At 43.7% G+C, this 144,179-nt stretch overlaps 2 protein-coding genes across 3 annotated transcripts; one reads left to right on the forward strand and one right to left on the reverse strand.

The window, feature by feature from the left end:
• Positions 1–9,611: 9,611 nt before the first annotated feature.
• POLR1H (RNA polymerase I subunit H) lies at positions 9,612–17,626 on the forward strand. 2 transcript variants are annotated; one of them, XM_075855110.1, is made up of 5 exons: positions 9,612–9,694; positions 9,912–10,042; positions 10,214–10,317; positions 14,390–14,499; positions 17,523–17,626. In XM_075855110.1, exons 2-5 carry the CDS (start codon positions 9,913–9,915, stop codon positions 17,545–17,547), a joined length of 369 nt encoding a protein of 122 aa, XP_075711225.1. In that variant the 5' UTR covers positions 9,612–9,694; position 9,912; the 3' UTR covers positions 17,548–17,626. The 2 variants fall into 2 exon arrangements, with proteins under 2 accessions (XP_075711225.1, XP_075711226.1); XM_075855111.1 differs by lacking the exon at positions 9,612–9,694 and adding an exon at positions 9,701–9,832.
• A 12,570-nt stretch (positions 17,627–30,196) lies between these two features.
• Positions 30,197–81,337, reverse strand: PRRT4 (proline rich transmembrane protein 4). The gene is made up of 3 exons (XM_075857559.1): positions 81,247–81,337; positions 65,421–66,394; positions 30,197–32,368 (listed from the first exon to the last, which is right to left on the reverse strand). The coding sequence occupies exons 2-3, from the start codon at positions 66,316–66,318 to the stop codon at positions 30,444–30,446; spliced, it is 2,823 nt and encodes a 940-aa protein (XP_075713674.1). The 5' UTR covers positions 66,319–66,394; positions 81,247–81,337; the 3' UTR covers positions 30,197–30,443.
• Between the last annotated feature and the right edge of the window lie 62,842 nt (positions 81,338–144,179).

Below are 144,179 nucleotides of genomic sequence, written 5' to 3' on the forward strand. Positions count from 1 at the left end.
GAACGACGATCCCCGGCCATAGACGTAACAAAAAGTGGCCATGCTCAACTCCCCGCCCCTGGAATAACAAAAAAAATGGTAGTTCTGCTGTAACATCTATACAAATAGACCCTCAAGGATGAGAAGAAATTGGAAGAGGTTGAAGTATACTATATGGACAAAAGTATTGAATTCAGGTGTTTCATTCAGTCCAATTGCCACAGGTGTATGAAATAAGGCCCCTAGCCATGCAGTCTACCTTTATAAACATTTGTGAAAGAATGGGTCGTTCTAAAGAGCTCACTGAATTCCAGCGTGGTACTGTAATAGGATGCCACTATTGCAAGTCAGTTCGTGGAATGTCTTCCCGGCTAGATATTCCACGATCAACAGTGAGTGGTATTATTGCAAAGCGTTAGCGTTTAGGACCAACAGCAATTCAACCACAAAGTGGCAGACCACGTAAGGTTACAGACGGGGTCGCCAAGTGGGGAGGCGATTAGTGCATAAAAGTCACCAACGCCCTGCTGACTCAATAACTGCAGAGATCCAAACCTCCTCTGGCATTAACATCAGCACAAAGTCTGATGGATGAGTCTGGGTTTAGAAATGCCAGGAGAGCGTTACCTGCCTGACTGCATTGTGCTAACTGTAAAGTTCAGCAAAAGGGGCTCAGCAGGCTCATAATCAGAGTTCTGGCTGGACAGATGAGCAGAGTCCGTAGCACTGGAACAGCAGCCAAGAAAATATCCTGGCAATCCAGAGTTCAGCAGTGGAGTCCCAGTAGGCTCAGATTCAAGTCCAAACACGTAAGGGTTCCGGTTCAAAGGCAAACGGGTATGGGTTCAGTTGAGTCTGAGTTAGAAACAAGCCACTAGCTAGACAAGAAACATCACTAACTGGCCCAGAGGTGAGTTCACAGGTGCTTCAAATACAGCGCCCCACACCCCGATTGGTGGGGAGGTGTGAGTTCATTACTGTATCTTGGTCACTAAAAAAAACGAGACAGAAGTTCCTTATTCTTATATATTCCTATGTGACCTGCAAATCTAGACTCATGAACTAGACGTAAAACCTCCATTCGAGCTTCTTTAGGAACATATAGACGATAACCAAAAGTTCAGTCCCCATCTTTGAGAGCTAAATGTATGTCTCTGGGAAGATTGGAAAGGAAAGGTCTCCACCATAACCACCTTTCACACGATGTAGTAAACCACTGGAATAGGTTGCCCCCACAAAGTTCTGTACATCCTGGACAAGGTATCTGCTTTCCCGTAAGGGGATCCGGGTCTGAAGGAAACCATAAAATGAAATCTTGCAAAAAATAAAGACCATCGTGACTGTTTGCAAGAACGTTTCTTAGCTGATCTAATAAACTCAAGATTTTGATGCTCAGTCAAAACTTGCTTGTGTTTCCTCAAACTCAGGCCTCATGTACAAGGCCATGCCCGTAATCATGGTCCACGATTACGGGCACGGCTGGTCGCCGCAGACAGCCATCCGCATTTTCGGCCCTTGCACCCATATAAAGTATAAGTATCTTTTGCGGAGGCATTCTACGGCACGGACACCTTCCCGTAAATATACGGGAAGGTGTCTGTGGTCAATAGAAATGAATGGGTCCGTAATTGCGGACTGTAATTACGGTCTGCAATTACAGATGAAATCTACGGTCGTGTGCATGGGACTCCAGACTTTTCCACGTTAATGTACTTGGAAACAATTATTCATGACAAAATCAGTGCATATAAATGTCATTTTTGACTGTTCCAATGGTCAGAAATTTATTGGATATGCTTCTCTGGTGATAAATGTTATGGCTTTGACTTCAGCATGTGATGGGTATTTGTAGAGAAGCGGTCATAGGGGTTTATACTAAACATTGTGTACGGACTGGGATAAAGATAGTGTAAGGGTATGTGCACACACACTAATTACGTCCGTATTTGACGGACGTATTTCGGCCGCAAGTACCGGACCGAACACACTGCAGGGAGCCGGGCTCCTAGCATCATACTTATGTACGATGCTAGGAGTCCCTGCCTCGCTGCAGGACAACTGTCCCGTACTGTAATCATGTTTTCAGTACGGGACAGTAGTTCCACGGAGAGGCAGGGACTCCTAGCATCGTACATAAGTATGATGCTAGGAGCCCGGCTCCTTGCACTGTGTTCGGTCCGGGACTTGCGGCCGAAATACGTCCGTCAATTACGGACGTAATTAGTGTGTGTGCACATACCCTAAGATGTATACATTTTATTATGATGTGTTAATGTGTGTGGTGCAAGTTCTTGGTGTAACCTACTTAACTCCGCGATCCATGACGGTAAAGATCCATTCAACGTACGGCCTGATTAAAAGCAGAATGTGATTACGTGAGCAGTTTACTTCATGTCACCTTGCTTAAAGGCCATCAATTATCTATGTTATTTTTGTTACTTATATAAGGCCAACATATTCTGTATCGTTGTACAGAAGTTGTACTCATTCACTGTGGGGCTCACACTCTAAATACCCTATCTGTATATTTTTGTAGTGTGAGAGGCATCATGAATCACCAGTAAGACTATAATCAGAAAGTTCCCTTTAACCCTGTTCTTTTTGGCGTGGAGATTGCTTTTCCGTTTGGGGCACAGGTTTGGGTAAAAATTTATTTTATTGCAGTTTTGACATTGGCCACTAGATGTCAGCAGGTGGAACATAAAAAAAACTCATTCATATCAGCTCTGCCCATTTTTCTGATTTATTTTATTTATGTTGTTTATAATGGGCCAACATATGTTGTAGCGCTGTACAGAAGTTGTCATCACTCACTGTCCCCAGTGAGGATCACAATCTAAATTCCCTATCTGTATGTTTTTAGAGTGTTCGAGAAAACCGGAGTAGCCAGAGGAAGCTCACGCAAATGTAGGAAGAACATACAGTACAAACTCTATCCAGATGTTGCCCTTCACTGGATTTGAAGCCAGGACTCCAGCGCTGAAAGGCAACAGTGCCAATTACTGAATCACCATGCTGCACCATTTCCTGCATCATTATATCGTAGTTGCCAGCTTTTAGTAGGAATATCAGGGAGATTTTTAAAAATTATATATGAAGTATAATTCTCCCAACCTATTCAATCACAAATCTTTTATCACACCCCAAACGGAATACATACTTCCAGGACCAGATTAAGGCCACTTTCACACTTGCATATTTTGCAACAGTATTTGTAAGTCAAAACCATGAATGGAACATAAACAGAGAGGAAGTATAATGGAAAGATCTGTACTTCTTCTGTGTTTTGGACCCATCTCCTGGTTTTGGTTTATAAATACTAGTGTAAAATACTGACCAAAATACTGCCGTGTGAAAGTGGCCTAAGTTTGGGAGGCCCCTAAACAAAAAATTCTGTGGGGCCTCAATCTCACCTGACCCACTATCGCTGCCATAAGCAGAAAAGGTGGCCACGCATGCATGTTGTCCTCTCCACTAAAGTCTATGTGAGTCACAGAGACAGCCGAGCCATCGACTTCAAAGGAGAGGTACACATGGATGTGTGGCCACACCAAAAATTAATAGTGGCATTTACATAGTGTCCCTCAAAATATTACCATATGCATAGTGCTCCCAATAATAATGCTAAACATTGTCCCCCTAATAATAGTGCCACACTTTGTGGGTTGTGGGCCTCTAGGGCCCTAATGTGGTGGACTGGAGGCCCTCGGGCACATGCCCCTTGTGCACTCCATATATTCTGGCCCTGCAGACATATAAATGCAGACCCCATTCATAAATACAGATGCCAGACAAGACCCCCTCAACTAAAAAAAGATCCCCTTAGATCAGGGGTGTCAATCTAATTTTCACCGAGGGCCACATCAGCCTTATGGTTGCCTTCAAAGGGCCAATTGTAAGACTGTATAAATGTAACAGCTCGCTTAACTGTTAAAGAGTAGTTACATTTATATTAATTCACAGTGCCCCAGATGGTAATAATGATCCCTCAATGCTCGACACAATTAAAGTGCCCCCTCAGTAACCATGCCCCCACACAGTAATAATGCCCCAGTTGAGCCCCGGTAGATAGCACCACACAAACACCTCCCTGTAGATAGCCCAACACACACAGCCCCTGTAGATAGCCTAAGGCTGGGTTCACACATCCTATTTACGGACGTAATGCGGGTGTTTTAGCCCCGAATTACATCTGAAAATACGGCTCCAAAGCGTCGGCAAACATCTGCCGATTCATTTGAATGGGCTTTACGATGTTCTGTGCCGACGGTGATTTTTTTTACGCGCCGCTGTCAAAAGACGGTGCGTAAAAAAGACGCCCGCGTCGAAGAAGTGCATGTCACTTCTTGAGACGTAATTGGAGCCGTTTTCCATTGACTCCATGGAAAAACAGCTCCAATTACGTCCGTAATGGACGCAGCGATAAACGCCTGCACATGCCATTACGTCTGAAATTCCGGAGCTGTTTTCTCCTGAAAACAGCTCCGTAATTTCAGCAGTAACGGAGGCTGCCGTGTGAACATACCCTAACACACACAGCCCCCTGTAGATAGCGCCAAACATTGCCTTTTGTAAATAGTTCCACACAGCTCCCCTTGTACAGAGTGCCCCATACACTTCCCCTTGTTCAGAGTGCCCCACACACCTCCCCTTGCACAGAGTGCCACGCGGCCCCCTTGTACAGAGTACCACACAGCCCCCCGTTGTACAGAGTGCCCCATACACTTCCCCTTGTACAGAGTGCCCCACACACCTCCCCTTGCACAGAATGCCACGCGGCCCCCTTGTACAGAGTACCACACAGCCCCCCTTGTACAGAGTGCCCCATACACTTCCCCTTGTACAGAGTGCCCCACACACCTCCCCTTGCACAGAGTGCCACACGGCCCCCTTGTACAGAGTACCACACAGCCCCCCGTTGTACTGAGTGCCACACAGCCCGCCTTGTACAGAGTGCCACACAGCCTCCCCCCTTTTAGAGTGCCACACAGCCACCCTTGTACAGAGGGCCACATACCTCCTTGTACAGAGTGACAAACACCCCCCCTTGTAGAGTGCCACAAGCCTCCCCCCTTGTAGTTTGCCACACAGCCCCCCTTGTTGAGTGCTACACAGCCCCCCTTGTAGAGTGCCACACAGCCTCCCTTGTAGATAGTGCCACACAGCCCCCCTTGTAGATAGTGCCACACAGCCCCCCCTGTAGATAGTGCCACACAGCCCCCCCTGTAGATAGTGCTACACAGCCCCCCTTGTAGAGTGTGCCACACAGTATGCCCACACATAGGGCCCAGAGAACCTTAGGCCACATAGGCCCCAGAGCGGAAGCTTCCTGCTACCACTCTGCATGACGTGACTCACATTTAGCAGATCACATGGCGGCAGTGTGAGTGCGGTCGGTGCCGGCCCGGGAATGAGGCAGTCCAGTCACTTGACATCACGTCAACGTCACGGACATGAGGTCAGGTGACTGGAGTGGTCCACTCCTGGAACTGACCTCACTCAGACTTACTCGGCCGTGGCCTGTATATTTTCAGATAGAAAATATGCAGGCCGCGGCTGACTACTCTTCCCTTCTGGGGAACTAAATCCCAGACTGTGCTTTTTTTTCTGCTGGACACTACGGACGGCAGAAAAAAACCACATGCTTTTGCGAACTTAGGGCCTGTTCACACGGAGTATTTTGACAAGCTTTTCGGAGCGTAAACCGCTCCGCAAAACTCGTCAAAAACCGGCCGAAAATGCCTCCCATTGATTTCAATGGGAGACGGGGGCGGTTTTGTCCCGCGAGCGGTAAAACCGCCTCGCGGGAGAAAGAAGGGACATGCCCTATCTTCGCGCTTTTACGCCTCTGACCTCCCATTGACATCAATGGGAGGCAGAGAGAGCGTATTTCGCTGAGTTTTTTGGCCGTAGCACTCATGGCCGCAGGCAAAAAACGCTGAGAAAATCGCGGCAAACGACGTGCAGGAAGGACAAAATCTGCCTCAAAATCCCAAACGGAATTTTGAGGCAGAATTTTCCTCCTGCAAAAAAACTCAGTGTGAACACAGCCTAGAAGTCCTGCTGTTGAGGTGGCAGGCTGGATTCGGTCCGTGGGCCTTATGCTTGACATGTGTGCCTTAGATACAGACACCAGACCAAACCCTCGAATGAAGAGTCTGCAGACAAATGCACACCCCAGACCAGACCTCCTAAATAAATACAGACCCCATACTTGTCTCTCTGTTCCTGCAGCTCGTCCTGCAGCTTTTCAGGCGTTTTTGATGCTGAAAATGAAGCTTCTTTTGGGGCGTTTTTCATAGTGTTCAATGTAAAATCAGCTCCAAAAAACGCCTCAAGAAGTGACACGCTACTTCTTTTTACGGAGCGTCTTTTTACGCTCCATTTTTTAAAAGAGAGGCGTAAAAAAACGTCCCGTATGAACTAAATGCTGTTTTTCCCATTGATTTCAATAGGCAGATGTTGGTAGGCATTCAGCTTCCGTTTTTTCAGGTGTTTTTCGAGGCGTAAACGCCCCGAAATACGCCTGAGAACACTGCGTGTGAACATACCCTCATTGTCTTCACTCTCGTGCACCGCAACAGACAACGTCCTGACGCCGGCGTCAGGACATTGTCTACGGCGACGCCCAGGAGTGGAGTAATCTTCAGGAAGGCCTGATTCACACGAACGCTGCGCATCTCGGACGTGAAAAACTGCCGATGTGCATCCGTGCTCAGCGCTACGGGACGCAATGTCACGCATCCCCCATAGTTGAGTCTATGGAGGAATGCGTCAAAAGAACGGACATATCCTATTTTCCCACAGACCCTTCACACGGTCCGTTGAAACAACGGCTGTGTGAACGGCCACATTGAATAACATAGGTCCGTGGGACGGCCGCTGTTTCAACAGCCGTCCCACGGACGTTTAACATGTTCGTGTGAATCAGGCTGAAAGGTGAGTATTTAGAGAGGATGTGGGACGCCGGGGAGATTTGACTGGTCTTATGGGAGGTTTCACTTTTTTTCATGAGTCTCCCGGGCATTCTAGGATAGTTCGCAAGTATGCATTTTGCAGCATGCGCTATGCTATTACAAATACAGCTCTATTCACTAAGGCCCAGTTCACACTGCGTTTTTTTGGCACTGAATTTGAACCAGCGCCAAAAAATGGCCAAAAAAAAAAAGTGTGATTTCAAGATCTGACTAAAAAATCTGGAAGGAATGTTTGGGTCCGATTTACCCTGCCTGACAAAAGAGAATTTGTGAACTAGGCCTTAGTGCACCTGGTTCTTAGCTGCTATGAGTTTTCAAAAATCCCACACTCTCTTCTCTTTCAGTTGCTTTCCGTATGTACCTGTGCTCGGTATTAAATAGATGGAACATTGAAAGCTAAAGGGGTTGTTGCAGAAGAAAACCCCTTTTCTGATGGAAGTCGCAGGTCTGGCTTCTCACCCCTTTCCCTGTAAAGAGCTCATTCTGCTGTGGAAAGTCTTCGTCAGCTATACTTTTCTTCTGCAGGCAGAGATGAATTTGAATGGCTGGATGGACCAGCAGAGGCGTAACTAGATAATGCAGGGCCCCATGCCACACTTTTGAATGGGGCACCTGCCAGCAAGAACCCCCCTGATTAGACCACAGATCCGACATAATAAAGGCATTTACTCACTGTCTCATCAGGTCCCGCCTGCCTTGGCTTCTCTTCAGGGTCCTCCTACCCCGGATAACCACATCAGGCACATAGAAGGTCCTGATGCCGGACAGCATTGGGACATTGTATGCGACGCAGCACACGTCACATTGTGTTACGCGACACATCTAGCATCCTGATGCTGCCTGTGTGCTGGGGCCCGATGTGGCAGCCTGTGAGGATCTAAGGGAGGTCCCCCTGTGGGCCCCCATCCTTGGTAGCAGTCGCACTTTCTACGGCCACTGCGCTAAAATGTGCAACTCTTTTTACGCCAGAAAACTAGCATAATCCCATTACATTGTAAGGCGGGGTTCACACGTATCGTAAATACTGCGGAATCTCAGCATAATACAGTAGCAGCAAAGTGGATGACGCACGCTGCGTAAATGATAAGCGGAAAAAACGGTCAGAAATTGACCTGCGGTGCATTTTTTTAATTTGCAGCATGTCAATTGTATTTGCGTAATCGCTTCTGTTTTGTTGCGGGATTTCCCCATTGAATTCAATGAGCTAAAACCAGCTACAAATAGCAAATGATGCGATTTTTGCATCGGAAAAGCAGCGATTCCACCGCAAAAAACACAACTCCTAGGGTATGTTCACATGCTTAACAAAAACCGTCTGAAAATACGGAGCTGTTTTCAGAGAGAACAGCCTCTGGGTATGTTCACACTGAGTTTTTTGCAGGCAGAAAATTCTGCCTGGAAAAATCAGCTCCGGTTTTTTTAAGTGGTTTTGAACCACACGCGTTTGACGCCTTTTTTACTGCATTTTTTGCAACTTTTTTGTTAGCTATCTCTTCAACAGAAAGATGGAATAACCGCAAGCGTTTTTTACCGAAAAATGTGTCAAAAAACGCGTTTATTTCCGTCTCCCATTGATTTCAAAGGGCTTTTTGAGGCGGAAAACGCCTCAAGATAGGGCATGTCGCTTCTTTTGTCGCTCGTGGTAAAAAACCGCCTCTACCTCCCATTGAAATCAATGGGAGTCAATTTCGGCCGTCTTTTGCCGCAGTTCCTGTGGCAAAAACCGCTGCAAAAAACTGTGTGAACAGGGCCTTTTGAGGCTTCTTTTCAGGCGTTTTTCATAGTGTTCAATGGAAAATCATCTCCAAAAAACGCCTCAAGAAGTGACATGCTACTTCTTTTTACGGAGCGTCTTTTTATGCTCCGTTTTTTAAAACAGTGGCGTAAAAAGACACCTTGTATGAACTAAATGCTGTTTTTCCCATTGATCTCAATGGGCAGATGTTTGTAGGCGTTCAGCTTCCGATTTTTTCAGCCATTTTTCGAGGCGTAAACGCCCCAAAATACGCCTGAAAACACTGTGTGAACATACCCTTATACTTACCCAGAATTCTGTGCTTCTTCACTCAGGCCGGCCTCCCGGTAGAAACGTCATCCTTGGAGGGCGGGCTGCAGGATGTCAGAGGTTTTTTTTCCCAAATTCTGTTTTCCACAGCGGACATTCCGAGTGAAAAACTGCAACACAATTTGGTGCGTTTTTTTGACCGGAATTCCATGTGGCCGCCAGAGTGGATAGGCTGTATACTTTTACGCAGCGTATTCACCCTGTGAGAACTTACCCTAAATGTCCGGAATTACAAGTCAAATACACCACGTGCGACTGCACCCTAAAACACAAGAGGCCTAAAGGATGGACTTTTTTTTTTTTTTCAAATGTGGGCCACGTAGTTCGGTGAGGGATTTACGACAGGGCAGGAGATGTACTCTACTTGGGGTCTTTCACAAGGCTGCAAACAATAAAGACCAACCCCTACAAACCTTATTATATATGTAGTTCGCAGCTTTCTATCCAAACACTAGAAAATAAATGAATAACCTGAATTATAGGAGCGCTCAATAATCCGATAGTAATGGGTCTGGATTATTAGTGAGATATGGCTGACACATTATATTACAGCCAGCAGGGGGAGCTACTACTTTGTGTTTCTACAACTCTATGATAGGAACACGTGACTGCCGACTCTGCCGGAGATATTACTGTACATTGAGACGTCCCGATACACATTTGTTTCCCGCGGGTGAGTAGATATAGCGGGACTTGAGGCGTCTGTGGCTGTTCGGCTTCTGGTATATATTCCCTGAGTGACCGGGCACGCTGGTTCTTATAGTTCATAGCTTCAGCTTTACAGGGCTATAGTAATACTACAGGGCTACACGTGAGTATATGTATGATGAATGTGTGTCCATAATCACCAGCCCGGTGCTAACGTTCTATATGTAATGTCACCTCAACAGGATGGACAGCGCTTCCACGTGTTTCTGCTCAGAGTCTGACTTCTGCTCAGACTGTGGCTCGGTGCTGCCCCCTCCTGGAATTCAGGACACTGTCACCTGCCTGTGCTGCGGTCACCGTACACATGTGACAGGCAAGTACTCGCTCCAGTATAACAACCAATCAACTTCCATCTCTTATTTTCCAGTGCACTTTGAAAAATGAAAGCTGCAATCTTATTGGTTGCAATGAACAACTCCTTAGTTTTGTTAAATCTCTTGGTTTCTCACTCTTTTTTTTTTTTTTTATGTGTGATCTATTCTAGAATTCCTGATGAAATGTGTCCAGAGGTCGGTAGTGTTTAATAAACTTGACACCATAGTGGTGTCAAATGAGAGCGATGAAGCAGGAGCCTTAAAAGGACCCCAGGTAAGATACTGCATGATCCAGTCACCACTTTATTTCATGCGCGTAGAGATGAGCTCGCAGAATTTCACCTACTGCAAGTTTCATGTTAGCGGAGCCAGATTTCAAAAGCCCTAAAGCATTTCAGCCTCCGTTGTCTTATATGCTTTAAATATGTCTCTGCAGTAGGAAATGTGTGCACATCTGTATTGGGAGCATCTCTTTCCTATGTGTTCTGGTTCCTTGCCCAGAGCTCCTGGAAACAAAGGAGCAGAAAGTTTCTGGATGGATTGTTCCTCCTGGTGCTAAAGAGGTTGTACCAGAATCTGCAAATATTCCCTATCCACAGGGTAGGTGATAATTGTCTGAACGCTATAGATCCCACTGCCAGGACCCCCCAATAATCGAGAGAACGGGGTCCCAAACCCCCCTTCCACCTTCTGCAATGAGGAGGAGTTTTAATAGAGCGGCGGTCGAGCAGAACAATAGAAATAGCCAACGCAGATGTGAACAGAGCCTAATATATATGTGTGCTCATGTTTATAATTCTAAAAATGGCTAACGCTGAGCACAGGTATAGCAGAGGTCCAAACTATGTCCAGAGTCAGCCCAGCCGTCTACCAGGACATTTTCGAGCACTTCATGCTTCCCTCTGCTGACAAGCTTTATGGAGATGCGGATTTCATTTTCCAGCAGGACTTGGCACCTGCCCACACTGCCAAAAGTACCAATACCTGGTTTAATAACCACAGTATCACTGTGATTGATTGGCCAGCAAACTCACCTGACCTAAACCTCATAGAGAATCTATAGGGTATTGTCAAGAGGAAGATGAGAGACACCAGACCCAACAATGCAGGCGAGCTGAAGGCCACTATCAAAGCAACCTGGGCTTCCAGAAGGCTGGGTTCACACGACCACATTAACGTCCGTAATGGACGGATGTATTTCGGCCGGAAGTCCCGGACCGAACACGCTGCAGGGAGCCGGGCTCCTAGCATCATAGTTATGTACGATGCTAGGAGTCCCTGCCTCTCCATGGAACTACTGTCTCGTACTGAAAACATTATTACAGTACGGGACAGTTGTCCTGCAGAGAGGCAGGGACTCCTAGCGTCGTACATAACTACGATGCTAGGAGCCCGGCTCCCTGCACTGAGTTCGGTCCGGGACTTCCGGCCGAAATACGTCCGTCCATTACGGACGTTAATGTGGTCGTGTGAACCCAGCCTAACACCTCTGCAGTGCCACAGGTTGATCGCGTCCATGCTACGCCGCATTGATGCAGTAATTCATGCAAAAGGAGCCCGATCAAGTATTGAGTGCAGATACTGCACATACTTTTCAGTAGGACAACATTTCGGTATTAAAAATCATTTTTGAATTTGGGCTTATATAATATTCTAATTTTGTGAGAGACTAAATTTTGGGTTTTCATTAACTGTTAGCCATAATAAACATTAACCCCTTAAGGACGCAGTCTGTTTTCGCCTTGTGGACGCAGCCGATTTTTTTCAAATCTGACGTGTCACTTTATGTGGTAATAACTTTGGAATGCTTTTACCTATCCAAGCGATTCTGAGATTTTTTTCTTGACATATTGTTCTTTATGTTAGTGGAAACATTTGATCAATAAGTTCAGTATTTGTTTGTGAAAAGCACCAAACTTTAGAGAAAATTTGCAAAAATTAAAATTTTTCTCAATTTAAATGTATCTGCTTGTAAGACAGATAGTAATACCACACAAAATAGTTACTAATTAACATCCCCCATATGTCTACTTTATGTTGGCATCGTTTTTTTTTTTATATCCTTTTTTTTTTTTTCTAGGACGTTACAAGGCTTAGAACTTTAGCAGCAATTTCCCACATTTTCAAGAAAATTTCCAAAACCTATTTTTATAGGGGCCAATTCATTTCTGAAGTGGCTTTGACGGCCTTATATATTAGAAACCCCCATAAGTCACCCAATTTTAAAAACTGCACCCCTCAAAGTATTCAATACAGCATTTAGAAAGTTTCTTAACCCTTTAGGCGTTTCAGAGGAATTAAAGCAATGTAGAGGGGAAATTTACAAATCATTTTTTTTTTTCCGAAAATCCATTTTAATCAATTTTTTTCTGTAACACAAAAGGTTTTACCAGAGAGACACAACTCAATATTTATTGCCCAGAATCTGCAGTTTAGAAATATCCCACATGTGGCCCTAGTGTGGTAATGGACTGAAATATCGGCCTCAGAAGCAAAAGAGCACCTAGTGGATTTTGGGACCTCCTTTTTGTTAGAATATATATTTTAGGCACCATGTCAGGTTTGAAGAGGTCTTGTGGGGCCAAAACAGTGGAAACACCCCCAAAAATACACCATTTGGCAAACTACACCACTCAAGGAATTTATCAAGGGGTATAGACCATTTTAACCCTACAGGTTTTTTTCTGAATTTAGTGAAATTCGTCCGTAAAAATGAAAATCTAAATTTTTTTCAATAAAACGTAGAAATTATAAATTTTTACAAGGAATAAAGAAGAAAAAGCACGCCAAGATTTATAAAGCAATTTCTCCTGATTACGGCAATACCCCATATGTGGTAATAAACGGCTGCTTGGACACACCGCAGGGCTCAGACTGGAAGGAGTGCCATTTGGCTTTTGGAGCTCAAGTTTGCTGGATTGGTTTTTGGGTGTCATGTCGCATTTGTAAAGTCCCTGCGGGACCAAATCAGTGGACATCCCCCAGAAGTAACACTTTGGGAAACTACAGCCCTAAAAATAATTTATTTAGGGGTATAGTGAGCATTTTGATCCCATAGGTTTTTTGCTGAATTTAGTGTAATTAGGCCGTAAAAACTTCTATTGTTTTTTTTTAATTATTATTATTAATTTTTTTTGCGGCGTTCACTGTGCACTATAAATGATATATTTAATTTATTCTGTGGGTCGATGCGATTACAGCGATACCATATGTATATAGGTTTTTTTTTATATTTTACGGTGTTTGCACGATAAAATCACGGTTTTAATAAAAGAGCTACAACTTTTTTATTTTTCCATCAAGAACATTGTGTGAGGACTTGTTTTTTGAGGGACAAACTGTAGTTTTTATTGGTTCCATTTTTGAGTACATGCAACTTTTTGATCCCTAATTACATTTTTTGGCAGCTGAAGTGACTAAAAATAGCGATTATGTTAAATTGTTTTTGGTTTTGTTTTTTTTGTTTTTTATGACGGTCACTGTGCGGGATAAATTACATTATATTTTTATAGTTCAGGCCGTTATGGACGCGGCGATACCAATTCTGCATGGTTTATTTCTTTTTTTTTTTTTTTTCCAATAATAAAGGACTTTGCTTTTGTAAATGTTTTTTTGTAAATGTTTTTTTTTTTTAGTCCCACTAGGGACTTGAAGATCCAAGTGTTAGATCGTTGTTATAATACCCTGCAATACTTATGTATTGTAGGGTATTATATCTGTCAGTTTCACACTGACAGGGGGCATATTAGCCTTTTTATAGATGGTAGACCGGAAGCCTTTGGTAGGCTTCCGGTTGCCATAGCAACAATCGGCTACCGCAATCGTGTAGCTGGGTGCCGATTATTGTTATAACAACTTAAATGTGACGGTAGCTATTGACTGCCGCATTTAAGGGGTTAATCGGTTCGGATCACCGCTGTCATCTGACACGATGTTTTCCCCCAGTACTAAGGCTGCAATTACAAACTCATTTGCTTCTATTGTGCACGGACACCTTCCCGTTTGTTTACGGGAGGGTGTCCGGGCGTAGAAATGTTTTCCGAAAATTATGGTACATGTCTGTTCTTTTGCATTTTACGTGCCGTGCTCTCGTACTTTGTATGAGATCACGGCCCGAAAATGCGGGTGGCCATCGGCGTGCGCAGGCCGTGATTACGGGCACAGCTGTGTGCATGGGGCCTAATATATGAGTTTCACTTTTAGAATTGAATTACAGAAATAAATAAACTTTTTGATATTCTAATTCATTGAGAAGGACTAGTACATAAAGCTGGAAGCCCATTTAACGTCCAGTGTCACTCTCTTTTGCATATGTTTAGCCATCTTATGAGTCTTCTATCTTTCAGATCGATAGGCGCTGCAACCGTTGTGGGTGTGAGAAGATGGTCTATTACACCAGACAGATGCGCTCCGCAGATGAGGGACAGACAGTTTTTTATACATGTGTGCAATGCCGGTACGTATACCTTTTGTGGTGTTTGTATGGTGTTCGCTATATGTAAGGTTTACTTTAAGGTTGTATAGAAATATGAAACATGTAGATACAGTTGCAAGAAAAAGTAAGTGAGCCCTTTGAAGTCATAAATATAGACAAACACAATCTAACTAATCTAATAACGCACAAACCGTTGTACTGGTCGTGTCTTTAAAATCTTCAGGACAGGGAGAAAAAGTAAGTGAACCTCTGTGTTAATGACTTACAAATTAGCTCTTTGAGAAAAGGTGTTTCAACTAACCGGTTCAGGACCAGGCTATTTTGTGCCTTCAGGACCAGTCACTGTTTAGCCATTTTTAGCATGTGTTCAATAAACGGCGCTAACTTTTTTTAATATTTTGGGCTAGCGACGTCGTTTTTAGTGAGTTTTAGTGACTATTGTCACAAATTGTTGGAGGCTGCTGCTAGGTTTAACTAGACCCAACAGAGCCCAAACTTCATCCCAGCAATCATGTGACCAGTCAAATAATCACCGTGACCAATAAAGGCAGCGGCACAGCCGCTTACCTCTATTCTATACATAGCGCCCATTTCAATCTTCTCTCCAGTGTCCCCGGCAGTCTCAAACTGCGGGGACCAGACATTTAGATCACTCCGGCAGCCAGCTAAAGTCTGCACCATAGATATAGTATGGCACAGGTTTTATATATACAGTATGTGGTCCTTAATCAGTTAAGGAGATAAGATTGGAAGTGTGGTTTTCACAGGTGCTTTGCCCATTAAATAAAGGCACACAAAGCATGGTTACTGACAATCGATGTGTGATATAGGAAAACAAAAGGGCAGGGTGCCTCATAGGTCAGTATGCAGCAATGGTCTGTCACATATAAAAACAGATAAGGTTATGCTCACCTGTAGGTGTTGTGTTGAAGAAACACCAGCTTTTAGCGCTTGTAGTATATATAGAAGTTGCAGCAGTCACAGGATCATCGCTTGACCTCAATGGATCATCGGCACATCAGTGGCGAGAAGTGAGCAGAAAAGGACCTGGATAGGCGCATCCATCTGAATGGAAACCAGAACTTGAGTCCGTAGTGTTTAGGCTAAGGTTTCTTTATTAAAATTTCATATATAACATGTTTCGAAGTGCTGTCCCCTCTTTATCAGATAGCTGAGATATTAGCTAAAAGGAATCTACAGATTAATAAAGTCCAGGGTTTACTTACTTTTTCTCCCTGTACTGTGGATGTTTACTCAATGTGATCAATAAAAGACATGAACAGTACAAGTGTTGTGTGTTATTAGTTTAGTTAGATTGTGTTCGTCTAGAATTGTGACTTAAAATGTGGTCTGATTATTATTTGTCACAATTCTAGACGAACACAATCTAACTAAACTAATAACACACAATCAGTTGTACTGTTCATGTCTTTTATTGATCACAGTACATGGAGAAAGAGTAAGGGTATGTGCACACACACTAATTACGTCCGTAATTGACGGACGTATTTCGGCCGCAAGTCCCGGACCGAACACAGTGCAGGGAGCCGGGCTCCTAGCATCATACATATGTACGATGCTAGGAGTCTCTGCCTCGCTGCAGGACAACTGTCCCGTACTGTAATCATGTTTTCAGTACGTGACAGTGGTCCTGCAGCGAGGCAGGGACTCCTAGCATCGTACATAAGTATGATGGTAGGAGCCCGGCTCCCTGCACTGTGTTCGGTCCGGGACTTGCGGCCGAAATACGTCCGTCAATTACGGACGTAATTAGTGTGTGTGCACATACCCTAAGTGAACCCTCTGGAATCACATGGATTTTTGCATTGATCACTAATAAAATGTAGTCTGATTATTATTTATTAGTGATCAATGCAGAAATCAAACATGATTCCAGAGGGTTCACTTACTCTCTTTCAGTTGTATTTTGTGAATGGAAATTTACAGCAGAAAACAAACTATTGGTCAGTGTGGGCTTTTCTTTTTTCCTTACTTATTGTCAAAGGACACTCCTAAAATGCTGATCACAACGTGTTCCTGGACCCCCCAGCGTATAGCTGTAATCTATGGGGAAACCTGGCAGCAAATGTTCAATTTCCCAGCAGTGACACCACAGGGCAAATTAAAGGGCTTTTATGAGTTAAATTTTTATGTTGGCACTGATTCGAAAGTCTCCTGTATGGGTGGACGTGATCTGTAACAATGGATTCATACCCAAATCGGTTCAGAGTGCCTTCCACATGGATGAGTGGGCCCAGAGAATGCCATGAAAAAATTCCCCAGACCATAATGCTGCCGCCACCATCTTGTGTTCTTCCAGCAATGGTTGCAGGGTGTTTGTTCTCTGGTGTTTCTCACCAATTTCCATCCGTTCCATGAAGCAGAAAACATGACTCATCGGAGAAGGCAACCCTTTGTCAATCATCGGTGGTCCAATTCTGATACTGCCGGTAAATTGAAGCTTTTTTTTCCGATGCACCTTTGGTAACAAAGGAGCAGTGACCATCTGTCTGCTTCGGAGCCCCATACGCAGTAGGGTTCGCTTAACTGTTGTTTTCAACACGTCTGGTAGTCCCCTGGTTGATTTTCATGGTGATCTGCTCCACGGTAGTGTGTCTTTCGGCCCTCACGCACCTTTGTTCACCTCACATCAATGGCATGTGCTCCGCAGTTTCCATGTCGGTTATTCCCAATGGTGCCATTTGTCCACTCAAGATACACTTTCACCACAGAAGCACGCGAACCGTTCACAAACTGCGCTGTTTGAAAAATACTTCCACCCTTGGCCCGAAAGCCAATAATTATCCCTTTTTGAAACTCTGATAAATGGCCCCTTTTACCCATGGCAACGAGTGATATGTGTTCAGACAGCCTTTCGCACACATTGTATACCCACCACGCCAGCCCACGACACATCACTTCCTTCATGGGCTACACGCTGCCGAGATTAAAAGTAGGAGGTAATTATAATAATGTGACTCGCCTCTGTATATAAAAATCATATAATCTTTGTGTAACTTATTTACTATTTTCCCCTTTTACAGTTTTCAGGAGAAAGAAGATTCTTGATGCAGTGATTTCCATATTGTTTGAATCCAATAAATCTCCATTTAAGTTGATTATAATAAAGCATTGTATTTTGTTCACACTTTTTTTTTTATATACATTATATTTGAATTCTGATTTTGGTTTTGTCTTTGATGCTTGACTTGGTAACTGTTGTGCCTTAACCCCTTCCCCCTTCTTGCATTCTGGGCCCTAATGACCAAGCCATATTTTACGTTTTTCCATTGTCACATTCAAAGAGCTCTAACTTTTTTTTTTGCATCGACATAGCTGTATAAGGTCTTGTTTCTTGCAGGACAAGTTGTACTTTTTAATAGTACCATTTTGGGGTACATATAATTTATTCATTAACTTTTATTAACTTTTTTTGGGGGGGTATAGAAGAAAACCTGAAATTTCGTCACTCTTTTTTGCGTCCTAAATCTATGCCGTTTACCGTGTGGTATAAATAACACAATGAGGCTGGGTTCACACGTGGCGGAATTTCACTTAAATTCCGCTGCGGACACTCCGCAGCGTTAATCCGCAGCGGAGCCGTTTGTCCATTGACTTACACTTTAATTTAGCAGTTTTCGTTTAGACGAGGCGTAAAATTCCGCTGCGGAGCATAGGCTGCGGAGCGGAATTTGGTGTCCGCAGCATGCTCTGTCTGTTGCGGAGCAGTGGCGGACTCATGGCGGAATTTCTCCATTGACTTCAATGGAGATTCTAATTTCCGCAATGAAGTCCGCAGCTGTCATGCACATGTTATGTGTGCTGCGGATCCGTCTTGCTTTTTTAACTTGACATTTCTTCATTCTGGCTGGACCTATGTATTTCTAGGTCTACAGCCAGACTGAGGAAGTCAATGGGGCTCCCGTAATGACGGGAGCGTTGCTAGGAGACGTCAGTAAATAGTCACTGTCCAGGGTGCTGAAAGAGTTAAGCGATCGGCAGTAACTGTTTCTGCACCCGGGACAGTGACTACCGATCCCAATATACATGTATCTGTAAAAAAAAATGAAGTTCATACTTACCGAGAACTCCCTGCTTCTGTCTCCAGTCCGGCCTCCCAGGATGACGTTTCAGTCTAAGTGACGGCTGCAGCCAATCACAGGCTAATAACAGGCTGCAGCGGTCACATGGACTGCCGCGTCATCCAGGGATGTCGGGCTGGATGCCGAAGGAGGGACGCGTCACCAAGACAACGGCCGGTAAGTATGAATTTCTTTGACTTTCACAAGGGAAAGTGCTGTCCCTTCTCTCTATCCTGCACTGATAGGGAGAAGGGAAGTACTTTTACCGCAGTCCGCAGCAGCTAGTCCGCATCAATTTACTGCACATTTTGTGCAGATCCGCAGCAGAATCTGCAACGCAGATTCTGTGCGGCATTGATGCGGACAGTTGCGGAGGAAATCCGCCACGAGTGGTCATGCCCTAACTTTATTCAGCGGGTTGTTGCGATTGCAAAGATACCAAATTTGTATAGATTTTGTATGTTTTACTACTTACACAGTAAAAACACTTTTTTTTCAAAATTATTTGTTTTTGTGTCTCCATATTTGAAGAGTCATAACTTTTTATTGTTCCGCCGATGCAGTTGTATGAGGGCTCTTTTTTTGCGAGATGACTTGTAGTTTTTATTGGTACCATTTTGGAGTAGATGCGACTTTTTGATCACTTTTTATCACATTTTTTTTATAGTCTGGGTCATTACGGTCGCGGCGATACCAAATAGGTGTAACTTTTTTGCTTTATTGTGTTTTTTTAATAGTAAAGTAGTTTGTAAGGGGGAAAAATTATTTTATTTTTTTATTAACTTTATTCAAGTGTTTTTTTAAACTTTTTTACTAGTCCCACTAGGGGACTTTAAAGGGAATGTGTTGCCAGAAAAACATGTTTTTTTTTAAAAAATTAAACATTTAGTGTGTGGGTGATTAAACATTGTTCAAATTTTTTTAATTTTTTTCGCGAGTCAGGAAATATTATAAATTATTTCTAATTTATAATACTACCCATTTTTGGTCACTAGATGGAGCTAGTTCCCAAAATTTCAGCATTGCAACATTGGGTTAAAAGCCCTCACTCTAGTGAGCTCTCAGCATCCCCCCCTCCTTTATCCTGGCTAGTGCCGGGATAAACGAGGGGTTTGAAAGGTTTAACCTCCTACACTGTGTGTCGCCATTTTTTGAGGTAACCCACAGTGTAGTAGGTTTACATACAGTAGTAAACACACACAAACACTAACATACATTGAAATCTCTTACCTGCTCCTGCCGCCGCGGCTCCCTCCGGCCCGTCCGCTCCGTTTGCTGCCGCTGTTCCATGTGCACAAGTCCGGAAGCCGCGACCGGAAGTAGTATTATTACTGTCCGGCCGCGACTTCCGGTCCACAGTAAAATGGCGCCGGACGGCGCCAATTTCGAATAGGACTGTGTGGGAGCGGCGCATGCGCAGTTCCCACACAGACGCCGTACACGGCAGTCAATGGGACGGGAGCCGTTCGCAGTCCCTATGGGACTGTGGCTGCCGTATTCCATGTCTGTGTGTGTCGTTAATCGACACACACAGAAATGGAACAAAAAATGGCAGCCCCCATAGGGAAGAAAAAGTGTAAAAATAAGAAACAGTAAAACACAAACACACAAATGAATATAAACGTTTTTATTAAAGCACTAACATCTTTAACATATAAAAAAATTATTTGTGATGACACTGTTCCTTTAATATGCAATCATCCGATCGCTTTTATAATACACTGCAATACTTTTGTATTGCAGTTTATTACTGCCTGTCTGTTTAAAACGGACAGGCATCTGCTAGGACATGCCTCGGCATGACCTAGCAGGCATTTACTACAGGCGGACCTGGGGACTTTATTAGGCCCACGGCTGCCATCGGAGACACAGACACTCGGCAATCTTATCGCCGGGTGCCGGTGGGATGAGAGGGAGCTCCCTCCGTCTCTCCAAAACCACTCAGATGCGGTGCACGCTATTGAGCACCGGATCTGAGGGGTTAAACGTGTGTTATACTAATATTGATCTCACCCGTTCGAGCAGGGCCGCTCGCAGCCTTCAGCTACCTCTGAGAGCAGGGACATTTATCAGCTCCCTGCTCTGTTTACTTTATTCTGTTGCAGCGCCGTGAAAAGGCTATTGCATCAGAATAAAGCCCACTAATGACTGCCGTGAAAAGGCTTATCGGCGGTCATTAAGGGGTTAATAGGGCTGTCCAGAGTGCATCTTAGTTTAATAGTGATCGTGACAATTTAAATTAAAAACACCAACCCCCCGAAATAAACAATTATATACATTGGGGACTGCAAAGGGAAGAGGAAGAAGTTGCCCCCTGGCAACCAGTCATGTTGCTGCTCTTATAACATACATCAGAATAAATTCCAGATCATGGGGAACAATATAAAGACACGATTTTAGAGTGACAGAAATTAGTTAATACCTGTGGGAGTGCAAAGTTGAATAAAAGGTCATTCTTTAAAAAATATTGTTCCCTATAAACCTAATAATTCTCAAAAATGTGTTAAAGAGGCTCTGTCACCACATTATAAGTGGCCTATTTCCTACATAAGGAGATCGGCGCTATAATGTAGGTGACAGCAGTGCTTTTTATTTAGAAAAACTATTTTGAACCACTTTATTAGCCATTTTTAGCTTTATGCTAATGAGTTTCTTAATATCCAACTGGGCGTGTTTTTACTTTCGACCAAGTGGGCGTTGTACAGAGGAGTGTATGACGCTGACCAATCAGTGACCAGTCAGCGTCATACACTCCTCCATTAATTTACACAGCAGCATCGCGTTCTTACTAGAACACGATGTGCAGTCACATACACACACATTAACGTTAATCAGGTGTCCTGATAATGAATATACATGACCTCCAGCCTGGACGTCATGTGTATTCAGAATCCTGACACTTCTGAATCTTTTCTGTGAGATTCCAGCAAGCCACGCGTAATCTCGCGAGATTACGATGTAAACGAGATTTAGTTTCCCTTGCTGGAAATCTCACAGAAAAGATTCAGAAGTGTCAGGATTCTGAATACACATGACGTCCAGGCTGGAGGTCATGTATATTCATTATCAGGACACTTGATTAACATTGTGTGTGTATGTGGCTGCACATCGTGTTCTAGTAAGAACGCGATGCTGCTGTGTAAATGAATGGAGGGGAGTGTATGACGCTGACTGGTCACTGATTGGTCAGCGTCATACACTCCTCTGTACAACGCCCACTTGGTCGAAAGTAAAAACGCCCACTTTGGCATTAAGAAACTCATTAGCATAAAGCTGAAAATCGCTAATAAAGTGGTTAAAAATAGATGCTTTTTATTTAGAAAAACAATCACTGTTATCTATATTATAGTGCCCATCTCCTTATGTAGGAGATAGGGCACTTATAATGTGGTGACAGAGCCTCTTTAAAAACATGGAAATTGAGCAGAAGTAGTAAAAATAAAGATGAAAAATTTGTTTGGATAGCCTAACAAAGGACATTTATTGGGGGCAAACACACAGTTTTTGGGTCCGTTTATTGAGCCAAACTCAGGAGTGGACACAGAAGAAAGGAAACGCCTGTCTTTTCTTTATACCTTTCCTTCCTTTTGGATCCGCTTCTAACTTTGGCTCAAAAACCTGCCCCAAAACTGCATGTGTGTTTCTGGCCTTAAAGAGAAGAGGTTGTCCAGGACTGGAAAAACATAGCTGCTTTCTTCCAGAGCCCGCACCACACCTGGGTCCATGGGTTGTCTGGTATTGTAGCTCAGCCCCATATCACAGCGTGTGGACAGCTGTGCTGTTTTTGGAAGATAGCAGCTATGTTTTTCTAATCCTGAAAAACTCCTTCAAAGACTATGCACAATGTTTTTCAATTTTTTTTATATATATATATATATATATATATATACACACAGTATATAAATTGCGTGATTTGTGCAACTTTAAAAATTATTTTTACTTTTTGAGATACAGCTGCTTTGTATTCTGTATATAGAGCAGCTGTATCTAGCGCTGAAGCCTGTATCTGTCAGGTACGTGGGACTGACGGGTTCAGTGTCAGTGGGTCCTGCCTGTCTCTGACACCCACGATCGAGCATCTAAGCTCATAGATGTGTCAGAGACACGCAGGACCTGCTTTCACTGAATCCATCAGTCCCGCGGACCTGGTCTTAGCGCTTGATGCAGCTGCTCTGTACACAGATTGCAAATCTGCTGTAGCTCCAAAGTAAAAATAATTTTTAATTAAAAGTACTTTGAAAATATATATATTTTTTTAAAGGTGTACATAGTCTTTAAGGAGTTGTACATGATATGAAAACAGCTGTTTTTCTTCCAAATACTCAGCCACACCTGTCCTTAGGGTGTGGGTGGTATTGCAGCTCATATAAACCTGTGGGCGGGTGTGGCACTGTTTTTGGAAGAAAGCAGCCATGTTTTTATATTATACATATATCATAAAAGTGCCTTGTCATATTGGGGTAAAACTTCCCAATCATCAAGTAGTTAATAACGGAACTGTGTGTCAATTTCATTTTGTGTCGGTGACCTTGTAAAGAGCATCTTGTCCTGTATCAGATTTGTAGAACGTTCGCAGCTTTGTAATCCCTGTGTGTGATACAATTATGGTTTCTAACAAATAAAGGCGTTCCGCTCTGGCTGCAGCCACGTTATAATATTGAGCTTAGGGAGCTTTCTGTACATAGAATTAATAGTGTAACATGGATGCAGATGCGCTGGAACCTGGCCGTTCATTCACAGCTGGTATCCAAAGTGCGGGAACACTAAAGGGACTAAAGGCTCCAGTTGCCAGCACACGTTTCTCAGTTGCCAGGGTAACCTGGGGACCAGGATTTGTCCAACCCTTTTACATATACTTCGGAGTTAACTGTATCACTGCTTCAGATTCCTGAACTCATGCAATCGATGACTGATCGTACACACTGGTGTCAATACCGGGCATTCAATCTTATACTAGTGGACCATTTATTGGTCCCTAGCCAAGCTACATTAAATAAGATTGGGAAGGCATAAGTTTTAGATGATTTCCGTTAGCCGTTTTCTTAGTGGCTTGAGGTTCATGGCTGGTCTGTAAAGATTGCGGTTTTGGACAACAACACCATAAGTTAAATAGAGCCATCATTGATCGATGTCTGGTCTGGGCGTCTATTGATGAGATGCAGATTTGTAGTTTGCCATCAACGTCTTTCCAAGACTGAACCCGACAACAACTGAAAAAAATCCAAAACGGCAGATAAACTTTTTCACGGATACCTGCCTTAGCTCGGCATCTGTCACACTCATTCAGCAGTCCAAAGTCTCTAGTGTATCACCAGCTTTAGGCTCTGTTCACATCTGCTTTATATTTTTTACATCAAGGGTTCTGGTATATTTGATGGAAAGAATATTGCAGTTTGCAGCAGTATAGTTTGGAAAAAAAAAAAAAAGTTACTGAAAAACCCCATATTAGTTTGAAAATGGATCTGGTATTTCTATATTGGCCCTATTATGAAGCCACGAAGCCAATATTAACAGAGACAGAACACTACACATTTTCCAAGCTTTGCATGTAAATATTAGCGTCCATAAGGCCTAATCAATATTTGTGGAACTGAAAACTTGTTCACACGAGCATGTTCCGCATCCTGTCTGTTTTAACAACGGACAGAACACACCCATTCAATGCAATGAAGCTATTCACACATCCGTGGTTTTTCACGGAGCGTGTGTCCGTTGCGCAAAACTCACTGCATGTCCTATTTTATCCTTGTCAGACTCGCCCATTAAAGTCAATGGTTGCGTGAAAATACCAGCACACGGATGACGTCCATGTGCTTTGCGTTTTTCACGCACAGTTGCTAAGGAAATTGGGGAAAAAAACCTTTCGGTTTGTTCGCGTCCATGAAATACACATACAACTCGGAAAATATATGTGCGCTAAAAACGGAGAAGTGGAACTCACATGGAGATACACATGTGCGTAAAATGCGGTGTATTTTGCATACGATAAACCTACACACATGTGAATGTAGCCTAAAGAGGTTGTCTCATGTCTTTTTTGCAGTGAAAGCTGGCCTGGCAGTCCGCTGATCCCTACAACTCCAACTTCAGAAAGTCATACATATCCCTGGCAGCATTACACCGCGGTAGGTTTGCCACCTTATGGCTGGGTTCACACGACCTATTTTCAGACGTAAATGAGGCGTATTATGCCTTGTTTTACGTCTGAAAATAGGGCTACAATACGTCGGCAAACATCTGCCCATTCATCTGAATGGGTTTGCCGACGTACTGTGCAGACGACCTGTTATTTATGCGTCGTAGTTTGACAGCTGTCAAACGACGACGCGTAAAAATACAGCCTCGTCAAAAGAAGTGCAGGACACTTCTTTGGACGTTCTTGGAGCTGTTTTCTCATAGACTCCAATGAAAACAGCTCCAAAAACGGACGTAAAAAACGCAGCGAAAAATGCGAGTTGGTCAAAAAATGTCTGAAAAGCAGGGTCTGTTTTCCCTTGAAAACAGCTCTGGATTTTCAGACGTTTTTGGTCACTACGTGTGCACATACCCTATCGCTGCAAAAAAACAACACTACAAAACCAGCATGAGTAAATACACTCTAAAACGTGGGTCTGAGGGCATGACTTCACAGTGTGATTTGCAGCTTAGGCCTGGCAGCCTAAGGCCCTATTCACATGGCAGGGATAGTCGGCAGTTTATATAACGTTACCGTTACACTGGTAAAAAAATGGAACGTGCCCCATTTTGGGCCGTTCTCATGGCCCCCATAGAAGTCTATGGGGCCGTGTAAAACACAGCCGTCACTGAGATGTGATCCGAGTGACGGCCGTGCTTTCTGCCGCTCGCTCTCCTCTTTCTCACAGTGCGAAGGGGCTGCATGTTTCATTCCAGGAGACAGCTGCAGCCTGTGATTGGCTGCAGCGGTCACATGGGATGAAACGTCATCTTAGGAGGCTGGCCTGGAGGAAGAAACACAGACTCCTGGGTAAGTATTAGATTTAGATTTTTTTTTTTCCCTAAGGCCTTATTCACACGAACGTGTGCGTATTGCGCACAAAAACGCTGTGTTTTGCACACGTAGCAGTTCCATGTGTTAGGAGTATTTGCTGCGTGCCTGCGTGATTTTCGCGCATATGGCATCGTTATGACACTCCGTTTTTATGTTTAGAAGCATAAAAGGAGGTGCTTTTATTTGTACTTTCATTCATGTAACAACTGTAGTGCGAATCACGCGCGGCACACGGAAGTGCTTCCGTGTGCCGTGCGCGATTTTCACGCACCTATTGACTTTAATGGGTGCGTGATAAGCGAAAAACGTCCAAGTATAGGACATGTCGTGAGTTTTACGCAGTTACATAGGTCCGTGCGACGCGCGTGATTTGCACGCGCGTATCACGGACATAAGATACGTTCATGTGAATAAGGCCTAAGTTGCTTTCTTTGCAGCGGAATAGCTGCGAACCCACCGCAAAAAAATGCAACAACTGCTATGTGCAGAGTCTGGATGAGATTTGTTTGATCTTTTTCTGCTACTGTATTTGCTGCGCTTTTTAACGCAACTAATTCTGTTTCGGAAAATCCGAAGGATTTACGCAACGTGTGAATTGACCCTAGCTTCCTGTGGGAGCAGAATCCCTCTGGCAGGGGATTCCACTCCTATATGGAGCCCCTGACCTCACTATCCATATATGGACAGTGACTTCAGGGGCAACTCCTACAGCGGAATTTCGGCCAGAGGGATTCCGCTCCTACAGGGAGCTAGAGTGGTGGTATCTACAGGGGGTGCCATCTATGGGGGGTGCTAACTACAAGGGGGCTGTGTGGCACTACCTACAAGGGGCTGCATGGCACAATCTACAGGTGGCTATGTGGCACTATCTACAGGTGGCTGTGTGGCAGTATCTACAGGGGGCTGTGTGGCAGTATCTACAGGGGGCTGTGTGGCAGTATCTACAGGGGGCTGTGTGGCAGTATCTACAGGGGGAAGTGTGTGCCACTATTTACAGAGGGCAGTGTTTGGCATACTGGCATCTACAGGGGGCAGTGTGTGGCATTATCCACAGGGAAGTGTGTGTGGCATTAAATTCATCCGTTTTTAAAACTGTCAGGGAAAAAAAGTATGCAAAACTGGTCAAAATCGACAGCTAAAAATGGAAACACGGCCCGGAACGAAAACGGAACGGATGCACAGTGTACTACACTCAACAATTATCAGTAATAATTGTCTGATCACTGGGGGCGCCACCTCTGTCACACAACCTATCGCGAGAACAGGGTTCCCAAATCTACAGTCAGGCTGGATTTACACGAGCGTGTGCCTTTTGCGCACGCAAAAAACATGGCGTTTTGCCTGCGCAAAAGGCACTTGACAACTCCGTGTGGCAGCATCATATGATGCGCGGCTGCGTGGTTTTCGCGCAGCCGCCATCTATATGACACTCCATTTGGATGTTTATAAACAGAAAAGCACGTGGTGCTTTTCTGTTTTCATTCATCCTTTTGACAGCTGTTGCGCGAATCACGCGCGTCCCACGGAAGTGCTTCCGTGTGACATGCGTGGTTTTCACGCACCCATTGACTTCAATGGGTGCGTAATGCGCGAAAAACGCTCAAAGAACGGACATGTTGTGACTTTTACGCAGCGGAGCAACGCTGCGTAAAAATCACGGACTGTCTGCACGGCCCCATAGACTAATATAGGTCCGTGCGACGCGCGTGAACATCACGCGCGTTACACGGACGTGTATCCCGTTCGTCTGAATAAGCCCTCAAGAAGTGAGGAGGGCATTGCATGGAGCGCCGGTTGAACATGCGGCTGCCACCGCTCCAGTCAATGTCTATGGGACTGACGGAAACAAGCTGAGCACTGTATTCAACCATTTCCATCATTCCCATAGACTTTGAATAGAGAAGTAGCGCGCATGTTCAACTGCCGCTCCATTCAATGTCCCCGCTATCAATTTTTTACACAAAAGAAAATAAAAAAATAGTTGCAGGCAGTCTTAGGGTATGTGCACACGAGAACTGGCTTTTACGTCTGAAAAGACAGACTGTTTTCAGGAGAAAACAGCTGCGTCGTTTCAGACGTAAAAGCTCCTCCTCGCATTTTGCGAGGCGTCTTTAACGGCCGATCATTTGAGCTGTTCTTCATTGAATCCAATGAAGAACGGCTCAAATTACGTTTCAAAGAAGTGTCCTGCACTTCTTTGACGAGGCAGTCATTTTACGCGTCGTTACAGCTGTCAAACGACGACGCGTGAATGACAGGTCGTCGGCACAGTACGTCGGCAAACCCATTCAAATGAATGGGCAGATGTTTGCCGACGTATTGGAGCCGTATTTTCAGACGTAAATCGAGGCATAATACGCCTCGTTTACGCCTGAAAATGGGTCGTGTGAATCCAGCATAAGGGTATGTTCAAACGTAGCATAAAACACTGGATTTTCCGCAACTAATTTCATTGCAGAAAATCCACACGTAATACTGTAACAGCAGAGTGGATGAGATTTGAACAAATCTCATCCACATGCTGCGTAAAAAAATCTGTCAAAAAGCGGTTCATAAATTGACATGCAGTGCGTTTTTTTAATCTGCATCCTGTCATTTATGCCACGGAATCGCTGCTTTTCTGTTGAAAGTATAGGCTTTTTTTTCTTACTGACGTTTTCTCTAGCGGATATTCTGCCAGAAAACTGCACCATAATTTGGTGCATTTTTTTTGGTCCGGAATTCCATTCGGGCTCCAGTGTATCTGCGGTGTGTGAACATGGCCTAAGGCCTTATACACACAGATAGGTTTTGTGAATTTTTTATGTCAAAACCATGATTAGATCCAAAAAGTATTAGGGTATGTTCACACGCACTGTTTTCAGACGTAATTCGGGCGTTTTATTCCTCAAATTACGCCTGAAAAAACTGCTCCATTACGCCTACAAGCATCTGCCCATTGCTTTCAATGGGTTTTACAGTGTTCCGTTCCCACGAGGTATTATTTTACGCGTCACTGTCAAAATACGGCACGTAAAAAGACAACCGCGAAAAAGAACTGCATGTCACTTCTTGGGACGTTTTTAGAGCTGTTTTTCATTGACTCCATTGAAAAACAGCTCCAATAACGTCCGTAAAATACGTCGCGAAAAATGTGAGTTAAAAAACTTCTGAAAATCAGGAGCTGTTTTCGCCTGAAAACAGCTTCGTATTTTCAGACGTATTTTGCTAAGCCGTGTGAACGTACCCTTAGTCCTTCCTTCATGAACACAGCCTTGTTCACTTACCTTCCTTTCCTTCTGAACAATTATGAGGGTATGTTCACACAGTCAAAAACGTCGGAAAATACGGAGCTGTTTTCAAGGGTAACCAGCTCCTGATTTTCAGGCGTTTTTTAAGCCACTCGCGATTTTTGCACCGTTTTTTACGGTCGTTTTTGGAGTCAATGAAAAACGGCTCCAAAAATGTTCCAAAAAGTGACCTGCACTTCTTTTTCGCGCCTGTTTTTTTACGCGGCCGTTTTTCAAAACGGCCGCGTAAAAAAAACGGCCCGTCGGAACAAAACGCTCTTTTTCCCATTGAAAATCAATGGGCAGATGTTTGGAGGCATTCTGCTTCCGATCTTTTGGCCGTTTTTCAGGCGTTTATGGCCCGAAAATAGGCCGTGTGAACACATGCGATCAGGGTATTTTATTTAGATTTTTTTTTCTACTAAATTATATATTTATCTTTAAAGCTTTTGTTTTTGCAAGGTCACAATAAAAATCGAAATAGGCTTGATATCATGGACCTTGAATTCAGGCATTATATCACAAAAGCTGCAATTTTAACAAGGCTGTACACTTTTCCTATAAATAATTTGCAGAAAGAACTTTGAACCCCACATCCGTTACTCCACACATTTGAACTACACATTGAAATCTTTAATTGTAGCTTTACCATGTCAAATATAAAAACTGTGTATAATTTGGGGCACAATCATAAAAAGTGTCATTTTTGTTGACACTTTTCCATTGTGGAAGCGACACTATTTTTACCAAGTGTAAGTCATATTTAATAATGGGGTGCAGACATAAGTTAAATTGGTGCAAGCATTATATATTTTATATATTTTTTTGTTCACCAACCAAGAAACATTAATTCAGGTACAGAACAAAAAATGCCATAAAGGACAGCATTAAAATACAAATATTTTCAATAAATGTTCCCCAAGTAGGACAGGTATGCATGAGGGGCGTTAATACACCTAGTACCATCCTTCTGCAATGTTTATCTGGCCTGACCTGTTGTAATTGGGTAACCAATGTTGTATACCTTATAGAAAATGTGCTCACTTAGATAAATTGGGCCAGACTCCCTAACTGAAAACTGTTGGCAACTATATTTACATTCAAAAATGGGAGCCAAACCTCATAAATATGGCACCAATCTTGTCTCTCTCTATATCTGTACCAGTTTTTCAATTGGGCGTTTTTGTATTTAGCATGTCCCAAAATATTTTAGCCTGATATGTTTCAAATGCAGATAGTATATTAAAGAAATATAGCCAAAGACCAGAAATGGCGGTCATTTATCAATTCTACAACTGCGTAACTAGTCTGATTTTTTTTATTGCTTAAAAAAAAAAATGTAAAAAAATAAAAGACTCTTTTAAAGATGGTAAATTTTAATGATTAAATATATAAAATACATAGAGTGAAATCTAAATACATCTTTTCTTGATTCTCTACCATGAAAAACACTCCCATATATAGATGTCCGTTCTGACAACAGCCACATCTGCCCAATATATGTGCATCATATGTGAGATGTCTGCATGACTTATTTTCCCAGCGAGCATTAACAGGGTGTTTTTAAATGTTCTTCTCTTCCAATACTGCATTTCTCAATTTAATTTACAAGTCAATGGTGTCACTGCAAACGCTCAAAGCATCAATTGGTCCAAAAACATCTATCAAGTCTTCTCTCAGGCTACATCCTGGCTGAGCTGTAGTAGCCAATGACTCCCGTGATGGTGGAGTCAATGTATGGTATACCGATTTTGATTTGCAACCTGGCTCCTGCTTTCCTTCAGGGTTGCAAGTTGAGAGGGCAACATGTTCAGGACTGGAACAAAGCACTAAGGATGATCCATCCAATGACATTTTACACAAAGAGCTAGTAGTGCTCTGCTCTCCTCTCCATACCCCTGGAGAGGAGGAAGTTGGAGTGTCATGCCTAGTGCTTGGTATGCCCTGTATTATGGGTAGTCCTCCTTCTATCTCCATGCAAGATGAAGTTCGATATAGTCCCCTATCGGAGGCTTTTTCTTTAAAGACACAGTCTTCCATTTGTGTGGAACTTTTTATAGTGAGAGACAAGCTACTGGACAAAGCAGTGCCATGAAAAAGACTCTTGGGTATCAAAGATTCACTGAAAAGTGCCTCATCAATGCTACGCCCCAGGTTGATTGGAGATGGGGGGTGAAAATCAACAGTTGAGTCGCTGTCTATTTGCACACTAATATATGATGGAGTGTTAGAACCATGGGGAAGGCTTAAACCTTGAACCTCAATGCTTTTGTTGCTCTGGTAAATTAAGCTCAGGTCCTCTCCATGACTCAGGCGTTTTTCCACTAGGGTGTAGAGTGGGAAGAATTCTGAATCACTCCTAGCAATGGTGTCACAGACAAGTAGCTTCTCATGTTGGGAAGAAGCCCATTGATGATTGGTTTGTAAAATCGGTGCCTTCATTGTAACATGGCCAGAGGAAAGGTGAAATATTTGTGTCCAGCAATTGGTTCTTCCAATCTCATTGGCACAAAAAATAGGGTAGGCTCCTATGAGTGCAAGAGGTAAACAGATACCAACTTCACAGAGAGTTGAGCTTAACTGGAAAGCCCACCAAGGCCAAGGACCAAAAACAATGGAGCCACCATACCCCATAGCATACAGTACAGCATACAATTGTAAGCCAGCATTCAAAATACCAAAACAGGCAGACAAAAGAACAACATGAGTTGCTCTGCACCAGTCTTTCAGGTTTGCAAAAGGACATCCACTTATATATTCTGTAGGGGGAGCAGAACTTTTGAGGTCATAGATTTGGGTGCTTTGGGTTCTTGCAATGCAACAAAAGATGAAGAAGGAGAAAGACAGAACGACGGTTAAGACAACATAAAATCCTCTGGACACCAGTAAAAGAAAAGGGAATTGCTGTAAAAGATCAACAACTATAACTGCTCCTCCTGCAGTGATAAAGTGTAGAAATGCTGCAGAAGTGAAGAGGCAAAGTCGTGGAAAGCTTGGTGATGAGTGCTGAAGACGGCATCTTGAACATAGCAAGAGGAATGCAATGCTGAAGCTTGATGTCATACAGGGGAAAGCTAGGTCATGCAGAAGTAAAGCCGTGAAAGCTGGGAGACGATCCTGGTGGCCATAGGCATCATAAAAGAGGGTGAAGGCTCGGCTGCTCCCTAATGCTATCAACAGTAGGTGTAAAAGTGAGAAATAAAAACCACCGGAGGGGCATCTGAACACAAGGCAGAAAATGGAAAGCAAAGCAAGAAGAGCCACTGATCCATATAGCCCGACAGAGCCATATACCAAGGCCTCCCAAGCAACACCCCAGTCAGCCACAGATGTATTCCAATCAGCATGCAAGGTTATAAAGATGGGTGGAGAAGAAAGAAGTGGGGAAAGTCCATGGACAGTGGGGTCTACTCCCTGGGGAGTTGGTCTCTGTGTCATGCTGAAATCACATTTTTCAGAACTAGAGTAATTGCAATCCCAAGAAACAGGATCCGTTGGGGATGTTGAGCCATGTGAAATAAAAACAGCATCTGCAAGAAAGGAGAATAAATTAAATAGGTAAAATATATATTACAAAATAAAATAGATCCTTTAAATGTTTTCTTAATGTTTTTACCCTTCCCTTTTCCCATCCCTTGGTTGAACTCGATGGACATGTGTCTTTTTTCAACCGTACTAACTATGTAACCATAGCCCCTCACTTGGAGTATACAAATTTTGAGAATACAATTGTCCAGGAGTGAGCTAGGAGACCGGTGATGCCTGGAACAAAGAGATCCATGTGACAGACCCATTTGGTTCTAACTGTCCTCCGATTTGGATATTTATGTTGCTTGGAATGGTTGAACCTAGAAACCCAAGCATTTCTAGTAAGCCATGGCAACTCATGACAAATTCATGCCCTTTATTCCATTGAGATCAGTGGCTTTCCATACACAGCTATTTCTAGCTATGCCCAATTTGGGGGCCATTTAGAGCCAAACGTATTTAGCCATTTGCACTCATCTCCCCACTACAAGAAAAGCAGGTCTTTAAAGATTATATAGATAATAGTCAATTGCCATGCTGTGCAAATCTATGGAAACTCGTCACACTGTCGGAATTTGGTTCCAAACCCATAAAATGCTACTCAGATCTTATTTCCATAAAATATTGCCGAATATGAAGATGATGTCCTATAAATACATTGTATTTTACATTTGTGTTCCAGATACATCATATTCTTCACAATCTGTTTTCCCTCATCACTGCTACAGCTCTCAATAAGTTAAAGAGTGGGTAGTTTGGCTCTCAAGATAAATCCACATTTTTTCCTGAGCAAACAATACAACTAATGAAGACTTAAGGGAAAACCTCCTGGTTCACTGCAGTTTGTACCAAACATGAAGACAATCCCAGAGCGTCTTACTGACAATCCTCCTCCCTGGCACATTTTATACTAAAACTGCTGTGTTTATGTTCTAGAATACTGCTGAATTGTCTGGATTTCCCACGTGAAGACCACGTTTTCTGTTAAATCCTCCTTTTTGTCTTGCAATTCCAATATCAGATGGTAGGCAAAACAAAATGCTCTTTTTCCAGAAGATTAAAAAAATGTAACACATATCTGTAGACACAATGAACAAAATAAATAATGTGTTACCCCCCCCCCCACCCCCAACATTTTAGTCCTATGTGGCAGAAGTGAAGTGCCACCCCCTTGGTCACTTTCTATGTTGTTGTTCAGAAACGGCAGTGCCGTTCACTATAAGACCACACTAGACATTTAGATGTAATTTCTCCAATCCTTCTTGGATCCTAAGCTAGGAAAACTATCAATAGTGCACTGTGTGAATGAGGCTGAAAACTGCATAGTCTGGAATCAATTATGGTGCAGATAATGGATCAAGCAATTCAGAATAGAGACTCTCTTTACTCACTTTTATTTAATATGTATTGTAAATTCTTATTTATACACAGTAACACATGGCAAAGGCACAAAGCCAGTTCCCTGATACTACCATATGGACAGCTTGTCATACCGGTCTACACATTATTTTTATATTCTGCCAGTATTCTACTCTCACATTTATTCCAACTGAAGAATAAAAAGAAAGAAAGAAATATAACAGATTGCAATGCTGTGATCAGTCTCCAGGAAAACTCACATGTACAATATATCAACATAAAAGAAAAACATGGTAATTTGATTCTCTTTCTAGCGGGACCGAGAAAATCTTGTTATCAAACAAGGCAAACTCCAATTTCCTGTCTGAGAGTAACCTTGTCCATGTGGATGGTAACTCTAACAAAATAACAGTGACAGTAACTGGAAAAAATCCTGATAATCAGATAATACTCCCGGTATTTGTGATATAAACTAGTCCGATTCCTGTTTGATATACTGCTTGGACTGATAACAAAAGTAATGTGGGGATAGATGAAACGGAAGTGCCCTGCAGGATTATACTGCATATATGAATCACATAAACACAAAAGTTTGAACAGCACATACCAACAAAATGAAACGATAACGTGTATGCAGGTGCAAAAACGCCTGTGACTGCAAATTTACACAGCACACAAGAAAATGGCAACAGCACACTGTGGACACTAATGTCACCTAAGCCAGGGGCGTAGCTAGGGGGGGCAGGCGGGGCATGTGCCCCGGGCGCAACCCGGTGCTAGGGAAAGGGGGGGCACCGAAGAGCAGCTGATGGCTGCTGATAGGCGCCCCGTATGTCGGACACCTGCAGCAGCTTAGGAAGAGCCAGGAAATTACGGCGTTCTGACTGGGGTCTGTGACGGCCAGGGAGTGGACCAGTCCAGTCACCTTACCTGTCACCTAACCTCACGTCAGTGACATGAGGTCAGATGACTCAGGTCAGGGGACAGGTCTACTCCCGTGCTGCAGCCTTCCAGCTCTGCTGTTACACAGCCGAGAAGCAGAGAGGAAGCTCCGCCCACAGCCCGTCCTGACCTGTGATGCTGTCAGCAAGGAGACATGGTGAGTGTCTGTGTGTGTGTGTAGTGTTAATGCAGTGTGTGTCTCTGTGTTTGTATGTGTATATGTTACAGTGTGTGTGTGTGTGTGTCTGTCTGTCTGTCTCTGCATGTGTTGGTCTCTTACATCCACTACATTATCTGTACTCAGAGAGGTATCACTGTGTGTTATCTGTGGTGTTACATAGGACTGCAGGCAACATCTACTACATTATCTGTACTCAGAGAGATATCACTGTGTGTTATCTGTGGTGTTACATAGGACTGCAGGTGACATCTACATTATCTGTACTCAGAGAGTTATCACTGTGTGTTATCTGTGGTGTTACTTAGGACTGCAGGTAACACTACTACATTATCTGTACTGTGTATATATGTGCCTGTGTGCGTATATATGGGTCTGTTTGTGAATGTGTCTTTGTGCTTGTATATATGTGCCTTTTATGTATTTGTATATGTCCCTGTCTGTGTATTTATCTGCCGGTGTGTGTGCGTATATGTGTCTGTACGTCTATATATTTACCTGTATGTATATATTCCAGATGTGTGTATGTATATTTGCCTGTATGTCTAAATATCTGTCTTTATGTATGTACAGCATATATGTTCCAGCGTGTCCATATATGTGGTTAATTGTGTAGGGGGCGGCAATAGAGAGTCCTGCACAGGGCGCCATCCAAGCTAAGGCCGGCCCTGGCTGTCACCGACCCTAGTCAGAAGGAACTCCGCCTCTGCCTGCGCCGCATGACCTCCTCGGCTTCTCCGGTAAGTCACACCAGGCAGAGGGGAGAGTGGTAGCGGTAGGCTACCGCTCACCGGTCTGTTCACAGTGTGGCGCTAAGTACAAGGGGGGGGAGTGTGGCACTATTTACAAGGGGGGGAATGTGGCACTATTTACAAGGGGGGGAGTGTGGCGCTATTTACAAAGGGGCAGCGGGCTGTATGTGGCACTATCTACAAGGGGGGGGGGGGAGTGTGCCGCTATCTACTAAGGGGGAAGCGGGCTGTGTGTGGCACTATCTACATGGGGGGCTGTGTGGCGCTATCTACAGGGGGCTGTTTGTGGCCTCTTTAATTTATTTTCTTTTAATTTATTTTTATGTTAATTACATTATAGAACTAAATCACTTGTAAAATGTAGAAATGCTTTTATACTCGAGTTACATTAAAAAAATTGTGAAAAAAAATTACACCTCATTGATTGGTAGGGAAAGAAAACATGGGGAGGGGAAAGGAGATGTCGGGAAATAAGTTTGGGGGGGGGGGGGCGCTAATCTGAATCTTTGCCCCGGGTGCAGGAGAACCTAGCTACGCCTCTGCCTAAGCCACTAAATATAAATAAATATGCATTACTGCTGAATCTACGTACAATGGGGAGGTTCTTAGTGCACATTTTTAACAAGTTGTGTGAGCCCAACTGCCACGACTTAAAGAGACTCTGTCACCACACTATAAGTGCCCTATCTCCTACATAAGGAGATGGGCGCTGTAATGTAGGTGACAGTAATGCTTTTTATTTAAAAAAAAACGATCTTTTTTCACAAAGTTAGGAGCGATTTAAGTTTATGCTAATGAGCTTTCTTAATGCCCAAGTGGGCGTACTTTTACTTTCGACCAAGTGGGCGTTGTACAGAGGAGTGCATGACGCTGACCAATCGGCATCATGCACTCCTCTCCATTCATTTACACTGCACTAGCGATATAGTTATATCACTATGTGCAGCTACATACACAAACCCTAACATTACTACAGTGTCCTGATAATGAATACACATGACCATTCAGCCTGGACGTCATGTGTACTCAGAATCCTGACACTTCTGACTCTTTTTTTGTGAGATTCCGGCAAGTGAAACCAAATCTCGTTTAGCTTCGAGATCTCGCGAGATTTCGTATCCGTTGCTGGAATCTCACAAAAAAAGAGTCAGAAGTGTCAGGATTCTGAGTACACATGACGTCCAGGCTGGATGGTCATGTGTATTCATTATCAGGACACTGTAGTAATGTTAGGGTTTGTGTATGTAGCTGCACATAGTGATATAACTATATCGCTAGTGCAGTGTAAATGAATGGAGAGGAGTGCATGATGCTGATTGGTCAGCGTCATGCACTCCTCTGTACAACGCCCACTTGGTCGAAAGTAAAAGTACGCCCACTTGGGCATTAAGAAAGCACATTAGCATAAACTTAAATCGCTCCTAACTTTGTGAAAAAAGATCGTTTTTTTAAATGAAAAGCATTACTGTCACCTACATTACAGCGCCCATCTCCTTATATAGGAGATAGGGCACTTATAATGTGGTGACAGAGCCTTTTTAAGATCAGTAATGCATATTTATTTATATTTAGTGGCTTAGGTGACATTAGTGTCCGCAGAGTGCTGTCACCATTTTCTTGTGTGCTATACTGCATATATGTCACACATACATTAAGTGGGGAATTTATTAACATTCTAGAGCAGTTTTCTGGCCTACAAAAGTCGCAAATGCATCAAAAGTCGCGATTTGTGCATAAAATTCTGACTTTTGATGCAATTACGCCGCCCACTACACTTTTCCGAAAGGGGCATGGCCTGTCGCAGCGCAACAAATTTACTATAGTATAAATTATAGCGGAAATCTATAGAATTTATTGGGTATTGTCAAGAGGAAGATGAGAGACACCAGACCCAACAATGCAGACGAGCTGAAGGCCACCATCAAAGCAACCTGGGCTTCCATAACACCTCAGCAGTGCCACAGGCTGATCGCCTCCATGCCACGCCGCATTGATGCAGTAATTCATGCAAAAGGAGCCCCGACCAAGTATTGAGGGCATATACTGTACATACTTTTCAGTAGGCCAACATTTCGGATTTCGCCTACAAATTTTGAATTGGTGCACCTTGTATATTGTAGTTTATCTATGTAGCAACGGATTATCACAGTGAGGCTCATTATGTTCAAATTGATGTGGATATCATTACTATTTTATGTACATGATGAATATTTATTTTTTGTTAGATTATATACGTTTTATGTATTTATTTATTTTTAAGTCATTTTTACTAGAGGCAATTTAATCCGATAGATTGGACACGTCATACATGCCCCAGAGGAAGCCGGAAGAGCGAAACCCATGGTTGGGCAAGATAGTTTGGCGTGCCGCACATGCTTTTAACATTTTATATGAGCTTGTAATCTTGTCTTGTTTGTAAGTATGGAATAAAACTTGCGTGACGAACACAGTGTTGAAGGGTATTGCACTGTTTTTCTCCCTCTTTTCCTACTGGAGACATAGGTTCCTTCCTGACTGGAAGACGTCGTGTTATCGTCTGCTCACTTGTGGAACTACTAGCACCATCTATACCTACACTGGATCGTGGATTGTCTATCGCTACCCACGGATACTACCTGTTTACTTGAACTATAGGTTGGACTACGTTTTACAGTGCCGTTGAGCGGTAAAAGGTTTATTTTTTTTTGCATATTCTTTGTGGTGGTTTGGATTTCACCTGATGTTTTACCTGCTCCGGACTGATAAGGTTATAATTGTATTTATATCTGTTGTGAGGATTAGAGCCAGGGTTTGTCTTGTGTCTATGTATCTTGGGGTCTAGTTTGGGGTCTGGTATAGCGGTACTATTTCGGTGTGCGATATAGCACCACTATGTGTTACCATTAATGCAAATTATAACTGTAGTCCTGCCTCTGTTGTAACTGCATAACAACTTCCTAACTATATTTTACGGGGGGGGGGGGGGGGGGGTGCACAAATTTAAAGTAAAGTTCTAGGTGTTCGTGTATGGGGGGGGGGGGGAGTGTCACACAGAGTCTTTTCCCCTAGGTGAAGGAAAACCTAGCTACAGCTCTGGTTCATAGAATACAAGAGAAAAAAGGAGTCAGATACTATTAGAAATGCAATTTGCCAAAGGCATAGAAAAATACAAATTTTATTTAGACAATACAAAATACATGGTTAAAAGTAGACTACAAATCAGGAAAACTGTATATCTCCAAATGTATAGGAGAGGAACTAGGATCACAGTAATTATGAGTAAATTACAAAAAGGAGAGCAATTTCTCTGGGAAGAGGTATGTCAGTCGCTCTAAAGTAATTTCAATGTAAATATATAGTGAGAGCCAAAATATACATACATTCATGTACAGTGTTGTTACATATTGCCGAGACAGTAAGTCTTGTAACAAGTCGTAGATAATAACAGCAGTGGAAGACAGAGAAATCTCTATACATCCACACCTGCCATATAAACATAAGGTGTTTAACTCAGCCTGTCTTAATCACAGAATGCAAGTAAGTACGTATATAGGTTGTAAGTAGCATTAGAGGTATTAAGATTGCAATGAAACCAACACTGGTACTGACCCATATAGTTCCCCAGAAAGTGTAACTCCCAGGTATGGAGAGACCCCAACGCGCGTTTCGCGTGGATGGCTTTTTCAAGGGGTGTCATCTGGTTCATATAGCAACACATACAGCAGCACTACTTCCCTGATCCTAGGTGGAGAGGTGCTTTAACCCCTTCCCAACATTTGACGTATCCATACGCCAAAGTCGGGTAGGGGAAGTATGGAACAGGCTCACGGAGTGAACCCGCTCCATACGATGCCGGTGTCGGCTGTTTGTTACAGCCGACACTTCAGAGTAATGAGCGGCATCGCGCTCGAGCGCGATCCCGCTCGTTTAACTCGCTAAATGCCGCGGTCAATAGCGACCGCAGCATTTAAATCGTTAGAAAGAGGGGGGCGACCCCTTCTAACTGCTCATTGCGCCCCCCGTAACACAGTCGCGGGGGGGGGGGGGGCGATGGTTGCTATGGCTGGCTGGGGGCCTAATGAAGGCCCCCAGGTCCGCCATCTTTGTGCTCCTATTAAGCGCTGCCTCCGGCAGGGCTTAATAGATGCCTGTCAGAATCACAATATACTGCAATACATTAGTATTGCAGTATATCGTGCAAACGATCGCTGGTTGAAGTCCCCTAGGGGGACTAATAAAAAAGGAAAAAATGAGTTAACGGTTTTTTTTATGTAAAAAAAAAAATTTCAATTAAAAGTTCAAAAACCCCCCCCTTTTCCCCCTAGAGCATAGTAACAAAATAAATAAATAATTGGTATCGCCGCGTCCGTAAAAGTCTGAACTATTACAATATATCATTATTTAACCCGCACGGTGAACACCGTAAAAAAAAAATTATTGGAAACACCAGAATCTCTATTTTTTGGTCACATCATCTCCTACAAAAAATGAAATAAAAAGTGATCAAAATGTCGCATGTACACCAAAATGGTATTATTAAAAACTACAGCTTATCCCGCAAAAAATAAGCCCTCATACCACTTAATCTACAGAAAAATAATAAAGTTATGACTCTCGGAATTTGGCGACACAAAATAAATTTTCTTTTTTACACTTAGGTTTTTACTTGTAAAATATAGAAAAAACTATACATATTTGATATCGCCATAATCGTATTGACCCACAGAATAAAGTTAACATGTTGTTTTAATTGCACAGTCAATTCCGTAAAAACCACACGCAAAAAACTGGAGGAATCGCTGTTTTTTTTTCATTTTCTACCCCACAAATAATTTTTTTCCTGTTTCCTAGTACATTATATGGCAGAATAAATGGTGCTACAAAAAACTACAACTCGTCCCGCAAAAATCAAGCCCTCCTAGTACTATATCGACGGAAAAATAAAGAAGTTATGGCTTTTGGAAGGTGGGGAAGAAAAAATGAAAATCTGAAAAAGGGCTGTGGTGGGAAGGGGTTAACTTTTAGGCTGGGTCCACACATGGCGTTCACATTGAGGAAATTCTGATCGGATCTTCCATGATGAAAATTTGCAGCGTTTACAGTAGAAGTAAAGTGGATGAGATTTGAGATTTCAATATATGCATAAATTGACCTGCGGTGAAGATTTTAAACCTGCAGCATGTCAATTTATGTTGTGGATTTGCAGCAGATTTGTTGCGGATTCTCGACATGGAGTTCATTGGCAGCAAAATTCGTAAGTAAAAATACTAATTTTCAAAGTTTAAAATAAAAAAAAGACTATACTCCCCTCTACTGGTGCTCCCATAGCAAAGCTTCCCTGCTCTCCTGGTTAGTCTGTGTGCAGGTGGCCTCCATTGATGACATTTCGTCAGATGTGACCGCTGCAGCCTGTGATTGACTGAAGCGATCACATGTAACACAACGTCATTTTGTGTTGGGAGCTGGGGGTGGGGGCTATTCAATAGTGTGGCATAAGAGCCCAGCACTCTAGTTAGGCCCGTGAATGTGTGCGGTGCTGCCCCAGCTGGTCTGTGTACATGCGGCCTCCTTTAAAGAGGCTTGGTCACCAGATTCTCAAATCCCTATCTCCTATTGCATGTGATTGGTGCTGCAATGTAGATAACAGTAACGTGTTTTTTTTTTTTAAAAAACATTCATTTTTGGCCAAGTTATGAGCTATTTTATATATATGCAAATGAGGTTGGAAATGGACAACTGGGCGTTTTTTTTCGTTATGTCCAACTGGGCGTGTATTGTGTTTTTAACTGGGCGTGTTTATGTGTAGGACGCTGACCAATCACAGCAGCGATGTGCAGCCACATAAACAGAGATTAACGTTAATCAAGTGTCCTGCTAATGAATACACATAATCATCCAGCCTGGACGTCATGTGTATTCAGAATCCTGACACTTCTGACTCTTTTCTTTGAGATTTCTAGCAAGGGAAACGAAATCTCGCGAGATTACGGAGGTAAACGATATTTCTTTCCTTTGCTGCAAATCTCACAGAAAAGATTCAGAAGTGTCAGGATTCTCAATACAGATGACGTCGAGGCTGGATGGTCATGTGTATTCATTATCAGGACACTTCTGAATCTTTTCTGTGAGATTTGCAGCAAGGGAAACGAAATCTCGTTTACCTCCGTAATCTCGCGAGATTTCGTTTCCCTTGCTAGAAATCTCAAAGAAAAGAGTCAGAAGTGTCAGGATTCTGAATACACATGACGTCCAGGCTGGATGATTATGTGTATTCATTATCAGGACACTTGATTAACGTTAATCTCTGTTTATGTGGCTGCACATCGCTGCTGTGTAAATCAATGGAGATGAGTGTATGATGCTGACTGGTCACTGATTGGTCAGCGTCATACACGTAAACACGCCCAGTTAAAAACAATACACGCCCAGTTGGACATCACGAAAAAAACACGCCAGTTGTCCATTTCAAACCTCATTTGCATAAATATAAAATAGCTCATAACTTGGCCAAAAATGAACGTTTCAAAAAAACAAAAAACGTTACTGTTCTCTACATTGCAGCGCCGATCACATGCAATAGGAGATAGGGATTTGAGAATCTGGTGACAGAGCCTCTTTAACCCCTTCCCGACATCCGCTGTATATATACGGCGCACGCCGGATGGGGGAATATGGAGCGAGATCACGGGCGGAGCCCGCTCCATAGAGCAAGTGTGTCGGCTGTGTGTTACAGCTGACACTTCTAGGTAATGAGCGGGATCCCATTCGAGCGTGATTCCGCTTGTTTAACCTGTTAAATGCCGCAATCAATAGTGATCGCGGCATTTAAATGACTAAAAACAGGGGGGCGACCCCCTGTAACGTCCCAAACGGCCCCCCGCGGCGAAATCGGGATGTTCCATTGGTTGGCATGACAGCCTGGGGGCCTGACGAAGTTCCCCAGGTCTGCCATCTCCGGCAGGGCTTCATAGGAGACTGTCAGAATCATGATATACTGCAATACATTAGTATTGCAGTATATCGTGCAAGCGATCTAACAATCGCTGGTTAAAGTCCCCTAGGGGGACAAGTAAAAAACAGTAAAATAAAAGTCTTTTTAACAAATAAAAAAAAATTAAAAGCTCAAAAAAAAAACCTTTTCCCTCAAGCACAATGTCAAAAAAATAAAAAACCTAACATAACTGGTATCGACGTGACCGTAAAAAACGGAACTATTACAATATATCAATATTTAGCCCACACGTTGAACGCCGTAAAAAAATAAAAAACATCAGAATTGCTGTTTTTTGGTCCCTTCATCTCCCACAAATAATGAAATAAAAAGTGATCAAAAAGTCTCACGTACCCCAAAATGGTACCAATATAAACTACAGCGCGCCCCACAAATAATAAGCCCCCACTCTGCTAAATCGACAGAAAAATAAAAAACGTTATGGCTCTCAATGTGGCGACAAAACTCAAATTTTATTTTTAACAATCAGTTTTTTCCTTGTAAAAGTAGTAAAACATAAAGAAAACTACATAAATTTGGTATCGCTGTAATCGTATTGATTCGCAGAATAAAGTTAACATGCCGTTTATACCGTACGGTGAACTCCGTAAAAACAAAACCACCCAAAAGGTTGAAGAATCTCTGTTTTTTTCCTATTCCACCCCATATATTTTTTTTTTCTCGTTTCCCACTACATTATATGGTACAAAAAATGGTGCTGTGAAAATCTACAACTCGTCCCACAAAGAACAAGCTCTCATACGGCAATATTAGTGGAAAAATAAGAGTTATGGCTTTTGGAAGGTGGGGAGGAAACAACAAAAGTGAAAATCCAAAAAATCGCTGCGGAGGGAAGGGGTTAATGAGGTTTCATCAGATGTGACCGCTGCAGCCGGTGATTGGCTGCAGCGTTCACATGTAACAAAATGTCATCAAATGAGGCCGCCTGTACACAGACCAGCAGGGGCAGGATGGGACACGTTCACGGGTGTAACTAGAGAGTGCTGGCCCCCTCCCAGCATGCACACAGAGTCTGTGTGTAGCCTGTAGGTAAAGGCGTGCAAAATACTATTAACAATAATGGTCCTCCTTGTTGCTATTGCATGGTAATGAATATGCCAGACACAGCTTTAGATCATTTCTTTTTGCAGGCTACTAACCAAAGCATTTACTACTCTGTCATTTTTGTAGACCTGGAAATACTCTAGTGACATCATACTACCTATTATTCAGACTCAATGCCTTAAAGAAGTGTTGTCTGGTTTTGATTCAAGAGCCATATGTTAAAAAAACCAAAATGTCGAATTTAGAATTCTAGTGAGCCGGATTCCCCCATTCCTAACTTACAATAACTGCCCTGTGGTTAACACTAGCTCTTGATAAAGGTCCTACAAAGAATACTGCACAGGAGTTATTTCAGAAAGTTTACAGCATGAACCGGCTCCTGACTTAAAGGCACAGATTGTCCATAGATACACATGAGAAGATCACAATGGTGACGTCTCGGACCTCAGAGCACCACTACCATTTCCAGAATGAAAGGGCTATATATAGTACATAAACTGCTTTGGTACTGCTCAAAGATTTCTCCAGAGCTCTGGTGGACCTGGCATATCCATGCATTAGATGGGCAGCACATTGATTTCAAAGGGCACTGTGGAATATGAGAAAATTGTGGAATATGTGGAATACGCCTCTTATCAGAGGCAACCACTTTAATATTGATGCTGTTCTGGCAATCAGTTGATCGCTGTGGGTCCGCCTCCTCTTGCCTGACATTTCTCCTGCAGCGGCCATGATGGGGCAATGCAGTATTACATGGAAGGACACCATAACGCGACTCTGGCTCATCAATGGGGGTCTCAAGTAGGGTACCCTCATCTATCACGTCCATATGCCAAGGCATATGATGGGTTCTCTTTCTAAGGCAACCCCTCTAAATTAAGTGCTTTGGATTGGCACAATCCCACCAGAATTTTAGTGCATACAGAGCTATAATACGTGGACGGCTTAAGCCCACCAGAACGGGTTTCAGCTTATAGAGAAAGGTCTCAAAATGGTGTCTGTATGCCCTAGTTGTCCTAAAACAACCCCTCTTGAATATACCCAATCTGACTAGAACTTCAGTGCATTCAGAGCTGCTTTCTATTAAAACAAGGATTGGAAAAACTATAACCTACAATAAAGCACAGATTGAAAAGAGATTATCATTTCATTGCTGCACATATTCGGAGGCAAATGAACATCGATAATATTTTGCTCAGGTGACAATGGCATAAACTATATTTGCATATGTTCTGTATATAGCTATTAATATTACATGTCCACATTTGTCACTGTATGCTGATTTTTTTTTATCTATATACAGCTACAATATGAAATACCTTTCTATAAACTCAAAAGGTCTATAAAAATCATGGCTATTTTTATCCTTTGGTAAATATTTCACAAACAATCATTAGATTTGACCTTAATACTTATAATCTCATTATAAGCTCCTGAAATCAGGGTCTTAATGGGTTATGGAAAGATATACATATAAACTTAAACGGCCAGTGCACCCCACTGGCTGCAGAGAGAAAGGAAAAAATAACCTTCATCTAATCAGACAGCTTGTTTAATTTCCAGGCCACCCAGACGGCTGTCCCTGATAATCGACAGTAACTGGTCATCGCTCACATGGAGAATAGAATCATCAGCCAGACATACGATGACAGCCTAGTCACGCATTAATGATCAACATTAACTATTAACCTACTTCCCAAAATGTAGGCAATTCCCAGGAAACCAATTCTCCTACAAATTACTGCTGGTGCCTACCTTCATTGGTGACTGCACTCTCTTGACTAAATTGGTGAAGAAACGAATGCATACAATTAATCCAAAGAGGAAAAAGGTGGGAAATAATAGAAATGTAATAAATGAATGACTAAAATATATAATATCTACAATTAAGGAAGCACAAATAATATTCATAAGTCATATCTAGTCACCAAATTACAACTAGTAGCTGGTGGTGCAGTCATAAATGTATATCAAAATTATAAAGTAGTGGAAAATGGGCTAGAGAAATGATAGATAGCCCCTTTTTAAATGGAAGCCAGCGTGGCGATCAGTTGATCGGTGCAGGTCCGGCTTCTCAGCCACTTCTGGCCAGTGTTATCACATGGTGGTCATTCAAATAATGGCTGACCATGTGATGCATGCATGAGTCGAGTCTGCCAGAGTGGGCGCCATTCTTCAAGGCTTATAGAGGCCCCCCATGACATCCAGGGCATATGAACAGGGGAATGCAGAGCAGACTCAGCAGCGTTAGATTAGCAATATCATAGCATTTTAAACAAAATTGCCATGTCCAAGGGACAACACTACACTGTTTTAGATTATTTTATACACAGCTGTTGGATGGAGACAAAGCATAACATATCACTATATAAAAGTATGTGTTGATTCAGGTTGCCACCCTAGTGTATAGGCTACAATGTAAAACACCTGCAGGCAAAAAAACCTCTTTCCTGACAGGTAGCAGGTTAGCCACTACAGGATGCAAAAAAAGAAAAGTAAACTAAATTATCAGTCAGAGGAAAGCGCTATATTGCAATTGGTACCTTGACAGCATATCTAGCAAGGCAGCATCTGCCCAAGGGTAACATCATTTTTGGAAAGTACTTTATGGAGTCACATAGATTCATAGACACAAAGCTAAACCAATAAAAACCACACACTTTTCATTCATAGTCAATAGAAACCTTCCGGACAAGCATTACTGTTTCCTGCCGCTGTTGGTCTCTATGAGCAGAATTTCCTAACAACTAGACCAACTGTAAATCTATGTAATCCTTAAACATGGTTCACACAAGTTATTTATGAAGTCTGCAGTAATACACTTGTTCCTGAAATAGACTAAAAAGGGAAAAAAAAAATTATATTCTTCCAATGAATCTATAATGGGAAATGAAGAAACATTGCATTAATTACAAATATCCTTTTGTGTCTACAGCCCCTATGCAGACCCTAAGGCCCTATGCCCACTTCAGTTTTTTCCTTCAGGGTGCTAGCCGTTTTTCTGACGGCTAGCGCCCTGACCCATTTATTTCAATGGGGCCATGCACACTTCAGTTTTTTTGACGGTCCCGTTGCTCCGTTCCAATCCAAAGTAGAGCATGTCCTTCTTTGGTCCGGGATTCCGTGACCGTGAGGCCCATGCAAGTCAATGGGGCCGTCAAAAAAACAGAAGGCACACAGAAGGCATCCGTGTGCCGTCCGTGTGTGACGGAGCCGCTGCCTAGCAACGGCCGGGCAGGCGGAAATACATTACAGAAATATTGCACTAATCGGCAGCCACTTGTCTCTATTAATCACTGATAGAGAAAAGAAGCTGCTGATTAAAGATAAAATAAAAAGCAGTTCATACAGTACGTACCCGGTCGTTGTCTTGGTGACGAGTCCCTCTTCTTCTTCCAGTCCGACCTTCCTTTCTGACGCGGCAGCCTGTGATTGGCTGCAGAGGCCGCTGCAGCCTGTGATTGGCTGCAGAGGCGACATGGATGAAATGTCATCGCTGGAGGCCGGACAGGAGGAATGTAAGTATGAACGTATTATTTTTTTTTTATTACATTAAAATTGTATTTTCCATGTGCCGAGCATGGTACTGTCCAGGGTGCTGAAAGAGTTACCGTCGATCAGTGCAGCCCATTAACTCTTTCAGCACCCTGGACAGTTCCATGCTCGGCGCTCGGAAACGGAAACACGGAGTGCACACGGCCGCTAAAACGGGCACACGGATCCGTCACAAACGGCCGTGAAATCTGTGTCGGAAGTGTGCATGAGGCCTTATGTTTACATGGTAATAGACAACAAACTCTGTAGTCTGATCCTGCCGTCATACTGCCATTTATCAGTCCCCTAATTCTTACTAACTCAAAATAGCTGCAGGTTAAGACTACAGAGAGTTTGTTTGTAGTGTGTTACCATGGAACCATAGATCTCCAGTTATAGACAGAAAATTATAGGAGATTTAAAATGTGCTTAATTTTCTAGATGCATTGAATGCAATAACAAAATCGGTTACAAATTTGGACCTTCCCTTTAAAAGGGTTGACTCATCAGGACAGCACCTTCCCATATGCTCCTTCATGCATGTCATATGAGGGCTTTTTTTGAGGTGGGGTTATTCTGATAGGACCAGGGCCGCCCTTAGGGGTGTGCGACCTGTGCAAGTGCACAGGGCGCTTGCAGGTATATAACCTTATATAACCTGCTGCCTCCTATATACCCTGCTGCCCCCTATATACCCGGCTGCCCCCTATATACCCTGATGACTTATATACCCTGCTGCCCATTATAAACCCTGCTGCCCATTATAAACCCTGCTGCCCCTTATATATATATATGCCTCTGTGTGTTTGTTTATATGAGTTTGTGGGTATAGTTATCATCTACTACATTATCTGTTCTCAGAGAGTTATCACTGTGTGTTATCTGTGGTGTTACATAGGACTGCATGTGAAATCTACTACATGATCTGTATATATATGTGCCTGTGTGGGTATATATTGGTCTGTATGTGAATGTGTTTCTGTGCTTGTATATATGTGCCTTTTATGTATTTGTGTATGTTCCAGTCTGTGTATTTATCTGCCGGTGTGTGTGTGTTTGTATATATGTGTTTGTAAGTCTATATATTTACCGGTATGTATATATTCCAGAATGGGTGTATGTATATTTGCCTGTATGTCTAAATATGTATTTATGTATGTACAGTATATATGTTCCAGTATGTATGTGTCTATATATGTGGTTCATTTTTTGTTTTTGTAGGGGGCGGCAATAGAGAGTCCTGCACAGGGCGCCATCCAACCTAAAGCCAGCCCCTGATAGAACAATCCTCCAGCCAAAAGTGAAAACTTGACAGAGCTCCTGAATCTTTATGTGTAGGAACTATATCCAGTCTATATGTTCTAAGCTTAGTTATGACAAGATGCCTTCTGTCTGTATCTGTCTGTTAGGGGTTCTCCTCCCCCTCCTTCTCTCAGCTCTCTACGGCAGCCAATGATTGTGAGACAGCTCTCCCCCTTCCATCTCTCTCACTGCGAAGAGACATATCTAATTTAATCTATATCTGTAGCTGCAGAACTCAGGGTTGGGTGCTGTCTAAGGTTACATCTATTGTAAGGCTATGTTCACATGGCAATCTAAAAACTGACATGAAATACGGAGCTGTTTTCAAGGGAAAACAGCCTCCGATTTTCAGCCGTTTTTAAAGCATCAAGCATTTTTTGAGGATGTTTTTGGATCTGTTTTTCTATTGAGACAATGAAAAACGGCTCCAAAAACAGATCAAGAAGTGACATGCACTTCTTTTTACGCGCCTTTTTTACAAACGGCCACGTAAAAAATGCCCGGTCTAAACGAAACGCCGTTTTTCCCATTGAAATAAATGGGCAGATGTTTGGAGGCAGTCAGCTTCCGTTTTTTCAGCCATTTTTCGGGCCGTTTAGGGCTGAAAATAAGCCGTGTGAACATACCCTAAGACAACCCTTATATTGACTATAGACGTAGTAAAAAAAATTGAGAAAAATACACTGCGGAACCGGCTTAAAAATCTGCACCAAACCCTGCAATAAAATCCCTGAGTGTTAGATGCAGAATTTGGTGCGAAAATAGCCACGGATTTCGGTCTTTTGCATAGCAATGAATGCATTGCTGCACAGGATTCGGCTTGCTGCGGATTTAAAAATCCACAGCATGCCTAGAATCCGATGCAGATTTCTCACACGGTGAGTGAATGGGATTTCACTTACATTGTACTGGTTATTTGTTGCAGAATATTGGTGTGTACTCCGCAAATTAAATTCCACAAAACAATTATGTGATCTGTGAATCCAGCCTTATAATCAAGCCCAAAATTGAAAGAAAAAACAAGAAACATAAATTGGAGTGAATAAGGCTGTACATTTTTATCATGCGGCTCTACTGCTGATAAAAACGTACGCATATCAGCATGGCGATAGGGTGGATTCACACACGGCAGATTTTTTTGATCAAATTTCTGCGACTGTCCCATTCATCTGAATGGAACTTACAAAAAAAATCGAAAACAAACACCATTCAGACAAATGGAACGGATTTTCTGAAATTTCTGCAACAAAATCTGCAGCGTGGGATTCTACCTTAAGGCGTTATTCACACAGTGCAGATTTGCTGCAGATTTTGCATGCATTTTTTAAGCCAAAACCAAAATTGGATCCAGGAGAGCAGACCTATTTCTTCTGTTAAGGGTCTGTTCCTGGTTTAGGCTTAAAAAATACATGCAAAATCTGCACTCTGTAAACAAGGCCTTAAAGAGGCTCTGTCACCAGATTTTGCAACCCCTATCTCCTATTGCAGCAGATCGGCGCTGCCATGTAGATAAGAGTAACGTTTTTTTTTTTCAAAAACGAGCATTTTTGGCCAAGTTATGACCATTTTTTATATTTATGCAAATGAGGCTTTCTTAAGTACAACTGGGCGTGTTTAAAGTTATGTACAAGTGGGCGTGTATTGTGTGTGTAACATCTGGGCGTTTTTACTTCTTTTACTAGCTGGGCGTTGTGAATAGAAGTGTATGATGATGACGAATCAGCATCATCCACTTCTCTTCGTTAACACCCAGCTTTTGGCAGTGCACAGACACACAGCGTGTCCTCGCGAGATCACGCTGTGACGTCACTCACTTCCTGCCCCAGGTCCTGCATCGTGTCGGACGAGCGAGGACACATCGGCACCAGGCGACAGAGGCTACAGTTCATTCTGCAGCAGCATCGGCGTTTGCAGGTAAGTCGATGTAGCCTCTGTCGCCTGGTGCCGATGTGTCCTCGCTCGTCCGACACGATGCAGGACCTGGGCAGGAAGTGACGTCACAGCATGATCTCTCGAGAACACGCTGTGTGACTGTGCACTGCCAGAAGCTGGGTGTTAACGAAGAGAAGTGGATGATGCTGATTCGTCAGCATCATACACTTCTATTCACAACGCCCAGCTAGTAAAAGAAGTAAAAACGCCCAGATGTACACACACAATACACGCCCAGTTGTACATAACTTTAAACACGCCCAGTTGTACTTAAGAAAGCCTCATTTGCATAAATATAAAAATGGTCATAACTTGGCCAAAAATGCTCGTTTTAAAAAAAAACAAAACGTTACTCTTATCTACATTGCAGCGCCGATCTGCTGCAATAGCAGATAGGGGTTGCAAAATCTGGTGACGGAGCCTCTTTAAGGCTACGTCCACACACAGCTGTGGAATTTCTGTCTGGATTTTCGATGCGGAAATTCTTCTGCATATTACAGTAGCAGCAAAGTGGATGAGATTTGAACAAATCTCATCCACACGTTGCACAAAAAGGCAAGGGGAAATTGACCAGCGGTGTGGATTCTCAATCTGCAACATGTCAATTTCTCTTGCAAAAGCAATGCAGAATTTCGGCACACAAATAATCCGGATGGAAATTCTGCAATATTTACGCTGTGTGTGGACATACCCTAAAGGTTGTAGTCCCTAAGCAGTGAAATGTGGAAAAAAAGAACAAAACACTGAAGGTAAAAAAACAAAAAAAAAACAAAAAAAAAAAACAAAAGTCAGAAGCGGATCTAAAGGAAAGAAAATGTGTATAGAAAAGACTAATGCATTTCCATTCTTTGGTGTCCACTCCTGTGTTTGGCTCAAAAAACGGAGCCAAAAACAGCATCAAAACTCTGTGTGTGGTCCTGGCCTTAAATAATGCATGTGAGCAAGCAAAGCCCACAATAAACAACATACAGACTGACAATGATAGTTCTGCACCAGCATCTTAACATGCCTGGCCACTTAGTTCATAACAGTATTGAGGAAAGTTATGAAAGGAAGCCATAATGCTAATCTGAACAGAGCCTTACATTATCATTATGGCTTCCGTTCACAAGGGAGCCATGACAGCGATGATTGATCAGTTTTTAAAATGGATCCCAATGAGTGAAGACCGACCACTTCAACTTATGATGGGGGATTTTACATTGGAGTTCCAGTATTTTTGAAGAACAGTACTGCCAAAAAATTTTTTTTTTTAAAATACCAGAACCCCTGAAGGAATCCTAAATATATTAATGTGCAGAGCCTAAATGCATGCATGAGATATAGACTGTTTCTTTCACAGAAGTCAGTGGAGTGCCACCTAATGTATTGGCAAAAGAGCAACTAAATAATATGTGTGAATGCGCCCTTAACTCCAAATAACCCCGGATATTCCGCAACGTTATTCACATTCCTTTATATATATGATCTCCACCATACCACTATAAACATCACACATTAGAGAATCCCCCCTGATGTACACCAAAAGACCTCCTACTCAATAATACATATGCCACTATTCTGCTTTACACATCACTCATTTACTAGGTTACCTGAACTAATATCACCACTTCTTTCTTACCAAAAACAATTATTTGTATCTACAAACCACTTACCAATTGACTGCTGCCCCAGACACCAGACAGACACCCTTCTGCAACCAGTGAAAACCATTCAACTGTCATTATTTGTCACTGTCACTGCCCTAAAGCACTGGCTGAACAGCTGCACCACCTCATGTGACGCTCGTGGCACTTCAGCTATGCTGCCTCTTTTCTACTTTCCTCTATACTAAGTTTTGGCACCCGGTTGTGTAATAAAGAGAATTCATTCCAAATTCCACATTTCTTGCTTTATAAAAAAAGAAGAATAATCTGTCTGAGAGTATATTGCTTAACTGCTGGACAATGTACAATTTATCAATATGCTGTTACTTGGCCATAGTAGTGGAATCTATTAGGAAACCTCGGCACAGTGCGCGGAGAACAGGGAAGGGTGGGAGTGAAACGAGAGGGAAATCAGACACAACTGAGCAGGGGGACCAAAGAATGGGACACAGATGACCAGGAAGGGAGATGAGATTTCTTACAGACATAGAAGAGGGGGAAATGAGACACATATCTCTATCGGGCCTTTTAGGCATTTAGCTCTGAATGATACGTATTCCTAGATCCAGTCATCCTAGCTAGAAATCCATGTTTTTCTCAAACACAACCAATTGTACCAAAATTTTAGGCCAAATAACCATCAATAGCAAAAAAGCTGAAATATGTTCTGGTCAGGGGCGGATATAGGCAGCAGAGGGCCCTGTGCAAGAACAGCTTATGGGCCCCTTGTTAAGAAATCAAAGAATCCCTCCAACAATCTACCAGTAATTGTAAGCTATGAAATACATCAGCTTCCTTCCTTACATGCAATTTAATAGACCGTAGGAGTCCGCTACCTTATACGGAGACTTACCTGCAGGACCCAGGTGCAGCTGCACAGGTTGCACATACAGTCCTGGTTATAGTCTATGCTGTGAGGTAATACAGATAACAGCGCCTACTTCAGCAAGTTCTGGGTAGTGCCATTTTAGAGCTGTATTTGCATAGATGCCAAATTTGAAGAGCTACTCAGGTGATCAAGTGTTTCAGTAGCAGCATGTGAGTGTGGTAAGTGGGCTTAGCCTAAAATAGGTGGCATAGTACTGTAACTGTTCCATACTGCACCAAAATAATACCGCCATAGTGTTAAAAAAAAAGTTTGACTTCCGTAAAAACCACAGGAGTTGACAGGGCTGTCTATGCGGCAGAAGATTTATTCAAACAGGTACTCTGCCAAAATCTGATAACAGGATAAAAGATTACTTATGGAGGGATGCGGTTTCCTTTACAAACAGATCTGCCCCAATTTAGCGCAAATAAAAGCAGGCAATAAACATAGGACAACTGTCCTACTGTTTTGTGTCTAGAGCTCATATTTAGAGTTATGTATCTCAATGGTTACAGACTACAAACGTGGCGTAGTGTGATCCTGCAGTCATACGCCCTTCCATGTCGACTACTTCTTGGTAAAATACATTTGATGTAGGGGACAGATGGAATTTTCATTACATTGAATCAATAAAAAAATAAAAAATCATTTCAAAAAGGTGTACATAGTCTTTAAAGAGGCTCTGTCACCAGATTATAAGTGCCCTATCTCCTACATAATCTGATCAGCACTGTAATGTAGATAACGGCAGTGGTTTTTATTTTGAAAAACAATCATTTTTGAGCAAGTTATGAGCAATTTTAGATTTATGCTAATTCGTTTCTTAATAGATAACTGGGCGTGTTTTTACTTTTTACCAACTGGGTGTTGTAAAGAAGTGTATGACGCTGACCAATCAGCCTCATACACTTCTCATTGTTCCAGCCCAGCTTCTTTCACTGCACAATCACACTGTAACCATGGGCTGGAACAATGAGAAGTGTATGACACTGATTGGTCGCTGATTGGTCAGCGTCATACACTCCTCTGTACAACACCCAGTTGGTAAAAAGTAAAAACACGCCCAATTGTCTATTAAGAAACTAATTAGCATAAATCTAAAATTGTTCATAACTTGCTAAAAAATAATCGGTTTTCAAAATAAAAACCACTGTTGTAATCTACATTACAGTGCCGATCAGATTATGTAGGAGATAGGGCACTTATAATCTGGTGACAGAGCCTCTTTAAGGGGGTATTACACTAGTCGGTGTGTCATCCTACAAAATTGCCTAAGAAATCCAACTGTTGTGGATCAACAATGCATCAGAGAGGGATGTATTGCAGCCAACATAAATCCACCTGTATTTAGCATGAAGGTAAACATCGGCCCACACCCTCTTCTTTGACAAATCTGGTTTCTGTCCACCTTCTACTGTTTATTTACGGTGTCTACTGTTAAATGTGTCTGTGTTTGCTCTAGAGCAATTGAGTTCCATTCTTTCCACCTTCCCCCCAGGAAACTATTGAGACCATTCCTTACTTAACTCCACAGGGCATAATTTCACCCAGGGATGGGCAACATCCCACAGCCCCTCAGTGTATAATTTGCCCCCAGGACTGGAAAACATTGCAATCCTTTCATTCCGGTCTACATAATACCCATCTGCAGATAACTCTGTCCATATTACCTGCGCCAGCCTTTTCCATTCATTTTAATAACTATAGATCCCATGTGTCTGTGTCCTTATCAGACTGCAATGGCGAGGACAGATCAATGGGTCATAGGTCTTTTCAGTGTGTGTCATCGTGGTGACAGTGACAGATTGACATAGGATAGGATCCTTCTGTACTTTAATTACGGAGTCAGAATTATATTATAGCATTATAATTGTGATTACTAAACATAAACCATATCTGCTGACAAACTAATCTAATTGTGAGTTTATTTTCAGATGCTCCAAATAATGATGTTATAATAATCCCATTAATTATAATTCAGCATCTAGCGCTGTGTGCGGAATACTGGATGCATTGGGAATACATCATGGATAGTGCAGTGATGACTGGGCCCTGCAATATTGTCACATACTAGAGTAGTACGGTACACATTATTGTAACACTGTGTTTGTCTTATTATTTACTACACAAATCTGCAAGTCTTTCCTATGCTAATATACTTGGCTATGCCTATTGTTATGTGATGTCACAATATTTGTTAATGCATCTATTACAAAGACATTGGGCGCATGTATGTATTTGTGTCTAAATGAAAGAATGTTGTCGCTGTAACCCATCATGTTCTTTTAACCTTTTGCACGGAGCCTGTACAGGGGCACACGGAGTCCCCATGTTTCCGTACTACAGAGCCAAATGGACTCAGTTTGCCACCATATTTAGGCTGGGTTCACAGGAGCATGTTACGTCCGTAGTGGACGGAACGTATTTCCCGCAAGTCCCGGACCGAACACACTGCAGGGAGCCGGGCTCCTAGCATCATAGTTATGTACGGCGCTAGGAGTCCCTGACTCTCCGTGGAACTACTGTCCCGTACTGAAAACGTGATTACAGTATGGGACAGTTCTCCCGCAGCGAGGCAGGGACTCCTAGCATCGTACATAACTATGATGCTAGGATATAACCTATAGATTTTCGGGTACAATTAACACAAAAAAGTGTGGCGGAGAAAATATAAATTGTATTAACATATATCACAAACAATTAAAAATGAGTCATACAGAGCATGAAAAAATAAAAACGTTCAAAAATCGCAGGGAGTACAGGTACAAAGAAAATGGGGACAAGGTCCAGTGAGTGTAGCAACCAGACTAATTACATTGTTGTATGGTCTGCACAGAGATCCAAACTGATGTTTTGTAACAGGCAACAATGTGCAATGACACTAATGTAAAGTGATGAACAATATGCAAGTCTGTTGCCAAACTCCAATCACCCATGTAACTGCTTGAAAAGCTAGAGAGTAAAGGTAAGTGTTGCTTAACCCCTTCCCTCTTTAGCCACTTTTGACCTTCCTGACCGGGCCTCATTTTTCAAATCTGACATGTGTCACTTTATGTGCTAATAACTCCGGAATGCTTTCACCTATCCAAGCGATTCTGAGATTGTTTTCTCGTGACACATTGGACTTTAAGTAACTGGCAAAATTTGCTCGATACATTCAGTATTTAATTGTGAAAAACACCAAAATTTAGCGAAAAATTGCAAAAATTAGCATTTTTTCCCAATTTAAATGTATCTGCTTGTAAGACAGGCAGTTATACCACACAAAATTGTTGCTAATTAACATCCCCCATATGTCTACTTTAGATTGACATCGTTTTTTGAACATCCTTTTATTTTTCTATGACCTCACAAGGCTTGGAACTTTAGCAGCAATTTCTCACATTTTCAAGAAAATTTCAAAAGGCCATTTTTACAGGGGCCAGTTCAGTTGTGAAGTGGATTTGAGGGCCTTATATATTAGAAACCCCCAAAAAGTCACCCCATTTTAAAAACTTCACCCCTCAAAGTATTCAAAACAGCATTTAGAAAATGTCTTAACCCTTTACACATTTCACAGGAATTAAAGCAAAGTAGAGGTGAAATTTACAAATTTCATATTTTTTTGCAGAAATAAATTTTTAGTACAATTTTTTTTATAACGCAGAAGGTTTTACCAGAGAAATGCAACTCAATATTTGTTGCCCAGTTTCTGCAGTTTTAGGAAATATCCAACATGTGGCCCTAGTGTGCTACTGGACTGAAGCACCTGCCTCAGAAGCAAAGGAACACCTAGTGGATTTTGGGGCCTTATTTTTGTTAGAATAAATTTTAGGCACCATGTCAGGTTTGAAGGGCTCTTGCGGTGCCAAAACAGTCAAAATCCCCCAAAAGTGACCCCATCTGGGAAACTACACACCTCAAGGAAATTATCTAGGGGTACAGTGAGCATTTTGACCGCACAGTTTTTTTACAGAAATTATTGGAAGTAGGCCGTGAAAATTAAAATCAACATTTCTTCAAAGAAAATGTAGGTTTAGCGATTTTTTTTCTCATTTCCACAAGGACTAAAGGAGAAAAAGCACCGTAAAATTTGTAAAGCAATTTCTCCCGAGTAAAACAATACCCCACATGTGGTAATAAACGGTTGTTTGGAGACACGGCGTGGCTGAGAAGGGAAAGAGCGCTATTTGGCTTTTGGAGCTCAAGTTTAGCAGGAATGGTTTGCGGAGGCCATGTCACATTTACAAAGCCCCTGAGGGGACAAAACAGTGGAAACCCCCCACAAGTGACCCCATTTTGGAAACTAAACCCATTGAGGAAATTATCTAGGGGTATAGTGAGCGTTTTGACCCCACAGGTTTTTTGCATAAATTATTGGAAATAGGCCCTGAAAATGACAATCTAAATTTTTTCAAAGAAAATGTAGGTTTAGCTAATTTTTTCTCATTTCCACAAGGACTGAAGGAGAAAAAGCACCGTAAAATTTGTAAACCAATCTCTCCCGAGTAAAACAATACCCCACATGTGGTAATAAACGGTTGTTTGGAGACACGGCAGGGCTGAGAAGGGAAAGAGCGCTATTTGGCTTTTGGAGCTCAAGTTTAGCAGGAATGGTTTGCGGAGGCCATGTCACATTTACGAAGTCCCTGAGGACACAAAACAGTGGAAACCCCCCACAAGTGACCCCATTTTGGAGACTACACCCATTGAGGAAATTATCTAGGGGTATAGTGAGCGATTTGACCCCACAGGTTTTTTGCAGAAATTATTGGAAGTAGGCCCTGAAAATAAAAATCAACATTTTTTCAAAGAAAATGTACCTTTAGCTTATTTTTACTCATTTCCACAAGGACTGAAGGAGAAAAAGCACCACAAAATTTGTAAAGCAATTTCTCCCGAGTAAAACAATGCCCCACATGTGGTAATAAACGGCTGTTTGGAGACACGGCTTGGCTTAGAAGGGAAAGAGCGCTATTTGGCTTTTTGAGATCACATTTAGCAGGAATGGTTTGCGGAGGCCATGTCACATTTGCAAAGCCCCTGAGGGGAAAAAACAATGAAAACGCCCAAAAAGTGACACCATTTAGGAAACTACACCTCTTGAGGAATTCATCTAGGGGCGTAGTGAGCATTTTGACCCCACAGATGTTTCATAGAATTTATTAGAATTGGGCAGTGAAAATAAAAACAATCCTTTTTCTTCAATAAGACGTAGCTTTAGCGCAAATTTTTTCATTTTCGCAACAAATAAAGGAAAAAAAAGAACCCAACATTTGTAAAGCAATTTCTACCGAGTACGGCAATACCCCATATGTGGTCATAAACTGCTGTTTGGGCACACGGCAGGGCTCAGAAGGGAAGGACCGCCATTTGGAGTGCAGATGTTGCTGGATTGGTTTCTGGGCGCCTGTGGGCCCAAAACAGTGGAAACCCCCCAGAAGTGACCCCATTTTGGAAACTACACCCCTCAATGCATTTACCTAGGGGTGTAGTGAGCATGTTAACCCTGCAGGTGTTTTGTAGAAATTAGTGTGAACTCGATGTTGCAGAGTGAAAATGGGATTTTTTCCACAGATATGTGGACAATATGTGGTGCCCGGCTTGTGCCACCATAACAAGACAGCTCTCTAATTATTATGCTGGGTTTCCTGGTTTTAGAAACACCCTACATGTGGCCCTAATCTCTTGCCTGGACAGTCGACCAGGCTCAGGAGTGAAAGCGTACCATGTAAAATTGAGGCCTAATTTGGCGATTTACAAAGTATTGGTTCACAACTGCAGAGGCTCAGATGTGAAATAATAAAAATAAACCCCTGAGAAGTGACCCTATTATGGAAACTGCACCCCTCAAGGCATTTATTAAGGGGTGTAGTGAGCATTTTCACCCCACAGGTCTTTTCCATAAATGAATGCGCTGTGGATGGTGCAAATTCAAAATTTATATTTTTCCCTAGATATGCCATTCAGTGGCAAATATGTCGTGCCCAGCTTATGCCACTGGAGACACACACCCCAAAAATTGCTAAAAGGGTTCTCCCGGGTATGACGGTGCCATATATGTAGAAGGAAACTGCTGTTTGGGCACGCTGTAGGGTTCAGATGGGAGGAAATGCCATTTGGCTTTTGGAGCGTGGATTTTGCTTGGTAGTAGTTTTGTTTGGAGTCTTACTGGTGTTTCCGTTTATAATGTAGGGCATATGTAAGCCGGGCGGAGTATATAAGGGGCATAGTCAGGTGGTATAATAATGGGGTAAAAAAAAACAATAAAATGATCCATAGATGTGTGTTTCGCTGTGACACAATCCTTTCCGCACAGGCCGGTGTCGCACTGATAAATGGCGTCCTTTATTATCCCCCTTTTGGTCCACACTCCGCACCTTTGTAGTTTGGGGAATTTTGCTAGGAAGTGTTGTCCTGGTATAATACGGGCACCGTCGCTTCCAGCGGATATGTTTGGGCCCTCCCTTTCCTGGTTCCCTAATTTTAGGTCCTTGATAAATCGCCTCTTCAAACAGAAGAAATGTTCCCCTCGGGCACAACTGCATATTTTTTTATTTCCTGACTTATTGGAGCCATAACTAATTTTATTCTTCATAGACGTAGCGGTATGAGGGCTGGTTTGTTGCGGGACGAGCTGTAGTTATTATTGGTACCATTTTGGGGTACATGCAACTTTTTGATCACCTTTTATCCTATTTTTTGGGATGCCAGGTAAACAAAAAAACGCTATTCTGGCACAGCTTTTTTCGTTTTTTTTATACAGCGTTCACCATGCGTTATAAATTACATGTTAACTTTATTCTGCGGGTCAGTACGATTCCGGCGATACCTAATTTATAGCACTTTTTTATGTTTTACAACTTTTTTCACAATAAAATTACTTTTGTAAAAAGAATGTATTTTTTCTGTCGCCAAGTTGTGAGAACCATAACTTTTTAATTTTTTTGTCGACGGAGGTGTATGAGGGCTTGTTTTTTGCGGGACGAGCTATAGTTTTTATAGGTACCATTTTCGGATACGTGCGACTTTTTGATCACTTTTTATTCTAACATTTGTAGGGCAAAGTGACTAAAAAACAGAAACTCTGGTAACGTTTTTTACGTTTTTTTTTACGCTGTTCACCGCGTGCAATAAATAATACAATATTTTGATACCTCAGGTCGTTACGGTCGCGGCGATACCAAATACATATGGTTTATTATTATTTTTCAATAATAAAGGACTTGATAAGAGTAAAAGGGGGATTGTATTACTTTAAACTTTTATTGTTTTCAAACTTTCATTATTTGCACTTTTTTTTACACTTTTTTATACTTTTTTTACACTTTTTCTCAAGTCCCACTAGGGGACTTGAAGGTCCAACGGTCAGATTTTTTTTTTTCTAATACATTGCACTACCTATGTAGTGCAATGTATTAGATCTGTCAGTCATTCACTGACAGCAAGCCGATTAGGCTTCGCCTCCCGGCGGGGCCTAAATCGGCTTCCGTAATGGCAGAGCAGGAGACCATTGTGTCTCCTGTTGCCATAACAGCAGTCGCCAGTCCTGATTGCCTGTCAGGGCTGGCGATCTGCTAGTAACCGCTACGATGCAGCAGTCGCTTTCGATTGCTGCATCGAAGGGGTTAATGGCAGGGATCGGAGCTAGCTCCGGTTCCTGCCGTTACAGGTGGATGTCAGCTGTACAGTACAGCTGACTTCCACCGCTGATGACGCCGGATCAGCTCCTGACCCGGCGCCATCTTGCCGGCAGCTACGGAAGCCGATCAGGCTCCGCCGCCGGGCGGATCTTGACCGGCTTCGGTGCTAGGCAGACCGGGAGGCCAGTATTAGGCCTCCGGTTGCCATTGCAGCCACCGGAACCCCGGCAATTTCATTACTGGGGTTCCGATGAGCTGCAAACACCTTAAGTGCAGCGATCGCGTTTGAGCGCTGCACTTAAGGGGTTAATGGCGGGGATCGAAGCTAATTTCGGTCCCCGCCGTTACAGCCGGATGTCAGCTGTAAGATACAGCTGAGATCCGGTGATGATGGCACCGGCTCAGCTTCTGAGCCGGTCCCAAACATTTGGCGTACATGTACGGCAAGATGCGGGAAGTCAATGCTTTCCATGACGTACATGTACGGCAAATGTCGGGAAGGGGTTAAAAGTAGATGTTATAGTAAACACAAGCAGCATGGGAGAAATGAGTTGAATAACATACCCATGATACTGATGGTGTCCCTGCGATGAGAGACCGTCAAACACGACGCGCGTTTCGGCGGGATGCCTTCGTCCGGGGGTGGCGTCTCTCCAGCTGGGGTCACCCCTTTAAAAGAACCCCTGTCCAATCATGTGCATTTGCAAAAAAATATATACAGAGTTTGTTAGCGGCGTCATGCGCCAGCCCGGCTCCCTGCAGTGTGTTCGGTCCGTGACTTGCGGCCGAAATACGTTCCATCTCTTACGGACGTAACATGCGTGTGTGAACCCAGCCTAAGCCTTCACGCAGCGGTGTATTATGGAGAATACCTCCATAGTACTTCTGCAGTGGAACTCCCTTTCCTCCTCACTGCTCATCTGCAATGAGGGCGGCATTACATGGAGTGGCGGTCGAATATGCTGGCGCTCCATTCGTGACCCACAGGCATTGGCTGTTTTCGTCAGTCCTAAAGACATTGAGTTGAGCGGCGAGCGCATGCTGGACCGTCGCTCCATTCTATCTCTTTCTACAAGGATTCAGGAAGCCAATTCTCGCAATTGGTGAAGGGCTGAGTAATCTCGCAATTATTACCATCCTGTGGATAGGTGATAATGGTCGATTCTGGGACAATATATTTAAGGGTATGTTCACACGGAGTGTTTTTAGCTGTTTTTCGGGCCGTAAAACATCTGCCCACTGATTTCAATGGGAAAAACTGCGTTCTGTTCGGACGGGGCGTTTTTCAAGACGGCCGTGTTAAAAAACGTTTCAGCCGTTTTTGGAGCCGTTTTTCATAGACTCTATAGAAAAACAGCTCCAAAAATGGCCGTTAAAAACGCAGCGAATAACGCGACTTTGATTAAAAAACATCTGAAAATCAGGAGCTGTTTTCCCTTGAAAACAGCTCCTATTTTCAGACGTTTTTTATTAACACATTGGTGAATACATGGCACAACGTTAAGGAGGACCTGCTAGCTGACCTGACGTCTGTTTTTGTAAATAGTTGTGTTCCCCATATTTTTTTTAGAACACTGTGTTATTCCTCCTGGAAATTAATAAAATTTATTACTGGGCTTTTCCATTTCCCGTGTCAATAGGGTGCGTCCCTACACAATCTCACTGTCAGAACTGATTGGACAATGTCGGAGTGTGATTAGGGGAATGGTAACTCCAAGGTGTCAATCTTTATTCATACATTTCCAGGATCAATAACAGAGGAATATCAAAATGCAGAGTTTTAGAAAAATAAGCCCCAGAATTGTTATTCTATGTGGAATACAAGTATTAATTAAAAGAGGTCAGGACCGCGACTGTTCTTAATGACAGTTACGTCTATAGCACCTACAGTCTTTATAATCAATGAAAGCCAGTCCTACTTATCTGGATATTTATCTACCATGCTTGAAACGTCTTGGTAGCCATTACTGCTACTATTATAGAGATTATCCAACAACCGGCTGAAAATTTCCTAAGCAGAACTGAGCAACTCATGCAATTGGGTCTAAAATTATAATTCCATGATATTGATATCAATGTGTAATCTTACCATATTACTAGCAACAAATCCAGATGATGAATGATCATTTACAATGTGGTAGTCATCATAATAAAGGATTATGGAGACTTGTCAATGGGTAACTCATTAATTTTTTACTTATCAGCATATGCCAGGCGATAATTCAGTCCTATTATGAGGTACAGTATCAAATATAAGAAAGACGGTATCAGTGACACCTATTCTGGCACTAAGCGAAGGATACAATTCTGACACATATGGTCCAATAGGCACAGCCAGTTACCAACAAGGCGAATTATGCACCCTAAAATAGAAGACAAATAAATCTACTTGCAGTTAAGCTTTTTTAATGTGGAATAAACTGTATTTCCCTGTTTAGTTGATATGTTTGTCTGTCTGATATAGAGGGGATTCAAGATAAAAGCCAAAATCAAATCTAAAAAAATATTTACAAATACAGTAAAAACAATTGTTTTTAATAGGTTAGTAGATCTAATGCTAGGCCTCGCTACGCTCCTCTGTGGCGTTTGGAGGTTACTGAGGTAAATAAGCGTCTGCAGAATTCTCAATGAGGCGACAGCAGTAACAGGAAGGATGCTGGGTAATAATGTTACTACCTGGGCAGAATACAGATGAGCAGAAGGAAGCATTTGTGCGTTTCTACGTGTCGGTTATATTTAACCAATGCTACAGCATCATAGCAACAACCGCGTAACTGCTTATACTGTAAGTTTCACCGCGGATATAATACAGAGAGCCAGCTTTCATTGCTCACACACAACAATGGCAAGATACACAACGCAGTTTGCTTCCTCTGCTGCCCCACTGCACTGCTATACCAGCTGTGTGAAACGCAAACAGACTGGCGTCCTGTGCTCAACCAGACAGTACATATATATAGGGTGTAGTATAAGAGGTATAGTGGTAATAGAGCCACATTGCTTAGTGCTGTTCACTTTTACAGCACATTTCTACTATAGTCACTATCTGCACCCATTTCATTGCATAGATCTTCAGTGTAGTGCTAGCCATGCATCAATACCCTCAGATGTAATGCACGTCTAATGCCAACATCCCCCAGCCATACTCCCCTCTCATAGACCACTTGTATACACCTGCAGAGGTCATGTTTATATAAAGTACACATTCTAGCCTCCCCCACTAATACAACATACACCTCCCCCACTTAAACATCACGGCAATAACCACCTCCATTCACATACTGTTCACAGAAACATCTGCGTATAGGAACAGGCTGAATAAATAAGGGGGTCAATTTCCCACTAGAGTAGATGCCGAGGGGAATGTTAGTTGCATCAGTCAGTCAGTCCTCAGCCGGTGGGATCAATAGTAAGATGTAGAATATATTTGTTAATTGATCCCTGTGCTTGTTTTTTATGCTCAGAAAAAAAAAACCTTTATAGAATCATCAGATTCGGAATTGAGCAAAAATTTATTTGGTAGCACTATTTTTTCACAGTATGCCGTGATTTTCCCTAAGCACGTGGCTTCATAGAAGATGGTACAACAACTGTGTACATCCTATGTTAAGATGGGCAACTAAAAGCGGTCATGGACCCATGAAAACAACCCAATTTGTGTCAGTATTCATCTTTGTAAAGCTAAATTATTAGAATAAAATAAGGAATAAGTGTACAGGGGGAGGGAATAGCCAATAGTAATATAGAACTCTCCTCCTGGTACATGCCCTTGGACACTTGCCGCAATCTCCCACTTGCCCATCCACTAGCACCTCGAATTTGACAAAGGTCTTTCACTGCCCACCCCACCTCATACCTACAGCCCCAACTCAGCACAAAAGCTGTATGGTGTTACAGAGCTAGCAAAGCCCGTAGCATGGCTTCACTGGCTATTGCCCATCACTCAAGAGCTACTTGAGGACTTGCCTCCTTGATCGGCACATCTTTGAGTATACAAATAGCAAAGTTATCCCTGGGTTGGAGATACTGTGGCATTTGATCTAAAAAAAATGTCAATGGTGGTTCGAGGTTGTCCTTATGTTTGACAGTTTTGTCTACCTGGGCCCTCTTAGCAGACTTCTTGGTATTGAGAGCTTTCAAGCACTCTCATAGAACGACCATTAAGAGTCCTTTGAAAAGGTTTGTTTTTTTGTAATAAAGGTTCACACTATGCAAAAACTCAAATGAACGCCTATGAAATTTGCGAAATATTAGCCTATGTTTGCAAGCCATCAGAAACCAAATAGAAATAATGTATTTTCAGTGGCCATGTGGAACAGTTGTAATATTTTGAAAGCACCTTGATTTGTAACATTGTAATACAACTACATAATAGGTTATATTCACCCAAAATGAAAAGTACTGTGGATGGATGAGTATATTAAAATAGCCCAAACAAATACTAACTATCTCTACTCTGTTCCTCTATTATGATAATCCTTTGTCAAGAGTCCTTGAAAGGAAACCGTTAAAATAAAGTATTGGGTGGAGTTATAATATATTTCTAAGGATTGTATTACAAATTAGGGAAGATGGCACTTTGGACAGGCTGTAATATGCTTCCATAAAGTATCTTGAAAAAGTGGTGGCTATTGTTGTAATAGGGTTGTGTATCTTGTGAATATCTGATCAGCACTTAAAATATCTGTAATAAAATAATAAGGTATGAGAAAAAAATACATTTTGGTAGAGCTGAGTGCATCCAATTTAAAACTCTCAATGAAAGAAGGGAGGACGATATTTTTAAATAAATTCTCGCCTTGCCAAACGGTTTTCCTTTTCCAAACACCTTACGCCCACAAGTAATTCATCCCTTTCTCGTAAATAAGGCAAGCTGTCTCTTACCAGTGATGTTTACTGACATTGTTGATGTTAAGATAGATATTTCCTCATAAGTCTGATAGACACCTTTCTCTGCCGAGTCTTCCAAGAGCTCCTCGGGAATCACATCAGATATAACAAATGGTGCATCTTCAGTGGTTATTACTTCACCCATGTTAATTTCCCTAGTGGGCACTTCAGAAGACATCATTTCAATGGGTTTATCTTCATGTACCCGAGATTCAGTAACAGTTTGTTCACTGACATATGGCAGTGAAGGGCCCGCAGACACATCCAACTGTGGGTCAATGCTGCTTATAACTGTTGTAGGTAGAGGCAGTCCATCTTCCTCAAGTAAAGGGAATAACGTTTTTTCCAAGGGGGTCTCAGCCTCATGAATTGGTTCAACCAGGGAATTAACAACAGTAGTAAAGACGGGTGTAAAGGGTAATTGTGAAGAGGTTTTAGCCCATGGAGATGATGATCCATAAGAATCTGTCACAAAATGCACCGTGGGAGGTTCTACAATAGCAACCTCAGTTCCCTGCCCATCTGTTAGCTCATACCTAGAAGTGACTGTCTGCACATCTTCATCTGTTTCATCGATCCTGTCAAGTAACAACATATCAATCTGAAGTTGGTCTGATTCTAGAACTGGCATACCATGGGTTGGACCATGCAAAAGAAACACGTCCGTTTGGCTTTCATCAGAAAATGGAGCTTCATTATCGTTACGCCATGCAGGAGTCACTGAAGGAGGGTATTCTGTCACTGGGGCAAGACCAACTGGTGAGACAGTATGTGATACAATCAATTCTTCATCTGCCAGTGAGAAGTGTTCAGTGGGTGCTACCTCCAGAAAGCTGAGGTGTATGCATGCCAAAAGGATAACATTTATTGATGTCCAGTATGATAAACCCATGATGTGTCTTCTTGTAACAACATCTACTAGACAAACAGAATGTCACCGTGGCTTTACCTTTCTTTGACAGCAGAAACTAAAAGGCAAATAGAAAAATACATTAGAAAACAATACAGTGAAAAATAAGGACAACACAAGTTATATAGTTGTATATTAATGTTTTTTGCGTCAATTGGGCAGGAAATTTTTTTAAACCTAAAATGATTTGTTCACAAAACAAAAAGGAGGTAAATGTCGGTTAATAATTTCCACATGGTGTAGGCTCACTTTTAACTAGGATTTTACAGGTTACATATGGATATTATCTACATTAGCATTTGAGTAAAGGCCCATTCACACGCCAATAAATGTCCAAACAAGCGTTCCTACGAATGTTCAATCCCGATTATTGGCGCATAAAAACTGGGCAGTGATCAGCTGACAAACGAGCAAACGCTTGTTCGTCGACTGCAGCGTATAAAATCATGGTTGTCGACAGCACATGTCCCTGTGTAAACAGGATATATGCTCCCGACAACGATGCAAACTGATAGGGACCGAACGATCGTTTTAAATTGTTCGTCCCCCATACAGTAAGGCCCGGTTCTCACGGAGACAAAATCTGCCTCAGAATTCCTTCAGGAATTTTGAGGCAGATTTTCAACTGCCTGAACGCATTTTTCGGCTGTGACCATTGAAGCTAATGCAAGGACCGTGGGCAAAAAAATGCCACGGAAAACGCTGAGAAACAAGCGCTGCCGATTTTTTTCTGTCTCCCATTGATTCAACAGGAGGTCTGAGGCAGAAACCGCAGCAAGAAAGGAAATGTCGCGGTTTTTTCCTGCAAACGGCCAAAAGCCACCCGGGAAAAAAAACGCCTTTTGAATCAATGAGGAGCGATTTCGGTCGGTTTTTTTTGGCACTCATTACGACACGGTTTCCGCATAAAAAAAACCTGTGTGAACTGACCTTAAAGTATCGGATCGGCCCATCTAAAAGGACCTGTTAATGAAAACTGCCTGTGTAAACCAGCCTTAAATTTGCAAATATTTAAGTTTGCACAACTAATCCTGTATTGATCATCACATCCCAGCATTCGATGACGATATAATAGATAGGAGGTCAGCCTGATGGATATTAACTTGTTTGATACGTTGTTCCTGAGGACATAAGAATTACCAGAGGTGTTTGGCAGCTGCTTTATTTCTTCTCCATGTGCAATAAACATACACACTCGGAGTGTGAAGGTTTATGGGGGAGACAGCTGTCCAAGGCTCTTTTCTTCTTTCAGCGGAATTATAGGTCGGGAGTGTTTCCTGACATATAACTCAGATGGAAGGCTACGACATATAGTCATATTGTAAATATGTAAAAGTATTTTTACTGTATCCATCTGTATAGGAAAGAGCAGCAGACAACACTTTCCTATACTTTTGCATACAGGCCTGCGATATGATAAAAAAAACATATGCTGGGTACATGGAGCCCTATCGATAAGTTTGGCATAAGCACTAGGAGCTATCCCAGGATATACGCCAAACATATTCAAATAACGAGACGTGAACAGAACCGAAGGTGTATGACCAACATTGTAGTCTGCTGTCAGCCAGAGCTGCGGTCACAATTCTGCAGGCTTTTCAGCTGATCTGATTGTTTTGTGCGAGTACAGAGATTGTTCTGGTGATTTGCATTCTAAAAAGTGTAGTCTGTGCAACAGGCGTTTTACAGTAATCGGATTTAGTGAAAACTAGCGGACCTAAAATGTAATTTAGCAAAGAACATTGTATTATAGTAGCTCAGCTAAGCTGTTAAGGGTGTGTTGGTTGACAGTGTTGACTGATTCTGGTATCAACCAGCAGAATTCTAAATGCAGCTCTGGGCTTTAAAGGAAAACCCTGCGAGGACTCATGCACATGGTCATGCCCGTAATCACGGCCCGCGATTGTGGGCACGGCCGCATTTTCGTGACGTGCTCCCATACAAAGTATGGGAGCACGAGCTGTAAAAAATGAAAAGTAGGACATTTAACATAATTCCCGGCACGGTTCTACGGCACGGACAACTATCCATAGCGATATGGAAAGGTGTCCGCGGGCAATAGAATCGGGCGGGCCGAGATTTTTTACGGTCGTGTGCATGGGGCCTTAAAATGTATACATTGTGTTATGTCTTGTGCAGGTATTGAGAGGGTGGAGCATGATTGTAATGTCCGTGGCTGCGGGCTGTCAGCTACAACCTCCCCCTGACAGCCACGAGTCGGCAAGCGCTGGCCCCAGCCTCCTCCTCAGGAGACGCCAGCGCCCCCGTCCACTCACCTCTGCCGGATTCCGTAGGATGGTCGCGCACGCTCGTGCCTGCTCTTAAAGGGGCAGCACACGCATCGGACCTCATGGATGAACTTTGACCCGTGAGTACACTGGACAATAAGAGGGGTCCAGCCCCCTAGTTCTATGCCTGAGCGTTGTTGTGTTCCCTAGTTTGTCTATGTGATGGCCTCCTAGTGTGTTTCCTGTTCCAGTTACAGTCCCTGTCCCAGTACCTATACCTGTTTCCAGTTCCTGTTCCTAGCAATCCATACATTCCTGGTCTAGCACTGAGCTGTGCCAAAGTCGTGCCGTGCTACATCCACATCTGACCTGCTTCACCTCGCCTGACGTCCGCCTGCTACCTAGTCCCAGCCGAGCCTGCCCTGCTGCTATCTTAACGCAACAGGTACCTATAGAACTACAGACATTCACCTGCTCCCTGTTGGCCAGCTGCCTTACCGCCGAGGCAAAGACAAAGAAAGCCAAAGACAATGCCAGTGTCATGCATCGGCTTCTCCCTGTATCCGTTTTGCTCGGAGTAATCCTTTAGGGTATGTTCACATGCTAAACTAAAAACGGCTGTAAAATATGGAGCTGTTTTCAAGGGAAAACAGCCTCTGATGTTTAGCCATTTTTAAAGCATCAAGCGTTTTTCGAGGCTTTTATTGTGGCCGTTTTTTAAGCTGTTTTTCTATTGACCCAATATAAAACGGCTCCAAAAACGTCTCAAGTAGTGACATGCGCTACTTTTTACGGTGCGTTTTTTTTTAATGCCGTTTTCCCAAATAGCAGCGTAAACAAACGCTCCGTCGGAACGAAACGCTGTTTTTCCCATTGAAATTAATGGGCAGAAGTTTGGAGGCGTTCAGCCTCCGTATTTTTAGCCATTTTTCGGGGCACTTACGACCCGAAAAGCGGCTGAAAATAGGCTGTGTGAACATAACCTTAATGCAGTTTTCCTGTTTTATGTAAATTCCTCACCACTTTAATAGCTCTGTTTGCAGTCATTGAATAAAAACATTTCTAGTTTACATCCAGATTCTTATAACCCATACAGACCTAGTCCGGCTCACACCTGGAAACGGGGCATACAACTGTGTCCAATCTAGACAATCCTCTGTGAACTAAATATATTAGTAGCTCAAATCTGTCTTTTGCCCTGACAGTTTGCAACTGTGTGTCAGTGCTGGTAAAATGTCTGATTGAAATCCAAGCTGTTTAGCTCACAGAGCTTTGCCTTGACCTAATACAATGGTATCCACTTCCCAGCTGTGTGAAGTATTAGGTCTGTACAGGTTTTCATCCTATGGGCAGAAACAGGTTTTTTCATTCACTGATAGTAAACGTGTTTTGAAAATTTTTTAAAAAATTGAAACAAAGTACCGTATATTAGTCTTCGTTCACATCTGCGTCAGGGCTCCGTTCATGAGTTCTGTCTGAACTTTCTGTCAGAGAACTCATGGACGGAACCCAAGCTGAAACAAACGGAAACCATAGGTTTCCGTTTGCATCACCATCGATTTCAGTGATGACAGATCCAATGCAAATGGTTTCCATTTGTCACCGTTGTTTAAGGGTTCCGTAGTTTTGACGGAATCAATACCGCGCTATTCATTTCGTCAAAATGACGGAACCCTTAAACAATGGTGACAAACAGAAACCATTTGCACTGGAACCGTCACCATTGAAATCAATGGTGTTATATACTTAGTACGGTTGAAAAAAAGACATATGTCCATCAAGTTCAACCAAGGTATTGGAAAAGGGAAGGTAAACATTTCTACACATAGGAGCTTATATTTTTTTGTTCCAGGAAATAATCTAAGCCTTTTTTAAAGCCATCTACTGTCCCTTCTATGACCAGCTCCTGCGGTAGACTATTCCATAGATTCACAGTTCTCACAGTAAAGAAGGCTTGTCGCCTCTGCAGATTGAACCTTTTTTCTCCAGACGGAGGGAGTGCCCCTTGTTTTTTGAGGGGTTTTTACATGGAACAGGATTTCACCATATTTTTTGTATGTGCCATTAATATAAGTTAATCATGTCCCCCCTTAGTCGTCTCTTTTCAAGGCTAAATAGGTTTAATTCTTTTAATCTTTCCTCATAACTTAGATTCTCCATGCCCCTTATTAGCTTCATTGCTCTTCTTTGTTTTTTTTCCAACTCCAGGGCATCTTTTCTATGAACTGGAGCACAGAACTGAACTGCATATTCTAGATGAGGCCTCACTAATGCTTTGTAAAGTGGTAATATTACATCCCTGTCCCGTGAGTCCATGCCTCTTTTAATACACGACAAATTCTTGCTGGCCTTTGAAGCAGCTGATTGACATTGCATGCTGTTATTTAGTTTATTATTTACAAGTACACCAAGATCCTTCTCAACAAGTGAATCTGCCAGTGTAGCTCCCCCTAGGACATATGATGCATGCAGGTTGTTGGTACCCAGATGCATAACTATACATTTATCTACATTAAACTTCATTTGCCAAGTGGACGGCCAAACACTCAGTTTGTTTAAATCCGCTTGCAATTCACGAACATCTTCCATACACTGAACAATACTACATAGCTTGGTGTCATCTGCAAAAATAGAAATAGTGCTATTAATCCCATTCTCTACAACATTAATAAATAAGTTCAATAATAGTGGTCCCAGCACGGAACCCTGGGGTACACCACTTATAACCGGGGACCATTCAGAGTAGGAATCATTGACCACAACTCTCTGGATACGGTCCTTGAGCCAATTCTCAATCCAATTACAAACTATACTTTCTAAACTTATAGTCCTTAATTTACCCATTAGACGTCTATGAGGGACAGTGTCAAATGCCTTTGCAAAGTCCAAAAACACTATATCCACAGCGACCCCTCTGTCTAGGCTTCTGCTCACCTCTTCGTAAAAACAAATCAGGTTGGTTTGACAACTTCTGTCCTTAGTAAAACCGTGCTGGCTGTCACTTATAATACAAATTTTTGTCACATAATCCTGTATACAGTCCCTCAAACATTTTCCCCACCATGGATGTTAAGCTTACTGGTCTAGAATACCCGGGGAAGACCTAGATCCCTTTTTGAAAATAGGCACCACATTTGCCCTGCGCCAGTCCCTTGGCACTATACCAGTCACTAGAGAATCTCTAAATATTATGAATAGCGGGACAGAAATAACTGAACTAAGCTCTTTAAGAACTCTAGGGTGTAACCCATCTGGTCCCGGGGCCTTGTGTACATTTTATTTAATTTAGCTTGCACCATATCTACATTCATCCAATTCAGTATATCAACTGATATATTAACAGCACTGGCACCGGCTACATCAGCTGCTCTTTCTTCTGTTGTATATACAGAGCTAAAGAACCCATTTAGTAACTCTGCCTTCTCTTGATCCCCTGAGACCAACTCCCCGTTACCACTACCCAGGGGTCCTACATGTTCAGACCTTGGCTTTTTTGCATTTATATACTTGAAGAATTTTTGGGGATTTGTTTTACTATCATTGGCCACCTGCCTTTCATTTTGTATTTTTGCTGATTTTATTACATTTTATTAAGCGCTTTATAATATACAAAGGCTACAGCTGTACTCTCAGATTTGTATTTTTCAAATGCCCTTTTTTTGTCACGTATTGCCCTTTTTACAGAAGGTGTAAGCCATGTGGGGTTTAATTTTAGTCGTTTATACTTTATGCTTATAGGAATACATTTTTTACTATAATTACCCAAAGTAGATTTGAAAATCTCCCATTTATCATTTGTGCCATTATTTGACATTAGTTCTTCCCAGTCTATATCTTGAATTGCAGCCCTCATCCTGGGGAAATTGGCCTTCTTAAAATTAAATGTTTTTACTCTCCCAGTCTGCGTTTATTTTTTACAGTATGTGTAAAATATAACTATATTGTGATGACGGTTACCAAGGTTTTCACGAACATTGACGTTCCCAGCTAGCTCTGCATTATTAGAAATGACCAGATCCAACAGAGCTTCACCTCTAATCGGGTCTTCCACAAACTGGCCCATAAAATTTTCCTGCAACAGGTTGACGAAATGTCTCCCCTTTGCAGTTGAAGCCGAACCATGACACCAATTAATATCCCGGTGTTGCAAACCTTGTTTCAGTCAAGGTTCCATTCATGGATTTTCTGACGGAAATCTCCGACCGAACCCATGAACGGAGCCCTGACGCAGATTTGATCAAAGCCTTAGAAAATGTTTATTATACATTTATAAAGCTTTATTTATATAAAGCAGGAAATACCCTTTAAGGCCTCACGCACACGACCGTAAAGGTTTTTACTGTCAACAAATACAGATTCGACGGCTACAGATACACATCCGTAGCCATCCGCAATTGTGGAAGGGCCCATAGACTTCTATGAGCGAGTCCGTGACGCAATTGCGGACAAGAATAGGACATGCTTTATAATTTGCGGATCATTTCTACAGCTCGTACACACATCCGTAAATATAGGGAAAGGTGTCTGTGGCCAGTAGAAATGAATGGGTCCGCAATTTCATCTGTAATTACCTCATCCGTAATTACGGATGAAAGTTATGGTCGTGTGTATGGGGCCTAAGACTTGACTTCTATATTCATATGCTCATCTGAATGAGGCCTAAATACATGCTTTTATCCTAAGAACATTGGATTTGAGCTCAGGAGTGGTAAGTTTTCTGTACATGATGACATTAGTGAAGCAATGGTGGACTGCAGGTGCTATCTACGTGCACTCTGGGGATCAGAAGAGAATTCCAGCGTTATCTCACTGGAGACTCAATGACCAGGTCACTGGATTTCTGCAGGCAAGGATGTGTCTGAACAAATTCTGCATTCCTTCGAAACTTTACATACTTGATACATATGTGATTTGTTGTACGTTACAAACTCCTAGGGAAAAAGAAAGGAGAGTTATCACACTAGACTCTGAATTCATAGCGGAGTTATAACCTACATATTAACTTGCCAGGTATAACAAGCTTCTCGAGACACTACGGACAAAGTCAAACCGTGTATTTATAGGCATTTTCCTTATTAAACTCCTTTTGATGTAGGGGAACCTATTGTCGCGAATGCTTTAATGTGTGACTGCTTTTAGTTTTTATAAGCGGCTTCCTGTTTTTAAAAGGCACAGGCTGATTTCTGTCAGGGATAAAACTGTTATTTTTGGTTTTTATGATGGGATGGAAAGTCAGGTCTTTACTATTCGCCTTTTGTTTTCCATGTGTTTAATATTATCAAAGGGAACAGGTTACACAAGTGGATACACAATAAAAACATATAGTAATCCCAGGTTGGTGTAGATGTATTCTGCCTCACGTCTACGCATTTTCTTGTATACGTCTCCTATTTATTTAGTTGTCTGCAGTCTTTGAGATATTAATTTGCTATGGAAATCCATTTACCCCTTAATGCAGTGATACCATTTTGTGCAGTAACCTTTCATTCATGGAGTCTTCTTTCTGAACTGTATTCGGACACCTATCATTTGCACCCCTTATTATACGCTATGGCTTAACAACTTTTATGTAGTCATTTTACTAGCCAATATCTCCTGCTTTTTGCTGTAAATCCTTTTCAGGGGTTATGCGTCATTGATCACCAGTACTAAAAGTCTACAACTGGAACCATAAGAAATGTACCATTATGATTATAATTTCCATGTATTGTACAGTGTAAGAACATCGACGTGAAAAACATATAGGGAAAACATCTTTTGATTGAAGATCCTAGCAGAACAATCCCAGTCAAGAAGATGAAGTCAATTGTGTGGAACATCTTTAAATGGTAAATAATGGAATAGGCACACTTGTTTGCGTTAATGTTTTATGTGACTCGGTGTGTGACATGCATGGTGGGTGAACGTGCCTCATATACTGCCTACATGTTACATACAATGTAACACAAAACAAATTGCTGTGTGGGTTGCAATTCTCCGTCACTGCTATGATTCATACTCATTTGAATTCAGCGTATGAAAAGCACAAGGACGAAAAGATATTTAATGTATAACATAAGCGAAGGAGGTGGAGGTGGAATGTTCTTTTGTTCTTGTGCTCGTAATTGGCTTTTTTTTCTAACCAGGTTTATAGAGATCCAGATCTGCAAATTATTAGTAAACAGCTCTCAACAACCTTTTAGTTCCAGTTACTTGGGCAATAACGGTTAGTCATTGAGTTCTGCACTTTTCACCCAGTTTTATTGTCAGTAATTTCTCTGTATTATTTCACTTTTTTTAATCTATTCCATTAAAAAAATAAAATTCTTAACCTCTTGCTTACTGCCGAATGACTACACGAATCCATTGCAGTATCTGCTAAAGTAGCCCATAACGTAGACTCCGACGCAAATTTGAACAGTGCCTACTTTAGATAGTCGAATTCTCAATAGTAAATCTTTGGGCATGACAATTTTTTTTTATAAGATTAGTAATTCATTTCAAATTAAAATGGTTGTTGCCTTAAAACACGGTCCAGTAGTGTGCACCATTTTGACTGTCCGCCACGTCTCTACACCATGAGACTGCACATTGGCGGCAGAAATCAGAGTGTCAGCCTCTGATTTCTGCCGTTGATCCTGTAGTAAAAACGGGAACAGAATAAAAGTGAACAGGGCCATATTGCTGGGCCACTAAAATACTCAAATTGGCTCATAGAGTAGTCTAAGTGACTCCTTTGATTTGCAGCATGGCTTCGCAATCTTTTTCGACTGGGGCCTCACCAGCCAGAACATGGTGATGCCTCGGCCTCGGACTCACCATCGGTCATGCTCCATGCCAAAATGTTAAAAAATTACCTCAATTTATCTTAAAGGGGTTGTCTGGACATTTCTCATTAGTGGCCTATTTTTAAAGAAATTGGTGTAAAATCTTAGACGGTCAACACGAGCACATGGAGCGGAGGAGATGCTACTGAATAGTTTCATTGCTCTGCGATGAACTTTTGCCACTGCAAGCACTCTCAAACTGGGAGCCACAACCAACCAGTAATATGCCACACGCTTAAACAATATATAAAGGCTTAGTCTCCCCTAATGACTCTGTTGCCTGGAGGAAACGCGTCGGGAGAATCTTTCCAAACTTGAGGATGTGAACAGGATTCCATCTTATTCTGTCCAACTCGATTGGGAGAGACCACAACAGGAACGGGTAGGAGGGTATATACAACAAACCCCATAGCTACTACAAGTCCTTTTTCATATATGTGGGAAATGTATTAGGATCGAGACTTTGGAATACCAGCTCTCAAATCACATTCTATCAATGTTTTACACATGTTGCATAATTTGTGGCTTTTTTCGTCATACAACATGAGGGTTACATTTGCACTATTTATGCTTATTTAACCCTGTATTCCTCATCATTGAGGATGTCATTATAATATGTCCTTTTTTTCTTTTTGCATGAGGATTTTTGTTATATCTATTTTCTATTATACTTCAGTAAAAATTATATTTTATTACAAACTCCAGTCATTTTTCCAGTAATTTTTTTTTTAGTGGCCTATTTTTAGGATAGGCCATCAATATGAGATTGGCGGGGGTCCAACTACCGGCACCACCACAGATCAGCTGACTAAAGTGGCGGCAGCATTAGTCGCCACAGTCTTTTCCCAGCTTACAGGGGTAGCGCCGTGCACATCTGGAGTGGCTGTGCCCGGGATTGGCGTTCCGGTCCCATTCAAGTGAATGGGACTGAGCTGCATTCCCAGGCACAGCCGCTACCGATGTGTACGCGGCCGCGTCTGGTAAATACTGAAGAGGCCACGGCGACAAACGCCGCGGCCACTTCAGGCAGTTGTTCATGGGTGTGCTGGGAGTCAGAACCCCCAGCGATCTTATACTGATGGCCTATCCTAAGGACAACACCTTTAAAAATTGTCTCCTGTACCTAGTATAACAATAAATGAAGCACAAATGGTGCCAGTTAGGGTATATTCACACGACAGTGAAAAAACAGGTCCATTAAAAACTGATCAACTGTCAGTTTTATACTGCCATTTTGCATCAGTGTCTCCAAATTTTTATCCATTTCCAGTCCGTCTGTCCATTTTTAATTGCGGTTTGACATCCGTTTTCGCCTGAAAACACCCAAAGGAAGGTCACATGTTCACCTAGACACTATTTACAGCCTCCCTGCATATGATGCCCCACACCTCCTGTATATGATGCCCCGCAGCCCCCCTGTACATGATGCCCCGCAGCCCCCCTGTACATGATGCCCCGCAGCCCCCTGTACATGATGCCCCGCAGCCCCCCTGTACATGATGTCGCACAGACCCCCTGTACATGATGCCCCACAGACCCCCTGTACATGATGCCCCAGAGCCCCCTGTACATGATGCCACACACCTCCCTGTATATGACCCCACACACATCCCTGTATATGACCCCACACACATCCCTGTATATGACACCACACACGTCCCTGTATATGACGCCACACACCTCCCTGTATATGACGCCACACATCTCCCTGTATATGATACCACACATCTCCCTGTATATGATGCCACACACCTCCCTGTATATGAAGCCACACACCTCCTGTATATGAAGCCACACACCTGCTGTATATGAAGCCACACACCTCCTGTATATGCTACACACCTCCCCAATAAAGGCCCCCAGGTCTACCGCTAGTTATGCCTGCTAGGCAATGCGTTTTACACGGACAGGCACTAAAACACTGCAATACAAAAGTATTGCAGTGTATTATAAAAGCGATCGCAGGATCGCATAGTAAAGTCCCCTAGTGGGACTATTAAAAAAAAAGTAAAAAAAAAAGGATTAATAAAAGTTATTTGAAAAAAAAAAAATAAGTTAAAAAATATTTAAAAAAACAAAACACTTTTTCGCCTTACAAAATGCTTTATTATTATTATTTAAAAAAAAAAAGTTACACATATTTGGTATTGCCGCATCCGAAACGACCCCAACTATAAAGTTATTACAATATCTAACCCGCATGGTGGACGTCGTAAAAAATAAAATAAAAATACAAATGCAGAAAATTCTGTTTTCCGTGAATCCTGCCTTAAAAAAAATGAGATCAAAAAGTCACATCTACTCCAAAATGGTACCCATAAAAACAACAATTCGTCTTGCAAAAAAAAAAAAAAGCCCTCATACAGCTGCATCGGTGGAAAAATAAAAAAGTTATCGCTCTTGAAATATGGAGACATAAAAACAAATAATTTGGAAAAAAAGTGTTTTACTGTGTAAAAGTAGTAAAACAGAACATTTATATAAATTTGATATCGTAGCAATCGTAACAACCCACTGAATAAAGTTATTGTGTTATTTATACCACGTCGTAAATTTAGTACGCAAAAAATGTGGCGACATTGCTGGTTTTTTTCTATTCCCCCCCCCCTCCCAAATAAAGTTAATCAATAAATTCTATGTAAAATGGTGCTATTAAAAAGTACAACTTGTCCCGCAAGAAACAAGACCTTATACAGCTATGTCGATGCAAAAATAAAAAAAAGTTATAGCTCTTTGAATGGGACGATGGAAAAACGTAACAAATATTTGGTCATTAAGGCTTAAAATAGGCTGATCATTAAGGGGTTAAACAAGTCATTGTGCTCTTGTGCAAACTTTACAGCAGTGATTTACAATCTTATTACTATGAAGGACACTTTTTAACCCTGTCTCCCATTCCTACCTCAGAGGCTTGGTATGTGGGGTGGGTAGAGCATTCTAGAATTCTATATTCTGGGTGATATTTGTTGACTGCAATTATTTTATTAAGTACGTTAAAAGAAAATTGGAAAGTGAAGCCAGATGCATGGACCTCAAGCTCATGGATGCCCTAGGCACTCCTCGGTGAGGCACCATATTTTCCCCTAGAAGCAGTGCGTAAAAAATGTACAAATATGCGCACTAGGTTGTGAATACTTGTGATGCCCTGAATTGTGCATATTCCGCCTACAGATACAGTCTGTAGATAAAAACAATCAGAAATGGTTCGGAATAGCTAAGGGCTATGTAGAAGGTGCGTGTAATTTCTGTCAGACTCCTCTTTATAAACATGAGGGGTTTACTGCAGAGGGAAGTAACACGTACTAGTGATGTGTATACCAGTCACCATATAAATATTTTAGTACCCACCAATGCACATACTGTACCTCATGGTAAAGCTTGCATGTGCATCCACTACACATTACAACTACACTGCAGTAGGACTTCCTAATCTAGCAGAGCTCCCCATGTCAATTGTCAAGGTGTGCACCTTATTCAGAAACTATTTAGAACTAATATATCCTTCATTTTTTTTACATATTTATTAAAATGAATAGTGCCTAGCTCACATACTACTCTATAGTATTAACCGGTTTGTACAAGATAAGAAAAACATGGATGCTTTCTTCCAGAAATAGCACCACACCTGTCCATGGGTGGTGACCGGTACTGCAGCTCAGCTTCATTGAAGTGAATGGGCTGCAATACAACCTACAACCTGTGGACAGGTGTGGCACTCTTTTTGGAAGAAATAAACCAGGTTTTTCTATTCCTGTACAACCACTTTTAGAAAAAAAACAAAAACCGCCAACTGGGTGACAATAGAATAGCTGCCTTTTCCTTCAAGGCCATTTTAGCCATTCAACAGCACTACGTTTCTTGTGTCAACCTATCCTGCCCCTGTGGCTCTACCTGTTTCAGAGGGAGTGTTGGGAAACATGAAATGTTAACCCTCTCAGCTCCAATTGTGCCCACTTACTCAGTGGGTATAGAGCAAATATAAAAAGCTCTAATCTAAGGAGTAACGTCCTGGTGACGGGCTTCCTGTAACTCTATTGTGAAGTAGTTTACCATGTGCTTCCGGTCATATATCCATCCATTAATATTCAATACTAGTTTTAATATCCATGCACTGATTTTAGAAAACACATAATGGACGCAAGGCAAGAGAAGTCCTGCAACTAAAAGGCTTTACTGGGTAAATATATACAGTATATATGAATATACTCTGGTCTCCACAACTGAGGGTTTCCCCTAACTTTCAATATATCATATACAAACATCAGAAATGTTTGGGGTCCATGAGTTGGGGCCACCAAAAATACTCAGGTAGAAATTCAGATCATTTGATCATCGGAGCTCAAATCACGAAAAGCCAAAGATTTCAATGCGGCCATGCCTGTATATAAGAAATTTATATCATGAGAAACTATTAAAATCATTGCCTTTTCATAGCCTGTGTGAGTTAGAAAAGACATTTGTCATCATAGCCGTAAAAGTTGTATACTTGCATGACCTTCATAGGGGATACAGTGGCAACGTGGGAATACTGCTATATTCCCTGTGATAGTACACATCTGGGGGGGGGGGGCAGGTTGTTTCCTTTGGCTGCCATGGTGGACGTTCCTGTAAGTATGAGATCGTACCAGAGCTTTTGATCCCTCTTGGACAAATCCCAGAAGCCAAATATTCAATGCACCTAGAAATTTGCAACTAGCACCTAATTTTTTTGGTAGGTGGTTTGTATTTTGCTGTGCCACAAAAACAACGGACCACTGATATATACACCATCTAGGTGCACCTATCAAAATGACAGCTACTATATGACGGGGATTCAATTTGCTGCCAGCGACTACCCACTAGTCATCTAAATGGGAAAATGAGCAATTTCATTCCTGTGTATTGGAAATCCATGTGTACTTGTGAGAGCTCAATTCTAGTAGATTGCAGCATTTTACTCATTTATAATAACAACAGTAAATGGCATGAAAATATGATGCATAGGAGTCAAATGTGCAAGAATTATACATAAAGTGTTGGAAAGACGGTAACATATTTGCAAATATATTCATAAGGTTAATGTGCCATCATATGAAATGGGTTAAAATATACACAGTACACATTGTCTGAAGGATATACGAGTAACACTTGACATTGAAATAGCAATTGATGGAAAGAAAGAGATGATCTTGGATGAGAGCACTATAGTGGCATATTACTTGAAATAAATATGCGCAATAACACAAGCGATATAGTACGTGCACGATCATGTATGGAAAATCTACCAGCACTATGTGCAATGCATGTTACAATGAATGAATTATTGGCCAAGATTTATCGGATCATCAAATACACAATCGATCAAACGTGTTTGATGCATTTTCCAAATGATTTAGAGGATTTCAAGAAATTGGATTATTGTGATCGGGAATTATTGTCGACAGTTGTCATCGGTTATATCGCATGAGAAATCATCATTGTGTCTATGGCCAGCTGATGTCTTCCGTATGTAAGAGCGCAGTGTATGTAAGAGACTATTAGCGACCACACACATAACTGAGGTATCTGCACACTATGCACTAGTAATACAATGGTGTACATACTGAAGACATACGTGTATATATATATATATATATATATATATATATATATATATATATATATATATAATATTATATTACACATACATACGCAGCTTTGATGTAGAAGTCACATCAGCTATGGAGAATGGAGAGAGCTTCATAGAAAGAAAAGAAGACATACATATATATATAAATCCTGGCATTGTCACGCAAGTCATGTGTAATGCACAGTGATGTAAAGTGAACTCATTCTCACAGATACCCATACATGTAGCCAGCTGTGAGGTGGGCATGGGAGAAGGTGGCATCACTTACCCATCCACATCCATGCTGATCTCCTTAGTGTGCTGAGCCCGCTCTTTGCACCGCATCCCACCTCATCTCTTCTCAGTAATGCTTTCCATTACCAAACCAGCCCCATTTCTGAGCTTCTCCCTCCCCCATCCCACCTCTCAGTCATCCCCCTCCTCCTCCTCTCTCTGTCACTATATCTCCCTCCAGTTCCCCTCCCAGTCACTGTCTCCTCTGCCTGTGGTGTTGCAGACAGTGTATCCATGCCTGTGTGTGCATTGTTACATATATGCCACTGTGGTGTATCTGCCAGCCGCACACTACATCAGTGGTATGGCTGGAAGGGTGGAGAGGTTACATTCACACCCGGGCACTGGGGACTGAGCGCTCCTCAGGGCTCCTGTGCCACACAAGAGTATAGCAATTCTATAAATGGCAAATAACAACATGATGCCAGCACACTGCAATCCTTCATTCACTGTGTGGGCATTTCATTGGAATATAGATTTTCTTGCACTGAGGGAATGTGATCCTGACTGCAATCCACATACCAGTGCTATTTATTAGAATATGTTATAATACAGATCTGCATAGGCATCCTCCTCCATCCTAACACTGTATGTATACCTTCCAACATCCCGAAGACTACGTATAACATTCCTCATCCATGCAGAAGAAGAACATTGCAGTATATGCGGCACACAGGGCACACCAGATCTTTTAGGGCTTGTCCACACACAACGGAATTGCTGTCGAAAATTTCTGCAGCAGTCCCGTTGAAAGTCAAAGGTTTTCAGCTGCGGCATAAACGCACCTTTTCCTGCAGGTTTTTACGGCAGAAAATGTTGTGTAAATTGCGGCGTTTTTTCCCAATCTTAGGAGATGGAGACATCTCCTCTGAAAAATGCAGCAATTCTGGCTAGCTTCCGTAACAAGAATTGACGTGCTGCGGTCTGAAAAATATGCACCACAGGTCAATTTCCGGCTCGGAAATGTTACGCAGCATGTGGATGAGATTTGTTAAATCTCATCCACTATGCTGCTACTCTATTCTGCTGCGTTTTTTCCGGCCGGAAAAAACATGGCAGTTCCATTACGTGTGGAAGAGCCCTTACACGTCCTGCAATTCACAATTCCCCATAACAGAACAAACCAGTGCTTCCATAGCAGTTATAGCTGCAGTGCCCTCATAACATTAATAGATCTACTACTGCTACAGCATTTACATAGAGTTCAGTGGGACTGATCACATGACGAAGTGTCGTGACGTCATGAAGGAAGACTGTGCCACTAGACTTCGGATCCCCCACCAGCGCTATAAAAATCTATTAAAATCTCATAATCAATGTGACGGGGGACAGTGAGTACACTGCTAATAATTTTCAGTCTTTACATAGCCACTTTAACAGCCACAATGCCCCCATTAAAGACAACCATGGTCCCATAAGGCTACGTTCATATGTTAAGGATTTGATAAGTGTTTAGGTGCGGATTCCGCACCTAAATCCTAGATAAATCTGAACACATTCTGCATCAACTGCAAGTAAATGGGGTATTTTATACCCAGGGGTGGGATCCGGCCGGTCCACCTGGTTCCCCCGAACCAGTTGTTAAAATTACAGCCGGTACGCAAAACCGGAACCGGTCCCCTGCACTCAATTCTATTCGCGTCCGAAGGACGTGGATACAATGGAGTTCCCTAGCGCTGTCCTGGCGAGGCACATGATGCCTCGCCATTCGCCACTTTAGTGAAGATGCAGTCGGCGCAATGGTGTCATTGCGCAGCTGCGTTGTTCCGCTGGAGGAGGACTGTGTTGCTGGAGGATGGCGCGGCAACGGAACAGGTAAGCATATAATGTTTTTTTCCTTTTATTGTGGGCAGTGTTGGGGGCCTTAACTATAGGGGACAATAACTACAGCCGAGGACTATATAGGGGACAATAACTACAGTCGAGTACTATACAGGGGACAATAACTACAGGGGAGGACTATATAGGGGACAATAACTACAGGGGAGGACTATATAGGGGACACTAACTAAAAGGGGAGGACTATATAGGGGACAATAACTACAGAGGACTATATAGGGTACAATAACTACAAGGGAGGTGTCACGAGGCGGGTCAGTGGACCCACTAGGCCGTACCGCCGTAGCAGGGAGGCAGCTGGCCAAACAACAGAAAACCCCAGCAATACAATGTCCCTCACAAGGGTACCTGTGTAGTCCAGACAGTGGCCATAGCTCTGGTACAGATGGAGAAGGGCGCAGCAGGTAACGCCAGACGTGGCGGATGACACAGGTTGCGCCAGACGTGGCGAGTCCCTCCGAACGTGGCAGATGACACAGGACGTGGCAGATTCCTCCGGATGTGGCAGATGACACAGGACGTGACACGACTCCGACACTAGTTGGCACAGAAACAAGAACAGCACGGGATACAGGTAACAAGGCACGGGTAACAACTGGAACGGGAAACACTAAGGGACCGTTTGCAAGACAGACTGGGAAAACTAACAACGCTCAGGCAAGGATCATAAGGCCTGGGGCCTTCTTATAGACCAGGAAATCATGGCAGTTGATGATGATGATTTCCTTTGTGCGTGCGCACCCTATGGGACACAGCAGACCGAAGCGGAAGTGAGAGCTGGCATCTCCTAGGAAGGAGATGGGGACCAGTGCTCATGGATCCATGGCTGCGGGCGTCAGGAGGTGAGTAAACCAGACGGCCCACGGCCATGGACGCTACAGTATCCCCCCTCTTACACCCCCTCTTCTTGGGGCCAGAGCGAGAGAGGAACTTTTTTATAAGAGCAAGGGCACGGAGGTTATCCTCTGGCTCCCAGGACCTCTCCTCAGGACCAAACCCTCTCCAGTCCACCAAATAGAAAGTTCTTCCTCCTACCTTCTTGCAGTCCAGGATCTTCCTCACCTCGAACACAACAGAAGAACTGCTGGGAGCAACTGTGGAACTATTAGTCTTGCTGTAGCGGTTCAGGACGACAGGCTTCAGGAGGGACACATGAAAGGAATTTGGGATTCTGAGGGCAGGAGGCAGCCGCAACTTATAGGAAACAGGGTTTATTTTTTGCAGAATTTTGAAAGGACCAAGGAACCTGGGAGCAAACTTGTATGAGGGCACCTTCAAACGAATGTTCCGAGAGGACAGCCAGACTTTAGTACCTGGAAGATATTGAGACGGCTCTCTTCTCCTTGTATCTGCTTTTTGCTTCATGCGATCGACTGCCAGCAAAATAGAGGACCGGGTCTGTTGCCAGATTTGCAGGAAGTCCCCATATGCAGAGTCAGCAGCGGGTACTTGAGATGTGGTCAACACTGGAAGAGAGACTCTAGGATGTTGACCGTATACAATGTGAAATGGAGTGGAAGTGGTGGACTCACTTGTGTGGTTGTTGTATGAGTACTCGGCCCATGGAAGAAGCTGTACCCAGTTATCGTGCTGTGAAGAGATGAAGTGGCGGAGATAATTCTCCATGATCTGGTTGATCCTCTCAACTTGCCCACTGGACTGTGGGTGATAAGCTGAGGTAAAGTCCAATCTCACATCCAGGAGTTTATAAAGGGCTCTCCAGAACTTTGAAGTAAACTGAACCCCGGTCAGACACAATGGGAAGAGGCAAGCCATGCAAGCGAAAGATGTGCAAAATGAAGAGACTCGCCAGTCGAGGAGCAGAAGGTAGGCCGGTCAGCGGGATAAAATGTGCCATCTTAGAGAACCAGTCCACTACCACCCAGACGGTGTTGCATCCTGCTGAGGGGGGTGAGGTCTGTGACAAAGTCCATAGCAATGTGCTGCCAGGGGGCATTGGGTACAGGCAGAGGTTGAAGCAGGCCGGCATGCTTGGAGTGAGTAACTTTGTTAGAAGCACACACCGTGCAAGAAGAGACAAAGTCCAGAACATCTTTAGGTAGCGTGGGCCACCAAAAATGACGAGCAATCAGGTCTCAGGTTTTACGGACACCAGCTTGCCCAGCCAGTTTAGAACTGTGTCCCCAGCGGTGAATTAGTCTCATGTCTGCCAACCGAATAAAAGTCCTCCCCGGAGGGATGTCTCTAACCTGCAGAGGATTAGCAATGACGATGCAGGACGGGTGTATGATAGTCTGAAGGGACTCCACCGTGTCTTCCGTCTCAAACGATCTGGACAGGGCATCGGCCCTCACATTCTTGTCCGCGGGACGGTAGTGGAGCACAAACTGGAAACGGGTGAAGAACAGCGATCACCTGGCTTGTCGGCGATTCAGTCGTTGAGCAGACTGAAGGTAGGTAAGGTTCTTGTGGTCGGTGAAGATCAGGATGGGGTGGGCAGCGCCCTCTAGAAGATGTCTCCACTCCTCCAGAGCCAATTTGATGGCCAGTAGCTCCCGATCTCCAATAGAGTAATTGCGCTCAGCAGAAGAAAAAAGTCTAGAATAGTAGCCACATACTACTGCCTTTCCTTTGGAGCTCCTCTGGAACAGAAGTGCACCTGCACCAACAGAGGAAGCGTCCACTTCCAGTGAGAACTGCCGAGATACGTCAGGATGATGGAGGATCGAAGCTGAAGTGAAGGCTTTCTTGAGGCTAATGAATGCGGACTCTGCCTCTGGAGTCCACACCTTGGCGTTCACACCCTTCTTGGTAAGGGTAGAGATGGGAGCTGTCAGAGATGAAAAGTTCGGAATAAACTGCCGGTATAAATTGGCGAATCCCAGGAACTGCTGTATGGCCCTTAAGCCTTGAGGACGTGGCCACTCCAGGACAGCTTTCACTTTCTCAGGATCCATCTTCAGACCTTGATCCGAGATGATGTAGACGAGGAAGGGCAGAGAACTCTTCTCAAAGACGCACTTCTCCAGCTTGGCGTATAAATGATTCTCCCTTAAATCGTAGTAGAACCTGACGGACATGCCTCCGATGAGTCGTCGGATCTGGGGAGAAAATCAAAATATCATCGAGGTAAACAACAACACAGACATAGAGGAGATTTCGGAAGATATCATTAAACTCCTGAAACACTGTGGGAGCATTACACAGTCCGAAGGGCATTACTAGGTATTCGTAGTGCCTGTCCCGGGTGTTAAATGCCATCTTCCATTCATCACCCCGGCGAATCCGGACTAGATTATAAGCACCCCGTAGGACTTGCTTCGAAATATTTTTGGCTCCTCGTTTGTGATCAAACAGCTCAGATATAAGTGGCAACGGGTATTTGTTCTTGACCGTGATCTGGTTGAGACCACGGTAGTCAATGCAGGGTCAAAGGGATCCATCCTTCTTTTTAACAAAGAAGAATCCAGCCCTGGCCGAGGAGGAAGACTTTCGTATGAAACCCCTTTCCAGATTCTCCTTGATATAGGAAGACATGGATAGAGACTCTGGCAAGGAGAGAGGATATACTCTACCACGGGGGAGAGAGGCATTAGGAACCAGTTCAATGGGGCAGTCATAAGTCCGATGTGGAGGCAGCATCTCAGCCTCCCTTTTACTGAAAACATCTGCATAGCAAACTGGGGAGGCAGTCCCGCCAATGACTGAGGCAGAGGAGGGTTGACAGGATGTAATCTGCAACAGACAACAACCAAGGCACTTGGAGCCCCATTGGAGAACCTCTCCAGAATTCCAGTCCAGGACTGGGGCATGTAGTCGAAGCCAAGGCAGGCCCAGCAGAACAGGATTGATGGCCTTGGGCAAAACAAGGAAAGAAATTAGTTCAAAATGAAGAACTCCAACTTGGAGTTTCAACGGCTTGGTTTTAGAAACGATGGGATGAGGCAGAGGCAGTCCATTAACTGAGGCAACAGCCAAAGACGTCTCTAGGGGAAATGTGGGCAACTGAAGATGATCCACTAGCTCTTTCTGGATGAAGTTTGCAGCAGAACCAGAGTCAAGATAGGCAGAAACTTGATACGTCCTCTCACCGGATACTAGGGTCACAGGAATAGTCAACTTGGAGCACAATGCTTCATTAGGTACCATTCCACCTAGGGTTGTCTCTCCAACCAATCGTAGTCAATGGGGTCTCTCTGACCTCTGTGAACACAGACGCACAATATGGCCTCCGAGGCCGCCATACAAACCAAGTCCAGAAGTGCGTCTGCGTTGTTTCTCCTGGGTAGACAATTTGACATAGTTACTCTGCATAGGATCCTCTGGTGTGACGACTGAGGAGGATTGCTGGAAAGTAGAATCCAGCCTAGAAAGTTCTCTCTCCCGGAGAACCTCTTGGGAATGCTCCCGGACCCTCATGACGACCCGGAAGGCGAGTAGGATAAGATCGTCCAGGGTAGATGGCAGATCGCGAGCAGCCAGCTCATCCTTCATCCCTGAAGACAGTCCCTGCCAGAATGTGGCCACCAAAGCTTCGTTGTTCCAGGTCAATTCAGCAGCCAGGATACGGAACGGAATGGCATACTCGCCCACGGAGAGGTCACCCTGGTGTAGGATCAGCAAGGATGCAGCAGCCGAAGAAACTCTCCCAGGTTCCTCAAAGATAGAGCGGAAGATCTGCAAGAAGCACTGCAAGTCACGGGTCTCTGGTCCCTGATGTTCCCACAGAGGATTAGCCCATGCCAGGGCTTTGCCAGTAAGGAGAGAGATGATGAAGGCGATCCGGACGTCATCTGAAGAGAAGGACCTGGCATGTAGTCTGAAGTGGATCAGGCATTGATTCAAAAATCCCCTGCAGGACCTCGGGTCTCCGCCATAGCATGGAGGTAGCGACAGGAAGCACAGGGGATCGGTACCGGTACAGACAGGAAGTGTAGCAGGAGGAACAGCAGGAATGGGTGCGGTGGGTGACGACTGTGGTAGGAACAAGAAGCCGATGGGCTATGGTGTTCAACAGGAGGAGTTGGTCTTGTCGTGACTGGAGATCCTCCATCTCGGCCAGCATGGCTTGTGTCGTCAAGGTCTCAGGTTGCCCAGTGGGGTCCATGGCCTGAGCGTACTGTCACGCGTCGGGTCAGTGGACCCACTAGGCCGTACCGCCGCAATGGGGAGGCAGCTCGCCAAACAACAGGAAAACCCAGCAATACAATGTCCCGCACAAGGGTACCTGGGTAGTCCAGACAGTGGCCGCAGCTCTGGTACAGATGGAGAAGGGCGCAGCAGGTAACGCCAGACGTGGTGGATGACACATGTGCCGCAGGTTGCGCCAGATGTGGCGGATTCCTCCGGACGTGGCAGATGACACAGGACGTGGCAGATTCCTCCGGACGTGGCAGATGACACAGGACGTGACTCGACTCCGACACTAGTTGGCACAGGAACAAGAACAGCACGGGATACAGGAACAGGTAACAAGGCACGGGTAACAACTGGAACGGGAAACACTAAGGGACCATTAGCAAGACAGACTGGGAAAACTAACAACGCCTGGAGCCTTCTTATAGACCAGGAAATCATGGCAGTTGATGATGATGATTTCCTTTGTGCGCGCGCTGGCCCTTTAAGGCTGGGCACGAGCATGCGCGCGCACCCTACGGGACACAGCAGACTGGAGCGGAAGTGAGCGCTGGTATCTCCTAGGAAGGAGATGGGGACCAGCGCTCATGGATCCATGGCTGCGGGTGTCGGGAGGTGAGTAAACCCGACGGCCCACGGCCATGGACGCTACAGGAGGACTATATAGGGGACAATAACTACAGCGGAGGACTATATAGGGGACAATAACTACAGGGGAGGACTATATAGGGGACAATAACTACTGGTGAGGATAGGGGACAATAACTACAGGGGAGCACTATATAGGAGGGCACCAACTACAGGGGAGGACTGTATAGGGGGCACTAACTACAGGGAATGCCACAGGGGGCCCTTTCTACAGGGGACGCCACAGGGGGCACTATCTATAGGGAAGAATAATAATAATAACGCCACAGGGGGCCCTATCTAAAGGGAACAATACTATCTACAGAGGGCACTACGGGGAGCACCATCTACAGAGGACACTATGGGGAGCACCATCTACAGAGGACACTATGGGGAGCACTATCTACAGGGGGCTCTATGAGAGGCACTATAGGGGATTTTACACTGGGCAAGTATCGGGCAGACCAGTGTTCTTAGAGCACTGGTTGCCGATAATTGGCCTGTGTAAACAGGGCAGCAATCAGCAGATGAACGAGCAAATGCTTTTTAAAAAAGTTAAATATTATCGTTGTCGGCAGCACATCTTGGTGTGTAAAAAGGGAGACGTGCTGACAACATGATGGTAATGGATGGGGAAGAGCGATCGGAGTAACGACCGCTCGTCCCCATCCATAGCTCTTTGTGACAGGAGCAAACGAGCGCCGATCGACGATGTATTGTTGACCAGTGCTCTCCTGCATCGGCCGAATATCATCAGGTGTAAAAGGCGCTTATCTACAGGGGACTCTATGAGGGGCACTATCTACAAGGGGCACTGTGTGTGGTGCATTACTTTACAGTGTTTGACACAATTTTATTCATGGACACAGTGTATAGTACTATTATATTAGGGAGCGCAGTGTATGGTACTATAATATTCAGCACAGTGTGTAGCACTATTATGTTTGGAGGCACAGTGTATGGTACTATTATATGCGGGGGGCACAGTGTATGATACTATTATATTTATAGAGTGCGGCACCATGAGAATTTTAGCTTCATATATATGTGCGGAAATGTTGGAAAAGTGACAAGCTGAAGACATCTGAGTGGCAAACTCTGCAGAAATGGGTCGTGGCAGGGAGAAGTCATCATAGGGAACCAGAGAAAAAGAACGACTCCTATCTGAGAAGTCATCACCGGTGAGTCACTCAATGTAAATGTTTATTCCCCCTGTGACTGATCAGTACTATCATTCCTTTTTTGTGAAACAACAACTCCTAGAATATCCTTACCATCATTCTGGCTATACTGGGAGCTGTAGTTTTATGCCGTACACACTTATATGACAGGGGTTAAACTGAATTTGTAAATTATCTCTGTACTGAGCTGCATTTGTGCTTGTGCTGTATTTATGTACTGAGCTTGGTTCTGGAGTTATGTACATCATAACAACCAAGCTCAATACATATAAAACACCACCAAAGAGAAGCTCATAACATATATACAACACCAGAACAAAGCTCAGCACATATATACAGTGCCAGAACAAAGTTCAGTACATAAATACAGAACCAAGCTCAGTACATATATACACTCACCAGAACCAAGCTCAGTACAAATATACAGCACCAGAACCAAACTCCGCACATAAATACAATACCAAAACTAAGCTCAGTACATAAATACAGCACTGAGCTTGGTTTTGGTGCTGTATTTACATACTGAGCTTGGTTCTGGTGTATATATGTACTGAACTTGGTGCTGTCTATATGTACAGAGCTTGGCTCTGATGCTGTATATATGTACCGAGCTTGGTTCTGGTATATATGTACCGAGCTTGGTTCTGGTGCTGTATATATGTACGGAGCTTTGTTCTGGTGCTGTATATATGTATGGAGCTTTGCTCTGGTGCTGTATATATGTACGGAGCTTGGCTCTGGTGCTGTATATATGTACGGAGCTTTGTTCTGGTGCTGTATATATGTACAGAGCTTTGTTCTGGTGCTGTATATATGTAGTTGACTTGGTTCTATTGCTATATATATATATATATATATATATATATATACTGAGCTTGCTCGTGGCACCATATCTGCGCATTAGCCGGGAGAGTTGTCGTGGCTTACTGTGCACGCCGCACTGTCCTCCACCCTTCTCACAGTGCACACCCTAACTAAATGGGCTGAACACGCTTAGGATATTGAATGCGCGCATATAGGTCTATATGCAATGGGTGAGTTTAATATAATGAGCGTCAGTAGGTAGTTAGGTATGTATGCTTATGTAATTATATACATAGAGTGGAAATCCACACAAACATTATGGACAGGGAATTTCTTTATTTAGAGTCCACTTTAATATAGGACGTATTTGGAATATCGTAATTGTTGTATTTTATTATTAGAATAGTTTTCCATGGCGCAATACACCGATTAAAATCTGACCCCCCCCACCCCCACGCGTATCTCTTTGTCCACAAAACAGGGAACCTGTTAAAAATGTGAATTCCACCACTGTTTACACCCCATTCAAAAGTGTGCATGTAAACGAAGTTAAAAAAAATAAAAAATAAGTGACATGCTCATTATTTCTCTGGATTCCGTATGAATTAGCTCTATTGAATGTAAAATCCTTCTTTGTAAAATACGCGTCAGCGTTTGCCATAGGCAAATCCTGAATGTGTGAACATAGCCTGTGTGGTAACGACAGTGCCCCCATAACTGCATCAACACTCTCCCCCTAAGTGCCAGCCACAGTGTGCTTAGACATGTAATCCACAGTGCCCCCTGCAAGTGCTAGACACAGTGAATCCAAAGTGCACACAATGGGGCAGATTTACTTTTCAAATTGAGCCAGAATTCTGGCGTACGTGCGGTGCGCCACATTTATTAACTGTTTTAGACATTTTTTTCTATACGCTTGGGAAAGGGGCTGTGGGCTATCAGAAAAGGTTTGTGGTTTAAATGTAAGACCATGTGCCAAAATTGCGGCAGACATTTTGGCGCAAAAAACTGGCGTCAACTAAGCCAACCAAGAGGTGGTAAAACTAAGAGGAAGGGTCTCGCGCTTCGGATAGACAAGGCAGTCAGAAAATGCACTAAATTTAAGTTAATGCCCTCTAAAACTCAAACAGTATTAGTAAATCTGCCCCAATTACTTTTATGTGAAGTTCATCCATTTGTAGTTGCACATACTTCTATCAATGAATAATTGGTCTTAAAAGGGATTGTCCAGTTTAAAAAATCCCAGTATTAGGAAACTGAGTTAATAGAGGGGACCTTTGTTCAGGATCCTCATCTCTTGGCCAGAGTGGAGAGCAGTTACAAAGAGCGTCTCACCCTGGAGGACCTGTCCTACATTACACAGACAACCCATTGATGTGAATGCACACTGTGTAATACTTTATTTCCCCTGTGGTGGCGCTGCAGGAAAAGTGAACACTTACTACCAGGTTTCTCTACAGATTACAGCAGATTACTGGGGGTCCCAGCAGGAGGACACTTTATGATCTGCTTTTTGTCAGGGGGACCCTTCTAACAAGTAGGGATTGTCCATAAACAGATAATATCCTCCTCAGAGAAGCAGTCAAAAATATCCAACATTTTTGGAATAAATTTTGGGAGGTATGAGAGCCCCTGATGTTAAAAAATATTATTATGCAGCTGTATTAGACCAACTAAAATTTTGGTGATCTTCAAATTTGCAGAAGCGATGGGCCTCTATAGAGACAGAACTGTTAGGGGCTCCCTTAATCTCCCTTTTACATCATCAAATGGTTTCCCATGAATGTTTGATACCTCAGGTAGCTGCCATTAAAGCGGCAGTTCGTGCGTGGTCCTATCTCAACTTAGTAAGGGCATCTGATTCTCTGGGGGCCGTGTCGATTTCGGTCCTCCCACTACGATACTTATATACATTTATTCCACAGATAGAGCTAGCGGAGTGGGAAAATTTGGGTGTTGGGAAAATTGGAGATTTATATGAAGATGGGAAGCTGGCTACATTCGAAGTGCTACAGAATAAATTCAGTCTTCCAGCAACAGATTTTTATAAGTTTCTTAGGATCAGGCACGCCCTGCGATATGTAGATTACCGCTCTTACTTTTCCTAGGGTTGCTTTTGTTTTTTTCTCATTGTCATCTAGGAGTTTTGGGGGAATATCCACATTTTCCAACTCCTTTTTTGAGCATCTATCATTAGATAAATCTTCCCATATGCTTATCTGGGAAAGAGATTTTGAAGTTCAATTCTCCTTACCCGATTGGAAGCATGCTCTTTCTTGGGTAAGGAGGGTCTCACATGGTATTAACCATTAGGAGATGGCACAGAAACTTTTCCTGCGGTGGTATTTTACTCCAGTTAGGTTAACTCAAATGGATAAATCTAAATCGGAGTTCTGTTGGAGGCAATGCGGATTTAAGAGGACATCTTCGTATGTGGTGGACATGCCCGGTTATTAAACAACTATGGGATTCCAGTTTTAATTTGCAATATACGGTCACGTCCTATTGGATCCTCCCGAAGCCATCTTTGGCTTTGTGCTTTTTAGGAATGGAATATATCCCAAGAAATCTGGTAGTAGTGATTGGTCATATTATCCTTGCCACGAGATTAATCATCGCTCGGCATTGGAAACTATCTATTACACCCTCAAAACGGGAAGTGATTAATGAAGTGACCCATTCTTGTAAGATGGAACAGCTATACTCTGCTAGACACCCTGGAGGTCGGTTAAATACAGCACTTTGGTCGCCATGGTCCCTATATCAGACTCGCACTCCTACGTAGTTTCTGTTGTCACTCTATGAATCAGTGGCGTAACTACCGCCGTAGCGGCCGTAGCGGCATGAGGGGGCCCGTCGGCACGGGCCCCTACCATGGCCGGAGGCTCCGCTAGCAGCCGCTATGGCTGCTACAGCGCGACCCCACTGAACACTACGGCAGAGCAGGGAGGTATCTCCCTGCTCTGCCATTAAACAAAAGACATGTATCCCCTATCCACAGGATAGGGGATACATGTGTGATCGCTGGCAGCGATAGGGAGAACGGGGGACTGAAAGTCCCCTGAAGTTCTCCATCACAAACCTCGGACTTCCGGGGTCTGTGTCGGCAGCTCCGTAGAAATGAATGGAGCGCCGGTCGCGCTTGTGCACATGCGTGACCAGCGCTCCTTTCATTTTTATTGAGCTGCGCAGACGCCGGAAGTCAGAGGTTTGTCATGGAGAACTTCAGGGGACTTTTGGTCCCCCGTTCTCCTTATTGCTGCCAGCGATCACACATGTATCCCCTATCCTGTGGATAGGGGATACATGTCTTTTGTAGGACACACTATAGGTCAGATTTTTTTGGGGGGTTGGGGCTGCATGGCGTTACCTACAGGGGGGGCTGTGTAGTGTTACCTACAGGGGGGGCTGTATGGCGCTATCTACAGGGGGGACTCTGTATGGCGTTATCTACAGGGGGGACTCTGTATGGCGCTATCTACAGGGGGGGCTGTATGGCGCTATCTACAGGGGGGACTTTGTATGGCGTTATCTACAGGGGGGGTCTGTATGGCGTTATCTACAGGGGGGGTCTGTATTGCGCTATCTACAGGGGGGCTGTATGGCATTATCAACAGGGGGCTGTATGGCATTATCTACAGGAGGGGGGCTGTAAAAAAGGCACTATCTACAAGGGGGGGGGGGGTTGTGTGACACCCAGGGGAGGGGGGGCCGCAGTCAAAAGTTTGCTATGGGGCCCAGTCTTTCCTAGTTACGCCCCTGCTATAAATTAGAGATAATATATAACATGACTAGATGGCTGGGTTTTATCAAGACTTTAATTTCTTTTTAAGTGCACCAATTGCTCTCTGTTCAGTAAACTGAAACTGTTACTTGATGTTATCTGCATATATGTATATTTATTTTTTTCTCTCCCCTTTTTTTTAACATTTATTTTCATTTTATTTTCATTTTTTTTATAATTATTTTTTCTCTCTTATGTGTTATCCGTGCATTGTTTATATAGAAGCAAGTGAACGAAAACATTTTTATTGTAGGTCTTTTCAAAACTAATAAAAGTGATAATTAAAAAAAAAATATCCAACATACACAATGAAGGTTTTCCTACAATGACTGCAAGCAGAGATCTTAAAACCATGAGGAATTGATGCAGAAAGTATATTGGGAAATTATATCTCTTATTATAATATGAATAAGCCTTATTTGTTGTATTTCTTGCAGAAATACAACACATTTCCTTTGACTTCGATTCTAATCACTCGTGCTACAAATATTCAAATCATAGAAATATATTCACAAAGTCATAGTACATTATAGACTTTTTACTTTAAAAGCAGAGGTCATACTCAAGTCATAGGCTCTCAGTAAACCGGAATAGTTCATATTTGTAACGACAAATAATCTTCTCAAATGTTTTTTTTTCCCCCTAGGTTGTCATAGCCCCTCTCATGGTCAAGGTCAATTTAGGTTAAACATTTTCAATCTGGACATGTAGATTGTGCCACACCCCCCTTGAAGATAGCACCAACCCCCTCTGTATATAGCACAACCCCCCCCCCCCAGTGGCGTAACTACCGCGGTAGCAGCAGTAGCGGCTGCTACGGGGCCCGGGGCTTGAGGGGGCCCGTGCCGCCAGCCGACACGCCCACCCAAATGCCCGGTGGCGCCGCTAGCAGCCGTTATGGCTGCTACAGCGGTAGCGCCGCTACTGTGGGGCCCGCGCCACCGAGCCTTACACAGGCCCTCTCATCATGCCTGTAGGTGTCGCTAACACCGGAGGGGGCCCCAGTGCTAGCGGCAGCCAAATACATGTATTAGCACTGAATGGCCGGGCATTTTCCGTGCCTGACCATCCAGTGCCTTACAATGACACTGATTGGCTAGCGGCGCGATGACATCATCGCGCCGCTTCCATGCTTGGAAGGTGCTGATTGGCGGGGCAAGTCATTCTGCCCCGCCAATCAGCGTCATTGGAGGACGCTCGTTCAGCTCCTGCAGACATGCTCAGAAGAGAGCATGTCTGCATCGCCAGTGAACAGCGTGGGAACGGGATCATGTGAGTATGTCAAGTTTATTTTTTTTTCCCCTCAAAAATGTGAATGGCATTATCTATAATGGGGGGGGGTCTATCTACAGGGGGGGTCGTCTTTATGTGGGCTATTATATATATAGGGGGTCTATATGTGGGGCAGTAGCTACAGGGGGGTCTATATGTGGGGCAGTAGCTACAGGGGGGTCTATATGTGGGGGTGTGGGCCACTATATACAGGGGGCTCTATATGTGGGCCATTATATACAGGGGGGGTCTATATGTGGGCCACTATATACAGGGGGGTCTATATGTGGGGCACTAGCTACAGGGGAGGTCTGTATGTGGGGATGTGGGCCACTATCTACAGGGGGGTCTATATGTGGGGCAGTATATGTGAGACACTATACAAGGGTGGGCTATATGTAGAGCACTATCTATAGGTGAGCTATTTTTTAGGGTACTTTCTATAGGGGTGGGCTATGTGTGGGACACTATATACAGGGGTGGGTTACCTGTGGGGCACTAGCAACAGGGTGGCTATATGTAGTGCACAGTCTACAGGGGTGGGCTATATGTGGGACACTATATACAGGGGGAGCTATATGTGAGACACTATCTACAGAGGTGGGCTATACGTGGAGCACTAACTATAGGGGAAGCTATATGTAGGGCAGCACGGTGGCTCAGTGGTTAGCACTATTGCCTTGCAGCTCTGGAGTCCATATGTGGGCACTATCTACAGGGGCTTCTATGTAGGTCACTATAGACAGGGGGCACGGTGTGTGTGTGTGTGTGTGTGTGTGTGTGTGTGTGTGACAGTTATATTTAGATGTGTTGAGAATTTTAACTTTGTTTATAGGTGCAGAAATGTTTTAAAAGTGAGAAGCTGAAGACATCTAAACGGAAAACTGCAGAAATGGGTCATGGCCGGGAGAAATCCATCATAGATGTCTGAACCGGAGGGAGAAGAAAAGAACTAGAATCTGAGACGTCACCGGTGAGTCACTTAATGTAAATGTTTATTCTGCCTCTAATCAGTATTGTAGTCACTGTATGATCTGCAGCGAGATGATGGGTGGTATGATTTTTTTTTGTGAAACCGCATCTCCCAGCATATCCTTACCATTGTTCCGGCCATGCTGGGAGCTGTAGTTTTACACCGTACAAACCTATACGCAGTGGCGTAACTACCGCTATAGCAGCCGTAGCGACTTCTACGGGGCCTGCAGCATGAGGGGGCCCGTGGCACCCGCCGGCAAGGCCCCCTCCCATGGCCGCAGGCTCCGCTAGCAGCCGCTATGGCTGCTACAGCGCGACGCCACTGAAGGGGTTGTTCCTACATTAGACATGCATCCCCTATCCACAGGATAGGGGATACATGTGGGATCGCTGGGACGCCCAGTGATGAGGAGAACGGGGGACCGAAAGTCCCTCCTAAGTTCTCCATGACAAACCTCGGACTTCCGGGGTCTGTGTCGGCAGCTCCGTAGAAATGAATGGAGCACCGGTCGCGCTTGTGCACATGCGTGACCAGCGCTCCTTTCATTTTTATTGAACTGCGCAGACGCCAGAAGTCCGAGGTTAGTCATGGTGAACTTCGGGGGACTTTCGGTCCCCCGTTCTCCTTAACGCTGCCAGCGATCACTCATGTATCCCCTATCCTGTGGATAGGGGATGCATGTCTTTTGTAGGACAAACTATAGGCTGTTTTTTTTTGGGGGGGGCTATATGGCGTTATCTACAGAGGGGGTCTGTATGGTGTTATCTACAGAGGGGGCTGTATGGTGTTATCTACAGGGGGTCTGTATGGCGTTATCTACAGAGGGGGTCTGTATGGCGTTATCTACAGGGGGCTGTGTATGGTGCTATCTATAGGGGGGCGCTGTGTGGTGGAATCTATAGGGAGGCACTATCTACAAGGGGGGGGGGGGGGTTGTGTGATACCCAGCAGAGGGGGGGGCCCCAGTCAAAAGTTTGCTATGGGGCCCAGTCTTTCCTAGTTACGCCCCTGCCCCCCCTGTAGATAGCACCATTGGGACTCCCTCTAGTAAGGGAATCCCCAGCCTGAGCATCGGCTGTGGCCAGGGATTCCGCTCCAGGAGCAGCCCCTAACTTCACTGTCTATATATAGACAGTGACGTCAGGGGTTCCAACAGAGCGTTGGCAACACTCTGACAGGGGATTCTGCTCCAGGAGTAGCCCCTGACATCACTGTCCATAGAGCTGGTGGAAAGTGTGCAGAGCTAGCGATAGCTCATGTATACTCGGGACTCATCTCTGCTGTTTCTGCCCGGGCTCTGAATGTACGTTTTTAGAAATGGCTTCATATAAGTAAATAAGTGTCGGATCGCAGAAATCAGCCAGTCCGTCACTACATTTTGCAGCCCTCAGAGAGGGCAGCTTAATGTAGATCAAAGGGTCCCTTTAAGATCACTTCAGTAGAACTTCTGAGAGTCCAGATGATAACGTTAGCGATTTTAATGTAGTAGATGTGGTCCGTATCTAGAACAGACCACACTTAAATAACTTCAAAAATCATACATGGCTAACTTAAAGTGGACATGACTGTTGTATGATAAACTGTCACCCTGGTATTAATAGAGTACAGTGTAGCTGCAGGAGCAGTTTTTGCAAGTTGCAGGTTGTAACGGCATCCTCATTCCTTCTCGCTTCATACAGGGTTTTTTGGTCGTTATATCATTTCTTTATAAATGTTCCTTTAAGGTCGCTTTCACAAGAGCTACACGGCGACATGTGGCTGCGCGACATTAAGATTGCAAATAGTCGCACCTAATGATAGTGAATGTGGTCGTGCAGAAATTCAGCAGGTTTGAATTTCTACCGACTGTCGTGTCGGGGGAACTTGCAGGTCACAATGTGACCACATTCACTACCAATAGGTGCGATGTAAAAGTGAGACATTGCTATCTTATGTCACGCTAGCCTTCGCCTTAATATGGAGTTTTACAATAAACATACAATGATAGAGAGTCCTCCACATTTCATGTAAGAAATGAATTTATAGTATAATGTTAAACATGAAAGTAACTCTTACTCTAGACCTGGGGTCCTTAACCCCGGACTCCCGTTGTAAAGACCAGTGGTTTCGCTAGCACCAGGCATCAGCCTGGATTTTTGGCCCAGTGCCCTGGACGACAGCCGCATTCGATTGTATCTGTGTCCTCAGGACGCAGATACAATTGAATACTGTGGCGGAGGAGGGAGCTATCAGCTTCCTGCTCCACCATTCACTAGGCAACAGGCGATATTAGGCCTAAAGCCTAACAAACGCAGGGGCAGTATCCCAGAGCAGGCCGGCTCGTTGACGTCACTGCATCGTGCCGGCCTACGCAAGGGTCCCGTCTCAGCGTCTCAAAGGCTACAGGCAGGGCCAACCCTAGCTTGTCTGCTGCCTGAGGCGATAATTTAAATGCCGAACCCCAGATCTTAATTGACATCCCCCTGGCTGTTCTAAATCACTACCAACTTTCTCCAACTGCGCAGTGCAGCGATAAGGCTGGGCAGAGTACACCTTGCTGCATGGTGCGTGCCCATTGAGTACAAGGCATCCGAGAAGGTTGTAGTAGACTGGTAGTGATGTAGAATAGAATGGGGATTTCATTCAAGGTGGAAAGGTGGGTTTGGAGTCAGAAGTGTGTGACTCTTCAGGATAGAGGCATGCCCCTTGAAAGTTTATAGAGTAATTAGCATAAAGCGTGCACCATTTAAAAAGTAGATTTTATAGATTTTGCTGCATCTGATAAACATACAGGGGAATGTTTGGAAATATTGCCAGGCCATGTATTACAACATGGCGGTGGTTCAAGGGGTTAAAACTACCTGACAGGTTCCCATTAAATATACAATGAATTGTAACAAATCCATCTGCCCTGCAATTTTGTGATTATAAATATATCCTATATAATTATAGCACCAGAACCAAGCTCTGACATATATATGGCACTAGAACCAAGCTACAGTATGTACATATATACAGCACCAGAACAAAGCTCAGTACATAAATACAATACTAGCACAAATACAGCTCAGTACAGAAATCATTTACAAATTCAGTGTAACCCCTGCCATATAGATTTGTATGGCGTAAAGCTTCAGATCCCAGCATGGCCCGAAAAATTGTAAGATATGCTGGGAGTACTGTTTCACAAGAAAAAAAAATCATACCACCCATCATCTCGCTGTGGATCATACAGTGACTATAGTACTGATTAGAGGGAGGAATAAACTTTTACATTGAGTGACTGACAGGTGACGTCTTCTCAGATTGTAGTCGTTCTTTTTTCTTCTCCATCCGGTCCAGACCTCTATGACAAATTTTCCCGGCCGCGGCCCATTTCTGCAGTTTGCCACTTAGATGTCTTCAGCTTCCCACTTTTCAAACATTTCTTCACCTATAAACGAAGATAAAATTCTCATGGTGCCACACACTACACCTAAATTTAATAGCACCATACATTGTGTCCCTGATTATAATAGCACTATACCGTACATTGTGTCTCTGATTATAATAGCACCATACACGGTATCCCACACATACACAGTGCACCTTGTAGATAGTGCCCCCATAGATAGTGCCTCCCATAGACAGAGCCCCTCATAAAGCCCTCTGTACATAGTGCCCTTTATAGAGCCCCCTGTATACAGTGTCCCTTATAGAGCCCCCTGTAGATAGTGCCCTTTATAGAGCCCCCTGTATACAGTGTCCCTTATAGAGCCCCCTGTAGACAGTGCCCCTCATAAAGCCCTCTGTAGACAGTGCCCCTTATAGAGCCCCCTGTATACAGTGTCTCTCATAGAGCCCCCTGTATACAGTGTCCCTCATAGAGCCCCCTGTATACAGTGTCCCTCATAGAGCCCCCTGTAGACAGTGCCCTTATACTTACTGCCCCTATAAACATGTAAATACTGCCCCCCAGAGTCTCCTATATATAGAGCCCCCTGTAGATAATGACACTCATACTGTTAACTAAAAAAATAAGTAAACTTTACATACTCACTTGATCCCGTTCCCGCTCCGTCCTCTAGCAACGCAGGCCTGCTCTCTTCTGAGCAGATCTGCTGAAGCGGAGCAGTGCGATAAGGTCATCTCGCCACTTGCATCATTGAAAAGCGCTGAATGGCAGGGCAAGAATCTAATATTCCTTGCCCTGCTATACAGCGCCTTTCAATGACGCAAGTGGCGCGATAACATCATCATACCACCTGTGTCATTGAAAGGTGCTGAATGGTAGTGTTCCGTTTAATCAAATCTGCATTCTTTAGACGTGGATACAATTATAGTGCAGGATGGGGTGGCTGCACTTGGTTTCAGTGGCACTGCCGCCCCCTCAGAGAGGCAACAGGCCGCCTGGGCCGAGAGGCCCACTTCGCCTCAAGGACAGTGCGGCCTTGGGTGCAGGCCTAACACGGCTGAGGAGACCTGCAGAGCAGCTACATTTGTCATGGGAACACGGCTAGGTAAGTCCAAGTTTGTTTTATTTATTTGGGGGCACTGTCTACAAGGGGTGTTTGTGACACTATCTACAGAGGGGTTGTGTGGCACTATTTACAGGGGGCACCATCCACAGGCGGGTTGTGTGGCACTATCTACAAGGTGGAACTGTAGGGCACTATCTACAAGGGGGGCATTGACTGGCACTATGTACAGGGGGCACTGTGGCACTATATAAAATGGGTATTGTATGGCATTGTCTACAGGCCCACTGAGTGGCAACTATCTAGAAGGGGCACTATGCCAATGGCAAATACAACCAGTATGAATATAACCTTGATGTTGGTACTCAGTCAGGACCTTCACCTGACGGCAGTCCCAGCTACATGGATCTTCACTAAAAATAATTATGTACCCCTGCTTTAGAAATTCAAAGATGAAAGTTTAAAAACCAAATGGGACATTATGCAGGTATGCACTTTTTGTGTAGAAAGTTAGGGTCTTTATACACGGGCAAATATGGGCCGTGAAAACGAGCGCTGAGCAATGAGACAGCTTGTTGATCAGCGCTTGCTTGTTCCTTTCACAAGGAGCAATACTTAGTTATGTATGTGGACAAGCGATTGTTACTACGAATTGCTCGTCCCCATGCATTTCCATTATGTCGGCAGCACATCTGTTTACACAGGGAGATGTGCTGCTGACAACGATAAAATTTAGTGCCGCATAAAAGATGTGATCAGCCGATGAATGAGCGTTTGCTTGTTCATTGGCTAATCGTTGCCCTGTTTACAGAGGGCAATGATCGGGAACGAGCATTCATACGAACGCTTGTTTTCCCGATCATTGGCCTGTGTAAAAGGGCCTTGAGTGCGCAGTCACAAGTGGCAGATTTTGTTGCAGAACTTTATGCCTCTGAAAATCAGTTTTATTTATCCGAATGAAACTTGCAGAAATTCATGCACCTGCTTCAGAAACAACCCCATTCAGATGAATGGAACTTGATTTTCAGTGGTAGAAATTTTTGCAATAAAATCTACCTTGTGTGATTGAACCCTAAAGCCGTGTTGACACAGTGCAGATTTGCTGCAAATTTTACATGTATTTTTTAAGCCAAAACCAGGAATGGAACCGAAAGAAAAGAAATATATAAAAGGGAGGAAATCTTCACTCCTGAATCTAATTCTGGTCTTAGCTTAAATAATGCATGCAAAATCTGCACTGTGTGAACAAGGCCCTAGGGTGCATGTGGTGTATTTGCCTTGTATTTCTACAGTATAAAAATACACTGCAGAAAACGATGTATACCTGCGTTGCGGAATATTTCTTCCATTGTATTACATTGTAAAGTTTGTAACATTTAGGATGTGGCGGAATTGCTGAGTATTTTCCGCTCGGAATTGCGGACGGAAAAAACGCAGCAGAATACAGTAGCAGCAAAGTCGGTGAGATTTGACAAATCTCATCCACACGCTTCATAAAAATTCTGACCTGAAATTGACCTGCGGTGCGTATTTTTCGGACCGTATCATGTAAATTCCTGCTGCGGAAAGTGGACTGAATTGCTGCGTTTTTCAGAGTTGTCACCATCTCCCAACATTGTGAAAAATGCTGAAAAATCTGCACCATTTTCTGCAATAAAAAACACAGGAAATGTTGCGTTTTTTCCGCAGCAGAATGTCTGCTACTTTCAACGGAATTGCTGCAGAAATTTTCTGCAGCAATTCCGTTACGTGTGGACAAACCCTTAGGGGTTTGTTTTCCCATCCAAAGAAATGAAAAGGCATTATTAAAGGAAGAGAAGTAACTAGAATCTGTAATGTGAAATGTCTGTGAAAAAGCCAGGAAATGAATAACAGATTGCTAGAGAAATTAAGTCTGTTTTTTTTCTAAAGGGCATAAATACAAAATATTGAAACTGCTTTTCTATGCAGATTATGCAGTAAGGCCTCATGCACACGACCGTAGTGTTTTTCTGGTCCGCAAATTCCAGGACCGTGTTCCGTGAAATGTCATCCGCAGTTCATCCGTATGTAATCCGCAGTTCATCCGTATGTAATCCGCAAAATGCGGATGAAAAAAAAAAAGCCTAGGTAAAACAGGATGACGACAGAACTCATTCCCGGTCGTCGCCTAGCAACACTTCCGCAAATCCGCAAAACTGCGGATGACACACGGAGGTGTATCCGCAATTTCCACGGGCCCATTGACTTCTATTGGCATGTCCGCATCGAATTTGCGGCCCGTAATAAGACATGTCCTGAGTTTCTGCGGCACGGATTTGCGGACATACGGAGACCCGTGAAAACACGGATAGTGTGTATGGGCCCATAGAAATGAATGGGTCCGCAATTCTCCCGTGGATTTGCGGGGGAATTGCGGACGCAAAAACACAGTCGTGTGCATGAGGCCTAAGTCTACTTATTGATTTAGAACCAGTCAGTTCATTATTATTTATGTAAAGGAATTGTCCACTCTGCATCAGCACTTTATATATTTATTATCAATTATTCATATAACATCAACATATTGCAGCAATATACTGAGAATGCACTTACATAAGGTCTTATTTCCTGTAGAGAACGCAATCTGGTATGCACCATCTATATGGACGATTTCATAGCAATCCAATGAACCTGATCTATGAAGTGCGGGGGTGGAAACCCACAGGAACTTAGGTAGACAAGCTGCATGCAGAAATTGCCCTGGTTGAATTTGGAACCAAGACTCCCAAAAAGCACAGCTGTAGTGGTAACCACCGAGCCTCTTTTTTTTATAATGTGCTATGTTACTCATAGGGGTAAAGGTCTTTGAATTGCACAAATGATATACTATGTATGTAGTTATGTAAGGTCACTTTCACACGGCAGTATTTTGGTCAGTATTTGGGTCCAAAACACAGAACTAGTACCAACCTTTCCATTATACTTCTTCTCTGTGTAGGTTCCACTCCTGGTTTTGGTTTACAAATACTGATGTGTAAAAATCCCCCAAGGTCGGAATCACACACGCCGTTTTGTTGCAGTTTTTGGCTGAGGTTTTTTTTAGCCATAGCCAGAAGTGGACCCTAAAGGATGGAAATGTATAAAGAAAAGACTTACACATTTGGTTTAAAAAAACTGAGCTAAAAAAGGCATCAAATCTGCCTGTGTGATCCTGGCCTAAACCTGTAGTTGAAATTGTCCGTACTGTGGTAAAACAGAAGTTGGTACATGTGATGACATTACTTACAGAAGCCTAAGACCTCGTTTACACGAGCGTGATATACGTGCTTGTGACGCGCGTGCTTTTCACGCGTGTCGTATGCACCTATATTAGTCTATGGGGGCATGCAGACAGTCCGTGAGTTTTGCTCAGCGTGAGTGCGCTGAAAAAAACTCACGACATGTCCTATCTTTGTGCGCTGTTCGCACATCACGCACCAATTGAAGTCAACGGGTGCGTGAAAACCACACATGCCGCACGGAAGCACTTCCGTGCGAACTGCGTGATTCGCGCAACAGCTGTCAAACTCTGAATGTAAACAGAAAAGCACCACGTGCTTTTCTGTTTACAAACATCCAAACGGAGTGTCATAATGATGGCGGCTGCGAGAAAATCTTACGCTGATGACACACAGAGCTGTTAAGTGCCTTTTGCGCATGCAAAACGCTGCGTTTTGTGCGTGCGCAAAACGCACACTCTCGTGTAAATCAGGCCTCAGGCTGTGTTCACACGCTTAACATAAAACAGCTGTAAAATACGGAGCTGTTTTCAAGGGGAAACAGCCTCTTATTTACACTCGTTTTTTATGCATCAAGCATTTTTTAATGTATTTTTTTTACACCCGTTTTTGGAGATGTTTTACTATTGACCCGATGAAAAACAGCTTAAAAAACGGCTCAAGAAGTCAAATGCACGTCTTTTTTACGGGGCTTTTTTTTACGTGCAGATGTTTGGAGGCGTTCAGCCGCCGTATTTTCAGCCGTTTTTTGGGGTGTTTACGGCCCGAAAAAATGGCTGAAAATAAGCCGTGTGAACATACCCTAATTGAACATACTTCCCTTACTGCACATTGGGAGACACATTAGAAAAAAAAAATATTATCTATCATGTCTATATAAAAGGCCCTCATTTTATATCACAAGGAAATGCCCTTGAGATTCGGGATAGGACATGAAAAAATAAAATGTAATAAAGACTTCAACAGCTGAGGTGGCACTCAGGTTCTCATCTCACCCCACGCATCTTTTATGTCCACATAATGTCCCATATCCCACGGGCATCAGTGGAGCGGAATACTTTTCACTCCACTAAGGGAACGTTCAGACGTTGCAGAATTGCTGTGGAATTCCGCTGCGCACAGTCCGCAGTGGAATTCTGCAGCGGCTGTTTTTTTAATTTCTTTATATACATTTTTAGGAAAGTTAGACTTCATGCACACAAACGAGCTTTTGCGGCCGCAATTCCCCCGAAAATCCACTGGAGAATTGCGGCCCCATTAATTTCTATGGGGCCATGCACACGACCGTAGTTTTTACGGTCCGTGCATGGCCCGGGAGCCCGCACCGCAGAAAGAACGGACATGTCTTATTACGGCCGTGTTCTTTAGTCCGGACTCATTGAAAATAATGGCTGCGGCCATGTGCATGGCCCGCGATTTGCTGGGCGGCTCGCGGCTGACAGTCCGCTGCACATGGCTATGGTCGTGTGCATGAGGCCTTAGTTCAGACGTTGCAGAAAATTACTTTGCGGAAATTAGGCTGCGGTGCAGATTTTTCCCTCCGCAGCATGCTCTTTCCATTGCCGAGAAGGAGTGGAATTTCACAGCGGAATTCAACCTTTGCAATGCAAAAACTGAAATCTGTGGCAAGTCCTCTGTGATTTCTGCAAGGTCTGAATTACCTGTCAAAAATGCAAATGTTGGTGCAGATTCGTTGCGTAATTGTCCCAAATCTGCAGCAACATTTGCAGCGGAAAAATTTTGCCACGTCTGAACTTTGTGTCAATTCAGATGTTGAGGTGCGGTTAACACTGCATCAAACTAAGACATCTGAAAACCGCATGTGTTTGAATTGCGATTTTGTGCATTTTTATAGGGATGCATATTTTACTTCAACAGAATGGAAAACGCACCAAATGGCAGTAAAAAAAGATACAGTTTCTGTATGCGGGTTCAAAACTACAACGTCCGAATGGAGCTAAGGGTCTGTTCACACACTGCATATTTTGAATCTGCGCTAAAAATCTGCATCAGAACTACAGTAGTATAGGCGAATGAGTTTCTTCGTACCCAGTTTACATTTAGCAGTAAAAAATGTGTGCGGAAATTCATATACATCAAACCAAATAGATAATATTTTTCAGAATTGTATCCTCGCTGTCTGACTTCTGCCATATCTTATATATATTTTCGAAAGATTGTTTGAAGTCCGATTTTTCATTGGTTTAAAATCAGGGAATAGCTATTTTTGATTGGACACGTTCCCCAGGTAATGGATTGCACTGACAGGCTCCGCCCCCTATTGATGACGTGGCAGCCCATAATTGGCTGTAACGTACATCATTCGATGACTTCTGGGACCTGCAGTAAGGACTAATCCCTATCACTGGTCATTTATAATCAAGCACTGCAATAATACCGCATGCAGTATAATCTGTATAACGTGTTCTTATAAAACGCCACGACCGCTACGTCTGAATAATCTCGTCAGAGATGAGACCCTCATGATTTTTAGCTACGAAAAAAAACCGCATTGAATTTGTACCTGACACCTTTGTTCCCAGGCTCTGCCCTCCATCATTGTGTGCAGCCGCCTCAGCTCCGTCCTGCAGCCGCTTCTCGTGTGCGCCAAATGTGTCACGTGACGTTCCCAGTTTCCTGCGCTGTCGCGTCCTCACAGGAAGTGGGTGAGTCGGGTGAGCAGCCGCCGCCTCAGTTTTGGGGTAACATTATGTGTGGAGTTTGAGGTACAGCAGGGGCTCTGCGTCTCCCTCTACTGCCGGTGAATGTCATATCACTGCAGGACGCGGTCTGGACGGTGAATCCCGGAGGAAAGGATTACTAGGGGGAATAGTGGTTAGCCGAGTGCAGTAGTCCTCTATGTATCCTCTCACTGAGGGCATGCTGAGGGTTGTAGTACCTCCTCAGGTGCAGAGCTGCTCATCTATTAAATAGGCACGTCGTCTGTATCGAGACCAGAAATACAGTGACAGGACTACAAAAACTCATTTTATTAAGAATGAAAAAATATATATATATAAGGTGATGACGTATATAACACAAGTGAAATATCGAATAAATGGTATATAATATATACATAAAATACCTGCAACTCGTGTATAACGACACATAACTGGAATATAAAACATATAATATAACGAATATATTCCACCCGCACTTACGGACCCGTTTTCTCTGCACTAATCTGCAGCCCCTTCTCTCTATCAGTGCTGGAAAGAGAGAAGGGGCAGCCCTTTCGGGCAGAGTTTCCGCAGCGAATGAAAGTAAAAGAAGTTCATACCTACCGTTGTCTTGGTGACACGTCTCTCTTGACATCCAGTCCGACCTCCCTGGATGACGCGGCAGTCCATGTGACCGCTGCAGCCTGTGATTGGCCTTTGATTGGCTGCAGCATGAAACGTCATCCCGAGGCCGGACTGGAGGAAAAAGCAGGTACGTTAACTTTTAATACTCTCTAATTATTACGCGGGTCATGTAAAAAGCAAAAACAGGACATGTCCTATCTTTTGCGGAGCCTTTCTACGGCACGGAGACCTTCCTGTAAATATACAGGAAGGTGTCCATGGACAATAGAAGTGAATGGGTCCGTAATTACGGACGAATTCTACGGTCGTTTGCATGGGGCCTTACAACACATAATTGGGTATTTAAATAGTGAGCTTTTACTCTATCTATGCCGTAAGTCAACCTCTCGAGCAACGCCGGGTATAAAAGCTAGTGCTTCTACATGTCACAATATAGTATATTTTACAATAGTTTATTAATGTATGCCCCATACCCCACATTATACTAGTAGCAGTTTGATTTAACATATCTCATGTCACAACCCCCCCTAAACTCCTCACAAACTTCATTCAGATCTCGACTCCCTGCTGAATAACAATACGCTTGTGGTTACACCTCAGTGAACATTTTATTCAGAAGTTACAACAAAGCTAGAAAGAAGCCCTGGGAAAACAGTGAGCAGAGATGACAGAGTAGTGAATGGGGTGACATCAACCTCTCCCCCCACCCAGATTCCCTCCATTAACCAGTCCCTGAGCACACACCCATTCTGCAAAATCATCACATCCCCTATTCACACGCATAGGGATGAGGTCATTGCCCAGAGAGGAAAAACAAACACGACTTTCAGAAACAATATCAAACTCATTATTTTTATGGTGCATTTACAAAAACGACTCATGTAAATGAACCCTTAACCCCTTCTCTCCGCAGCTATTTTTCGGATTTTCATTTCCGCGTTTCCCTTCGCACCTTTCCAAAGCCATAACTTTTTTTATTTTTCCGTCGATAAGGCTGTATGAGGGCTTGATTTTTGCATGACAATTTGTCGTTTTTCATGGCACCATTTATTGTACCATATAACGTACTGGGAAATTCTTTGTGAGGTAGAAGGGGAAAATAACAGCGATTCCTTCATTGCTTTTTGGAATTTTTTTGGGGGTTTCTACAGTGTTCACCGTGCAGTAAATATGACGTTAACTTTATTCTGCAGGTCAATACGATTACGGCGATAACAAATTTATATCGATTTTTTTCAAGTTTTACTACTTTTACAAAGGAAAAAAGTAATTGTTAAAAATAAAATTTGTTTTTTCTCCCCATATTCTGAAAGCCATACATTTTTTATTTTTCCGTCGATTGAGCGGTATGAGGGATTATTTTTTGCGGGACAAGCTGTATATTCTATTGGTACCATGTTGGGGTACATGAGACGTTTTGATTACTTTCCATTCCATTTTTTGTGGCAGATGAAGTAACCAAGGAACAGCGATTTTTTTATTTATTTATTTTTTTATTTTATTTTTTTTACAGCATTCACCGTGTTGCAAAAATAGTGTTATATTGTAATAGTTCTGCCTTTTACGGACACGACGATACCTGTTATATTCATTTTCTTTTTACGTTTCATTTGGAGGAAAATGGGAAAAGAGTTTTTTTTTCAACTTTTAATTATATATATATATATATATATATATATATATATATATAGTCCTTCTCAATTAATTAGAATATCATCAAAATGTTAATTTATTTCAGTAATTCAATAGAAAAAGTGAAACTCATATTCTATAGATTCATTACACAAAGAGTGATCTATTTCCAGTATCGTTTCCTTTAATGTTGAGGAGTATAGCTAACAGTTAGCTAACAGTCTCCATAAAGCTTCTCAGTAGAGGGAAGCATGAAGTGCTCTAAAATTCTCTTCTAGACGGCTGCGTTGACTCTGGACTTGATATAACACAGTGGACCAACACTGTTGCTCAGTGTCCAAAATCCTGTTTTCAGATGAGTAAATTTTGAATTTCTTTGGGAAATCAAGGTCCCAGAGTCTGGAGGAAGAGTGGAGAGGCATCAATCCAAGTTGCTTGTGGTCCAGTGTGAAGTTTCCACAGTCAGTGATGGTTTGGGGAGCCATGTCATCTGCTGGTGTTGGTCCACTGTGTTATATCAAGCCCAGACTCAACGCAGCCATCTAGCAGGAAGTTTTTGAGCTCTTCATGCTTCCCTCTGCAGACAAGCTTTATGGAGATGCTGATTTCATTTTCCAGCAGGACTTGGCACCTGCCCACACTACCAAAAGTACCAATACCTAGTTTAACCCCTTAAGGACGCAGCCTAGTTTTGGCCTTAAGGCTCAGAGCCCATTTTTCAAATCTGACATATTTCACTTTATGTGGTAATAACGTCGGAATGCTTAAACCTACCCAAGCGATTCTGAGATTGTTTTCTCGTGACACATTGGGCTTCATGTTCGTGGTAAAATTTGGTCGATATATTCAGTGTTTATTGGTGAAAAATTGCAAAATGTAGAGAAGATTTTGAAAAAATTGCATTTTTCAGAATTTAAATTCATCTGCTTGTAAAACTGACGGTTATACCACCCAAAATAGTTACTAGTTCACATTTCCCATATGTCTACTTTAGATTGGCATCGTTTTTTGAACATTATTTTATTTTTCTTGGACGTTACAAGGCTTAGAACATAAACAGCAATTTCTCATATTTTTAAGAAAATTTCAAAAGCCTTTTTTTTAAGGTACCTCTTCAGTTCTGAAGTGGCTTTGTGGGGCCTATGTATTAGAAACCCTGATAAAACACCCCATTTTAAAAACTAGACCCCTCAAAGTATTCAAAACAGCAGTTAGAAAGTTTTTTAACCCTTCAGGCATTTCACAGGAATTAAAGCAAAGTGGAGGTGAAATTTGCAAATTTCATTTTTCTTGCTGAATTTCAATTTTATTCATTTTTTTTCAGTAACACAGAAGGATTTACCAGAGAAACACTACTAAATATGTACTGTCCAGATTCTGCAGTTTTTAGAAATGTCCCACATGTGGCCCTACTGCGCTCGTGGACTAAAACACAAGCCCTAGAAGCAAAGAAGCACCTAGTGCATTTTGAGTCCTCTTTTTTATTAGAATATATTTTAGGCAGCATGCCAGGTTTGAAGAGGTGTTGAGGTGTCAAAACAGTAGGGATCCCCCAATAGTGACCCCATTTTGGAAACTACACCCCTCAAGGAATTCATTTAGGGTTGTTGTTACCATTTTGACCACACAGTTTTTTCACTGCACGTATTTGAATTGGGCTCTGAAATGAAAAAAATGACATTTTTTCCAATAAAATGTCATTTGTGATCAAAATTTCTTATTTTCACAGGGAACAAAATACCCCATTTTGTTGCCCAATTTGTCCTTAGTGTGGCAATACCACATTTGTGGTGATAAACTGCCGTTTGGGCCCATGGGAGGGCTCAGAAGGAAAGGAGCGCTATATGTTTGTTGGAGTCCAGATTTTGTTGGATTGGTTTTCGGGTGCCATGTCGCATTTGCAGAGCCTCAGAGGTATCAAAGCAATGGAAACCCACCAAAAGTGACCCCATTTTGGAAACTACACCCCTCAAGGAATTCATTTATGGTTGTTGTTAGCATTTTGACCACACAGTTTTTTCACAGCACCTATTTCAATTGGGCTGTGACATTAAAAAAATGACATTTTTTCCAATAAGATGTAATTTTTTACCAAAATTTCTTATTTTCACAGGGAACAAAATACTCAATTTTGTTGCCCAATTTCTCCTGAGTGCATCAATACCCCATTTGTGGCAATAAACTGCCGTTTGGGCCCATGGGAGGCCTCAGAAGGGAAGGAGCGCTGTGTGTTCTTTGGAGTACAGATTTTGCTGGTTTGGTTTTCGGGTGCCATGTCGCATTTGCAGTGCCCCAGAGGTATCAAAGCAATGGAAACCCACCAGAAGTGACCCCATTTTGCAAACTACACCCCTCAAGGAATTCATTTATGGGTAATGTGACCATTTAGACTCCATAGTTTCTTCACAGAACTTATTTGAATTGGGCTGGGAATTAAAAAAATATATATTTTTTCCAATAATATGTCATTTTAGCTCAAAAATTCTTATTTTCACAAGAAATAAAATACTCCATTTTGTTGCCCAATTTGTCCTGAGTGCGGCAATACCCCATTTGTGGTGATAAACTGCCGTTTGGGCCCATGGGAGGGCTCAGAAGGAAAGGAGCGCTGTGTGTTCTTTGGAGTACAGATTTTGCTGGATTGGTTTTCGGGTGCCATGTCGCATTTGCAGAGCCCCAGAGGTATCAAAGCAATAGAAACCCACCACAAATGACCCCATTTTGGAAACTACACCCCTCAAGGAATTCATTTATGGGTGTTGTGACCATTTTGACCCCATAGTTTTTTCACAGAACTTATTTGAATTGGGCTGGGAATGAAAACAAAATTATTTTTTTCAAATAATATGTAGTTTTGGCTCAAAATTTCTTATTTTCACAAGAAATAAAATACCCCTTTTTTGTTGCCCAATTTGTCCTGAGTGCGGCAATACCCCATTTGTGGTGATAAACTGCCGTTTGGGCCCATGGGAGGGCTCAGAAGGAAAGGACCACCATTTGGCCTACTGGGGATTTTCTAGTGCGAAGTATGCAGAAGCCCCTGAGGTACCAGTACAGTTGAAACCCGCAAGAAGTGACCCCGTTTTAAAAACTACACCCTTAAGGCATTCATCTAGAGGTGTAGTGAGCATTTTGACCGGAGACCTACACCCCATAAACTGTAATGTGGGTTCTCCCGGGTATGGCAATACCCTACATGTGGCTGTTATCAGCTGCCTGGACACACAGCAGGGACCAGAGGGGAAAGACGAGGGGGGATAAGCTGTGTGGAGTGCATCAGGGTAAGTAAAATTGGGGTAAATTATAAACCAAGGGATGTATGATAAATTTTAAAACACTTTCATACAGAGCTCTGGTTATTCGGGACACGTGTCACATTGATATATTGTGTCATCCATTATCGCCCTCTTATAGCAGACTTTGCACCTCTTTTGACTTTTTCCCTTCTTGCCAGTTTGGGGAACTTCTCCTGGAAAGTGTTGCCCTGGTACGATGCGTGTGGGCTCGCTTCCAGAAGTACTGGGTGCCCCCCCTTCTTGGTCCCTAAAGATTAGGTTCTTGATAATCACCTCTTGAAATTCCAGGAAAGTTCCCGTCTGGCCTGCACATCGACGTAGCATGTACGCATTGTACAATGCCATCTGTATGATGTGCCCGGCCAGCTTCTTATACCACACCGCATGGCGCTGTAGGGCTTCAGGGCTTGATCTTACAAGTCCATCCCTCCCATGTACCTATTGTAGTCCAGGATGCAGTCTGGTTTGGGGGTGGCCTTTCCTTCATATATCCTAAACCTGTAGGTATACCCTGATGCACTCTCACAGCTTATACATCTTCACGCCATACCTTGCCCTCTTACCCGGCAGGTACTGGCGGAATTGAACCCTCCCTTTAAAATGTACCAGGGACTCATCAATAGAAATACACTTCTCGGGGGTGAATGCTTGGGAAAACCGGGCACTGGAACGGTCTAATAGGGGTCTCCGTTTATACAAACGGTCAAAACTGGGGTCATCTCGGGGTGGGCACGGCTCATTATCAGTATAATGTAAGAAGCAAAGTATTGCCTAATTTATTTATTTTTTTAGGTTCCAGTTCAGTTCTGAAGTTGCTTTGAGGGGCCCATATATTAGAAACCCCTATCAAATACCCCATTTTAGAAACTAGACCCCTCAAAGTATTCACAACAGCATTTAGAAAGTTTATGAACCCTTTAGGTGTTTCACAAAAATTTAGAGCAAAGTAAAGGTGAAATTTACATTTTTTTTTTGTCAGAAAATCCTCTTTATACCATTTTTTTTATAACACAAAAGGATTTATCAGTGAAACACAACTTAATACGTATTGCCCAGATTCTGCAGTTTTGAGAAATATCCCACATGTGGCCCTAGTGCGGTAATGGACTGAAGCACCGGCCTCCGAAGCAAAAGGAGCACCTAGTGGATTATGAGGCCTCTTTTTTATTAGGCACCATGTCCGGTTTGAAGAGGTCTTGTGGTGCCAAAACATTGGGAACCCCCCAAAAGTGACCCCAATTTGGAAACTAGACCCCTTGAGGAATTCATTGTAGTTTTCATGGGGTGCATGCGGCTTTTTGATCAGTTTTTATTCTATTTTTAGGTGGCGTAGTGACTAAAAAACAGCAATTGTACGATTGTTTTTTTTTTCGTTTTTTTTTACAGCGTTCACCGTGCGCTATAAATGACATATTCACTTTATTCTGCGGGGCGATACGATTACGGCGATACCAGATGTTTATAGTTTTTTTTAATGTCTTATGGCGTTTGCACAATAAAATACGTTTTGTAAACAATCATTCACTTTTTCTGTTACCTTATTCTAAGAGCCAGAACTTTTTTATTTTTCAATCAATAAAGCCGTGCGAGGACTTATTTTTTTGCGTAACGAACTGTAGTTTCGATCAGTACCATTTTTAGGTACATGCGACTTTTTGATCTCTTTTTATTCCATTTTTTGGGAGGTGAAGTGACCAAAGAATTGTGATTGTGGTTCGGTTTATTATTATTTTATTTTACGGCGTTCACCGTGCGGGATAAATAATGAAATAATTTTGTAGTTCAGGCCGTTACGGACGCGGCGATACCAATTATGTATAGTTTATTTGTTTGTTTGTTTATATATTTTTATTAATAATAAAGGACTGATAAGGGAAAAAGGGGGATTTTTACTTTTAATACTTTTAAATCTTTTATTTTCTTATTTTTACACATCTTTTTTTAACTTTTTTTTAACTTTATTACTTTGTCCCACTAGGGGACATGAGGGCAGGAGGCCCTGATCGCTATTCTAATACACTGCACTACATGCGTAGTGCAGTGTATTAGAACTGTCAGTTACTCACTGACAGCAAGCATAGTGGGTCCTGACGTTGTCAGGACCCACTAGGCTTCCGTCTATGGCATAGCCGGACGCCATTGTTTGGTGTCCGGTTGCCATAGTCACCATCGCCGGCCGCTATCGCGTAGCAGGCCGGCGATGGCAGCTTAACCCCTAAAAAGCCGCAATCTCTATAGAACGCGGCTTTTAAGGGGTTAATCAGCGGGGACACAGCGATCGGTCCCCGCTGTAGGAGCTGTGACAGCTGCTGAACAAGACAGCAGCTGTAACAGCTCCTGTATGTGTCGGGAGGACGGCCGAAACGGCCGTTACTCCCGAGACGTACTATTACGGCATGGAGCGCGAACGATACAGCTGCCATGACGTAATAGTACGTCAAGGAGCAGGAAGGGGTTAATAACCACAGTATCACTGTGCTTGATTGGCCAGCAAACTTGCCTGACTTAAACCTCATAGAGAATCTATGGGGTATTGTCAAGAGGAAGATGAGAGACACCAGACCCAACAATGCAGACGAGCTGAAGGCCCCTATCAAAGCAACCTGGGCTTCCATAACACCTCAGCAGTGCTACAGGCTGATCGCCTCCATGCCACGCCGCATTGATAACACCTCAGCATTGCCACAGGCTGATCGCCTCCATACCACACCACATTGATGCAGTAATTCATGCAAAAGGAGCCCCGATCAAGTATTAAAGAGGCTCTGTCACCAGATTTTGCAACCCCTATCTGCTATTGCAGCAGATAGGCGCTGCAATGTAGATTACAGTAACGTTTTTATTTTTAAAAAACGAGCATTTTTGGCCAAGTTATGACCATTTTTGTAGTTATGCAAATGAGGCTTGCAAAAGTCCAAGTGGGTGTGTTTAAAAGTAAAAGTCCAAGTGGGTGTGTATTATGTGCGTACATCGGGGCGTTTTTAATACTTTCACTAGCTGGGCATTCTGATGAGAAGTAACATCCTCTTCTCTTCAGAACGCCCAGCTTCTGACAGTGCAGATCTGTGACGTCACTCACAGGTCCTGCATCGTGACGGCCACATCGGCACCAGAGGCTACAGTTGATTCTGCAGCAGCATCAGCGTTTGCAGGTAAGTCGATCTTGCCTGCAAACGCTGATGCTGCTGCAGAATCAACTGTAGCCTCTGGTGCCGATGTGGCCGTCACGATGCAGGACCTGTGAGTGACGTCACAGATCTGCACTGTCAGAAGCTGGGCGTTCTGAAGAGAAGAGGATGTTACTTCTCATCAGAATGCCCAGCTAGTGAAAGTATTAAAAACGCCCCGATGTACGCACATAATACACACCCACTTGGACTTTTACTTTTAAACACACCCACTTGGACTTTTGCAAGCCTCATTTGCATAACTACAAAAATGGTCATAACTTGGCCAAAAATGCTCGTTTTTTAAAAATAAAAACGTTACTGTAATCTACATTGCAGCGCCTATCTGCTGCAATAGCAGATAGGGGTTGCAAAATCTGGTGACAGAGCCTCTTTAAGGGCAGATAATGTACATGCTTTTCAATAAGCCAACATTTCAGTATTAAAAATAATTTTTGAAATTGGGCTTATATAATATTCAAATTTTCTAAAAAACACAACATTTTTGGGTTTTCATTAACTGTTCGCTACACTCATCAACATTATAAGAAAAAAATGCTGGAAATAGATCGCTGTGTATAATAAATCTATATAAGATATGAGTTTCACTTTTTGAACGGAATTACTGAATTAACCTTTTGATGATATTCTAATTCATTGAAAAAGACTAGTATATATATATATATATATGTATATACTCATTTCTCAACGTTAAAGTTTTAACACCAAGAAGTAAAAGTTTTGGAATTGTGGAAATCACAGGATTGATAGACATGTTAATGATATGCAAATGACAAAAAAAATGGAAACAAATATCTTGATTTGTTCAGTATCGAGTATGAGCGCCACACGCAGAAACACACGCACTTACACGTCTTGTCATGCTATCAATGAGGCTATTAATGGTTATCTGAGGAATGTTATGCCATGCTGAATCCACTTGGGCACGCAAATCATCAAGATTGGTTGCTGGCAGATCCCTTTGCAATTGCCGACCCATGACGTCCCAGATGTGCTCGATGGGAGACAAGTCCGGAGATGCTGCAGGCCATGGTAGCACATTTAGGCCACACAGGTTGCTCACAGTAGCAGAAGCAACGTGTGACCTTGTCTTGTCCTGTTGAAAAACGGCTTCTGGGACACTTTGGAGAAATGGCCGAACCACTGGATCCACGACCAAATCAATGTAACGCCGAGCTGTTGATGTACCTGAGACTAGAGGGGTCCGGCTACTGTACATTATGCCACCCCACACCATAATTTCAGGAGTAGGACCAGTGTGACGTTCCCTTGTGAAGGCCTCTTCGTGGCGTTGCCCACGTGGTCTCCAGACCAATCTCCGGCTATCATTGTATCCGAGACAAAATCTGGACTCATTGCTGAAGAGGATAGACTTCCATTCCAGCCTTCATTGCCGTCTTGCTGTGCACCATGATAGCTTATGAGGGCAGAGGCGAGTGGTCAATGGAACACCTGTAGTTGGACGTCTGGCTCATAGCACAATGTTGTGCAAACGCATTCTGATGGTTTGTGTCGACACTGGTTGCCGCCCTAAGCTTGGGCCGTGACATCCAATTTCACTTGCAGTACAGAATGGATCACTACGCGCCATCCTTCCAATCAGACGATCCATCCTGGCAGAAGTTTGCTTCTGTGCACCTCTTGCTGTCATTCCCATTCGTTGCTGTTCTCCCAACCTCCGGGACACGCAACGTTGAACAATGCTAACATCTCTGCCTAGGCACGTAGCGATCTGCTGGAGTGATAAACCAAGGTCTCTCAGTTCAAGGATTCTGTCCCTCTCGGTTTGTGACAAGTGGCAATAACTGGCACGTCGATGAGAAGGAGAAATCGCACAATCATCCCACACCATTGATCTGATTTTTGAAGTTTTGGGTAGCTATAAAACTTTGCTTTCAATGGGGGTTTTATGCATCTCACATGCCACAGATTTGAGCTACGTGCTTGAAAATTTGATCATTTACAGATCTAACAACGACTGCTACTTCATCGATTTCCATAACCTTAAGGCTCGTCCTTCTCGGTGTTGCAATTTCAACCTTGTGGAATATATATACAGTGAAGGAAATAAGTATTTGATCCCTTGCTGATTTTGTAAGTTTATCCACTGTCAAAGACATGAACAGTCTAGAATATTTAGGCTAGGTTAATTTTACCAGTGAGAGATAGATTATATTTTTTTTAAAAACAACAGAAAATCACATTGTCACAATTATATATATTTATTTGCATTGTGCACAGAGAAATAAGTATTTGATCCCTTTGGCAAACAAGACTTAATACTTGGTGGCAAAACCCTTGTTGGCAAGCACAGCAGTCAGACGTTTTTTGTAGTTGATGATGAGGTTTGCACACATGTTAGATGGACTTTTGGCCCACTCCTCTTTGCAGATCATCTGTAAATCATTAAGATTTCGAGGCTGTCGCTTGGCAACTCGGATCTTCAGCTCCCTCCATAAGTTTTCGATGGGATTAAGGTCTGGAGACTGGCTAGGCCACTCCATGACCTTAATGTGCTTCTTTTTGAGCCACTCTTTTGTTGCCTTGGCTGTATGTTTCGGGTCATTGTTGTGCTGGATGACCCAGCCACGAGCCATTTTTAATGTCCTGGTGGAGGGAAGGAGGTTGTCACTCAGGATTTGACGGTACATGGCTCCATCCATTCTCCCATTGATGCGTGAAGTAGTCCTGTGCCCTTAGCAGCGAAAAACCCCCAAAACATAATGTTTCCACCTCCATGCTTGACAGTGGGGACGGTGTTCTTTGGGTCATAGGCAGCATTTCTCTTCCTCCAAACACGGCGAGTTGAGTTAATGCCAAAGAGCTCAATTTTAGTCTCATCTGACCACAGCACCTTCTCCCAATCACTCTGAGAATCATCCAGATGTTCATTTGCAAACTTCAGACGGGCCTGTACATGTGCCTTCTTGAGCAGGGGGACCTTGCGGGCACTGCAGGATTTTAATCCATTACGGCGTAATGTGTTACCAATGGTTTTCTTGGTGACTGTGGTCCCAGCTGCCTTGAGATCATTAACAAGTTCCCCCCGTGTAGTTTTCGGCTGAGTTCTCACCTTCCTCAGGATCAAGGATACTCCACGAGGTGAGATTTTGCATGGAGCCCCAGATCGATGTCGATTGACAGTCATTTTGTATGTCTTCCATTTTCTTACTATTGCACCAACAGTTGTCTCCTTCTCGCCCAGCGTCTTACTTATGGTTTTGTAGCCCATTCCAGCCTTGTGCAGGTCTATGATCTTGTCCCTGACATCCTTAGAAAGCTCCTTGGTCTTGCCCATGTTGTAGAGGTTAGAGTCAGACTGATTAATTGAGTCTGTGGACAGGAGTCTTTTATACAGGTGACCATTTAAGACAGCTGTCTTTAATGCAGGCACCAAGTTGATTTGGAGCGTGTAACTGGTCTGGAGGAGGCTGAACTCTTAATGGTTGGTAGGGGATCAAATACTTATTTCTCTGTGCACAATGCAAATAAATATATATAATTTTGACTATGTGATTTTCTTTTCTTTTCTTTATATAATCTATCTCTCACTGGTAAAATTAACCTAGCCTAAAAATTCTAGACTGTTCATGTTAGGGATCTGCCAGGTACTTCATCTAGGTATACTCCTGGGATTAATCAATCCACACCTGAGGCCAGACCTGTTCGACTGACACCATCTCCCACCAACCAGGGTGGCAGGCTCAGGAGTGGGAGAGCCTATCGCGGCCTGGTCTGTCGGAGTTAGCTCCGCCCCCTGTCCTTTATTACCTGCCCTGCTCTCTCCCTCAGTGCTTGTAATTCTTTTGGATTCCTGGCCCCACTGCTGCTTGCTCCAGCCTGCTTCTGCCGTGCTTCTGCCTTGCTGCAGTTCTGCTAGACCTGCTTTGCTTTGCCCCTGGCTTGCTTCTGTCTCCGTGCCCGCTCGGGTGTACTCACTTCGTCCTGGTCCTGACTGTTCGTTCGCCGCTCCGTTTCCTCGTGGCGTTCCGTGGCTACTGCCCCTTCCCTTGCGTGTTCCCTGTTTGTTTTCCTGTGCACTTAGACAGCGGTGGGTAGATTAGGGCTCACTTTCCCTTCACCTCCTTTCTGCCATTACATAATTACAAGCCCTTACCTAGTCTACCATTTCTCCTACGCTGACGCTATCATGGACCCCCTTGAGACCCTGACCCAGCAGATGCAGGGCCTCTCCCTACAGGTCCAGGCCCTGGCCCAAAGGGTCAATCAGGGTGACGCTGCTTTAGTAGTACCCCTCACCTCACCTCTAGAACCCGACCTCAAGTTACCTGACCGGTTTTCAGGGGACCGTAAGATGTTTCTCTCCTTCCGGGAGAGTTGCAGACTGTATTTCCGCCTAAAGCCCCACTCCTCAGGTTCCGAGAACCAGCGGGTGGGTATCATCATATCCCGACTCCAGGAAGGGCCCCAAGAGTGGGCCTTCTCCTTGGCTCCTGACGCCCCTGAACTTTCCTCTGTTGATCGTTTTTTCTCTGCCCTCGGACTCATTTACGACGAGACTGACAGGACTGCTTTAGCCGAGAGTCAGCTGGTGACCTTACGTCAGGGTAGGAGACCGGTTGAGGAATACTGTGCTGATTTTAGGAAGTGGTGCGTAGCTTCTCAGTGGAACGATCCGGCCCTAAGGTGCCAGTTTAGGTTAGGATTATCTGACGCCCTGAAGGATCTGCTGGTTAGCTACCCCTCGTCTGACTCCCTTGACCAGGTTATGGCCCTAGCAGTACGACTTGACCGACGTCTCAGGGAACGTCAGCTAGAACGCTTCAGTGTGCTCCCCTCTGACTTTTCTGCGATCCCCCCCGAGGTCCCGTCTCCTCGCCCCTCCACGGAGGACTCGGAGGTACCTATGCAACTCGGGGCCTCCATGTCCCCTCGACAACGTAGGGAGTTTCGCAGAATGAATGGTCTCTGCTTCTACTGTGGGGACGACAAGCATCTTCTGAACACCTGTCCCAGGCGCAAGAATAAAAAGCCGGAAAACTTCCGCGCCTAAGTGATCATCGGGGAGGTCACTTGGGCGCACAGGTATTTCCCGTTAATGTGAAACGCAATAAAATTTTGCTTCCCTTTCAGGTCTCGTTTGCTGGCCGGTCTGCCACGGGCAGTGCTTTCGTGGATTCTGGCTCATCTGCTAATATCATGTCTGTGGAATTTGCTATGTCTCTAAAGATGCCTTGTATTGATTTACCTTATCCTATCCCTGTAGTAGGAATCGACTCAACCCCCCTTGCTAATGGTTATTTTACTCAGCATACTCCTGTTTTTGAACTCCTGGTTGGCTCCATGCATTTGGAGCAGTGCTCTGTACTGGTGATGCAGGGATTATCGTCTGATCTGGTTTTAGGCCTTCCCTGGTTGCAGTTGCATAATCCCACGTTTGATTGGAATACTGGGGATCTCACCAAATGGGGTAATGAATGTCTTATGTCATGTCTTTCTGTTAACTCTATTTCTCCCCGGGAGGAGGTAAACACGCTTCCTGAGTTTGTTCAGGACTTCGCCGATGTGTTTTCTAAGGAGGCCTCCGAGGTGTTGCCCCCCCATAGAGATTACGATTGCGCTATCGATTTGGTGCCTGGTGCCAAGCTTCCTAAGGGTAGGATATTTAATCTTTCATGTCCTGAACGTGAAGCTATGAGGGTGTATATCCAAGAATGCCTGGCCAAGGGTTTCATTCGCCCCTCGACTTCTCCTGTAGGTGCTGGCTTCTTCTTCGTGGGGAAGAAGGATGGTGGTCTTAGGCCGTGCATTGATTATCGTAACCTGAATAAGGTCACCGTAAGGAACCAGTACCCACTTCCTTTGATTCCGGATCTTTTTAATCAGGTTCAGGGAGCCCAATGGTTTTCTAAGTTCGATCTACGGGGGGCATATAACCTTATCCGCATCAAAGAGGGGGATGAGTGGAAAACTGCGTTCAACACACCCGAGGGTCATTTCGAATACCTGGTCATGCCCTTTGGGTTGTGTAATGCCCCTGCTGTCTTCCAGAATTTTATTAATGAAATCCTGAGAGAGTACCTGGGTAATTTTCTTGTTGTGTACCTTGATGACATACTGGTGTTTTCCAAGGACTGGTCCTCCCACGTGGAGCATGTCAGGAAGGTGCTCCAGGTCCTTCGGGAGAATAATCTGTTTGCTAAGACTGAAAAATGTGTCTTTGGGGTACAGGAGATACCATTTTTAGGGCAAATCCTCACTCCTCATGAATTCCGCATGGACCCTGCCAAGGTTCAAGCTGCGGCGGAATTGGTCCAACCTGCCTCCCTTAAGGCGTTACAGTGTTTTTTAGGGTTCGCCAACTATTACAGGAGATTTATTGCCAACTTCTCGGTCGTCGCTAAGCCTCTTACGGACCTTACCCGCAAGGGTGCTGATGTCCTCCATTGGCCCCCTGAGGCCGTCCAGGCCTTTGAGACTCTCAAGAAGTGCTTTATCTCGGCCCCCGTGCTGATTCAGCCCAACCAAGAGGAGCCATTTATTGTGGAGGTTGACGCTTCCGAGGTGGGAGTGGGGGCCGTCTTGTCCCAGGGTACCAGCTCCCTCACCCATCTCCGCCCCTGTGCTTACTTCTCTAGGAAGTTTTCGCCCACGGAGAGTAACTATGATATTGGCAACCGCGAACTTCTAGCCATTAAATGGGCTTTTGAGGAGTGGCGGCACTTCCTGGAGGGGGCCAGACACCAGGTAACGGTCCTTACGGATCACAAGAATCTGGTTTTCCTAGAATCGGCCCGGAGGCTTAATCCTAGACAAGCTCGGTGGGCACTATTCTTTACCAGATTTAATTTCTTGGTTACCTATAGGGCTGGGTCCAAGAATATTAAGGCTGATGCTCTGTCACGTAGTTTCATGGCCAATCCTCCTTCCGAGAAGGATCCTGCTTGTATTTTACCCCCTGGTATAATCGTCTCTGCCACGGATTCTGATTTAGCTTCTGATATCGCGGCTGATCAGGGTGCAGCTCCCGGGAACGTCCCTGGGGACAAACTGTTTGTTCCCCTGCAATACCGGCTGAGGGTACTCAGGGAAAACCATGACTCCGCTCTATCTGGTCATCCTGGCATCTTGGGCACCAAACACCTCATTACCAGAAATTATTGGTGGCCTGGGTTGCCTAAAGACGTTAGGGCTTACGTCGCCGCTTGTGATGTTTGCGCTAGGTCCAAAACCCCTAGGTCCCGACCTGCGGGCCTACTACGTTCCTTGCCCATTCCCCAGAGACCTTGGACCCATATCTCCATGGATTTTATCACCGATTTGCCTCCATCTCAGGGCAAGTCGGTGGTGTGGGTGGTAGTCGACCGCTTCAGCAAGATGTGCCACTTTGTGCCCCTTAAGAAGCTACCTAACGCCAAGACGTTAGCTTCTTTGTTTGTGAAACACATCCTGCGTCTCCATGGGGCCCCAGTCAATATCGTTTCTGACAGAGGGGTACAATTTGTTTCCTTATTTTGGAGAGCTTTTTGTAAAAAGTTGGAGATTGATCTGTCCTTCTCCTCCGCCTTCCATCCCGAAACTAATGGCCAAACGGAAAGGACCAACCAATCCCTGGAACAATATTTAAGGTGTTTCATCTCTGACTGTCAATTCGATTGGGTCTCATTCCTTCCCCTTGCTGAATTTTCCCTGAATAACCGGGTCAGTAACTCGTCAGGGGTCTCCCCGTTTTTCTGTAATTTCGGGTTTAACCCAAGATTCTCCTCCGTCTCCCCTGGTTGTTCCAATAATCCTGAGGTAGAGGATGTTCATCGGGAACTGTGCACTGTCTGGGCCCAGGTTCAGAAGAACCTAGAGGCGTCCCAGAGCGCACAAAAGATTCAGGCGGATAGTAGACGTTCTGCTAACCCCCGGTTTGTCGTCGGGGATTTGGTCTGGTTGTCGTCCAGGAACTTGCGCCTTAAGGTCCCGTCCAGGAAGTTTGCTCCCCGATTTATTGGACCTTATAAGATCATTGAAGTCCTCAACCCTGTATCCTTCCGTCTGGAGCTCCCCCCATCCTTTCGCATACATGACGTCTTCCATGCCTCCCTCCTTAAACGCTGCTCCCCGTCCTGGTCCCCCTCGAGGATACCTCCTGTTCCCGTTCTCACCCCTGAGGGGGTGGAATTCGAGGTGGCCAAGATTATGGACAGTAGGATGGTCCAGGGCTCCCTCCAGTACCTGGTCCATTGGAGAGGATACGGGCCGGAGGAGAGGACTTGGGTACCTGCCCGTGATGTTCACGCTGGGGTATTGATCAGGAGGTTCCACCTTCTCTTCCCCACTAAACCGGGTCCCCTTAGTAAGGGTCCGGTGGCCCCTCATAAAAGGGGGAGTACTGTTAGGGATCTGCCAGGTACTTCATCTAGGTATACTCCTGGGATTAATCAATCCACACCTGAGGCCAGACCTGTTCGACTGACACCATCTCCCACCAACCAGGGTGGCAGGCTCAGGAGTGGGAGAGCCTATCGCGGCCTGGTCTGTCGGAGTTAGCTCCGCCCCCTGTCCTTTATTACCTGCCCTGCTCTCTCCCTCAGTGCTTGTAATTCTTTTGGATTCCTGGCCCCACTGCTGCTTGCTCCAGCCTGCTTCTGCCGTGCTTCTGCCTTGCTGCAGTTCTGCTAGACCTGCTTTGCTTTGCCCCTGGCTTGCTTCTGTCTCCGTGCCCGCTCGGGTGTACTCACTTCGTCCTGGTCCTGACTGTTCGTTCGCCGCTCCGTTTCCTCGTGGCGTTCCGTGGCTACTGCCCCTTCCCTTGCGTGTTCCCTGTTTGTTTTCCTGTGCACTTAGACAGCGTAGGGACCGCCGCCCAGTTGTACCTCGTCGCCTAGGGCGGGTCGTTGCAAGTAGGCAGGGACAGGGCGGTGTGTAGATTAGGGCTCACTTTCCCTTCACCTCCTTTCTGCCATTACAGTTCATGTCTTTGACAGTGGGCAAACTTACAAAATCAGCAAGGGATCAAATACTTATTTCCTTCACTGTATATATATTCCACAAGGTTGAAATTGCAACACCGAGAAGGACGAGCCTTAAGGTTATGGGGCCTTTCTCAAGCATGTGTGTGTATATATATATATATATATATATATATATATATATATATATATATATATACAGTGACAACTTGGGGTAAGTTGGATCATGGGATCGCCATCTCCAGGGTAGGATGGTTGGCACACTTAAGAATTTTCACTCTGGATTCGGTTTGATACTGGTCGCAACCAGCTTTATTGTCTTCATATGGGAAAAGCAGTTTTACAAAACAGTTCAAAAATAAATCCTAGGCCGTCCAGCTTCTAACTAAACATACAGCTTCCCTAGCTATAAGGCTGGATTCACACGACCATGTTACGTCCGCAATGGACGGAACGTATTTTGGCCGCTAATCCCGGACCGAAAACAGTGCAGGGAGCCGGGCTCCTAGCATCATAGTTATGTATGATGCTAGGAGTCCCTGTCTCGCTGCAGGACAACTGTCCCGTACTGAAAACATGATTACAGCAAATTTAGAGCTGTAGTTTCCCAAATGGGGTCACTTCTGGGGGATGTCCACTGATCTGGTCCCGCAGGGGCTTTGCAAATGCGACATGACACCCGAAAACCAATCCAGCAAACTTGAGCTCCAAAAGCCAAATAGCGCTCCTTCACTTCTGAGCCCTGCCGTGTGTCCAAACAGCCGTTTATTACCACATATGGGGTATTGCCGTAATCAGGAAAAATTGCTTTACCAATCTTGGGGTGCTTTTTCTTCTTTATTTCTTGTAAAAAGTGATAATTTCTAAGTTATATTAGAAAAAAGTTAGATTTTCATTTTTACGGACGAATTCCACTAAATTCAGCAAAAAACCTGTGGGGTTAAAATGCTCTATACCCCTTGATAAATTCCTTGAGGGGTGTAGTTTGCCAAATGGTGTCTTTTTGGGAGCGTTTCAACTGTTTTGGCCCCACAAGACCTCTTCAAACCTGACATGGTGCCTAAAATATATTCTATTATAAAGGAGGCCGGTGCTTCAGTACATTACCACACTAGGGCCACATGTGGAATATTTCTAAAAACTTGAGAATCTGGGCAATAAATATTGAGTTGTGTTTCTCTGGTAAAACCTTCTGTGTTACAGAAAAAAATGGATTAAAATGGATTTTCTGACAAAAAAATAGAAATTTGTACATTTCCCCTCTACTTTGCTTTAATTCCTGTGAAACACCTAAAGGGTTAAGAACCTTTGAGGGGTGCAGTTTTTAACCCTTTCAAGACCGAGCTCATTTTGGCCTTCAGGACCAGCCCCATTTTTTCAAATCTGACATGTGTTACTTTATGTGGTAATAACTTCGGAATGCTTTTGCCTATCCAAGCGATTCTGAGATTGTTTTCTCGTGACATATTATACTTTATATTAGTGGAAACATTTGGTCAATAAATTCATTGCTTATTTGTGAAAAACACCAAAATTTAGAGAAAATTTGCAAAAATTATGATTTTTCTCATTTTAAATGTATCTGCTTGTAAAACAGATAGTAATACCACACAAAATAGTTACTATTTCACATATTTCATATGTCTACTTTATATTTGCATCGTTTTTTGAACATTATTTTATTTTTCTAGGACGTTACAAGGCTTAGTACTTTACCAGCAATTTCTCACATTTTCAAGAAAATTTCAAAAGGCGATTTTTACAGGGACCAGTTCAGTTCTAAAGCGGCTTTGAGGGCCTTATGTACTAGATAGACCCCATAAATCACCCCATATTAAAAACTGCACCACTCAAAGTGTTCAAAACAGCATTCTGAAAGTTTCTTAACCCTTTAGGCGTTTCACAAGAATTAAAGCAATGTAGAGGGGAAATTGACAAATGTTATTTTTTTTGCTGCAATTCATTTGTAATAAAAAAAATTCTGTAACACAGAGGGTTTTACCAGAGAAACGCACACAATATATATTGCCCAGATTTTGCACTTTTTAGAAATATCCCACATGTGGCCCTAGTGTGAAAATGGACTGAAATACCGGCCTCAGAAGCAAAGGAGCACCTAATGGATTTTGTGGCCTCCTTTTTTTAGAATATATTTTAGGCACCATGTCTGGTTTGAAGAGGTCTTGTAGTGCCAAAACAGTGGAAATCCCCCAAAAGTGACATGGTTTTGGAAACTGCACCCCTCAAGGAATTTTTCTAGGGGTATAGTTAGCATCTTGACCCCACAGGTCTTCTGCTATATTTATTGGAGTTTGCCTGTGAAAGTGAAAATCTACTTTTTTTCAGAAAAAATATAAAAAAAAAGATATTTGCAAGGAATAAAGAATAAAAAGCACCCCAAAATTTGTAAAGCTACTTCTCCTGATTACAGCAATACCCCATATGTGGTACTAAACTGCTGTTTGGACCCACGGCAGAGCTCAGAAGGGAGGGAGCACCATTTGGATTTTGAAGCACAGATTTTGCTGGATTGGTTTTCAGTGCCATGTCGCGTTTGCAACGCCCTGGAGGGAGCAAAACGGTTGAAACCCCCCAAAAGTTACCCCATTTTGTAGACTACACCCCTCAAGGAATGTTTCTAGGGGTATAGTTAGCATTTTGACCCCACAGTTTTTTTGCTGAATCTAGTGGAATTAGGCCGTGAAAATGAAAATCTACTTTTTTCTGAAAAAACATAGAAATGTTTAATTTTTACAATGAATAAAAGAGAAAAATCACCCCAAAATTTGTAAAGCAATTTGTCCTGATTACAGCAATACGCCATATGTGGTAATAAACTGCTGTTTGGACCCACGGCAAGACTCAGAAGGGAAGGACCAATATTTGGCTTTTGGAGCTCAAATTTAGCTGGAATGGTTTTCGGGTGTCATGTCGCATTTGCAAAGCCCCTGAGGTACCAAAACAGTGGAAACCTCCCAAAAGTCCCTTTAGGGGACTGGAACGAGCGATCATTAGGTCGCTGGTACAATACACTGCACTACTAATGTAGTGCAGTATAATATCATTTTTACAGGCTCCTGTAACAGCGCGATCGCTGTTCCTGTCCATTAGTACCGGGTGTCAGCTGTAATACACAGCGGACATCTGCAGAATATGGAGCGGGCGCAGCGCATGAGCCCGCTCCATATATAACCCCCCGCACCACGACATGCTATTAAGTCGTGGTGCGCGAATGCGTTAATGCGCAGCGGATGGTGCAAAGTGAAAATTAAAATTTTCCACTGATAATGCATTTTAACCCACAATATGTTGTGCCCAGTTTGTGCCACTGAAGACAAATACCTCATACAATGTTGAGCGGGTTCTACCGGATATAAAATATCATATATGCGGACGTAAGCTGGTGTTTGGGCATGCTGTGGGGCTCAGAAGGGAGGGAGCGCCATTTGGCTTTTGGAGCGCAGAGTTTGCTTGGTAACTGTTCTGTTTGGGGTTTTGCTGGTATTTCAGTTTATGATGTGGGGGTATGTGTAAATTGGGCAGAGTACATCAAGACATAATAAGAGGGTATAATAATTCGGTAAATAAATAATAATCCGCAGATATGTGGCCGATGTCGCACTGATAAATGGCGCCCGATCTTATCAGCTTTTGGACACTGCACAATTTCTGTCGCTATATTCTGTGAGCCAGAACTTTTTTTATTTTTTCTTCACCGGAGCCGTGCGAGGACTTATTTGTTGCGGGACAATCTGTAGTTTTCATTGGTACCATTTTAGGGTACTTTTTATTAGATTTTTTTGGCAAGCAAAGTGACAAAAAAACAAATTCTGACAAAATTCTTTTTTTTTTTACACTTTTCACCGTGCGATATACATCACATTTTACTTTATTCTGCGGGTCGATACGATTACGGCGATACCAGATTTATATAGTTTTTTTTATGTTTTGTGGCATTTGCGCAATAAAATCACTTTTCGATAAAAATTATTTCTTTTTTGTGTCACCATATTTATTTTTCAGTCAAAATAGCTGTGTAAGGGCTTGTTTTTAGCACGACGGGTTGTCATTTTTATTGGTACTATTTTAGAGTACATGCGACTTTTTGATCACTTTTTATTCTATATTTTTGGAGGGTTGATGACCAAAAAAATAGCGATTCTGACATGGTTTTTTAATTATTTTTTTTGCGCTGTTCACCGTGCGGGAAAAATAATATTATAGTTTTATAGTTTGGGTCGTTACGAACGCAGTGATACCAAATATGTGTACTTTTTTTTAACATTTTCATTTTTTTCCTATAATAAAAGACTTATTATAGGAAAAAAAGCATTTTTTGTTTTTGTAACTTTTATAACTTGTTTTTACACTTTTATAAAACATTTTTATTACTTTATTTTTTACTTTTTACTTGAATACCTGCAGCACTGATCGCTGATATAATACATTACACTACCTAGGTAGTGTAACGTATTATAAACTCAGTGTGACTGTAATGTCGGGGTAGGGAAACAGACAAGTGAGCCCTAATCTACCCGCCACTCAGTCCCTGCCTACTTGCAACGACCCGCCCTAGGCGACGGGGTACAACTGGGCGACGGTCCCTACACTCAATAGGTGCACGACAGACAAACAGACAAGGGTACAAAGAAGCCAGGGAAATGGGGAAGTTGCCCACGGGAACACCGTGAGCAATAAAAGCGAGGTGAACGAGCCGAGTCAAACCAGGAGATGAGCGAGGTACAAAAACGCAGAGCAGAAGAGTGGTCAGTAAAGCCAAGGTCAATCACAAGCAGAGGATCAGTAGTTCAAGAAGGGGTGTCCAGACATATTACTAATTCAATGTTGAAGGTCCTAGCTTAATCGAATGCTACCCACAAATATCAATCAATAGTCGGCAACGACTTAAAAGCAAAAGCGCTGCTCCTTATAGGAGAGTGGTGCGAGTATCCTGAAAGACGCTGCAGGGTAAAATTCCTGACAGCACTAACCAAGCCAGCTGACGTATAGAGGCCAGCTAATGTAACATTGTGCTGCTATTCACTGCCTGAGACAACGGTGATAATAAACAGAGAGCAGATAACAAATAGAGCACATCAGCAAGTGCATTTCTAATTAACTTTATAGCAATTGCTAAGTCCACTTACGTAAAGGCTACCTAGCTAGATTACTGTATTGCTGCTGTTCCCTAATACGAGGATCGTAGGTGCATGTCACTTGCAAAAGTGGAACACAAAGCCTTTCATTCATTCTAACATTATAAAGTGCCGTTATTTAGAGTCTTGCTACTCACAGCTTCTCACAAACGCAGGGTGGGAACTGACATTGAATAATTAAGAATCAGAGCACTCCCTGTAGTGCTCATTCACACAGGTTACCGTATCACTGCTATTTCTGGTAGAAATGACCAGCGTGGCAAAACAAATAAATGTGGACTGTTATATTAACATAACAATTGTAAAATAGACATTTTATAAAATCTAGCACGATACTCCAATAGTAATCCAATCTTGAGAATATCAATTAGCAGCAAGTGCTGATTTTTTCAGTAAATACGAGTATTTAAATAACCTAACATTTCTATGAACTAGCTAGCCAACATTGACACAAACAGTGCATAGCATAGAACCAAGGAATTGATACAATGTCTATTTACTAACAGAAACATTGCAACTATCAGTGTACACAGAACAGCAGATACAATGCTCAGAGACTGACAGCCAGTGCTGAAACACGCAGTGCACATAACATACCAGTGTAGTCAGATCTTTACTCACTCTAGTAAGCAATAAAGTCCAATCTGATATTGTATGATAGTAGCAACTTACAATTAAATATATACAAGACAAATTTTGTTCTTCAAGTGCAGGACAAGGGGTCTTCTGCACTGCTAATAATTTTTGACCTACATTGAAAAAGATAGAATTATTTTAACATAAATATATTAATAAAGTTTATTATTTTTATTTCCTACAAGAACCACAATTCTTTTCCCCTCTTCCTTTTTCCAAAATAATTTAATATAGTTCAAGAAGCTGCAGCAGGGCCAGGAAACCAACAGAGAAGAATCACAAGCAAAGGAGGAACATGAAAGGCAGGTATAAATAGACAGAGGGCGGGAGCTAGCTCCGTCTGGCCAGGCTGTGATAGGTTCTCCCACTCCTAAGCCTGCCATCCTGGGTGGTGGAAGATGGAGTCAGTCTCACAGACATAGAAGCAGGTGCAGACTGATTACCTATGGGCGTCGACACAGAAGTTGTGTCTGGCAGATCCTTTACAGTGACACTGAGAGTCTCACTGACAGGAAGCTTATGAGGACCGGCCTCCGGCTGGTTCTCATAGGCTGCCGTGCATGGCAGACCCGGAGGCCGTTGTGTGGCCCCCGGTTCTGCCTTATAACCGACTGCAGCACCCGCAATCGGTCCCCGGGAAACCGGAAACTTTCCAGTTCGTTGCTACAACAAGCTTTCCCTGCGATCACATGACCGGGACCTGAACCAATTAGGTCCCGGTCATGTCTCCGGGACCAGAGGCAGGGTTTAACAGCGCGATTCGGGTGTCAGCGCTACTCTGAGACACCTGGATTGTGCTTTTAACACCCACCTTGAATTCACGTCGGCGCTGCACAGAGCCCAGCAAGTGCCGACGTGAATTTACTGTGGGCGGTCGGGAAGCGGTTAAAATTGGGTGACTTATGGGGGTTTCTAATATATAGGCCCTCAAAGCGACTTCAGAACTGAACTGGTACCTATAAAAATAGGTTTTGGAACTTTTCTTGAAAATGTGAGAAATTGCTGCTAAAGTTCTAAGCCTTGTAACGTCATAGAAAAAAAAAGGATGTTCTAAAAACGATGCAAATATATAGTAGACATATGGGAGATGTTAATTAGTAACTATTTTGTGTGGTATTGCTATCTGTTTTACAAGCAGATACATTTAAATTTAGTAAAATGCAAATTTTAGCAAATTTTCTCTTAACTTTGGTGTTTTTTACAAACAAACACTGAACTTATTGATCAAATTTTTCCACTAACATAAAGTACAGTATGCCATGAGAAAACAATCTCAGAATCGCTTGGATAGGTAAAAGCATTCCAAAGTTATTACCACATAAAGTGACACATGTCAGATTTGAAAAAATCGACTGCGTCCACAAGGCCAAAACAGGCTCAGTCCTGAAAGGGTTAAAGGAGCCTTAAAGGACGGGTGTCTCGAAAAAATTTTTTTTATATAATATTGCTTTTAGTATGTTATTAAAATACATTTTATTTATTTGTGTGTTTGTGTTTTACTTTTTTCTTTTTTCTAGCTTTTACTTGACTATGGGGGCTGCCATTTTGTTTTTCATCTCTACAGTGCATAGGAGTCAATGAACGGGAGCCGTTCCATTGATTCTGCTCTCTGGCTCTGTACTGCGCAGACGCAGGTCAGAGTCACACAGCAGAGCAGCTGTTTGCAGGGAGACAGCAGGCGCCATTATGAAGACCAGCTGCACTGCAGGTAAGATGTGTGTTTCTCTGTCTGTCCCTCTCTCTCTCTCACAGACCGCCACTCTCGTGACCCCCGACGCCCCCCCCCAACGGGCCCCCCCCGATGGGCCCCTCCCCCAATGGGCCCCCCACTGACGGGCCCCCCTGTAGTCATGCAGGAGACTCTGTATAAAGGACACATGATGTAACTGTCCTCGGAAAGCTGGGTGATAATATGCCCGCTTTTAGTGTGGTACCCAGCTTTCCCAGACCCCTGAACGATAAATCTCTCTTGTTGTGCTGAGACTGAGAGGTTCATTAGTCACATTCCCAAACAGTCTCAGTACAACTAGAGAGATTTGCCGTTCAGGGGTCTGGGAAAGCTGTGTGACCAACATTACCCTTCTTACTGGAGTGTAAGAGGTTCATTAGTCACATCCCCAAACACACTCCAGTAGGAGGGGTAATGGTGGTCACCCAGCTTTCCCAGACCCTTGAACGATAAATCTCTCTAGTTGTGCTGAGACTGATAGGTTCATTAGTCACATCCCCAAACAGTCTCGGCACAACTAGATAAATTTACCGTTCAGGGGTCTGGGAAAGCTGGGTGACCACCATTACCCCTCCTACTGGAGTGTGAGAGGAACATTAGTCACATCCCCAAACAGTCTCTGCACAACTAGATAGATTTACCGTTCAGGGGTCTGGGAAAGCTGGGTGACCACCATTACCCCTCCTACTGGAGTGTGAGAGGTTCATTAGTCACATCCCTAAACACACTCCAGTAGGAGGGGTAATGGTGGTCATCCAGCTTTCCCAGACGCAGATATAACCAGGAAAGGGCTGGATGGACGGGCTGAGGGTGCACAGCGTTTTTGGTGATCCCCCTCTGTCATGTGATCGGACCTAGGTTACTGGTTCATCAGATGGGGTTCATGTGACTATAAATCTGTCCATAACAAGAGACAGTGCACTCAGGACAAGCCCTGCCCTCATGCCATAGTTGTGTGGTTCCGTCTGCAGTGATGGCGGTGGGTGGCTCTGACACCCGCCTCCCCCGTCGGGTCATCTCAGGACAGAAAGGGTGTCCGGATTGGAGACACAGCGCCGCACCTGTCCTCAGATTGTGTCTGGTATTGCAGTTCATCTCCATTGAAGTGAATAGGACAAAGCTGTAATACCACACACGACCTGAGGACAGGTGCGGCGCCATGTTTTCCTGGACGACCCCTTTAAGACTTTTCCCGTGTGTGTGTGTGTGTGTGGCAGAGCGGAGTGTGCATGGGCGCCGCTGATACTTCATAGTCGCTTATCAGCTGTTTTGAAGAATCAGCAGCGAGCACCCCCCTCTCTCACACACACACACAAATCCCCCCAAACACGCAAAATCAAGTGTAATCAAGCGTTTTTTTTTAATGTGTTTTTTTGCACGTAAAATGTGCAAAAAAAAAAACGTGTCAAATACACGGCGTGTGAAACAAAAGTCATTCACTTCACTTTCATCATTCTAAGGGCTCATTTACACGAGCGTGTTATACGTCCGTGCGATGCACTTAATTTTCACACGCGTCGCAGGGACCTATATTAGTCTATGGGGCAGTGCAGACAGGTGCGTGATTTTCACGCAGCGTATGTCCGCTGCGAAAAAGTCACGACATGTTCGTTCTTTGAGCGTTTTTCGTGCATCACGCACCCATTGAAGTCAATGGGTGCGTGAAAAGCACGCATGTCGCATGGAAGCACTTCCGTGGGATGCGCGTGATTCGCGCAACAGCAGTGAAAAGGATGAATGAAAACAGAAAAGCACCCCCCGCCCCCCTCGCGACACCCCTACCGTGACTTCTTCCTCTCTCTCACCTATCTATCTATCTATCTATCTATCTATCTATCTATCTATCTATCTATCTATCTATCTATCATCTATCTATCTCATATCCATCCAGCCATCCATCCATCCATCCTATCTACAAAAATAGAATCCTGCAGCACAGGCTTAAATTAAAGGGGGTGCAAGCCTTAGGGAACTGATCACTGTCCCTATAGACAAAAAGCAGTAAATAGAACAGAAACGAAGCAGCTGAGCGCTCACATGAGGGCTTCAGCGTCTTCGTTTTAGCGATTGGTGGGGGTCTCAGTGCTCGGAACCCCACCAATGCAAACTTCTGACATGTCACTATGACACGTCAGAAGTTTGTTAAACGTTTACCAAACACTTTAAGTATAAAAATGCCTAAATGGATGCTCCATATGGAGTTAAAAGGGTTATCCAGTCCCTAAAAATTCATGACCTATCCTCAGGATAGGCCATCAAAAGATGATGGGTCGGGGTCTGACTTCCGGGACCCCCTGCCGATCAGCATTTTTGAAGGGGGTGCAGCGCTCGTACGAGCGCTGCTTCCCCTTCGTTTTTTCTTGTTCACTGTGAATCTTCGACACAGATGTAGTGGCGATTCACAGTATTGCAGCCTTCTAACATTGAAGTGAATTGGGAGAACAGGCTGATATACCTGTGAATCGCCGCTGCATCTGTGTCGGAGATTCACAGTGAGCAAGAAAAAACTAAGGGGAAGCAGTGCTCGTACAAGCGCTGCACCCCTTCAAAACAGCTGATCGGCGGGGGTCGCAGGAGTCGGACCCCGAGCCATTAGCTATTGATCCTGTGAATAGGCCATCAATTTTTAGGCATTGCAAAGCCCCTTTAAAGGATTTTCCCACAACCACATGTATCCCTTATCTACAGAATAGGGGATACATGTGTGTTCGCTGAGGGTCTGACCACTGGGACTCCCAGCGATGAGATCGGGGGACCGAAATTCCCCCGAAGTGCTCCATGAGAATGGAGCACTAGTGCACTTGCTCGACCATTGCTTTATTAATTTCCATGGAGCTGCCGGAGATAGTGGTCCCCTAAGTCCCCTAAGTTCTCATCTCTGGGGACCCCAGTGGTCGAACCCCCAGCGATCACACATGTATCCCCTATCCTGTGGATAGGGGATACATGTGTTTGTGGGGAAAACCCTTTTAATTTGTAATATATGACATTTTAGAAGTTCATTGATGTCTAGTTTCTATTGCATCGCAGGGAAGAAGACAGAAGACTGCTGGAGGTGAGTATAATATTTTTTATTTTTCAAATTACTAACTTTCTTTTTATTTTTTTTGTTTTGCAGGTTCCGCTGGACCGTTTTAACTAGGTTGTAGATTCGTTGTACTACTTCGATGATCTACGTATTTTTTTTATGTGGGGAAGTTCTTATTTCAATAAAAAATATTTTCTTATGTGTCTGTGTTTTCTTTAATACTTTAATAGCGCCTTAGTAATGGCAGCAGTCTGATTGACAACGTCCATTACTTAGGTGGGGCTTAATGTTTGCTAGTAAAATGGCTGCAACTAATCCCCCATTATTACCCCTGTACCCACCGCCACCAGGGGTGCTGGGAAGAGCTGGGTGTGATCCAGTACCAGACCAACTGTAGTGATGGTCGGGCACTGGGCAGCAGCAGGCTGGTATTATGAGGCTGGAAAGGGCCAAAAACCTTGGCCTTTCCCACCCTTGTAATGCTAAGCTGCTGCTGTGTTGTATCTGACTGGTTATGGAAAATGGGGGGGACCCCATGTCGATTTAAAAAAAAGAAAATTACATTGCTTTCCCCCCCATTTTCCTAACCAGCCAGATTCAACAAAGCAGCAGCAGGCTAGCATTACCAGGGTGGGAAGGGCCACAGTTTCTGGCCTTTCCCAGCCTAATAATATCAGCCTGCGGCCGCCCCAGTATCCGGCCATCACTACAGATGGTCGGGTACTGGATCGTACCCAGTTCTTCCCGACACCCCTGGTGGTGGTGGGCACCAGGGTATTAATGGGGGGTTAGTTGCAACCTTTTTACTGGCTCACACTAAGCCCCACCTTAGTAATGGACGCAGTCAATCAGACAACTGCCATTACCAAGGCGCTAATAAAGGATTAAAAAAAACACAGACACATAAGAAAATATATTTTTTATTGAAATAGGAACTCCCCCACACAACCATCTTTGACCATTTTATTTTAAAAAAAATGTAGATCATCGCAGTAGTCCAACGAATCTACGAGGTAGTCCAAACGGTCCAGCGGAACCTGCAAAACAAAATAATAAGGTTTGTAATATGAAGAATAAAAATACTTCTCCTCACCTCCAGCGACTTATGTCTTCTTCCCTTCGCTGCGATATATACTAGACGTCAATGAAAAATAATTCCCCTTCATGTAACTCTGCTACCTGTCAGCTGAAAAGTCATCCACCACAGGGAAAAATGTTTCCCCACGAAGTCTGATTCCCCAGTGTTTCTTTGTGGTACTCCGCCATGGACAAACATTTTTCCCTCTGGCAGATGTTTTTTCCATTGACAGGTAGCAGAGTTATACAACAGGAAAAACAATTCCCCATCATGTAACTCTGCTACCTGTCAACTGAAAAGTCATCCACCACAGGGTCTCCCTCTTGACTTTCATTGTTCTCAGCCTTTTGGTTTGTCCTGCAGCTGCCACCGTGATGAGCAAATGTTATACCCAAGATAGGAAAAGTAACATAAAGACGATATAACCTGAAATATAATATCTGTGATATCCAGACAGTCTAGAGATCCGCAGTGAGAAGGTGCGCGCGTTATTTGCAGAAGGATCTGGCCGTGATTTGATGGGTTTATGCGGGATATTGGGCGTGGTTAGGGGGCGTGGCTTAAAATGTCCCTCTTTTCCGAATTCAAAAGTTGGGAGGTATGCACATTGGGAGTCTGTGTTGCTGAGTACTTAGAAATTATGCGCAGTTAGCGTATTTTCACACAACCTCTTTTCAGGCGTAATGGAGGTGTTTTACGCCTCAAATTACGCCTGAAAAGATGACTCCAATACGTCTGCAAACATCTGCCCATTGCTTGCAATGGGCTTTACGATGTACTGTGCCGACGACCTGTCATTTTACGCGTCACTGTCAAAAGACGGCGCGTAAAAAAGATGGCTCGTCCAAAGAAGTGCTGGACACTTCTTGGGACATATTTGGAGCCGTTTTTCATTGACTCCATTGAAAAACAGCTCCAAGTACGTCCGTAATGGACGCCGCAAAAAACGCAAGTAAGAGCAATTACGTCTGAAATTCAGGAGCTGTTTTCTCCGGAAAACAGCTCCGTAATTTCAGACATATTTTGCGTTTGCGTGTCAACATACCCTTAGGCTGGGTTCACACAATCTATTTTCGGGCGTAAACGAGGCGCATTATGACTCGATTTACGTCTCAAAATAGGGCTCCAATACGTCGGCAAACATCTGCCCATTCATTTGAATGGGTTTGCCGACGTACTGTGCCGACGACCTGTCATTTACGCGTCGTCGTTTGACAGCTGTCAAACGACGACGCGTAAATTGACTGCCTCGGCAAAGAAGTGCAGGACACTTCTTTGCAACGTAATTTGAGCCGTTCTTCATTGAAGTAAATGAAGAGCAGCTCAAGATTACGGGTTGTCAAAGACGCCTCGCATAATGCGAGGAGGAGCTTTTACGTCTGAAACGACGCAGTTGTTGTCTCCTGAAAACAGTCTGTCTTTTCAGACGTAAAAGACAGTTCTCGTGTGCACATACCCTCAGGCTCTGACCAAATATTCGGGAACAAATCCAAAGGGAGCCACAGGAAAATGCTCTGTGGCAAATCTGCACCAAATCGTGCACAATTTGGTGCAGATTTCCCTGTGGACAATAGCCTAGTGTATAAAAAAAACAAACAACAATATTATACTCATCTCTCCTGGCGTTCTCATGGTATCTTTTCCAAAGTCCCCCGCCAATCTCTGCACACCTGATCTGCAGCAATTGACATGTCAGCGCTTGAGGCCGCTGTACAGAGACTGGCGGAGGACGAGCCAATCCTTGCCATGGGAGTGCCAAGGGAGGTGAGTATAGCTTTTTTTTAAATGAAACTTTATTTGAAACTTATTTTACTATCTGGACTTATGGATTTTGCTGCAGATCCATAGGTAATCCCCTGCTGCATCTGCAACAATAGATTTTTGTTGAGGATATTGATTTTCCTTTTTAATTCAAGTGAGAAAATCCTCAACAAATATGCAATAATTCCGCAACAGCAATTGACATGCTGCTGATGTAAAAATCCGCAAGACAGGTCAATTTCTGTGCAGAAAATTTCTGCAGCGTGTGGATGAGATTTGTTCAAATCTCACCCACTTGCTCTCATGTGAATTGCTTATTTGATGTTTGGAATTTGTATAACCGCATACGTCTTTTCTGTCATATATGATGGTGCCTAGGGGGAGGGTTAAACATCAATAAAAACGATTTGATTAATAAAAAATCTCATCCACTTTGCTGCTTCTGTATTCCGGTAAATTTCCGGACGGAATATTCGCATCAAATCCACTGTCTCTGATTTTTTTTTTTTTTTTTTAAATCAGATCAAGGTTATTGACAAAGTTTCTCAATAATTTGTACATCAAATAAAAACCATTTCAACCTTTGAGATAACACAGAATGGACATATCAAGTAACAAGTAACAAAACATGTCATCCCAGCCACCCCCAGCACAGCCCCTTTCCAGTAACCTATACCCTGAGCTAGCACCATAGAATCATGTAAGGCAGGGAAATAGCCACAGTAAATTGGGTCCTCCCAGCAATTCACAATCCCTCCCACATTGTGCCCCTGTATATGTCCCCAGTCCCCTGTTAGACTTCCCAGTCCAAAGGAATCATAACATGGATCATAAAAATGTACATACGGTCTTTATCCTGGGAAAAGTTATCAACTCCATCACCTCCACTTCTTCACACATATCAAGAACTCCCATCCACACCTGAGGCTTTATTCAGACGAACGGGAATCACGTCCGTGCAACGCGCGTGATTTGCACGCGCGTTGCACGGACCTATATTAGTCTATGGGGCCGTGCGGACATGTCCGTTCTTTCGGCGTTTTTCGCGCATCACGCACCCATTGAATTCAATGGGTGCGTGAAAACCACGCATGCCGCACGGAAGCACTTCCGTGTGAACTGCGTTATTCGCGCAAGAGCTGTCAAACTCTGAATGTAAACAGAAAAGCACCACGTGCTTTTCTGTTTACAAACATCCAAACATCTGTTTACAAACATCCAAACGGAGTGTCTTTGAGATGAGCGAACCCGGACAACCGAACCGAACTTCACCGGGTTCGGCCGAACTCGTTTTGACCGAACCCGGCAAAAAATTTGCCGGTATACGCGACGTCAGGAGATAGTCACTGTCCAGGGTGCTGAAAGAGTTAAACTGTTTCAGCACCCTGGACAGTGACTTCCGATCACAATATACATGAACGTGTAAAATAAAAAGAAGTTCTGACTTACCGATAATTCCCTGCTTCTTCTTCCAGTCTGATCTCCCGGGATGACAATTCAGTCCAAGTGATAGCTCCAGCCAATCACAGGCCAAGCACAGGCTGCAGCGGTCACATGGACTGCCGCGTCATCCAGGGAGGTGGGGCCGGATGTCAAGAGAGGGAAGTGTCACCAAGGCAACGGCCGGGAGGGAAGTTCTCAGTAAGTACGAACGTCTTTTTTTTTTTAACAGGTTGCTCGATATTGTGATCGGAATTCACTGTCGAGGGTGCTGAAAGAGTTACTGCCGATCAGTTAACTCTTTCAGCACCTTGGACAGTGACTATTTACTGACGTCGACTAGCCTCATCTCTATGATGGCGGCTGCGCGAAAAACACGCAGCCGCGCATCATACACTGATGACACACGGAGCTGTCTAGTGGTTTTTGCGCGCGCAAAACGCAGCGTTTTTGCGTCAGCAAAAATGCCACGCTCGTGTGAATCCAGCCTTATACTAAGAGTCGTAGCCTGAGCACCTCCGTAGACACTAAGGCCCCATGCACACGAACATGTTTTTGTGTCCGCAATTCCCCCAAAAATCCACGGGAGAATTGCGGACCCATTCATTTCTATGGGCCCATACACACTATCCGTGTTTTCACGGGTCCCCGCATGTCCGCAAATCCGTGCCGCACAAACTCAGGACATGTCTTATTACGGCCCGCAAATTCGATTCCGGCATGCCCATAGAAGTCAATGGGCCGTGGAAAATGGGGGTACACCTCCGTGTGTCAACCGCAGTTTACGGATTTGCGGAAGTGTTGCTAGGCGACGACCGGGAATGAGTTCTGTCGTCATCCTGTTTTACCTAGGCTTTTTTTTTTTATCCGCATTTTGCGAATTACATACGGATGAACTGCGGATTACATACGGATGAACTGCGGAGGACTTTTCACGGAACACGGTCCTGGAATTTGCAGACCAGAAAAACACTACAGTCGTGTGCATGAGGCCTAACCCTGAGCGTTCGATCCACTTACCCCATTGCTTTTAAAAAAATGTAGTATTCCCTTGCCTGGAATATATTTTATGCTCCATTAAGATGGTGTGATTTATTGCCCCAGTGACTTCCCTCTGCGTCAGAGGTTCAGCATCCAGCCAATGCCCAGCTATGGTTTTCCTAACTTGGTATAAGGTCTTAGCAATTGCCATGCATTCCATCTTATCCGATTTCAGATCACCTACATATCCTAAAAGCAACACTTTCGGGTCTGCCGGAAGAATTACATTTATACACTGTTCCAACCAAATCAGATACCTCTCCCCATAAGGTTCCCAGAGCCCCACAATTCCAGAACATGTGCAGGATTTCATCTTTTTCCTCTGAGCATCTGGCATCCTCTCCCCCCCATCTTTTGCAGAACCCATGGGGTCCTGTCACGAGGGGTTCGTGGACCCACTGGGCCGTACCGTCTTGGCGGTAAGGCAGCTGGCCAACAGGACGCAGGTCAAAGTCTATAGTTCGTATAGGGTACCTGTGGCAGCTCAGATAGTAGCGAGGCAGGCTAGGCAGGAACTTGGCAGCAGGTAGACGACAGGTGTGGAGAGGCATGTCAGGCGTAGAATACAGCACGGCTACAGCTCAGCACGGCACTAGATCAGGATACAGGAACAGTAAACAGGCACAGTAAACAGGAACAGGAAAACACTGGGAGAAGGAAACACTAGGGGGCCATTTGCAAGACAGACTAGGGATACAACAACAAAGCTCAGGCATAGAACTAGGGGGTGGACCCCTCTTATAGTCCAGAGTACTCACAGGTCAGAGGTCAGGAACGAGGTCCGGTGCACGCGCTGCCCCTTTAAGAGCGGGCAGGAGCATGCGCGCGCACACCCTACGGGATCCAGCATTGGTGAGTAGATGCGAGCGCTGGCTTCTCCTGAGGAGGAGGCTGGGGCCAGCGCTCGCCGACTCGTGGCTGCGGCTGTCAGGGGAGGAACGGAGCTGACAGCCCGCAGCCACGGACATGACAGTATCCCCCCTCTTACGCCCCCTCTTCTTGGGACCAGAGCGAGAGAGAAATGTTTTCAGAAGAGCAGGAGCATTAAGGTTCTCTTCTGGCTCCCAAGACCTCTCTTCAGGACCGAATCCCTTCCAATCCACCAAATAAAAGGTCTTTCCTCTCACTTTTTTGGTGTCCAGGAACTCTTGAACCTCAAAGGTGTCTGAAGGGCTGCTGGCGACAACCACAGGGCTAGGAGTCTTGGTGTAGCGGTTCAGGACCACTGGCTTCAGGAGGGATACGTGGAAGGAGTTGGGGATCTTGAGGGTAGGAGGCAGCCAAAGTTTTATAAGCGACAGGGTTGATTTGTTTTAGGATCTCGAATGGTCCGAGGAATCTGGGAGCAAACTTGCATGATGGTATTCTTAGTCGAATGTTCTTGGAGGACAGCCAGACCTTTGTGCCAGGAAGAAACTGAGGGGGTTCTCTTCTCCTTGTGTCCGCCCTCCATTTCATACAATCCACTGCCAGCAGGATGGAGTATCGAGTTTGCCGCCAAATTTGTAGAAAGTCCTTGAAGGCCGCGTCAGCAGCTGGTACCTTGGATGAATCAGGAACTGGGAGAGGTATTCGTGGGTGTTGGCCAACGACTATGAAGAATGGAGTGTTCCTTGTGGACTCGCTGGTATGATTGTTATAGGAGAATTCAGCCCACGGAAGCAACTGTACCCAGTCATCAAGTTGCCTAGAGACGAAGTGACGCAGGTAGTTCTCCAAGATTTGATTGATCCTCTCGACCTGTCCATTGGACTGAGGATGGTAGGCCGAGGAAAAGTCCAACTTCACAACTAGAAGTCCGCAGAGGGCTCTCCAGAACCTCGAGGTGAACTGAGCCCCCCGATCAGACACAATATGCTGCGGCAAGCCGTGCAGGCGGAAGATGTGTTGGATAATGAGTTTGGCCAGTTTAGGAGCAGACGGAAGACCGGTCAAAGGAACGAAGTGGGCCATTTTTGAAAATCGATCCACGACCACCCAGACAGTGCTGCATCCAGCAGAGAGAGGTAGGTCCGTAATAAAGTCCATCGCTATATGCTTTCTGGGAGCATCGGGCACAGGCAATGGCTGGAGCAGACCAGCGGGTATGGAGTGAGCGACCTTGTTAGTTGCACACACAGAGCAGGAGGAAACAAAGTCCATAACATCTTTGGGCAGCGTGGGCCACCAGAAATGACGGGCAATCAAAATCCCGGGTCTTACGGATCCCCGCGTGACCTGCCAGTCTTGAGGCATGTCCCCAGAGGAGCATTCTCCTTCGGTCAGCCATGCGCACAAAAGTTTTCCCTGGAGGGATGTCCCCAACTTGCAGTGGATTGACTGAAACAATACAGGACGGGTCGATAATGTCCTGGGGCATCTCCATAGTGTCCTCCGTCTCGAAAGACCTGGATAAGGCATCGGCCCTCATATTCTTGTCAGCCGGGCGATAATGGAGCTCAAACTGGAACCTGGCAAAGAACAGTGACCACCTGGCCTGACAAGGGTTCAGCCGATGGGCTGTCTGGAGGTTGGTGAGGTTCTTGTGGTCCATAAAAACCAGGATGGGGTGAGCTGCGCCCTCTAGTAGATGTCTCCACTCCTCCAGGGCCAATTTGATGGCCAGTAACTCTCGATCCCCAATCGAGTAGTAGCGTTCTGCGGAAGAGAAGAGCTTAGAGAAATATCCACATACCTTAGACTTGCCCTTGGAACCTCTTTGGAACAGGAGTGCACCAGCACCGACAGAGGACGCGTCCACCTCCAACGAGAACTGTAGGGAAACGTCTGGATGATGGAGGATAGAGGCTGACATGAAGGCACTCTTCAGGGTATTGAATGCGGACTCTGCCTCAGGAGTCCACACCTTGGCGTTCATGCCCTTCTTGGTGAGGTTAGAGATAGGAGATGTAATGATGGGGTAGGGAGACAGACAGGTGAGCCCTAATCTACCCGCCACTCAGTCCCTGCCTACTTGCAACGGCCCGTCCTAGGCGACGGCGTACAACTGGGCGACGGTCCCTACGCTCAATAAGTGCACGTCAGACAAACAGACAAGGGTACACAGAAGTTAAGGGAAATGGGGCAGTTGCCCACGGCAACACAGTGAGCAACAAGAGTAGTGAACGAGCCGAGTCAAACCAGGAGTGCATGAGGTACAAATCGCAGAGCCGGAGCGTAGTCGGTAAAGCCAGGGTCAAAAATGAAGCAAGGTCAATAATCATAGCAGGAGCAGCAGAGCCAGGAAACAGAAAAGAATCACAGGCAAAGGAGGAGCAGGAAATGCAGGTATAAATAGACAGAGGGCGGGAGCTAGCTCCGTCTGGCCAGGCTGTGATAGGCTCTCCCACTCCTCAGCCTCCCAGCCTGACTGGTAGAAGATCGTGTCACTCTCTCAGACTTAGAAGCAGGTGCAGACTGATTACCCACGGGCGTCGACACAGAAGCTGTGGCTGGCAGATCCTTTACAGGAGATGTTAGTGG

This window comes from Rhinoderma darwinii, chromosome 3 (genome assembly GCF_050947455.1).
Source record: "Rhinoderma darwinii isolate aRhiDar2 chromosome 3, aRhiDar2.hap1, whole genome shotgun sequence".
NCBI lineage: Eukaryota > Metazoa > Chordata > Amphibia > Anura > Rhinodermatidae > Rhinoderma > Rhinoderma darwinii.

Coding starts and splice junctions, on each gene's coding strand:
- POLR1H (XM_075855110.1), top strand. CDS start 9,913: ATGGACAGCGCTTCCACGTGTTTCTGCTCAGAGTCTGACTTCTGCTCA. Junction 10,318..14,389: donor GAGCCTTAAAAGGACCCCAG/GTAAGATACTGC, acceptor TCTATCTTTCAG/ATCGATAGGCGCTGCAACCG. Junction 14,500..17,522: donor TATACATGTGTGCAATGCCG/GTACGTATACCT, acceptor CCCCTTTTACAG/TTTTCAGGAGAAAGAAGATT.
- PRRT4 (XM_075857559.1), bottom strand. CDS start 66,318: ATGGGTTTATCATACTGGACATCAATAAATGTTATCCTTTTGGCATGC. Junction 32,369..65,420: donor AATGTCAGTAAACATCACTG/GTAAGAGACAGC, acceptor CCTTTCTTGCAG/ATGCTGTTTTTATTTCACAT.